Source organism: Paroedura picta, chromosome 3 (genome assembly GCF_049243985.1).
Source record: "Paroedura picta isolate Pp20150507F chromosome 3, Ppicta_v3.0, whole genome shotgun sequence".
NCBI lineage: Eukaryota > Metazoa > Chordata > Lepidosauria > Squamata > Gekkonidae > Paroedura > Paroedura picta.
The window spans coordinates 52440659-52584837 of NC_135371.1; the positions used below are offsets into that span (position 1 = coordinate 52440659).

Genomic DNA, 144179 nt, shown 5'->3' on the forward strand with positions numbered 1-144179 from the left:
TCTGTGATAATATTCTCTTTCCATGTCTATATGGCAATTGCCTCTTCATTATTTCACACCAAGCATTACTAGAGAATGCCTAGGCTTCTGCTGGGAATATTTGGACTGCAACATGAAATTTTTCTGCAGGCTATAATTAATTCTTGACATGGTTCCCCATAGGTCCTCTCTGGAGATAACTGATTTGGTAAATACTGTAAATTTCAGAAAGGCCTCCTCTTGCTGACTGAGAAGTGAAAGACTTGTTCCCTTTCTTGAAAATTCCTATTGTTAAGGAACAGGACATCCTACTCCACTCTCTGTAGACTGGGCCTTTAGTGGGTCAAGTTTTCTTCAGTACCAGTAGTTCTGACCTCCCTAATGTGTTCAGATGTTGTCTGATCATCTGCTTATAGCATATTTCATTCATTCCCATTCCAGATGAACCCTTTCCCTATTGAAAATGTATTGATTTCGGAATGTTGGGGTTTGTTTTTGTGTCCTTAATTCAGGGAGGAAGCCACAGAGGCAGTTATTTCAAGTCGTCTTCCCATTCATGATCAGAACAAAATTTCTGCTTTTGCTGCTTAGTCCTCATATCTGGTAAACCCAGGGGGAAACTTCTCTTCTTCTTATCTGTGAGATTACTCTAACCATTGGCTCATAACATTTGCTGTTTAAAATATTGTTTAACAACATTCTAGCTGCTAAGAAGTTTATAACTGTCAGCACACTAGACTAGGTCACATGGGGCTGCTTGGAAGGGAAGAAGCTACATACAGTATTTGAACAATTTTGTTAAATGGAGTTTTCAAATATTTAGGTGGAGAATTTTTCCTGTGGAAAATATAATATGGACAAGCAGGGGACCCACCAATAGTTTATTTATTACTTAATTAAAACATTTATCCGCCACCATTCCTTGTGGTTCAAGATGGTAGGAGTCATCTTATTTTCCCCTGTAGGAGCTTCCCCATTATTTCCTCTCTCCCTTCCCTAGCAGCCCCACAACCCCTTCCCTTTTCCCACTTCCTTTTCTCCTTATCCACCAGCCAACCTACTTTTATTTGCTTTCTGTTTTCCCTGGCTCATCTTTCATTTGAGCAGCACCAAAATGAAGAGCAAAGCAAGTAACATTGAAAGGTCTGTTTCTTTTCCATGAAGACAAACACAATATCCAAAGACAGAAAATACATAACAGCAGCAAATCTTTGAATCTTTTTTGTTACATTGTAAATTGATGCACACATTATCAGACTCATATTGTGTACCTATCCAATTCCATCATTTGACTTGGCCATGTGCCTTGTTTTCTACTGTGCTACACAATACAGACAGTTAAAAGAAATATATTCTCCTTCCAATGAAAGTAAAAAATGCTTACAATATTTTGCAGACAACAGCAGGAAAGGGAGAAAGATAAGTAGGAATAACTGCATTATACTGTAATATAATTTATCACATAGGAATGATGAAGGCCACTTTTAGAAATATCTGGGGGGCATTTGCAAGTATAGCACAATAACTGAAGTGCAGTAAGCTGAAAGGTACCTTTGCTAACACCAAAAATATTGCATATTAATTTTAATGGTGATGGGAGTTTGATAACACAAAGGACTAGTCAAAGATTTTCCAGAATGTGACTTTAAAAGATGCCAAATTAACAGCCAACTCCAGCAGATCACAAACTGCTTTTCAAAAGTACCTCAGTTTCAAAAGCAGTTCTCCATGTAGCATAGAGAGCTGCTGTTTGCAAACTACAGCCTCAAATCACCTGGAGGTTGATGGAACTAGATCATGAGTTTCTTTGATAGCCTAGCCACAGAAAAATGGAAGAACTAGAATACCAGGAAGGGATTACCTACATTTGCCAGAAAAGATAGAATTGCTAGGTTGTTTGCAAGGCAAGATGAAGCAGATAATAGTCAATTAGTATTAAATATATTAATTGTAGTTGAATATAAATAGCTTCTAGTTAGAATGCTCCTGAATACCATTTAAAATATGGAAAATATAAATGACGGCAAAATGTTGGGAATTTTTTAATTTTTCTCATAGCAAGTAGGATATGTTCAGTTTTAAATCAATACATGGAACCAGATGTATGATTACAGTTTTCTCTATTTTGTGAACCTGTATTGTCTGTAATATATATATATATATATATATATATATATATATATATATATATATATATATATATATATATATATACACAGTATTTCAGTGTAATATAATCTGAAGCAAGCTGTGGAGCTGCTTCTACAATTTCAAGCAATACACACTGGCCCATATATATATATATATATATATATATATATATATATATATATATATATATATATATATATATATATATATATATATATATATATATATATATATATATATATATATATATATATATATATATATATACACACAGTATTTCAGTGTAATATAATCTGAAGCAAGCTGTGGAGCTGCTTCTACAATTTCAAGCAATACACACTGGCCCAAAAAATATCAATGGAGTACACTTTCCAGTATTTTAGCATCATACATTAGCTACCATAAACAGAACATTTTCAGAGATGAATGGTTCAGCTCTCTTCTGATTATGTATTATGAACAGGAAAGGCACAAACCACAGAAATAGAGCCTGGATCATACATTGTTAGGACTTAGAAAGGATTCTATGCTTTTGAAAGATAAGAAAGGTTCCACATCTCTCTCTCTCAAGAAAACTGACATGTTATCTAAATATAGACTTCATTCAAGCAGTACATATAAACAGAACACAGGCCTGTAGCCAAACTGAGCATTGAACTGGATATGGAAGTATCCATTATAGCATCAGAAACAAAATTAAGTACCAGCATATTTAATTCTCTCCAGTTTTGTTCCAAATAATGGAATTTGACATTTAAACAAACAAACACTGTTAAATATTTACAAAAGAGTAACAATCCTGAGGCTGAAACCTTCATTTTTAAGAGTCCTGGTGAGGATCAATTCTTTATAGTTCACAGTTTACTTTTATCTTGGACAAAAATGTTTCCCACTTTTGTAACTACTTCTTTGTTCATCAATGATCTTTTGAAATCTTCTGCCTCATTTACGATGTATTATAATACTAAAAAGGCTATTTTTTTCTGGCTTTTTGTAACTGCAACCCTCCCCCCCCAATACAACTATCACCAAGAAAGATTAGTTTTTAATATGAAAAATCTTTTTGAAAGTTTTCTTGAAGTTTTCATTACAAAGAGGATATATAAATGGATTTAATGTAGAATTCACATAGCCAAGCCATATAGTAAACATATGAATGTGATAATTGTAGCATGTTTCACAATATGCCATGACCATAAATAATACAAAGTATGGGATCCAGCACAGCATAAAGGCTGCCATTATACAGCCGAGCTGTTTAGCTGCCTTTCTTTCTCTGTTCACACGCAGCCCTTGGTTATGGCTCAGGGAATGAGTACGCAGCCTCCTCCATGTCTTTTTCAAAGAACGGAGACTTGTGCTATACTTGTGGTTTTTATACTGAGGGAAGTGACTTGTCTTGATGTCAATATTTTGCTGCAGACCAGGATCTGAATCTCTTCTACGGGAAAGTCTCTTGGCAAAATTATGCTCATATGATGATTTGCTTATTTCATATTCTTGGGGACAAGACTTGTCTATACTCTGAATGTTTTTATTGATACAGGCATATGTCCGATCAATGTTGTCCACTCCAATGTCATTCTGTGTCAGATGAAAGCAGCTGTGTTTCCCTATTTCATGGGCCCGTCCTCTATGGAATACTTGCGATACTTCAATAAAGCTGCCTGATGGAGGTGGGACTTCCATTCTGTCTCTGTGACTGTCGTGTTCATGACTCTGAAACCCTGCATTTTTAATTTCACTTAGTGAACACATCTCTTGTGTTTCTTGCAGCTTACAATTGTGTGGAATTGTTTTTTCTGAGACTGATCTAAATGATCCATTAATGAGCTTTCTGTGCTGATAATGCCTTCGGACAGCTGTGTATATTTTTGCATAGAAAAACAGCATCATCAATGATGGGATGTAGAAATTAGCTATAGCCGTCAAGACTTTAAACCAGGTGACTCTGCAGAAATCTGTTTCACATACTGTACCCTTATCATCTGTGTTGTTATTGTGTGTAAAGTTACGCCAGCCAAAAATTGGGACTACCCACATAAAAGACAGCAGCCAAGCTCCAGAAATCATGATAGAAGCTCTAGTTTTTGTCCGGTACTTGAGATATTTTAGTGGCTGCTGGACAGAACGGTAACGGTCTATGCAAAGTATGAAAAGGCTGAATATAGAGGCTGTGCTAGCCACGTAATCCATTGATAGCCAAAACAGGCAAGCTTGTCTACCTAACAGCCACTCATTCTTCAAAAGATATAAAACGTTCAGTGGCATGACAGCTGCACCAACAACAAGGTCTGCACAGGACAGGCTGACAATGTAAAGATTTCCAACAGTGTGAAGTTTCTTTTCCAATTTCACTGCATATAGGACCAAAATATTCATGACAACTGTGGTTAATGATATACCTCCCAAGATCACTCCTAGAGGGGATGAATAACCCTCTGTTAAATTGTTTGTTGTTCTGTTAATCACACACATCTTTTGCCTAAAGATGTAAGAAAAAATAATGAAGTACTGTCATTTCAGGCTTGTGGACTGAGTGGTCAGGTGTGGTGCCCTATCTGGCCGCACCTAGTGGCACTGGGCAGGAGACTTAGGTGAGGTTGTTTCCAGTTTGCTTAGTGCATCTGAAAAAGAAAAGAAATATGTTTCAACTCTACATTCAGCTTCAAAAAATGTAATAGTTTCAAATTGTAAACAATATCAGTGGGCTGAGTAGGTAAAGTGAGCAGGGCTGAGATTACAAAGAACATCCACAGATGAAGTTTAGAACAGCATCCAGATACCTCATAGTCAATTATTCAGCAAGAGGGTTTTTTCATGGAATGTACAAAGGGGAATGCCCAAAGACGGCGGCCGGAGCAGTTGAATATTCTGACAACTCCTACTTAACATACAAAGAAACTGCCAAAATAACCCACCAAACCCAGCTAACCTGACCAAACTTTTCAAAAATCTAAAAACAAACCCAGACAGGAAAAGAAACCAAAAGGAATAAAAGAAAACGACCTTATGCAAGATGCACACAGCAGGAAAGTAACAAAGGAGCGAAAAGAAGGAGAGATGAAAAGGAAATTGAAAAGGAAGAGATTATAGAAAAAGAAAAGGAGAATAACACAGTAGCAAAGAGAAGGAAAGAAAACAAAAAAACTAAAGACCAACAAGAGAACAAACCAGGCAGTCCCAAGTGACTTCGCTCCACAGTCCCTCGTAGGATGCAGGCCTTCGCTACAGACATTCCTTCCTGACTTTCAGGGGAGCAGCTACAAGAGTGGACTCCTCAGGGGATGATGGTCATTACTACCCACCCGCCCACCTCCCCATCATGGGCAGGAGCACAAAAACGGACTCCTTGGGTGTAGCCAAAAATTGCCTCTCCCCAGCCCACCCAACCATCGAAGACACAGCCATGAGAGCAAGCTCCTCCGGTGCAGCCAGACATCTCCACCCACCTGACCCTCAAGGAAACACCTATGAGAATGAACTTCTTGAACATTGCCAGATAACCCCACCCACACACCAGCAACAGGAAGTACAGCCACAGGAGGAACACCAAGAGAAGAAGCTGCTGTGCTGACCATTACAAACTAGCTGTCCAGCCTAATTAATCAAGAGAGAACATGAGAGGGCAGAAAAGAAAAAAAAAGGTGGTGGGGGGAAAAGGAATACAGGAGCCCACAAGAAGGAAGAGGGACAAAAATAAACCACTACAATAATAAGAGAGAGAAAGGAAGGGAGAGGGATGAAATGGGGACCACTGACCACCACTAATCCAACCAGATGGTCAAGCTAGGACTCAGCGGGGGGGGGAGAAGGGAGGATCTAATCATGATCAATTAAATCATGGCTGTAATTAAGACAAGCTAAAGGGTAGAAAAGGGTGGGATAGGGAAACAGGTTAATCTGGAAAAAAAGAAAGTTAATGGAAAGTTAATCTGGAAAGAAAGGGAAAAAACAAAAACACCAACGATGAGGAACCAATGAGGGGAGAGGAAAAGGGGACCGGGGGGGGGGGAGAGAAAAAAAATGAATTGAACACTAACCCAAATTAAAGGCAGGCCAGCTCCCTGGCTTAAAAATCAGATGGAGCTTCCATAAAATGGTGGGAAAATATGGTGGGATCAACGGTAAAACACACACTAACTCATTAGTACATCAAAACTTCCCCAGACCATCAGAGCCCTACAGATTCACAAATCCAAAATGAAAAATTCTTGATCATGCCTAAGTAATTCAAACTGAGCCTATTAATAAATTCAAATTGATTACCTCTTTATTAGTACATACAAATAAGAAACTGATCAACCTAACTAACTTAAAATGATTTACTTAATTTCAAATTAACCCCTTAATTGACACTGATCATACTTTGATACGTCTTCCAAACTGACCACCCTAATAGAAATTAAAGTGATTACCAAAAGTAAAATCAAATTGACCCCTCAGATCATCCCAAAGCATCAAAGGAAAACCATATGGTCAATTAAATCAACCCCCACACATAACCCTAAGCCTTGCTAAGGAAACCTATCACGCCTTAATCAACCCAAGTGTCATCCCCACCTCACACACGATATGGACTTAACATACAACCAAGTACATCAGCAACCACTAGCAATTGGCTGGGAAATTCCTGATAAGCCAAACTGGTGATTGCCCCCCCCCCAGACATAAACATCTCACAACAGTTCGCACCCTACACCTAACAAATAACTAGACTTGGTAGCCCTGAGATGCCCTAACCAGCAATCGGGGCCATCCCTACTGAAATGAGGCGGACAAAGTATTTGAGCTTCATCTTCAGGATCTGCCCTTCTAAGGATCAGTCCAGGCTGATCTCCTCTAGGACTGACCGGTTTGTTCGCCTTGCAGTCCAAGGTACTCACAAGAGTCTGCTCCAGCACCAGAGTTCAAAAGCCTTAATTCTTTGATGCTTGGCCTTCCTTATGGTCCAACTTTCACAGCCATACATTGCAATGTATGGCAACAGTATACAGCCTTGCCGAACTCCTTTCTCAGTTTTGAACCAATCAGTGATTCCATGCCTGGTTCTCACTGTTGCTTCTTGACCTGCATATAGGTTTCTCAAGAGACAGATAAAATTCTCTGGTATTCCCATCTCTTTAAGCACTTGTCACAATTTGTTGTGCTCCACACAATCAAAGGCTTTAGCATAGTCAATGAAGCAGAAGTAAATTTTCTTCGATCCAGCATATGCCTGTACTTCTGGAAGTTCTCAGTCCACATATTGCTGGAGCCTAGCTTGTAGGATTTTGAGCATAACTTTGCTAGCATGAGAAATGAGTGCAATGGTGCGGTAGTTTGAACATTCTTTGGCATTGCCCTTCTTTGGGATTGGAATGTAAACCGACCTTTTCCAATCCTGTGGCCACTTTTAAGTTTTCCAACTTTGCTGGCATATTGAGTGTAGCACTTTTACTGCATCGTCTTTTAAGATTTTGAATAGTTCAGTTGTAATGCTGTCACCTCTACTAAGTTTATTGTTACTCAGACATTCTAAGGCCCATTCCAGGATGCTTGGCTCCAGGTCAGTGACTACCCCTCATGGTTATCAGGGATGATAAGCTCACTCTTGTATAGAATCATAGAATCATAGAGTTGGAAGGGGCCATACAGGCCATTTAGTCCAACCCCCTGCTCTACGCAGGATCAGCCCAAAGCCACCTAAAGCATCCAAGAAAAGTGTGTATCCAACCTTTACTTGAAGACTGCCAGTGAGGGGGAGTTCACTACCGCCTTAGGCAGCCTATTCCACTGCTGAACTACTCTGACTGTGAAAATATTTTTTCCCCTGATATCAAGCCTACATCGTTGTACTTGTAGTTTAAACCCATTACTGTGTGTCCTCTCCTCTGCAGCCAATGGAAACAGCATCCTGCCCTCCTCCAAGTGACAACCTTTCAAATACTTAAAGAGGGCTATCATGTCCCCTCCCAACCTCCTTTTCTCCAGGCTGAACATTCCCAAGTCCCTCAACCTATCTTCATAGGGCTTGGTCCCTTGGCCCCAGATCATCTTCGTCGCTCTCCTCTGTACCCTTTCAATTTTAGCTACGTCCTTCTTGAAGTGAGGCCTCCAGAACTGCACACAGTACTCCAGGTGTGGTCTGACCAGTGCCGTATACAATGGGACTATGACATCTTGTGATTTTGATGTGATGGCCCTGTTGATACAGCCCAAAATGGCATTCACCTTTTTTACTGCTGCATCACACTGCCTGCTCATGTTTAGCTTACAATCCACAAGTACGCCAAGATCTCGTTCACACACAGTGTTACCTAGAAGCGTATCCCCCATCTAGTAGGCATTTTTCTAACCCAGACTTTATACTTATCTTTATTAAATTGCATCTTGTTCTCATTTGCCCATTTTTCCATTGTGTTCAGATCTTGTTGAACTCTATTTGCCAATCCTCCCAATTTGGTGTCATCTGCAAACTTGATGAGTAGTCCCTCCACCCCCTCATCTAGATCATTAATAAATATGTTAAAAAGTACCGGACCGAGCACCGAGCTCTGAGGTACCCCACTACTCACCTCCCTCTTTGAGTGCGGTTCTCTAACCAATTCCCTATCCACCTAACTATCTGGAAATCCAGATTGCAGTCCTTCAATTTATCCATCAGAACATCATGGGGAACCTTATCAAAAGCTTTACTAAAAGCCAAGTAAACGACATCAACCGAATTTCCACAATCCAGCAAACCTGTAATTCGGTCAAAAAAGGAAACCAGGTTGGTCTGACAGGACCTGTTGGAGACAAATCCATGCTGACTTCCTTGGATCACCAAATTGTGCTCCAGATGTTTGCAGATCGCTCCCTTTAATATCTGCTCCATAATCTTCCCCACAACAGAGGTCAGACTCACTGGTCTGTAGTTTCCCGGGTCATCCTTCCTCCTTTTTTTGAAGATCAGAATAACGTTTGCTCTCTTCCAGTCCTCCGGGACATCTCCAGTCCTTAAAGAGGTCCCGAAGATGATGGACAAGAGCTGTGCAAGTTCTCTGGAAAGTTCATTGAGCACTCTCGGGTGCATTTCATCCGGCCCAGGGGATTTGAACTCATCCAGTGCAGCTAAATGCCTCTCGACAACCTCTCTATCCATGTTAACCTGCCACCCAGACACTATCCTTTGGCTACGGCCATCTCTAGATGTGCCTAAACCCTTTGACCTGTGGGAAAAAACAGATGTAAAATAGGCACTAAACCTTTCTGCTTTCTCTGCATCTTCCGTTAGAGTTTGTCCATCCACACCCAACAGTGGGCCTATAGCCTCCTTTACTTTACGTTTGCTCCTCACATAACTGAAAAATCTTTTCTTGTTACAATGGGCTTCCCTGGCCAATCTTAGCTCACTCTCAGCTTTGGCCTTTCTGATGATTGATCTACAGTGCCTAGTAACCTGTAGGTACTCTTCTTTAGAGCTCTGTCCTTCCTTCCATTTCCTGAACATTTTCCTTTTCTTTCTTAGTTCCTCTTGAAGTTCACTGTTCATCCAAATAGGCTTCTTAGAGCTCCTGCAGTGGTTTCGTCTTTCTGGGATAGTCATTGATTGAGCATGCAATAGCTCTTGTTTGAGTAGCGCCCACCCTTCACATGCTCCCTTCCAGCATTCTCATCCATGGTATGACACTCATCATGTCTCTGAGTTTATTAAAGTTTGCCCTACGAAAATCCAACATCCGTGTCTGGCTACAAGCTTCCTTGGCTCCCCATCTCAAAAGGAATTCTATGAGGACATGGTCACTTCCCCCTAGGGTCCCCACCTCCTTCACCTCATCCACCAACTCTTGCCTGTTGGTCAGTATTAAGTCCAGTATGGCTGAACCTCTTGTGGGTTCATCTACCATTTGATAAATGAAATTGTCAGCCAGGCAGGTCAGAAAGTTACATGACTGAGGACGCTTCGCAGAGTTTGTTTCCCAGCACACATCTGGGAAATTGAAGTCACCCATGATGACAACGTTCTACCACTTGGATATTTTCTCAAGCTGCTCACAAAGTGAGCATCCACATTCTCTCATTGGTCAGGCGGTCGGTAGCAGACACCAACCAGCACACTGTTTGTTTTCCCCTCGCTTATTTTCACCCAGATGCTTTCCACTGTAGATATACTCTCCTTCACTAGAATTTCCTGACAGGACATCAGCACGAGAAGTTCCAGCTCTTCCTTCTTATTGCCCATGCTTTGGGCGCTAGTATAAAGGCATCTGAATCCTTTTACTTTTGGTTCCCTATGAGCTGGCCTTGCCGGTTGGGCTGCCCCCGATCATTCTCCTTCCTTGCACTCCCTATGTTGATCATCTCTTTCCCCTTGTGGCTTCAGTGTAAAGCTCTCCTGATGAATCTCCCCAGGTTCCTGCCAAACACATTCTTCCCCAGCTTCGATAAGTGCAGTCCATCAGGTGCTAGTAGGCCTTCCTCAAGAAAGCCTATCCCATGGTCCCAGAAACCAAATCTCTCCTGCTGGCACCAACTACACAGCCACTGATTCACCTCCATTATCTTCCTCTCCCGACGCATTCCTCTTCCCTTGACAGGCAAGATTGAAGAGAATGCCACTTGTGCCCCCATTTGCTTGAGCTTCCTCCCCAGATCTTGATAGTCTTTTTTAATAGGAGCGATGGTATTCATATCATTTGTTCCCACATGGACCATCACAAATGGGTAGCGATCCGTAGATTTGAGAAGTTTGGGCAGCAATTCTGAAACATCTTTAATTTTCGCCCCTGGCAAGCAACACACCTCTCGGGTTAGGGGGTCGGGCCCAGCCACATGGCGATCCATTCCTTTTAGCAGGGAGTCTCCAATTACCAGTACTCTCCTTTTTTTTTCTCAACTCCATTTCCTTCTATCCCAGTGGCCTCTTCACTTTGTCTTAGACTTTGTTTTGGGACCTCTTCCCTCGTTGACCCTTGCACCTCCTCTGCAAGGGCCTGAAATCTATTCTGGAGCTCCAAAGGCCCCGAGAACCGTCTCGCTCTACACCGTTGAGTCTTTTTCCGAACTGTCTGCAGAGGTTCCATAATGAGGTCAATCCCCTTATCCTCTTCAGGACTGGTTGTATCCTCTTTATTCCTCTTTATTTATAGTTTTTCTGTATAATTTTGCCAGCTTTTTAAAATCTCTTCTGCTTCTGTTAGGTCTCTACCATTTTGGTCCCTTATCATACCCATCTTTGCATGAAACGTTCTCTTCATATCTCCAATTTTTTTTGAAGAGATCTCTGGTCCTCCCTATTCTATTGTTTTCTTCTATTTGTTTGCACTGTTCATTTAAGAAGGCATTCTTATCTCTTCTAGCTATTCTCTGGAATTCAGCATTCAGTTGGGTGTCTCTTTCTCTTTCTCCCTTGCCTTTCACATCCCTTCTCTCCTCAGCTATTTGTAAAGCTTCCTCAGACAGCCATTTTGCTTTCTTGCATTTCTTTTTCTTTGGGATGGTTTTAGTTGCTACCTCTTGTACAATGTTGCAAACCTTCATCCATAGTTCTTCAGGCACTCTGTCTATCAGATCTAATTCCTTAAATCTATTTGTCACCTCTACTGTATATTTGTCAGGGATATGATTTAGTTCATACCTGAGTGGCCTAGTGCTTTTCCCTACTTTCTTCAATTTGAGCCTAAATTTTGCAACAAGAAGCTGATGATTTGAACCACAATTAGCTCCTGGTCTTGTTTTTACTGACTGTATAGAACTTCTCCATCTCTGGCTGCAGAGCAAATAGCCAATTTGATTTCTGTGTTGAACGTGTGGTGTTGTCCATATGTAGAGTTTTCTCTTGGGTTGTTGGGAAAGAGTGTTTGCTATGACCATTGTATTCTCTTGACAAAATTCTACCAGCCTGTGCCCTGTTTCATTTTGTACTCCAAGGCCAAACTTGCCTGTTATCCCAGTTATCTTTTGTCTTCCTACTTTAGCATTCCAATCCCCCATGATCATTTTTGGCATTGTTTCTAGAAGGTGTTGTAGGGCTTCATAGAACTGGTCAACTTCATCCTCTTCAGCAGCAGTGGCTGAGGCATAGACCTGTATTACTGTGATGTTGAATGGTTTGCCTTGGATTCGAACTGAAATCATTCTGTCATTTTGGGGATCGTATCCTCATACTGCTTTTCCTACTATTTTATTGATTATGAAGGCTACTCCATTCTGTCTGAGAGATTGCCCACAGTAGTATACCTGATGGTCATCTGAATTAAATTCACCCAATCCTGTCCATTTTAGTTCACTAATTCCTAGAATGTCAATGTTCAGTCTTGTCATCTCTTGTTTGTCCACGTCCAGCTTGCCTTGATTCATGGATCTGATGTTCCAGGTTCCTATGGAATAAAAGTCTTTAAAGCATTGGACTGTCTTTTCACCATCAGTTCTGTCCACAGCTGAGTGTCCTTTCGACTTTGGCCCAGTCGCTTCATTCATTCTGGCGCTACTCGTACTAGCCGTCTGCTCATTCCCAGTAGCATATTGGACACCTTCCGACCTGAGGGGCTCATCTTCCAGCGTCATATCATTTTGCCTTTTGAACCTGTCCATAGAGTTTCCATGGCAAAGATACTAGAGTGGTTTGCCATTTCCTTCTCTGGTGGATCACCTTTTGTCAGAGCTCTCAGCTATGACCTGTTCGTCTTGGGTGGCCCTGCATGGCATAGCTCATAGCTTCACTGAGCTACGCAAGCCCCTTTGCCACGACAAGGCAGTCATCCTTGAAGGGGAGCAACATCTTAGAGGTCCCAAATTTGGCCTATCCTTCAACAGTCAAATTCCAGATCAGACTTAATCACCTTTAAGATCATATACGATCTGAGCTCAGTGTACCTGAGGGATCACTGTTCTGCCTACACTCCTCATAGAGCCTTATGTTCTATCACCTCCAACTGGCTGGTGATCCCTGCCCCCAAGGAAGCTTGTTTGACCTCAACCTGGGCCAGAGCCTTCTCCATCGTGCCATCCCCCCAGTGGAATGAGCTCCCAAAAGAGATGAGGACATTAAAGGAACTAAAGCAATTCCCACAGGGGCTGCAAAAGGGAGTTCTTTTGCCAAGCATTCCACGGGCCCCTGAGCCCCCTCCCATGAATCTCTATTCAGGAACCTACCAGCCATGGGTCCATCAGTATGCTTCAGTGTGAATTGCTATTTTCATTACTGTTCTGTTGTTCAACTGTACTATTTGTTCTATTGTTATTACTGTTATTATTATTACCATGGCTACCAATTTCTCTGCATTGTTCTATTCTATGTTTCATGCAAACCTCCCTGAGCCTCAAGGGAGGATGGTATATAAATGTAATAATTAATAAATACATAAATAAATAAATAATGGTCATTAATGCAACGATACATTGAAGTTTGTTTCCACCCACAAAGTGATATGAAACTGCACTTCAGAGCATCAAACCTTGCCACTCCAAGAATCCTCTTCCTGTGGCCACTCCTGTCAGATCACAGAAGAACTGCAACCCATCCCAAATCATGGTGGAGGTGGCACAAGTTCAATAAAGCAGGGTACCTCCTCCTGTGCCAGACCCATTGGCTGGCAGGCTGTCTTGGGTGTGGGTCCTACAGCATCCTCGTCCTACAGCACTGGTGTTGGTATTCAGTTTTCCATTCCTAGTTCCATTGCATTATTCCCTGTATACCTTATGCCCTATGTCCATATTGTTGCTCACACTGTCATTCAGTTCTGTACAGAAAGTGAAAAAATGTGTATGACCACATTTTTTCACTTTCTGTAATTCCATCTCAGTGAGGGAGGCAGGTTATAAATCGAAATAATATTTTAATGCTTAGCTCTTTTCATCCAGACATCAGTACAAATGAGAGTTTGATTCAAGGCTTCTATCTCAGGAAACCTTGAACTGTACTGGCCATGTGAGAGGAGGAAAAGAGTGTGGGAGAGAGTGGGAAAGAGTGAGCACGGCAAATAAGTCGGGTTCATGCCTGTCAACACAAGCAGAGGTTTGTTGTGATGTAATCTGAATGTAGCTCTTGCAAAGCGAAACTGGTGACAGCAGTCTAGTTTTGCTAACATCAATTACTCAAAGAAGCCTGGTGGTGACACAATATTGTATTGAACTCAGGTGTTTACAATTGATATATTTAATTAGGTAGATGATAATTTCTATTACTAGGGCTGCCAGGTCTCCAGGATTAGCAGGAGACCACCTGCCGGCAACATCCTTCCCCTGCTGCCAAGTAATAGGCGGGGTTGGGGGGTGAAATCATCATTGTCAGATATTACACACTGTAAAATGACACATTATCATCACAAATAAACATGTATCAGTTGCCTTTGATTGGATCTAGATACTTGCAGTTCCCTACTCTGATGAGCCATAAAGCAGCAGCTCTATATCTGTAGTATACACATCATTAGCTATCCAGGAAACAAAATTATTTACTTATGATCCTACCTAAGTTGATTTAATTAGCATTCTTATATTCTGCTCTCATCAGATGTTGCAGAACATAAAACTACAGGGTAGGATTCAAAACTATTTGGAGGAATCTGGGGGGGGGGAGATAGCAATTAACCCATTCCTTATTTACTAAAATGGAAGATTTTTAAGTGACCACTTCCAGAAAACCACTTATTTCTTAAAAACTCTCTAAGTCCAGATATACAGATGTGTGTAATTGCTGTGTTGTAGGGTTGCCAACCCCCTTCAAGGATCGCTGCCTTGTTGTGGCAAGGGGGCTTGCGTAGTTCAGTGAAGCTATGAGCTATACCGTGCAGGGCCACCCAAGACGGACAGGTCATAGCTGAGAGCTCTGACAAAAGGTGATCCACTGGAGAAGGAAATGGCAAACCACTCCAGTATCTTTGCCATGAAAACTCTATGGACAGTTCCAATAGGCATAACGATATGACGCCGGAAGATGAGCCCCTCAGGTCGGAAGGTGTCCAATATGCTACTGGGGATGAGCAGACGGCTAGTACAAGTAGCGCCAGAATGAATGAAGCGACTGGGCCAAAGCCGAAAGGACGCTCAGTTGTGGAAGTAACTGGTGGCGAAAAGACAGTCCGATGCTGTAAAGACTTTTATTCCATAGGAACCTGGAACATCAGATCCATGAATCAAGGCAAGCTGGACGTGGACAAACAAGAGATGACAAGACTGAACATTGACATTCTAGGAATAAGTGAACTAAAATGGACAGGATCCTTCAACAGTCAAATTCCAGATCAGACTTAATCACCTTTAAGATCATATACGATCTGAGCTCAGTGTACCTGAGGGATCACTGTTCTGCCTACACTCCTCATAGAGCCTTATGTTCTATCACCTCCAACTGGCTGGTGATCCCTGCCCCCAAGGAAGCTTGTTTGACCTCAACCTGGGCCAGAGCTTTCTCCATCGTGCCGTCCCCCCAGTGGAATGAGCTCCCAAAAGAGATGAGGACATTAAAGGAACTAAAGCAACTATGGACAGTTCCAATAGGCATAACGATATGACGCCGGAAGATGAGCCCCTCAGGTCGGAAGGTGTCCAATATGCTACTGGGGATGAGCAGACGGCTAGTACAAGTAGCGCCAGAATGAATGAAGCGACTGGGCCAAAGCCGAAAGGACGCTCAGTTGTGGAAGTAACTGGTGGTGAAAAGACAGTCCGATGCTATAAAGATTTTTATTCCATAGGAACCTGGAAAGTCAGATCCATGAATCAAGGTAAGCTGGACGTGGTCAAACAAGAAATGACAAGACTGAACATCGACATTTTAGGAATCAGTGAACTAAAATGGACAGGAATGGGTGAATTTAATTCAGATGACCATCAGGTATACTACTGTGGACAAGAATCTTGCAGAAGAAATGGAGTAGCCTTCATAATCAATAAGAGAGTAGGAAAAGCAGTCTTGGGATACAATCCCCAAAATGACAGAATGATCTCAGTTCGAATCCAAGGCAAACCATTCAACATCACAGTGATCCAGGTCTATGCCCCAACCACTGCTGCTGAAGAGGATGAAGTTGATCAGTTCTATGAAGCCCTACAACACCTTCTAGAAGCAACGCCAAAAAATGATGTGCTTATCATCATGGGGGATTGGAATGCTAAAGTAGGAAACCAAAAGATAACTGGGATAACAGGCAAGTTTGGCCTTGGAGTACAAAATGAAGCAGGGCACAGGCTGGTAGAATTTTGTCAAGAGAATACAATGGTCATAGCAAACACTCTTTTCCAACAACCCAAGAGACGACTCTACACATGGACATCACCAGACGGTCAATACAGAAATCAGATTGACTATGTGCTCTGCAGCCAAAGATGGAAAAGTTCTATCCAGTCAATAAAAACAAGACCAGGAGCTGATTGTGGTTCAGATCATGAGATTCTTGTTGCAAAATTTAGGCTTAAATTGAAGAAAGTAGGGAAAAGCACTAGGCCACTCAGGTATGAACTAAATCATATCCCCAACGAATACACAGTAGAGGTGACAAATAGATTTAAGGAATTAAATCTGATAGACAGAGTGCCTGAAGAACTATGGACGGAGGTTCGCAACATTGTACAAGAGGTAGCAACTAAAACCATCCCAAAGAAAAAGAAATGCAAGAAATCAAAATGGCTGTCTGAGGAAGCTTTACAAATAGCTAAGGAGAGAAGGGATGTGAAAGGCAAGGGAGAAAGAGAAAGATACACCCAACTGAATGCAGAATTCCAGAGAAAAGCTAGAAGAGATAAGAATGCCTTCTTAAATGAACAGTGCAAACAAATAGAAGAAAACAATAGAATGGGGAGGACCAGAGATCTTTTCAAGAAAATTGGAGATATGAAGAGAACATTTCATGCAAAGTTGGGTATGATAAGGGACCAAAATGGTAGGGACCTCACAGAAGCAGAAGATATTAAACAAAGGTGGCAAAATTATACAGAACAACTATACAAGAGCGAGCTTAACATCCCTGATGACCACAGTGGGGTAGTTACTGGCCTGGAGCCAGACATCCTGGAATGTGAAGTCAAATGGGCCTTAGGAAGTCTGAGCAACAATAAAGCTAGTGGTGGTGACAGCATTCCAGTTGAACTATTCAAAATCTTAAAGGACGATGCAGTAAAAGTGCTACACTCAATATGCCAGCAAATCTGGAAAACTCAACAATGGCCACAGGATTGGAAAAGGTCAGTTTACATTCCAATCCCAAAGAAGGACAATGCCAAAGAATGTTCAAACTACCGCACCATTGCACTAATTTCTCATGCTAGCAAAGTTATGCTCAAAATCCTACAAGCTAGGCTCCAGCAATATGTGGACCGAGAACTTCCAGAAGTACAGGCAGGATTTCGAAGAGGCAGAGGAACTAGAGATCAAATTGCCAACATACGCTGGATCATGGAGAAAGCTAGGGAGTACCAGAAGAACGTCTACTTCTGCTTCATTGACTATGCTAAAGCCTTTGATTGTGTGGAGCACAACAAATTGTGGCAAGTTCTTAAAGAGATGGGAATACCAGAGCATCTTATTTGTCTCTTGAGAAATTTATATGCAGGTCAAGAAGCAACAGTGAGAACTGAACATGGGATCACTGACTGGTTCAAAATTGAGAAAGGAGTTCGGCAAGGCTGTATACTGTCGCCTTGCCTATTTAACTTGTATGCAGAGCACATCATGAGAAATGCGGGATTAGAGGAGTCACAAATTGGGATCAAGATTGCAGGGAGAAATATCAACAACCTCAGATACGCAGATGATACCACTCTAATGGCAGAAAGTGAAGAGGAACTAAAGAGCCTGTTGATGCGGGTGAAGGAGGAGAGTGCAAAAGTTGGCTTGAAACTCAACATCAAGAAAACAAAGATCATGGCATCCGGCCCTCTCAATTCCTGGCAAATAGATGGGGAAGAAATGGAGATAGTGACAGATTTTATTTTCCTGGGCTCCGAGATCACTGCAGATGGGGACTGCAGCAAAGAAATTAAAAGACGCTTGCTCCTGGGGAGGAAAGCTATGGCAAATCTAGACAGCATCCTAAAAAGCAGAGACATCACCCTGCCAACAAAAGTGCGTTTAGTCAAGGCTATGGTATTCCCAGTTGCAATGTATGGCTGTGAAAGTTGGACCATAAGGAAGGCCGAGCGTCAAAGAATTGAGGCTTTTGAACTCTGGTGCTGGAGAAGACTCTTGCGAGTCCCTTGGACTGCAAGGCGAACAAACCGGTCAGTCCTAGAGGAGATCAACCCTGACTGCATTTTAGAAGGCCAGATCCTGAAGATGAAACTCAAATACTTTGGCCACCTCATGAGAAGGAAGGACTCCCTGGAGAAGAGCCTAATGCTGGGAGCGATCGAGGGCAAAAGAAGAAGGGGACGACAGAGAATGAGGTGGCTGGATGGAGTCACTGAAGCAGTAGGTGCAAACTTAAATGGACTCCGGGGAATGGTAGAGGACAGGAAGGCCTGGAGGATCATTGTCCATGGGGTCGCGATGGGTCGGACACGACTTCGCACGTAACAACAACAACAGGGTTGCCAATCTCCCACTATTACAATTAGGGCATGAACCGACTCACAAATGAAAATCTGCAATATATTTTGGCCAGTTCATGGTTCACAGAGTGCTGTTCTTGAACTCAAGAGCCACCACTAACATCAGGGGGCTTTACGCACCGGGATCTTTGTAGCAAATTGGTCACTGAATGAAAAATCGCCATTTAAAATAGTGGAATTCGTCGTTATGCATACCTGCCTTTGTAGTGGAATCCAGTTGCGTTTTGTAGCGTTTCCCACAGGCTTCCGGTCTCGGCAGAAATCGCTAGAAAGGTAGCGCTATTGCCGAGCTCGTCCCGCCCCTGGCCGTCAAGCAGCCAATGGGCAGCCATTAGCATGCTCCCAAACAGCCCCTTTCCCTTTAAGAAAGGTTTTTTTTTTTAAAAAAACAGACCCATTGCAATGAATCTGTGTTAATTCATTGCAACGGAGAGACCCATCCAGCTATCTGGTGTGTTTGAGCTGTCGTTTGATCGTTGCCACGCTCCCTCCGAGTGAAAAAAAAAATCCCCCCCCCTCTCACGGGCCCGATTTTCGGCTGAATGAATGTGTAAAAAATAAAGTGACTGCTTAGTAGTGTGCTTAGTGACTGAAGTGTGCTTAGTGACTGAAGGGGAGGGACTGAAGCCGGGGAAGCCTCTAAACTGAAAGAGGCTCGCTGGTGCGTTTATCCCCGCTCGCTCGGAGAAAAAAAAATGGCGATCGCTTCGCCGGAAGATCAGAGAAGAGAGCCAGGGGGAGGGACTTTGTAGAAACCACAACAATGTTAACGCACAGGTCTTTTTCGCTAGTGTTGCAGATTGGTTGCAGGAGTGTATCGCTTTCCGGAGGGTGAATCCACTTTTGGGGATTTCCCTGAAAGCGCTACAAGGAAGCGCTTTTTGCAGATTGGTTTCAGGTGTGTGGCAGATTGTCGACGACGTTGTGCAAAACAGCAAATCGACGTTGTGCAAAACAGCGTTTTCAATTGGCAACCATTGTGCTATTTTGAAGGCGTGCAAAAAGCCCCCTACAATTTCAGGCAGTTTGTGGCAGTTCGTAAAGAGCAGAAAGCAGGGGTCTATATGGCTCCAAGCTGTGCTTTTTGCTCCCTGCCACTTTTTATAGGGAAGCCCTGTGTTCTGATCCCTGCAAAAAGCAGGGGTCACGAACTGATACAAAATGGTTTGCTTCAAAAACAAACCTCTGAGTTTGTATCTGTTCATGGTTCGGTCACAAACTGATCACTTCTGCTCATCCCTAAATAACAATTGATTGCCAGATGATCAAGATCAGTACCCCTGGGGGAAATGGCTGCTTTGGAGGGTCGCATTTTCCTTGCTGAGTTCCCTTCCCAGCCAAGGCTCCATTCCCCAAATCTCCTGGTATTTCCCAACCCAGAATTGGCAATGCTAGGTTTGGGAGGGCAGGGCCCTCAGCGAGGCATAATGCCATAGACTCCATCCTCCAAAGCAGTCGTTTCCTCCAGGGGAACTGATCTTTGTTGATTGGAGATCAGCTGTGATTCTGTAAGATCTACAGTTCAGACAGTCCAGGCAGAAGTGGTTTGCTACTGCCTTCTTCCTTTTTCTGAACCAACTCTCCTCCTTCTCCTCGATTTCAATGTTTTGGAAGACTTAAAAAAAAAGAAAAGCCTAACCCCTATTTTATTAAAACCATCTGGCTTCGATTGTTTTGAAGCTCAGACCAGCCAATTACTTTTTAAAAAGTAAACCTATGCTCCCATTATATTTTAAAAAACCACCTGGTTCATTGTATTGGAAACCTAACAAAAGCCTAATTGTACTGTTTGGAGAACACTGAACCTTAAGATGAATCTTTTGTATCTGTTTTATAAAATAAACACCCTGAATTTTGACTTATGGGTCAGCTGTTGTAAAAATTGGTAATTTCCTTCAAACTGGTTAAATGTTCTAAAGACCAACAGATACACCGCCAAACTCCACCAAACCATTTCCCCTAAACACACAACACAGAAAGATCTTTAAACCTACTATAGAACAACTAAAACCAGAGCAATGTCAAGAGATAAACATTTTAAAACAGCAACAATCCTGTCCCAGCACAAAACCTTTAAAAATTAAAATGCAAAGTACTTCCTCAAATTACAGGAGCTAGTTGACAACCGGCAGAGCTGACTGTCGGTAGCTATTAAGGAGGTTGCTCGCCAGTACCCTCTCCGCTCCTGCCTCAAGTAAGCTCCCTGGTTTACTAAACTGTGGATGCAGACAGGGAACTGAGACAGCTATTGGGAGTGTGGAGGAAGTATTGTGATGAGGCATCAAGAACATCCTATTGCACTCTTATGAGGGCATATGAGATGGCAGGGAAGGTTGCTAGACTAGAGTTCTATGTAGCCTCCATTGTGCCTGCTAGCTCACACCCACAGCAATTATTTAGACTAGTTTGGACACTTACTGCCCTGGATGTAGGGCACCAAAACTTTGGACCCCTGTCCTTCTTGGCTTCTTAAGATGAGAGACAAGAGTGTAGGTAGCACGCTCCAGGAAACAGTAAAACTGTCATTGATGACAAGCGAATTCCCAGAAATGTTGAAGGAGGCACTGGTCTGCCCCCCTGCTGAAAAAAAAAAAACAGCTCTGGTCCCTCAGGACCCTGCCAATTACTGCCCAGTCATGCACTTAGAGTTTCTGGGAAAGGTGATTGAACGGGTCACTGTGGATCACTCTCAGCATACTTGGAGGAAACTTTGGCTCTTGACCCTTATCAGTTTGTCTTCTGCCCTGGCCACGGGGGTGGAGATAGTGCTGGTCACCCTGATGGATGACCTCCAGTGCCTGCTGGATCGAGGTGGGTTGGCACTGCTGGTATTGCTTGATCTGTCATTGTTCGACATTGTAGATCATGAGCTCCTTGCTCATCAGCCTGTCAATGCTGGAATCAAGGAGATCTTTTTCCTCCAGAACCAGGAATAGAGGTTGGTAGTGGGGGAGGAGTTCCTACTCCCCTGTGGCATCCTATGGGATGTGGTCCTCTTCTACACAATATTCAATAACTTCATGTGCCCTCTGGCCCAGCTGGCCTGGGATTTTGGGCTGGGTTGTCATCAATATGCTGATGACACCCCTCTCTACCTCTGATGGATGGCCAGCTCAACCCTCCCATGAAATAATTTGCCAGAAGTTTGGAAGCAGTGATTGTCTGGCTCAGGCAGAGCCACCTGAAACTCAGCCCTTCCAAGACAGAGGTCCTGTGGCTAAGTATGCATGGTGTGCAGTTTCAGGTTGCACATTCTGCCAGGAACCTGGGCATGACCTTCAACATCTTCATTTCCATGGAGGTGCAGGTCACTAGAGTAGCCAAGTTGGTGTATTTCCATCTACATCAAGCTAGGCTACTAGCACCCTATCTGGCCCCAGATCACCTGGCCACAGTGATCCATACAATGGTCATCTCCAGGCTAGACTTCTGTAACTCTCTCTACGCAGTCCTATCCTTGTCCCTAATCCAGAAACTGCAACTGGTGCAGAATGTGGCTGCTAGGGTTCTCACCAGAACACTGTGGAGAGCCCACATCCAGCTAATGTTGAGGCAGCTGCATTGGCTGCCAGTAAAACTCCATATCCAGTTCAAGGTATTGGTTTGACCTTTAAGGCCATATGCAGTCTGTGTCCAGTATATCTGAGAGACCACCTGTCTGCCTATGTTAGAGCATGCTTTGTTCCTCCAATACCAACAAGTTGGCCCTCACCCATCTACAAGACAGAGCTCTTCCACCAGGTCATGAACATCTTGGGGATCCTCTTGCAAAACTGCAGCAGCCCACAGCAAATCAGACTATCTGAACTATACCTGGCTTGCTGCCGATTATTAACAGGCTTTTATAATGTATTTTATAATGCTTTAACCAGTTTGAATTATATTTTACTGTATTTGTATGGACATTGGAAGCCACCATGAGGTGGTAACCCCAGGAGTGGCGTCATACACATTCAAAGAAATTTTTAAAAATTGCAATCCACCAGAAAATTAAAAAAAAACAGAGAAACTTGAAATAATAATTTAAACAATATTTTAAAACAACATGCAAATAAGTTCTGGAACAAAATAAGGATCTTCCGAGGCATGCTACAAAATTAACTGTCAGGATTGTAGAATCTCTGTCATAAATTAGCCTGCGTTCCTCCATGTCAGTTATATTGCTTGATTGGGCCTGGCGCCTGCTTGCCCTGGCCTTGTAGTTTGTAAGCTATAAAGTAGAGTAGTGATGTTATGTTAACCTTTATCTTGTTGTGGGCTCACAGGGTTGTTGTCACCTCTCTCAAGGCTGGGAGAATGGAATCCTGTTGTTTTAACACACATGTCTTTTCTCTCCTACCCCCCTCCTTGGGAACTGTCAAGTTTTGGGTGGGAGAAATGTATTGATAAGCTGGGGCAAATCTGGCCTCTGGTCAGATTTGACTTTCAGTCCAATGCGTATAGTGCTAATCAATAAAACTCTTTTCTTTTGAATAAGTTTTGTTGTGAGTTTCCTGTGCGTCTGACATCAAGGCAAATCTCACAACTCCTTTCACCTGCGAAAATGCAGGGCGAGGGACATACTTTTTCTGAGCAGGGAGAGGGCCTGGATTGGGACCTTTCCCAGGGCGACGGCGCCAGTGCAGGGCCGTACAGCTCGGGCATGCTGAGGGCAATCTCGGGGACAACCCCGGGGCCCGAGGAATTTTTGGAACGACACGTCACCCAGCGTAGGCGATTGTCGAGGTACGACCGCCCTACTGGGGACGAAGTGTGGCCGGAGCACCTGGCACTGCCTAGCTACGGACTGGAGCCTGTGGGTGAGACGCAGGACTTGCAGTACAAGCTGGACAGGGTGACCAACTGGCTGCAGGACCTTTCGGGTCGGTTGGATCCGGAGGAGAAACGCCGGACTCAACGCCTGTTGAAGGAAGTGCTCGGTGGTGGTGCACACGATACCAGCGGGCGCAGAGCGAGCGGTGGGCTTGCCCTGCGGGAGCACGGCATGGCGGACACACAAGCAGCAGCGGATGCTGAAGCGGTGGCCAGAGCCAGAGCGCAGCTGGAGATCGAGGCGGAGGCTGCGGCGCGGGCGAGAGCGCAGAGGGAAAGGGAAAACGAAGACGAGGAGCGAGAGGACGCGGGTGGCGCTGGCGGCGACGGAGCCGGAGGCGACGGAGCCGGAGGCGACGGCGCGGACGGAGACGCTGAGGCAGCGGCGGCGGCAGCAGCGGCGGCGGCGGCGGCGGACGTTGCGGGAGCCGAGGCGGCAGCAGCTGCAGCGGCGCGAGAAGCAGCGGCGGCGGCCGCGCGGGCAGCAGAAGCGGCGAGGGTGGCAGATCGAGCGAGAGTGGCGGCGGGACGAGGACGGGGCATCGGCCGGGGTGCAAGGCCCCTGGTCCCAGCTCCGGCGCCAGCGGAATGGGGCCCAGGGCGCCTACCCCCCCACCTCCGTGGAGTGGAGATGCGGAGCACCTATAAATTCAAGGCTAAGTTTTCGGGGAACCCCGCAGAATTTCCTACGTTCCTGGTGCATCTCCAGGCCTACATGATGGACATGGGTTTTACGTTCCATGACGACGCCGAGCGGGTGCGTTTTGTGGGGCAGGCCCTAGAAGGCAAGGCTGCCAAATGGTTCCTGGACTTGTACCGTTATCATCCCCAAGCCATCCGTAATTACAACCACTTCCTGCGAGCCATGCGCCAGATGTATGTGGAGCCGTTCGAACGGGAGACGGCAGAGAAGAAACTCAGGGCTCACCGGCAAGGAAAATTGTCAGTGGTTGAGTATGCCAGGGAATTTAAGGAGCTGGCGTCTTCGGTGCCTGACTGGACCGAACCCCAACGCGTACTGGCGTTTGTGGGGGGCCTCGATCCCACTCTGGCTGACAAATGCCTCCTTTTGGAAGACCCGCTTACCGTCGACGGGTGGGTCCAATTGGCTGGAGAGATGGAAAATCGATTGGAGCGGGCCTCGATGATTCAGGTCTTAGCGGGTAAAACTGTGGCGAAGACTTCCACCCCGGCGAAAGTCAAGCCCCGTGCGAAGCTGGAGCCGACGGAGCGCACCCGGCGCATGGCGAAAGGGCTGTGCTTGGGTTGCGGCCAAGCGGGGCATTTTCTCGCACAATGCCCGTCAAAAGCGGGATCGACACCGAGAGCCGTGAATAGCCCCCCAACGAAAGCTCAGCCCACCAAGAAAGCCGCTCCGAAGAAAAGTGCCAAGTCCCTGCTGGTGCCTGTGGCTGCCGTACCGGCAGTGGACGACTCGGAGGAAAGCAGCGAGCCGGAGGAGGAGGACCAAGCCGAGGCGCAGTCGGGAAACGAGGACGGTCTGCTGTAAAGGCGCCCCGCCAGCAGGCCGCCAACAGGGGCAAACGCGCGGTGAGTGATTCCCCCTTGCTGCTCTTACCTGCCAATCTCTCCAACCCCAAGTCGGGGAAAACAGTGGGTGTCCGATGTATCGTGGACTCGGGGTGCACTCAATCATTAGTGAGCCCGGCGCTGGCCGAGACTTTGGGGGTGGGAAAGGTGCCGCTGAAAGAACCCTTGCCAATCACCCAATTAGATGGGAAATGTGCCCCCGGAGGGGAAGCCACGGCAAAAACGCGCCCAATGGACTTGGACATAAAAAAACATTGGGAGCAAATCCAACCTTTGGTAGCCCCTCACTCTGCCTTCCCTTGCGTGTTGGGGTTGGATTGGCTGAAGGAACATGACCCCCTAGTGAAATGGAAAGAAGGGACTGTGGAGTTCACCTCGCCCGCTTGCGAGCAGCACGCGCGGGCGCGGAGTCCCCCGAGCTCGGGGGTTGTGGCCGCATTGGGATCCGGGGGGGCAGCGCTTCCTCCCGAGTATCGGGACTTTGCTGATGTGTTCGCGGAGGTGGAGTGCAACCAACTTCCTCCCCATCGTAAAACTGACTGTGCAATTGAATTGAAGAAGGGGGAACCCCTCCCCAAAGCCAAGCTTTACTCCATGAGCCCGTGGGAAATGGCGGAGCTCAGGGAATTTTTGGATAAAAACTTGGCGAGGGGCTTTATTAGACCAGCCACATCGTCCTTGGCGGCCCCGGTCCTCTTTGTGAAAAAGAAAGACGGTTCACTGCGCTTGTGCACCGACTACCGGGGTTTGAACGCAGTCTCCACATGCAACGCCTACCCGCTCCCCCTGATAAAGGACTTATTAGGCCACTTGGGGAAGGCGCGAATCTTCACGAAACTGGATTTAAGGGAGGCCTATTACCGGGTCCGAATAAAGAAGGGACACGAATATTTGACAGCCTTTAACACTCCCCTGGGGCAGTTTGAGTACACCGTAATGCCGTTCGGCCTCGCCGGCGCTCCGGGCGTGTTCATGAATATGATTAATGAAATTATGCATGATTTATTGTACCAAGGGGTGTTGGTTTATATTGATGATATTCTTGTGTATTCAGAAAATGTTGAGAGTCATGCTAACCTGGTCCGTGAGGTGCTTCGCCGCTTGCGGGAGCACCAGTTGTTTGCCAAACTGTCAAAATGCGAGTTCCACCAAGATGCGGTGGAGTTTCTGGGCTTCCGGGTCTCCCAGGCTGGAATTGAAATGGACCCGGGCAAAGTGCGGGACCTGTTGGCGTGGGAACCCCCCCGTACTAGGAGGCAATTACAAAGTTTCTTGGGGTTCGCTAATTTTTATAGAACCTTTATCCCCAATTTTGCCAAAGTGGCGTTGCCTCTTACTGATTTGTTGAAAACCAAACAAGGGGGAAAGACAGCTAACCGTCCGGGGGCGCCTCTCCATTGGACTCCTCCATGCCAGGACGCGTTTGACAGACTGAAATTGTTGTTTACGTCCGAACCGGTGCTGGCCCATGCTGACCCAACTAGGCAATTCACCGTGCAAGTAGATTCCTCGGACGTGGCAATGGGGGCCGTGATCCTCCAAGAGGGGGAGGATGGGAAATTGCACCCGCTGGCCTATCTTTCAAAGAAATTTTCTGGGGCGGAACGGAACTGGGCCATTTGGGAGAAGGAAGCGGCTGCAGTCAAATTGGCTCTTTCCACTTGGAGGCATTGGTTAGAGGGGTCCGCAGTGCCATTTGTGGTCTGGACGGATCATAAAAACCTCCAGGCGCTCAAGCAGCCCCGCTCGCTTTCGGCAAAACAGATGAGATGGGCGGAGTTTTTCGCTCGTTTTAACTTCTCCCTTAAACATCTACCCGGCAAAATGAACTTTCTGGCAGACGCCCTGTCGCGCCTGCCCCAGTACAACAGCAAACGAGACCCATTGGTGGATACAGTTTTTACCCCCGCCCAACTGGGGATGGCCGCGGTGACGCGCAGCCACACGAAGTCTGTAACGCCCATTCCAGGGGGTTGGGTCCAGAAGGAGTTGTCACAGGACTCGGAATTTTACTCCCTCCGCCCCGATCTGACTGAGAAGGGGGGGGCTCTTTTTCAAAGGCGAGAGGCTTTTTGTCCCGGCTGCGGCCAGGGGAGAGGTTTTAAAACTTTGTCACGATGCGAAAACAGCTGGACATTTTGGGTTTGTGAAAACTCTGCACCTGGTCAGGAGACAGTATTGGTGGCCCTCTCTGCGCAAGGATGTGGAAAAGTATGTGCAAGGGTGCCCTATTTGTGTCACCTCAAAACCTGCTGGGGGAAAGAAAAAAGGGCTGTTGCAGCCCCAGCCCACCCCCTCTCGGCCTTGGACGGATGTCACTATGGATTTTATTACGGACTTACCTCCCAGTCAAGGGAAAACCGTCATTTGGGTGGTAGTGGACGCTTTTTCAAAGCAGGCTCATTTTATCCCGTGCACGGCCTTGCCTACTGCAGCCAAATTGGCTTCAATGTTTATAAACCACGTGGTACGTCTGCACGGGATCCCGACACGTGTTCTGACGGATCGGGGCCCCCAGTTCGTTGCCAAGTTCTGGCGGGAGCTCCTGAAGTTGTTAGGCATAGAACAAGCCCTCACCTCAGGCTATCACCCCGAGTCTAATGGCCAGACCGAGAGAGTCAACCAGATCTTGGAGCAATATTTGCGCTGCTTTATCAATCATCAGCAAGATGACTGGGTTTCCTTACTGCCACTCGCTGAATTTGCCTATAACAATGGGGCCCACGCCTCAACGGGGGTATCCCCCTTCAAGGTGGTGTATGGGACTGATTTAGTGGCAGCACCCACTTGGGAACTTAGCTCCACCGAAGCCCCTGACATTAATAAGTGGGCTGCAACCATCAGTGCAGGATGGCCGGAGATAGTTGCCAGCCTCAAAGGGGCGAAACAGGCCTATAAAGCCCAGGCAGATAAAAAACGGGTACCTGCACCAGAATGGAAAGTGGGAGACCTGGCCTATTTGTCCACAAAGAATTTGCGGTGTCAACAAAAATCCAAGAAGCTTGGCCCAAAATATGTGGGCCCATTTAAAGTGGTTAAACTAATAAATGCTGTAACTGTGGAACTTGCTTTACCAAAGACTTATAGGAATGTGCATCCGGTTTTTCATTCCAGCCTGCTGCGGAGAGCTCCCGTCCCGGATGAATGGCACCCTCCTCCAGCTACGCCTGTGCCGATATACATCGACAAAGACACCCACTATGAAGTTAACCAAATTTTAGACTCTCGTATGCATAAGGGTCGCCTCCAGTATTTGGTCGATTGGAAAGATTTTCCCTCTGGGGACAAGGAGTGGGTTGAGGCTGGGAATGTGAAGGCGCCCCGCCTTCTCCGGGCTTTCCATCGAGCATTCCCTGATTGTCCTCGCCCGGTGGATGCCGGCTAGGTGGGGGAGTGAGTTAGTTTTAATGCGGAGGGATGTCAGGATTGTAGAATCTCTGTCATAAATTAGCCTGCGTTCCTCCATGTCAGTTATATTGCTTGATTGGGCCTGGCGCCTGCTTGCCCTGGCCTTGTAGTTTGTAAGCTATAAAGTAGAGTAGTGATGTTATGTTAACCTTTATCTTGTTGTGGGCTCACAGGGTTGTTGTCACCTCTCTCAAGGCTGGGAGAATGGAATCCTGTTGTTTTAACACACATGTCTTTTCTCTCCTACCCCCCTCCTTGGGAACTGTCAAGTTTTGGGCGGGAGAAATGTATTGATAAGCTGGGGCAAATCTGGCCTCTGGTCAGATTTGACTTTCAGTCCAATGCGTATAGTGCTAATCAATAAAACTCTTTTCTTTTGAATAAGTTTTGTTGTGAGTTTCCTGTGCGTCTGACATTAACAAGACTCGTCAGCCAGAGACAAAGAGAGGTGGAAAAAAGGTGGCATGGAACCAATAATGGTCCATTTTATTCAGTGAAGGCTATTCCAAATCAAAGAGTCAGAAGGAGCCTTGGTATAAAACCTCTTGAAGTGGATTTCTTCATCAGTGACTCTTAAAAGGACACTAAGGATCCCCTCATATTACAAGTTACTTTGCTGACCCGTTCTGGGCAATTTGATACTATTAGATATTCTTGAATTTCTTAGAATTGTTGGGTAGAAAAACTGAAGAATATTGAGATAATTCTTCAAGAGTCACTCATGAAGAAATCATCTTCAAAAGCAAATGGTACACCAGGGCTCATTTTGAAGAAGGATAAAACAGGACTGTGATTCTAAAAATGCCAACCCTGTATATTCTTGAAAATATTTGGAACTTGGATACTAATACTGCAGAGAATCTGTAATAGTAATTCAGACACCTGAAAAAAAAAGCCTATATATTTTTAAGGTATATATTAGGACTAGATACATCTGATCACACGTGTCTACTTCCTCCCAAGTTTGTAACACAATAGGCTTTTAATACAATATAATAATGAGAACAGGTTGCCATCCCATTAATTATGTTTTGTATGACTCAGTAGTTGAGGGTGCTCATTTTTGCTAATTATCAGCCATGATTCAGAATTCTGGATAAAGTAAAAGGTTGTGATTCTCTTCAGGGAATTTTTTTTTAATGTTGAAAAAGCTATTGTGGTTCCTCAGAGGCTTTTTCCATGTATATTTATAAGACTGGCTGGAATATTAGCACTTGAAATTAAATTTCTACAGACTGAAGCTACACAAAATGATGACAGAATCTTCTCTGTGCCTCTTAGTCCCAAAGTATTTGAGATGGTTATTTGGTTAATAGTTATTTTGTTTCCATAACTGTTATTTTGCTTATACAGCTCAATCAAACAAACTCTTGAATGGGTATCATACTAGCAGATGCATGCCTTGCAGCATTCAATAATTCCTTGTTGCTAGGATAATCACTTTCTTGACATCCATCAAGGATAGAGGTATTTGTCATTCATGCCTTGAATCCTTTTGGGGAAAGGACTTTAAAAAGGCAATCAAAGTGGTGATAATTCAAAAATGCCTGTTCTAAGTGACATGTGACTATAGCTATCTTGAAGGTTAATACTTGTACTTTCAGAAACATTGTAGATAAATATGAATAACTCCATATATAATAAAGAAGCTCACATAATAGTTTCTTGAAACATTTTATATTGACATTATGTCTATTCTTAGGGCTGGTATTTGAAATTAAATATTTGAGACTGATTGTATATGTCAACATTTGAATGTCAGTTTCAAAGACCCCGATAAAACAAAACACGAAGACTTAAAATAGACTTTCCAGAAAATGTATAAAGTGAACAACATTGTCTTTTCTGCATCTAATGAAGAATATTCCAAAACTAATCTTTCTTCTTCCTTGAATCTCCTCCCAAAGCAAGTTTGAAAGTATCTTCACAAGACTATTAAAAAATTTAAATAATACAAATGGAAACCTGCAAAGATCTGGGGGTGGAGCCATGAGAAGGAAGCAACCTTAATAGGATGAAATGCCTTGGAGTCCACAGTCCAAAGCAGCCATTTTCTCCAGCAGAACTGATCTCTGTCAAAGAGCCAGCATATTTGTACAAGTGCTTTCTAAAAAGCTGTCCGGAGCCCAGAACAGAAAATGCAAAGTGCAACTAAAGGCCCAGTTGCAGAAAAATGCAGGTAGCAGGTAGTACCCACAGAAATGGTGACTTGGGAGCACTTTTTAAAGATTACAGACACATCAGGGGAGTATTTATTACTCTGTTCTTACCTCTCCCCCAAGGAGGACTACCAACTCGCATATGAACTTGGGGGACCTGATCTGTCTAGCCAAGTTCTGATTCCAGCAAAAACAGTGGAGATGGTGGTTTCTGCCTTCAATGTCAACCTCCTCACTTAAAAAAAAAACCCTCTCTCTTTGTTATTTTATCTCGTGTCCCTCTATCAATCTTTTAAAAATTCATGCAATTTTTTTTTACATTTTACTGGACTACAACTTCAAGATAGAAGATAAGCAGATGGCCAGCACCACTTGATTGCAGCAGTAAGAGGAGACATCTTGAACATTTATGGCTTTGGGATATAACAGAGCATGTCAAGCAAAGGGAGAATTTATCTCTCTATTTATGGCTTTTGAATTACAGCTATTTAACAAAATATTTATGGGAACTATGCGGAGACTAATGACTGAACTGACTTTCAGTGGAAATATTAATTTAACCACATCAATTATACCAAGTATATCAAGGATTCTTTTCTTTTCCACTTTCTTTCCTGGATAAACTTTATAATTGTAAATTAACTTCTGCATGATGTAGCAAGGAGAAACCAACACATAAATTGACTGATTCGCCAAAGGATTGCTCATTGGGAAGACAAGATTTATTTTCTCCTCCTAATTGTTTACCTAAGCACATTTTCCCCTAGATCCTTCCCTAGAACAAAAAAAGCAACAAGACGATTCTGTATTAATTTTTATAAAAATATTTTGCACTTTCGTTTTCTAAAAACCTTAGACATATCAATGTACCGGGAAACAACAACAAAAAGATCATTCCGTTTTTCTTGCATTTGCTTCTCTTGGGTGAATTATAACAACTAATATAGTTTTATCAGAGCCAATATATTAAAGAAAAAAATTCTTTCTGTCTTTCATGTTTTTTCCCTCTTTTCTTTCCTTTATTCCCAATATATTTTTCTAATAATATTTAATATAAATTTTTAAAACCTACTTTAATACACACACACATATCTGAGTCTTTGGCTAGGTGCTTGGAAGCCATGGCAGAATGTCTCCAGCAAATCCGCCTGAAGCTTAATCCTGTGAAGATGGAGATCCTGTGGCTGGGTAGGAGAGATCCAGGTGAGGAAGCATAATTACCCAGCATAGACAGGGTGCAACTAAAAGACATCAGGAATCTGGGAGTGATCCTTGATGCCTTTCAAGGGAGATGCAGATCACTAGGGTAGCTCAGCAGGTGTTTCCCCACCTACACCAAGCAAAGCTCCTAATGTTCTACATGGCCCTGGAGCACCTGGCTACAGTGATCCATGCAACCAGTCACCTCTTGCCTGGATTGCTGTTACTTACTCTATGTAGGCCTACCCTTGACTTTGATCCAGAAATTACATCTGGTGCTGCCTGGGTCCTTACGAGGACCCTATAGAGCTGTGGTCCCCAACCTACGGTTTAGGGACTGGTACCGGTCCGTGAATCAGTTGGTACCGGGCCACGGTGCCTCCTCATCCTCCTCCCTGGGGGCTGCCTTGGGGGCTGCCCTGCCACTCTGCTGCTGGCTCACCTTTGGTGCTCTCCAGCAGCCGCCATGGCTGGGGCTCCCCCTCAGTGTTGCACTGCGCAGGTGCTGCTGGCAGCGCACCCCAGCGGGCAATGGGAAGTCAGGGGCGCTAGCGGGAAAGCAAGTGGAGCAGGGGCTCAGGCGGTGGCGACGACGTCCCTTGGCAAAAGACTATCTCCCCCGGGCCTCAGTAAAATTGTCAAATGTTGACCAGTCCCCAGTGATAAAAAGGTTGGGGACCACTGCTATAGAGGACCCATATGCGATGGGCCCTCCAAAGGCTTTGTTGGTTGTCAGTTGAGTTCTGGGTCAGGTTCAAGGTGTTGGTTTTAACCTTTAAGGTCTCATGCAGTTTGGGATATCTGCATATCTGAGGGATTGCCTCTCTATGTCCCAGAGCATTGCGCTCTGCTAGTTCCAACCTGTTGGTGGTCCCTGGCCACAAAGAATTGCATTTGGCCTCAACCAGAGCCAGGGCCTTCTTGGACCTGGCACCAGTCTGGTGGAATGAACTGCCAGTGGAGATCCAAATCCTATCAGAATTATCAATTTTTGAAGGGCCTACAAAGTGGTGCTTTTCCACCAGGCATATGGTTGAGGCCAAAATTTCCTTCCTTACCAGGGGAAATTAGGACAGGGAACAGCTGATTTTAACCCCTCTAATTTAATCACTGGAGCTTTCATTCGTATGATCGAAACCTCCAGGAAGTCTACCTTCTTCATGTGTTGCTACTGAAATTGCTGACAAAGCACCACACACATTTACCCTATCAGATAGATTTTTCTCTATTTGATACACTGTATTCTGATACACTACGGTCTTACATTATACACTTTATGTACACATCTGAGAAGACAAGTACACAGTGAGGCACTGTACAATAAATCAGCATCTAGCCCATAAAGCACTTATTTGAACTTCTAAAAGTGTGGATCAATAAAATCATTAACATGTAATAATACCTTCATGACCAGGCTTTAGGGAAGAAGTCCTCATTCCTGGCTCACACCCCAAATGACATTAAGTAAACAGTAGGCTAGTGTGTCAAAGATACATTATCATCTTAAGGGACAAATAAGACCATTCAGCTAAGAGCATAGAATTATCTAACTGGGTAAAAAGCCCTGTGCAGACTAGTTGCAAAGCACTGCTTGAAGCAATGGCAATATTTGCAAGTGTAACATTCTGTGTGCTCCATCCTGAGATGTTTGCCTTTTCTCATAACAAACCACAGAGGAACTTTTAAAGCGAGCAAAGCAATTGAAACAGTAGCTTTTTATTTAAACCAAAGCTGCAAAGCTGACAGCTCTGATCCTTGACTGTTTGGGTAAATCAAAGGAAGTACTTTTAGTTAAAGATGTTTAAAGAAAAATATTCCATTTTAATTCCAAAATCATTTCCAACCTTTCTATATTGTGTCATTTGTGGAAAGGGCAAGAAAACAAGACAAATGAGGAGTTCTCAGTCTCAAAAATCCCAATCACAGGAATAATAACCAAACCCACAGCATCCAAAGCATTTTAAATAGTCAAGCAGTGCTGTCTTTCTTGCTATACCTCAGAACCTATTATTTCCATTATTGAGTCCAAAGGAATTATTGTAATTACTGATTCTATGAATAGGGTTGCTAACTTCTGGGTGGTACCTAGGGATCTCCTGCTATTCCAGTTGATCTCCAGACAAACAAGATCAGTGCCCCTGAAAAAATGGCTGTCTTGGAATGTGGACTATGGCAGTATGTCCTACTGAGGTCCCTCCCCAGGCTCCACCCCCCAAATCTCTAGGTATTTTCCAACCCAGAGTTGGAAACCCTGCCTATGAAAAACAATGGTGCAGCACCCTTATTATTATGTAGCTTATTTGTTATTTAAACAGACCTAAGCCGTATGAACATAGAATCATAGAATCATAGAATAATAGAGTTGGAAGGCACCTCATGGGTCATCTAATCCAACCCCCTGCACTATGCAGGACACTGCCACCCCTTTGCCTTCACAGAATCAGATGGAGATCCTACCACCTCCCGAGGAAGCCTATTCCACCGAGAAACCGCTCTAACTTTCAGGAACTTCTTCAGGATGTTTAGATGGAATTTCTTTTGAATTAATTTCATCCCATTCGTTCTGGTCTGTCCCTCTGGGGCAAGAGAGAACAATTCTGCTCCATCCTCCATATGGCCCCTTTTAAATACTTGAAGTTGGTTATCAGATCCCCTCTCAGTCGTCTCCTCTCTAGGCTAAACAGACCAAGCTCCCCCAACCTTTTTTCATATGTCTTGATCTCCAAACCCCTCACCATCTTTGTTGCCCTCCTCTGGACACTTTCCAGTTTGTCAACATCCCTCTTCAACTGGGATGCCAGTTGAACTGAACACAGTACTCCAAGTGAGACCGAACCAGAGCAGAGTAAAGCGGTACCATCACCTCCCGTGATCTGGACACGATACTCCGTTTGATACAGCCCAAAATCCCATTTGCCTTTTTAGCCACTGAGTCACACTGCTGACTCATGTTCAATGGATGGTCTACTAAGACTCCTAGATCCTTTTCGCACATGCTACTGCCAAGACAAGTCTCCCCCATCTTATATTGGTGTATTTGGTTTTTTCTACCTAAATGCAGAACTTTTGTCCCTATTTGTCCCTATTGAACTTCATTTTATTCAGTTTAGCCCATTTCTCGATCCTATCAAAATCATCATGTATTCTGTTGCTGTCTTCAGTTGTGTTTGCTACCCCTCTCAGTTTAGTACCATCTGCAAATTTAATAAGTATTGCCTCTAATCCCTCATCCAAATCATTTATAAATATGTTGAACAACACAGGCCCCAGGACACATCCATGGGGATGTGGACACATCCACTTGTCACTCTTTTCCAAGAAGATGCTGCACTATTAACAAGTACCCTCTAGGTACAATTTGTCAACCAGTTATTGATCCACCTGACAGAATTAGGATCCATACCGCATTTTACCAACTTGTGAACAAGAATATCATGTGGAACCTTATCAAAAGCTTTACTGAAATCCAGATAAACTATGTTCACAGCATTCGCCTGATCCAGCAAGGTAGACACTTTCTCAAAATAAAGAGAGAAGGTTGGTCTGACATGACTTGTTCTTGCGAAAAGAAATGCTGAGTCTTAGAAATCACAGCTCTCAGTTCCAGCTGCTCAAGGACTGAGTGTTCGATTATTCCAAAATTTTGACAGCTACAGATGTCAAGCTGATGGGTCGATAATAACCCGGATCCTTCTTTTTCCCTTTCTTGAAGATGGGGACAATATTTGCCCGCCTCTAGTTGTCTGGCACCTTACCTGTTCTCTAAGAACTGTCAAAAATAATGGACAGAGGTTCAGAGATGACATCTGCAAGTTCTTTTAGTACCCTTGGATGCAGTTCATCTGGCCCAAAAGACTTTGTTTCATTTAAAGAAACCTGGTGTTGTGGACTGTTCCAACAGTGATCCTAGGCCACCATTCCCGTCCCCCGTGTTGTGTTACGTTTTTGTCACATTGATCACTATTTCCCTCACAAGAGAAGACTGAGGAGAAATAGGAGTTAAGCAGTTCAGCCCTCTCTTTATTATCTGTTATTTCACTTTCTTGTCCTCGCAGTGGTCCTATGGTGTCCCTATTCTTTTTCTTCCTTGTAATATAACAAAAGAAGCCTTTTTTGTTATGTTTAGCATTTCTTGCTAGCCTAAGCTCATATTGAGCATTAGCTTTTCTAACACTCCCCCTACAATTATTGATTATTTGTTTATACTCATCCTTGGTAATAAGGCCTTCCTTCCATTTCCTAAATGACTTTTTTTTATTCCTCAAATCTTTTGACAACTGCTTATGGAACCAACTTGGCTTCCTTAGGCTCCTTCCATCTTTTCTTCTCAAGGGAATTGTTTGTGATTGAGCCTTCAGTATTTCACTTTTAAGAAACTCCCAGCCCTCTTGGACTCCCATCTCTTTAAGTCTTTCTGACCACGGGACTTTACGCAGCATACCTTTAAGTCTGTGAAAATCAGCTTTCCTGAAGTCCATTCTATACGTACGACTATTTAAAGGTTTTCTCTTTCCCACGATTAAAAATTCCAAAAGCACATGGTCACTGCTACCAATTGTGCCCACTACTTCCACCTCATCTACCAGTTCTTTCCTATTGATGAGAATCAAGTCTAAAATAGCAGAGCCCCCGGTTCCCCTCTCTACTTTCTGGGAAATGAAGCTGTCGGCAAGACAACTTAAGAATTTAACAGGGTTTTCATTTTTAGCAGAGTTGGTCTTCCAACAGATATCTGGGTAATTGAAGTCACCCTTGACCACTGTTTCTCCCTTTTTTGAAAATTGTGTAATTTGGTCTAGCAGTACCTCATTCAAGTCCTCTGACTGGCTTGGTGGTCTAGCAGACACCCCACAATAATACCACTCTCATTTCCTACTCCTTTTATATTTACCCAAATACACTCAACTGAACTTTCATGCTCGGGTACCTGTATTTCTTCAAAAGTAAAAAGATTCCTAACATATATTGCTACACCTCCTCCCTTCTATTCTTGTCTGTCCCTTCTGAATAGATTGTACCCCTCAATTTTAGTATTCCAATTGTGAGTATTATCCCACCATGTTTCTGTGATTCCTATTAGGTCATAGCTCCCTTCCTCTATTACGACTACTAGTTCCTCCTGCTTGTTTCCCATACTCTGTGCATTAGTATAGAGACATCGTAGTCCATCCTTTGTATGCCTCATGGTTTTGGTTTTTGAACTTCCTTGTAAGCTAGTAGTTCCCTGCTTATGTAACATTCTCTGCTTATGTAACATGTTTTCATTCTTCTCATTTCTATAGCAAAAATACAGATAGGAACAGCTGTGTTACTGCTATGTGACTTCAGGTGCGTATTTGAAATGTGGATTGTCTTTATAATATCATTGGAATAATATAATTTTTTTGGACTCAAAAGACAGCCAAATCATGAGGTGCTGATAAATTATTTACTATAATAATGTGGCAAAACCAGAATATAGAAGAAGAAGAAGAGTTGGTTCTTATATGCCTCTTTTCCCTACCCGAAGGAGGCTCAAAGTGGCTTACAGTTGCCTTCCCTTTCCCCACAACAGACACCCTGTGAGGTGGGTGAGGCTGAGAGAACCCTGATACCACTGCTTGGTCAGAACAGCTTTATCAGTGCCATTGCGAGCCCAAGGTCACCCAGCTGGTGGGGGAGTGCAGAATCGAACCCGGCATGCCAGATTAGAAGTCCTCACTCCTAACCATTACACCAAACTGGCTCTCAAAAAGCCTATGTAGATATCAGTCATTGAATCTTTTCATACTGGTATATACTACATAAAAGTTTTATTTGAGTCTGTTCTCAGTGGGCTTAGAGTGAAGTATTCTATATTGTCTTGCACTACCATAGTGTTATAAATGCAAAAGTATCAAAGCAGCAAAACCACCTAAATAGAAAAATATTTCCTTTAGATTTCTACAGGCGTAGGTGCTTATACAGGGAAAACAAGGGGAATGCTATTAAATATGTTATATTACTTCTTTAAAAAATTCTTTGAATTATGTTTTTGTTACTCTATGTCTAGGCTGGAACTACTTCTATAGCCAAATGAACTTATCTGCCAATGAGAATTTTAACTGATAGTGTTCTCTAATGGGGAGCTTGTAGAAGGGTGAGTAGACTTTATTCTCATCCAACCAGAACTTAGGGAGTTGGTGTGGAGAAAGCAGCCCTCTCACTTGTGCTTCTCTCGTTAAGATATGTAAAGGCAAGTGAGTTCTGGTGCTCATGAGTACATAATAATTTAATATTGTAGATCTTTAAAAATTGCCCTCTGGTAAATGAGAAAAATGCAATATAACAAAATCAATTCAGCTATCTAATGCACTGGCTTTAAAACTCTGAAAAACTTTACTATTCCCATTAACAAAAAGAAAAGAATATATCTAGCAATGATTTTGACTGGTCACCAGTGAAGTAGTCACAGTGCAAAAGACACACTCTAGAGATTTTTTCACGATTTCGTAATTCCTATTATTGTTGTTATTTGATTTATTATCCACCATTTTTGGCACACTGGCTCGTGGCGGGTTACATAATGATACAGTACAATAAAATCCCCAATAAAAATCCAATTAAAACACATCTCCTTATAAAAGGGCCAGCAATACAGTACAATACATAAGGTGGTAAAAAATTAAACCCTCCCTAACACAGGGAGGCAAGAGCCTCTTGTGGCGCAGAGTGTTCAGGCAGCAGACATGCAGTCTGAAAGCTCTGCCCACGAGGCTGGGAGTTCAATCCCAGCAGCCGGCTCAAGGTTGACTCAGCCTTCCATCCTTCCGAGGTCGGTAAAATGAGTACCCAGCTTGCTGGGGGGTAAACGGTAATGACTGGGGAAGGCACTGGCAAACCACCCCGTATTGAGTCTGCCATGAAAACGCTAGAGGACGTCACCCCAAGGGTCAGACATGACTCGGTGCTTGCACAGGGGATACCTTTACCTTTTTAACACAGGAAGGCAGTCAGCTGGGGCAGCGAGTGATTATGACAATTGGTCATGCCAATAATAAATGTGGCATCACATCTTCCTCGGGGGGGGGGGGGCTTCAGATCTTCCTTGGCACTGGCCTCAACTGTTAACCTGGTGGAAGAGCTCTGTTTTGCAGGCCCTGTAGAAAGCCAAAAGCTCTCCCAGGACCTGCTGCTCCTTTAGGGGCTCATTCCACGAGTCAGGGGCCAGAAGTCAAAAGGCCCTGGCCCTCGTTGAGGCCAGGCATACTTCTCTGGGGCTGGGAACAACCAACAAGTTGATACCCCAAGAGCGCAAGGCACTGTAGGGGGCATAGGGTGACAGGCAGTCCTTCAGATACATGGGTCCCAGACCACGAAGGGCCTTAAAGGTCAAAACCAGAACCTTGAACCTGATCTGGGCCACAACTGACAACCAATGCAGCTGCCTCAGCACAAGCTGGATATGGGCCCTCCACAGCGTTTCAGTGAAGACCCTAGCAGCTGCATTGCCTGACCTGAGCCTTTGGGGCGGTATATAAATCTAAATAAATAAATAAACAAACAAACAAACAAACAAATAAATTTTGCACCAGCTGAAATTTCTGGGTCATAGACAAGGGCAGGCCTGGGTAGAGTGAGTTACAGAAATAAATTCTGGAGGTGACCGTCACATGGATCACCATTGCCAAGTGTTCGGAAAGTAGGTAGGGCACTAGTAGCCAAGCCTGGCAGAGATGGAAAAATGCCTGGCAGGCTACATTCATGACCTGAGCCTCCATGAACAGTGAGGCATCCAAGGTAACTCCCAAATCCCTGTCCTGGGGCACAGTGGTAAGTTGCGCCCTGGCCAGGAAGGGTAAGTACACTTCCTGATCTGCCCTCTTCCCACCCAGCCATAGAACCTCTGTCTAGGAGGGATTGAGCTTTAGGTGATTCTGCTCAAGCCATCCAGCCACTGCTTCCGAACATCTGGTGAATGGTTCCTGGAGGTAGTCTGGGAGGCCATCCATAAGGAGATAGATCTGGGTGTCATTGGCATATTGATGACAACCCAGCCCAGAACTCTTTAGTAGTTGGCCCAGAGGCCGCAAGAAATGTTAAAAAGAGTGGGGAAGAACAAAGCAGAACTCTACAAGAGACCTCACAGAAGCATAACAGCTCATTCCCTACTGCCACCCTCTGTGTCTAGTTTTGAAGAAAGGAGAGTGCCCCATATTCTCATCCCAGTGAGTCAGTGGGCCAATAACTCATGGTTGACAACATCAAAGGTGGCCAACAGATCTAATATTATGAGAATGGCTGATCTGCCCCAATCCCGCTGGCATTGGAGGTCATCTATCAGGCTGACCAACACTGTCTCCACCCCCTGGCCATGATGGAAACCTGGCCTGTATGGATCAAGTGCCAAAGTTTCCTCCAAGAATGCCAGGAGTTGGTCCACAGCAGCCCTTTCAATGACCTTACCCAGAAACACAAGATGCAAGACTGGGCTGGGTCCCACAGGTCCAGCAGTGGTTTTTTAAAGGAGTGGTTTTTTAAACTGCCCCCTACAGCAGCTCAGGGAACTCCCCAGAAGATAGGCAGAGATTAACAATATCTCCAAGCTGACCTCCTATTCTCTGGTTTCCCCCTTTGAGGAGGCAACATGGGCAGGGATTGAGGGAACAAATGGTAGCCCTCATAGAGCTTGTTCACTTTGGATAATGAGAGTCACCTGAAGCCATCAAACGTTACCACCAAAGGCGGTCAACAGGCCTCCATTTCCTTTTTTTTTAGCAACCATGATGGGAAGATCACATCGGAGCAACAAGTCTTTATCCACAAAATAGCTCACTAATGTCTCACTGCTTCCTCAAGGGTAGTAAGGGATCGAACTACTCTAAATAACTGAGCCAGGTGAGAACTGAGCCAGGTGAGAATTTCCGAAGCAAAAACATCCCATTTTGCCACTTTCAGTGCTATCTCATACGCCTTCATAAGTGTGCGATAAGATGTTCTTGCATCTTCACGAGTTTCCCACCTCACTTGCTCTAGTTGTCTCACCTCCCTCTTCCTCTCCTGAAGCTCCCTGGTATACCAAGGAGCCCGCTTGAGTCAAGGGCAGAGAGGACGTCTAGGGACAATCTTTTCTATGGCTGCAGTCAGGTAGGACTGCCAGTCCTCCTCCAGTGCCATCAAAAAGTCATCAGGAGGCATTGGGTCCTGAAGAGCATTCGGGAAGCCAATTGGATCCATGAGTCACTGCAGGTAGGCTAAAATGCACCCCTCATCCAATTAGGGAAGAGGTGTTATCCTGAGCTGGACCCACATGGCATAGTGGTCTCACCATGGTATGGCTAAACTAATTTCCATATCCACCTCTATTCCTGTGCCAAAGCTCATGTAAAGGGTGTGGCTGGCCTGATGGGTGGGCCCTGCAACAAATTGCGAAAACCCCAGTATCACCATGGACAACACCAGGTTCAAGCCAAGTCCTCAGGATGGCACATCCTCATGGACATTGAAGTCCCCCAGAACTAATAGTCTGGAGTATTGCAATGCCCAAGCAGCCACTGCTTCCACCAGGTTTAGCAGGGTATGTGGCAGGGCATTGGGTGGGTGGTACACCAGCCAGATGACCAAGCTCTTGACAAGTCCCAACCAACACCAACTCACTCTACTCCACTATTTGCCAGTACCAGGGAGAGCCCTGTAGGAGAAAGCCTCCTGGAGCCACAATTGGTGCAGGACTAAGAACCCAGGTGGGGCTAAGTCTTTCAGGGTCACTGTCTTGCCTTCCCATGTTCAGGTCTCAGTCATACAAGCAAGGTCTTTTACTGTTTCTACACTGGGAACTGCTGTCTTGGCTCCCATGTGGGGCAGATGAGGTACACCAGTACAAATTCTCTCCTGTGTAGGAACAGGAATAGGTGGGGCAACCTGCACCAGCTCAAACTCTAGCCTGCAGCCTGGCGTGGAGCTTCCAGTGTGGAAATGGTCTTTACAAACAATTCTGAGAGTAACCAAGAAAACTTTCACAGAACAAAATCAAGTGACATAAAATTACAGCTTATATCACTTTTTGCTGTTAGTGAGAATAGAATGACTCATTCCTAAGATATCAGGAGGAAAAACAGTTGGCATTAAATACAACTCCTGTGACTGACTGGCACTGAGAATATTGATTCACTATGACGTTTTCATTCAGAGCTTTTCATTTGGATGACGACAGATAAAGCATAGAAGGTGAAAGAGTGAGTATTATACTAGCTGTATTGTACAGATTAAGTGATGGCAATGATTGATTCACACTTCAAAGAAACCACAGCAATTGCAATGAAGGTCGATAGTGTGGCATGTTTACCAATCAATATGACAATGCTGGTAAAACATAGACTTAAAAATAAGAATGGCTCCTTCCATTGAAGATCATCCTTCTGCAGAAATATGCAACATAATCAATGCAGTCCTAAGCACAGTTACACACTTCAAAGTCCATTGAAGCCCATGGATTTAGAACGATGTAACTTTGCTTAGGATATCACAATACATGAGTTAGGCTAGCATATTTCTGGAAAAGGAAGTTGTCAGAGGCTTTTTGGAGTCAAAGTCAGGGAACAGTGTGTACACAGTTTGGATGTGTTTGGTCCCAAGCTGAATTACAAGATTTCTACTTTGCATTTAAAGACTAAAAATGGCCGACAAGGCTTTTGGGATATATTAGGGCTTACAACTCAAACAGCAACTCCCATGGTCTCAGTTGGTGCCCTGTTTGCTTACTTTTTCTGCTGAATATGGCATAGAATGATATGAGACCTGAAAGAAGGCTGATGAAGAGAAACCTAAATAGATTGCAGAATTTATATGGTCACTCAACCACATTCAGTAGAGTTACCAACATTCCGGTGGCGCCTGAAGCTCTCCTTCTATTACAGTCAATCTCCAAGATGATCAAAATCAACCCCTGTGAAGAAAATGTCTGCTTTGGAGGGTATGGTCTGGCATTATACCCTGCTGAGGTCCTTCCCATCCCCAACCCCCAACCTCCCCAGGTTCACCCCCCAAATCTCCAGGTATCTCCCAACCCAGAGGTGGCAAGCCTAAACTTCAGATAAAAAAACTGAGATGAAGAAATCAGGAGAAAAACTAGTTCATATTTTGTTGACAATATAGTTGGATGATCAGCACACTCTTTAACATTATTTGCACTCATTCAGTCATATGTTACCATACTTCATGTGATACAAGTACACAAAGTGGAGTCTATTTATCTTGCTGCAATGCACTAAAAGGCGGCGGGACTTACCCGAACCGCCTGTTGGCGGGGGAAGGGCGGGCGTGAAGAGAGTGACGTTGGCCGTTCACTCCCTGCTGCATGCTCGTGCCACATGCGGCAGCACGAGCAGCGTATGGGCAGGGCATGGGCGTCTATTTTAGACACCGTCTGCCTGCTTCCCACCTCTTTGCACCCCATCAGGCAAGTAGCCCACTCTCCCTTCCGTGGTTAGTTATAGTTATATTATATTGTTCGTCACAGCGGGTATGTGTACGGGAATGAGCCTGTTTAGGGGAGCCAGTGTGCGATCGGTCTCCTTGATGGGAATGGGGCCTCCTTAAAGGGGGCAGTTGGTAACTTAGAAAGAAAAGGGAAATGTTCAGGAAATGGAGGGAAGGACAGAACTCTAAAGAAGAGTACCTACAGGTTACTAGGCACTGTAGATCAATCATCAGAAAGGCCAAAGCTGAGAGTGAGCTAAGATTGGCCAGGGAAGCCCATTGTAACAAGAAAAGATTTTTCAGTTATGTGAGGAGCAACCGTAAAGTAACGGAGGAATTAGGCCCACTGTTGGGTGCAGATAGACAAACTCTAACGGAAGATGCAGAGAAAGCAGAAAGGTTTAGTGCCTATTTTACATCTGTTTTTTCCCACAGGTCAAAGGGTTTAGGCACATCTAGAGATGGCCGTAGCCAAAGGATAGTGTCTGGGTGGCAGGTTAACATGGATAGAGAGGTTGTCGAGAGGCATTTAGCTGCACTGGATGAGTTCAAATCCCCTGGGCCGGATGAAATGCACCCGAGAGTGCTCAATGAACTTTCCAGAGAACTTGCACAGCTCTTGTCCATCATCTTCGGGACCTCTTTAAGGACTGGAGATGTCCCGGAGGACTGGAAGAGAGCAAACGTTATTCCGATAGAGACAGAGTTCAATGAGATCTGAACAAAATGGAAAAATGGGCAAATGAGAACAAGGTGCAATTTAATAAAGATAAGTGTAACGTTCTGCATCTGGGTCAGAAAAATGCCTACTGGATGGGGGATATGCTTCTAGATAACACTGTGTGTGAACGAGACCTTGGGGTACTTGTGGATTGTAAACTAAACATGAGCAGGCAGTGTGATGCAGCGGTAAAAAAGGCAAATGCCATTTTGGGCTGTATCAACAGGGGCATCACATCAAAATCACACGATGTTATAGTCCCATTATATATGGCACTGGTCAGACCACACCTGGAGTACTGTGTGCAGTTCTGGAGGCCTCACTTCAAGAAGGACATAGATAAAATTGAAAGGGTACAGAGGAGAGTGATGAAGATGATTTGGGGCCAAGGGACCAAGCCCTATAAAGATAGGTTGAGGGACTTGGGAATGTTCAGCCTGGAGAAAAGGAGGTTGAGAGGGGACATGATAGTCATCTTTAAGTATTTGAAAGGTTGTCACTTGGAGGAGGGCAGGATGCTGCTTCCGTTGGCTGCAGAGGAAAGGACATACAGTAATTGGTTTAAACTACAAGTACAACGATATAGGCTAGATATTAGGAAAAACATTTTCACAGTCAGAGTAGTTCAGCAGTGGAATAGGCTGCCTAAGGAGCTCCCCCTCGCTGGCAGTCTTCAAGCAAAAGTTGGATACACACACTTTTCTTGGATGCTTTAGGTGGCTTTGTGGGCTGATCCTGCGTTGAGCAGGGGGGTTGGACTAAATGGCCTGTATGGTCCTTCCAACTCTATGATTCTATGATTCTGTAACGAGCTAGGGCCTACCCAGCAGGGTAGGTAACTGTAGCTCATTCATGACCAGATGGCTCTGGGGGTAGCCAAATAGGTTTGCGCCCTTTGGCCCCCTGCCTGGGTCATCTCCCACACAGGGAATCTAAAAAGAGTTACGTATTCCCAGTGCGGGATTTATGGTGTACTCTGATCGGGTGTGGATTATGGATTGCAGTCTGCAGACTGCATAGGCTAGGCTCATCCCTATGCTGCGCCAACCCTTTCAGCTTCCTACCTCTCTCTCTCTCTCTTTCTTCTCCTCTCTCTCCTTTCTGTCTCTCTCTCTCTGAACCGCCCCACACCCGCACTCCACCGCCGCTTCCCCCCAAACACCCAGCCAGCCACACATCGCTACTCCGAACTATTCCCCTGCCGCCCCCTCACAACTTGCCCCCCTCATCCACCCAGCGGCCCCTTCACCTCCACACTCCCACCCTTCTTCCTCCCTGCCCATCCTCTTTCCTTTTGCATTCCTTCCTTCCTTCCTTCCTTCCTTCCTTCCTTCCTTCCTTCCTTCCTTCCTTCCTTCCTTCCTTCCTTCCTTCCTTCCTTCCTTCCTTCCTCTCTCTCCCCCTTCTGTCTCTCTCTCTCTGCCTCACCCCGTGCCCACTATCCACCGCCACTTCCCCCCAAGCCCCTCCCAGCCACCCATCTCTACCCCGAGCTCTTCCCCTGCTGCCCCTTCACAACTTGCCCCCCTCACCCGCCCAGCAGACTCTTCACCTCCCCGCCCCCAACATCCTCTTTCCTTTCGCATTCCTTCCTACCTTCCTTCCTTTCTCTCTCTCTGCCTCGCACCCACGCTTCGCCACCACTCCCCCTCCACCTGCCTTCCCCCACCAGTCGCCGCCCCTTACCCAGCCAGTGGACCCTTCACCTCGCGCTTCACCTCACCATGCTACGGTCCGTTGTAATTCAACCTACAATGGGCTTAAGTTCCTCGTATCTTCATAATACTTTTGTTCCCAAGGGCATACAACAATTTCACAGAAGCATGACAACTGATTATTAATTTATCAGAACTTTCTGAACTTTTTTGTGCTTTCATATTATGCTTAAATGTTTTATCACGAAACATTGTAATGAAAGATTTTCCCAGTGAAGAAACACAAAAATCATTACTAAGTGCTTCCCTGATAGGTCAACATGGATATAGTCGTATAAAGATATTGTTTGTTTCCATCTGAGCCAGATGATAAAACAAAATTATTTTTCTATAATCACGTGTTAAATAAGGTATTCTGAAAAAAATAATGCTCCTAGGTAAAGGTAAAGGTATCTCCTGTGCAAGCACCGAGTCATGTCTGACCCTTGGGGTGACGCCCTCTAGCGTTTTCATGGCAGACTCAATACGGGGTGGTTTGCCAGTGCCTTCCCCAGTCATTACCATTTACCCCCCAGCAAGCTGGGTACTCATTTTACCGACCTCGGAAGGATGGAAGGCTGAGTCAACCTTGAGCCGGCTGCTGGGATTGAACTCCCAACCTCACGGGCAAAGCTTTCAGGCGGCTGCCTTACCACTCTGCGCCACAAGAGGCTCTATAATGCTCCTACATTCATGCTTAGTAATACACAGTAGAGTAAAGTGAATTGGTCTGATAAGGATAATATTTACACTGAAATCTTACACTAAAAATGCAAATTAAAAGATGTATGGCTGATTTTAAAATACACACAAGAATACTTCAAGAATAAGATAAGAGATACTTTTGTGGTACAAGTCTGCTTATATGGGCAAAAAAAGTGATAGCTGATTCACTGTTGATATTATATTTAGAGGACTCTGACCAAATACATCTCTGTGATTCACACTCAATGTTTTTTCCTAGATGAAAAAAGAGACACAATTTAGAAGTGTCTGAAATGGTTGAAGCTTGCAGATTGCTTTGAACTTTCACAGTCAAGACACTTAACAGGTCAATCCGTTTATCAGGAATGGTATACTCTAATGTACCAACCACCAAGGAAGGCTACTTGATCACCAAAAAGAAAAGAAAAAAAAAGGGGGGGGGGACAATGGAGATTCATGTTTCAGCTGGTAATCATGCACAAATCAGTGTCTGTATTTTTAAAAGGAAAAATCTGCTGAATTAAATGTAAAAATGAACTGTATTTGTTACATCTAGTAATTTAACTCTCAGGGGGGAAAGGTTTATTTTAAACTAGGGGCAAAGTCCGCTGTATCCAGGAATTCAACGGGTGCTAGAACATTGCAGTGGGAAGAGGAAGGGGAGGAGTTGTCCAGTCTGTAAGGGCATGGAGTTGAATGTGTGTGTTGTATGGGAGGTTGTGGTGGCATAGAGACAAATGAGGGCATGGGTGTGGAGATATGGGTGTCAAGAACCTGTGGTTTGGAATGGTCATTGAATATGAGAAAGACTGACCTTTGTGAACTGTGGCATAATGGTTACAGATGAGCTTTCCAGAGCCATGTCTTCAGATATGTGAAGGGAAAATCAGACTGGAAACTCTTCTTAGGGGGAGATTACTTGGCAACCAATTCCTCCCAGTTCTGCATTCAACATCATTTCCCTTCTTGATCCCCTGCCCTAATACACATGGGGTAGTCACAGTACACAGGTGTCCACCCTGTTTCTTCTGTCTCCATTTTTTTTACTGTTGATAAAATACTATGTGCCCAAATGCTTCTTTCATGGTTGCTCCTTAGAAGCAGAAGAGCTGAATTTTTGTACCCTGCTGTTTACCAAAGGAGTCTCAAAGTGGTTTACAAACACCTTTTCCCTTCGCCTCCCCACAACAGACAACCTGTGAGAGATGTGAGGCTGTGAGAGGTCTGAGAGAACTGGGAATGGGCCGCAGTCACCCAGCAGGCCTCAGGTGTCTCAAAGCAGTTTCTAGTCACCTTCCCTTCCTCTCTCCATAGCAGACTTTCCATGAGGGAGGTGGGCAGAGAGCCTTACTTGGAAGATGGCAACCCTAAGAGGAGGTCCCTCTGTGCACAGCAGTTTTGACCTTAGTCAGGTTTGTGCACACCTAGGAATTCCAGAAGATGAACCTACACCAATCTGGCAACCTTACCTCCTCTCTGCAATGTTTTCTTGACCTGAAATAGGTCAGGAGGTGCTAGGTAGCTGTGGAGGCTCCACTTTCAGACTTCAAGGAATATGTTCAGACCAGGGACAGCCAACCTCCAGGTGGGGCCTGGAATTGCTGCTCATCTCCAGACTATACAGACCAGCTCCACTGCAAAAATGGCTGCTTTGGAGGGGTGACTATGTAGCATTGTATCCCCCTGAGGTTTAGGGATGCCAGCCTCCAGGTGGAGTCCAAGAATCCCCTGGAAGTACAGCTCATCTCTAGGCTGTTATGCTGAAGGGAAAGCTCTCTCCCCTTATATGCATACCTTCAAAAGGAATGCACGTGGCCCCAGAATCCACTTGGTTGCTTGGCTGGTGATATCTGCCCTTCTGAAGCCTCAGACCTACTGCTGGCAACTGCAGTCACTGTTGTTTTCTGCAAGGCCAAGTCATTGCCTAATAAAAGTGGATCACCTAGTTTCCCCCAAAGTCTCACTGACTACTTTCGTGTAAAGCTAACTACACTTGAAATTCTGGGCCAATTATGCCTTTGAGTTCATAGGAGTTTTATTTACCAGACCAATCTTGAAAAAAGTCACTTCAGTTCCCATGTCTCTCCAGCCATTTACTTGTTCACTATTTACAGTTTCAGGCTGTAAGTATTCTTTATTTAGATCTTCCTGAACTTTCCAGGACAGATATTGGTCTGTCTGTCTGCACCCCAACATTCAAACAGTTGCTGGTAAGGGCTGGCCAAAGCCCATAGCCCAGGAGGGACACACCCACAAGCACTCCACCCCAACCACAGTATGTGAATCTCTACCTTCCTCTCTCAGAGAGCCAGTTTGGTGTAGTGGTTAGGAGTGCGGACTTCTAATCTGGCATGCCAGGTTCGATTCTGCGCTCCCCCACATGCAACCAGCTGGGTGACCTGGGGCTCACCACGGCACTGATAAAACTGTTCTGACCGGGCAGTGATATCAGCGCTCTCTCAGCCTCACCCACCCCACAGGGTGTCTGTTGTGGGGAGAGGAATGGGAAGGCGACTGTAAGCCGCTTTGAGCCTCCTTCGGGTAGGGAAAAGCGGCATATAAGAACCAACTCTTCTTCTTCTTCTTCTTCTTCTTCTTCTTCTTCTAGATTGCTGGTCTAGATTATAATGATCAGCTTTGCAGGCAAAAATGGCTACTTTGGAGGCCGGACACTGAGGCATTGTACGATTTTAAGGCCCACCTCCACATGTCCAAGAATATCTCCAACCCAGGTATAGCCAACCTCCAGGTGGGACCTAGAGAGCTCCTGGAATTACAGCTCATCTGCAAAGATCAGCTCCCCAGGTAGAAAGGGCTGCTATGGAGTTTGGACAGGGTTGAGGAGAAGAAACTTTTAAGGCCTTCCATGCCGGTTGTTGTGGAGTTGAAACACTTGAGGCCTAACACACAGGGTTGTTGTGCAGATGACACAGGAGGCAAAAGAACCTCTGCAACAGCTTTCAGTCTCACCTGCACAACAACCCTATGTGGTAGGTCTCAAATCTGCAGAGAGTTGCTTGGCTGTTTCTTCCCTCCAGCAGCATGGCCAGCCACAGCAGTATTTTAAGTGAGAAGAGGCTTTTCTGTGGCCTCCCTGTCAGCCAACTGTTTGGCAGAAAGGGAGAGTCCCCCCCACTCAAAAGGAAGGTCCTCATTCTCCCCTGCATTGTTCTCGGAAACGCCTCCCTTCCCTCAGTCAGGGGCTGTCAGAGGCTCCTTCCTAGCAGGCCTGAAGGCAGGGGGAGGGAGCACACTCACCAGCCTCCTGCCAGCTCTGTCAGTGTTCTGAGGCAAAGGGAGGGAAATTAAAATTGGACACGACAGTTAGGACAGCCTTGGGGTGAAAAGGGCTGGCCCAGCCTGTCCGAGCCTCGGTTCTCATCCCCCTTGGCAGCCCTACTGATCTCCTCTCCCTGCGGTGGTCAGGGGCAGACAGGCAGCCTTGTCTCTAGATTGCCCCTGGCTGGGCTGGGTGTGCGGGCCCTGTCAGAACTTTGGCCCAATGATTGGGTGGGCGTGACCTGTCTAATCCTGAGTAGTCGTGACCTGTCTAAGGCTTTGTGCACCCTGACTGTGTAGAGATCTGTCCTGGTGAGGGCCCAATCGGAAGGCACTTTGTGCCTTCCAATTGGGCCCTCACCTGACTGGCTAGAACTCTAGTCTGCCCGGGTAAGGGCCCAATCGGAAGATGCTTTGTGCCTTCCAATTGGGGCCTCACCCGGCCCGGCCCGACCACTCTCCGCCCACTTAGCCCTTAACCAATTATGTATACCACTCCCTGAGCAGTTTAAAGATGTGATTCAATCAGATTTGCATTTCGAATTTGATCTATGTGTTTTGTAACATTTTATTCAGCCACAAATGTTCCAAATCAAGGCTTTTCAATTCATAAGTATTCTGAATTATAGTAAGAATTATGAACAAAATCAATTGTAAAAAATACAAGCTCCCCCAAACCCATTGTGACCTATATAAGAAGTTCTCAAGAGGAAATTGGAAAACATTTCCTCAGTGGACATTCAGAAACCCTGCTTCTTCCTGGGATGTTCATTTGCTTGTGCTGGATATGAACAGACGAAAAATCCCACTGGATCAAACCAATCACAAATATCATCTTACCAACCATGCCATCCTAGAGGGGGAGTAGCCACCAGGTCCAGGGATTACAGATGCACCTTGCAAAGATCCTCACATGAACCAAATTGATCAATGGCAGCTGGCCCATTACGAGTCAGGCAAACATTGACAGGCAAGCCTTTTAACAGCCATCTGTCTACCCTGGGATGGAGAAGGGGAGAGACAGGGCAGCAATTGCCCAGAAGGCTCTATTGGTTCTTCCTGGGTTTGGCCTTTAAAAGTCTTGAAAGAATAGGTCAGTGAGGACAGATCAGCTGTGGCTCAGAGCTCAAAAAGTAATACAGCTAGAGAAGAGGTCGTGCTTAGTCTCTGCTCCTCTCTGTCTGAGGCCAATAGAAGGCAACAGTAGACACTTTGTCTGAATGACTGGTAGGGTTGCCATTCTCTAGGTGGGGCCCGAAGATATCCTGGAATTCCAACTAATCTCCAAACCACAGAAGTCAATTCCCCTGGAGGAAATAACAGCTTTTGAGGATGGACTGTATGGCATTCTACCCCACAGAGGTCCCTTCCTTCCCCCTACTCTGTCCTCCCCAGGTTCTGCTCACAAATCTCCAGAAATATCTCATGCCAGAGTTAGCAACCATAATGACTGGGGGAATCTACACTAGCAAATGCTTTTGTGAGCTTTTCTGTGGGATCTAATTTAATCGTTCAGAACAGACACCCTTTGGGGCGGGTGAGGCTGAGAGAGCGCTGATATCTCTGCCCAGTCAGAACAGTTTTATCAGTGCCGTGGCAAGCCCAAGGTCACCCAGCTGGTTGCATGTGGGGGAGCGCAGAATCAAACCTGGCATGCCAGATTAGAAGTCCGCACTCCTAACCACTATACAAACTGGCTCTTCTATGCATTAGTTGTTGATGTAGCTATGATCAAAGCCCACAAACAGGAGCAGGACTAGGGTTAATGTCAACACCTGATAATAGTGAAATTCAGAATAGGGAAATTTGAGACTGTACTTCCCAGTAACAAAAACTAAAGCTGTTTCCCAATTCCTCAACAGTGTTCTGGTCTGGTTTAGCTTAGTACCAACTATTCTTAATTCAGTACCATCTTCTGTTCCCATACAGATCTACAAGCCAGGGAGATATTGTTAGGGAGATATATGGTACAGGACAGCAGGATCCCAAGTGTAAGGACCCAAAGGAGATACAGCATGAATTATGATATCCTAGTAAGATTTATGAGAACAATATTTCCCATTTTTCCTTGTGTCTTGGAAATATGTGCACACCACCACCATAATGCAAAGTTCTATGGGAGGTATAGTTTCATGGAATATGATGACCCTGCTATAATTATATGATCCATTGGAAATACATTGACCAGGACACTGTGTGAAATGGATCTAGCATTGCCATTTGAAAGATCGGAATGACTAAGAGGAACACTAATAATAGTGCAAGTTATTAAAATACTTGTACATGCATCAGAAAGAACTTTAGTCATTGACAAGCCATCCAACCAAATTAAGAACTTCAGCCACGAGAAAACTACCTTGTGTTGGGGAAAAGTGCTGTAGTGACAAGAACAGATGAATGGGATTCAACTGATTAGTTTGGCAAAGTTTACTCCAACTCTACCACAAGATACAATTAAAACAGGTGATAGTTACGGTACTTTACTATAGCTCTTGTAAACATTTCAATCAGAGGCCATGACACAAAACTTCCAAGAACCATGTGATCTACTAGTCCAGTATGTCTGACTTTTTCGGTTTAATTAATTTCTGTCTCATTTAAATATTTAAAAATAATTAATGGAAATAGAAACCAATAGAGTAAAATTAGGTTTGAGATGTTGAGACCATGTCAGCCTTTATCTATTCCTGCAGCATCAAATTCCATTTACTCCTTGGTTCAGAATAATGATAAATACTGGTATCTAATTAAATTTGCCTATAATTTATTTCTAATTAGATATTCTAAATAATTAATTAATAATTATAACATTAAATGTATTTTGTGAGATGCTTATTTAACTCATTTGATCTAGTGTTAGGTAACAAGCAATATATATAAGAGAATAATTATCTTGCTAAATATAAAATGCTACATCAAAGCACGGTGATTTATTCCTTCTGTCTCAGCCACTAAAATCCAACCAGTAACAAGATTGTCTATCAGTCTTGGTCTGCTTGAATAGCAACAATCAAAATGAGTGCATTACCCCAAATTAATTTTTTATTCCAAATGCTGCCAATGGAAATTTCGGAAAGAACATGGAAGAAATGGCAATCTGTAATCAGTAAATTTATATGGAGTGGAAAAAGACCAAGAATTACTTTTAAGATATTGCAAGATGAGCAGAAGAGAGGGGGGCAAAGCGTACCCAATCTAAAATTATACCATCATGCAGCAGCGTTGACATATATAGCAGATTGGATACGAGAATCGTCATTGAGAGAACTGTTATTTGAAAAGGAAGCTGTAGGGGGCAGCTTTCATGAGAAACTGTGGCTATTAGAAAAACAAAGAAAAGTATCGAATTCATGGGTTGGACTGTTGAAGGTGTGGGTAAAGTATAAAGGAAGACTGTCTCCAACTCCATCCATATTAAAATCCCCAATTGAAGCATATTTCAGCAAAGCTCAACAAAAAAGGATAACCTGTCTTAGTTACAAAGAGCTGTTAGCTGAAAGTGGCAAGCTCAAAGAGAGACAAGTATTAGAAAAAGAAGGTGTGGAAATCTGCTGGTTAGAATATAATCAATTGTTATCTAGATTCAAAGCTGAATTCAACCAACCTCTAGCTCTAAGGGCTTCTATACCAGAATTTGAAAATGTATTGATTCAACAGAAGCCACACCTACAAGGACAAATATACAAAGTGTTATTAAAATATGAGACAGAGATGGAGCAGATTAAACCATGTATGATTAAATGGATGCAAAATATAGAGATGAATGTGACAATTGAACAATGGGAATATTTATGGTCTAGAATTCCCAAGTTAACTAATAGCCAAATTCTCAGAGAAAACTGGTATAAAATGTTTTATAGGTCGTATGTAACACCAAAAGTGATTGCTAAAATTTCAAAAGATGGTAGCAACAAAGATTGTAATAACAAATGTTGGAAATATTTAGATAAAGTGGGTTCTTTTATCATATGTGGTAAAATGTGATAAAGTATATAAATTTTGGGCCAAAGTTCACACTATCATGCAGAAAATGTGGGGTCTGTGTTTTCCAATGAAACCAGAGTATATGTTATTAAGTTTACCGCTATAGTGCCTCCAGACATGCACCAGAGGACTATTCTTTTAGGTGACGACAGCCACCAGATTAGTAATGGCAAGAAAATGGAAGGCACAAGAACTACCATCGATAGAAGATTGGCTGAACAAATTGGTAGGCTTGGCCAAAATGGCAAAACTGACATTGATGCTCAACAGGAAAACTGAAGAAACCTTTCAAGAACAATGGGGCCCCTATCTGAACTATTTAAACAGATAGTTAAAACCGAATACAAGGTTATCTTCTAATACATTGTTATTATAATGTGTATAAGTAGTATGACGATTAATTTTAACAATTCTATTTCTTTCTCTTACCTTCTGAAAAATAAAAATCTGTAATAAAAAAAAGATTGTATATCAGTCTGAAAAATAGAATAGGATTTAGATCTCATTATTGCATCCAGAATATTACTTACCCGTGCCATTTCTAGTTGTATATGCAAACAGCAAAATTGATTTATTTAGATCTAGGCGCATGATAAATTCATGTTGGCAGTGCATGGGATTTCCATATCATTTCCAATGTCTTTTCCAAGTTATTCGTAATGTCCTTGTTAACTTTTCAAATAGTTCTTTCCTGCAACAAGATAGATATTTGATCCATTTTCAAACCATTTAACCATCAAGTCCTTAGTAACAGAGATGCTTACCAGGGTAGTACTGAATAAGAACTGTTTCCCTCAGAATGAGTAATGCTTCCAAAGCATCAAAACCGTATTTATTTTTGTGATTCTGTTCTGCCCTTACTTGCACTCATGAACATTTCATAGGAGCAACATACCCTTATGTACTAAAAAGCTTTCTCTGTTTTACTGACAGCCAGTCTTTTTGGAAGGGCAACATGACCTTCCTTATTTTTTCCTGTCTTCATTACATGATTAAACTCTATAATGGAGATTACAATAGTTTATGAGTTTGCTGTCTTTCCTAGTCAGAGGTGTTTTCAATCAGTTCTGTATACTGTATATGTAGTGAGAGTTTGTTGAGTGTCTTATCTGGAAATTGTACAAGTAATGCATTTCAATGAGTGAAGGCCAATGCAACTAAGACCTCTCACAACTAAGGTTTAAATAATCTTTGGGCCTCAATAGCCAATGTAAAATAGGTTTTCCATTTTTATTATAGAGCCGTTTAAAGTGGAAATCTTCACATGGAAAATGTGTTTAGACTTATCTTGACTCATTGACATTCATCTCCAAGTAAAACACTGAACAAGTAACTATTTTCATAAACAAACAAGTGGAGAAATTGGGCAGGGAGGATAAGGTCTAAATTTGCTGGGAAGTATATTGATGTCATTCAGTCCCCCATATTTGCTCCTGCTGGAACATTGAGGCTGGCTGGGAACATTAATGCAGAGATGATTCAGTACCTTCCCTCATACACAAACAGAACTATTTTTTTTTTTTTGTAATGTTAACTAGAGACAGAAATGACTGGGACCAGGGATCACCAGCTGCTTGGGGGTGGCAGAGTATAGTGCTTTTTGGGGGATATAGGCAGAGAGACAGTCTCTCAGGTAAGCTGGGGCCAGACCACATATGGCCTTGAAGGTAAGAAACAAAACCTTAAGCTTGATCTGGAATTCAATTGGGAGCCAGCTGAGTTGTTGAAGTATAGGCTGGATGTGGGTTCTCCATGATGTATTGGTGAGGATCCTGGCCATGGCATTCTAAACTGTTGTTTCTGAAATGTTGTTTCTTTGGAGTGTGCTTAAAAAGGAATGGTAGCCTATGCCTTATCAGATTCAGGGTTTAGAATGCATTGTAGTATCAGTAGAAAATATTTAATTTCCCAGCAATTAGTGGTAGTCAAACTGCGGCCCTCCAGATGTCCATGGACTACAATTCCCAGGAGCCCCCTGCCAGCAAATGCTGGCAGGGGGCTCCTGGGAATTGTAGTCCATGGACATCTGGAGGGCCGCAGTTTGACTACCCCTGGTTTAAAGGTTTGAGTCCTATCTAGGAGGTAAGTATCAGAAGGTACTGCTGAAGAAAACCTATGATCACTGCATGTAAGGATTTGTGAGGCCCATAGCACGCGCCAGTTTAAGGATGTGCAGGACCTAGCAGATTAAGCAGAGTATAATTATGGCAGGAGTAGCCAGACCACCCACAGAAGGATCACTCACAGTAGAAAGGGGTGTTACTCCAAGTGTCTATAAAGAGGGAAAAGGGCGGAGGACCTTGATCTATGGTGGGGGAGGCACTGTTCAGGGCCCTTAGAATGTGTTACATGGATAAACTGGCCATAGTAGAAAGGCAGACCAGGAACTTGAGTTCTCTCCTCATTTGGGTGAGGCTGTACTCCCCTTGAAAAACCAGGTTTGCAGCTTGAGAGTGCTGCTTGACAACACAGTTTCCTTAGAAAATCAGATGATTGCAGGATTGCTTCTGCTCAGCTTTGGCTGCTGAATCAGCTGCAGCTTTTATTGATTCAGTTAGATTTAGCCATATTGATCAATGCCTTAGTTATACCTAGGTTGGATCATTGCCATCTGCTCAACTGGGGCTACTCTTGAAGAGCATATAAAAGCTGCAGCTAATACATAATGCTGTGGCTATTCTGCCAGATACTGGGTGGATGTGACCTCAATACTGCAGCAATTATACTGGCTACTGGTCCACTCCCAAGCCCTATTCAAGGTACTAGTTTTACCCTTTAAAGTTCTACATTGCTTGGGACTGAGGTATCTCAAAGCTTATCTTCTCCCATACATTACTACACAGGAATTAGGTTCACAGGAAGAGAACCTCCAGACTGTCCCACCAATCAAATCATGTATGGGGCACACAAGTGATGGTTTTTTTCAGTAACAGCTCCAAGAACAGTCTCTTTAGTGAGGTGAAGAAAGCAAGTTGATGATGGCAACCCCGTTCAGGATTTGTTGAATAGATGAACCAGAGCCAGAATGAGTCCAGAGTGATAACTCATTTTTAACAACAATTGTCTTCAGCAGTGACTCTGGATACATAAACAGAACAGCGAATTCACCAATTATTTTTGGTGTAAACTTCTAATAATATCAGCAGGCTCAATCTATTATGTTGAATGGGAATCAAGTGGTGAAATAACCTACAGAAACATCCCCAAACAAGCTGTCAATGGCAACCCCAATCAGGATTTACTGAATAGATGAACCAGAGCCAGAACGAGCCCTGGAGTGATACAACTCATTTTTAACAACAGTTGTCTTCATCAGTGACTCTGGGTACCATAAAAAGAACAGTGAATTCACCAATTATTTTCTAATCTAACTAATAATATCAGTAGACCCCCAAAGTTCCATCCACTATGTTGAATGGGGATCAAGTAGTGAAATCACCTACAGAAACATCTGGGGTTTGGCTGACGAGACCTTCTCAGTGAGATGAGCCTGCCCAGCGCTTCAATCTTCATGAGGCAATTGAAGACAGTTTTATTTAAGACTGCATTTGATTAATTTAATTTTCATTTACTAGCAGTCCTAACTGGAGATTTTAAATTATGGTATCTTATTTGTCTTTTATAACTAGAGGCAAAGCCCATTGTACCTAGGAATACAACAGGTGCTAGGATGCATACCTGCACTGCGACATTCCTGTGGGCTGGCTATAGGGCAAATGCTCCTGCCCACTCTTGGACTCTTCAGGTCCCCCCTCCAAACCCCAAGGAACATTCCTGACCCAGGGGTCACTAACCTCCAGTTGCAGCTTAGAAATCTCCTGGAATTGGACTATAGAGATCAGCTTCCCAGGGAAAAATGGCTGTTTTGTAGGGGGGACTCTACAGCGACAACTCCAGGCTCCTGGAGATGAAAGGGCTTGCTTGGGTGGGGGAACTCTGTGGGAGAGAGGTTGCAAGATGGGAGAGGTTGCAACCTGGGGACTTGCTGGAATTGCAGGTCATTTCCAGGCAACAGAGATCAGTCCCCCAGGAGAAAAGCCCTGGCTTTGGATCCCATGGAGGTGCAGGGATGCCAGGCTCCAGGTGGGAAACAAAGAGAAATGCTGAGTGGCAGTAATTGCTAATAACAATGATCAAATAATTCTCAGTTTTTTCCTTTAATTAAATATTTATTTGATAGCAAAATTTGCTTAAAGGACTAAACATCTTTCAATCAGTATTTTCTTCACTTCAATTCAATATCAGAGTAAATGAAAAACAAGTGTATGTTACAATGGAAGAAGTGACCCCTTTACTAAAGAGCTGTTGCCTATGTCAGGGGTAGTCAACCCGTGGTCCTCCAGATGTTCATGGACTACAATTCCCATGAACCCCTGCCAGCAAACACTGGCAAGGGCTCATGGTAATTATAGTCCATGAACATCTGGAGGACCACAGGTTGACTACCCCTGGCCTATGTGATATCCTGGACCTGTAATACTGGTGATATTATATGATGTTATATTAAGACTATAATTGCAACCACGAAGAAACACTAGAAAGCGGGATTGAATTCCTGGGACCCCGTTCTGGTTGCAAAATTATTCATGATTGCATTTAATAAATTTCAAGAAGTTTGCTTTGGGTGTATGTTACAATAAAACATGAAAAAAATGGTTGGCAAAGAACTTACAGAGGGTTTCTCAATTACTGCCTCTGTCAGCTTTTTTACCATTGATAAAGCCCTGAAATATTCTTCAGGCTTTGAGAAACTCTATAAGTGGGATCTCCAGATACTAACTAGAGGCTAGCATCCCTGCCACTAGTCAGGGGTGCCAGGCTCCAGGAGGGACCTGGAGAACCCCCAGAATGAAAGCTCCTCTCCAGACTGCAGAGATCAGTTCCCCTGGAGGAAAGGGCTGCTTAGGATGGGGACAAAGGGCTGTGTTGCAGTATCCTCAGCACAGGCATGCATGCATGCACACAGAGAACACAGAAGACGAAAGCATTCTTCCTTTCTCAAATTGCAATTAACCACATAATCACCTCTCCATGTAGGAAGAGTGTCTCCCTTCTTAGATTGCTCTGAGAAGCCAAAGCCAGAAGGTCCAAATTTAAAGGAACAGTATCCCATAACATTAAATGAGAAAGTCAAAAAAGACTTATACCATCTACCTGCAACAGCTTCTTTCTGCCTGTGCTCTAGCTACATCTCTTTTAGGCAATGGCAATTTGTACAGCTTGGTGTAGTTGTTAAGAGGAGCAGCTTCTAATGTGGTGAGGTGGATTTGATTCCCTGCTCCTCCAGATGCTGGGTAACCTTGGGCTAGTCACAGTCCTGTTAGAAAGTACACTCACAGAATAGTTTCTCTCAGAGCTTTCTCAGCCTCATCTACCTCGCAGGGTTTCTGTTGTGAGAGGAAGGGAAGACTATTATAAGACACTCAGACTCCTTTGGACAGTGAAAAGCAGGGTATAAATAACAATTCTACTTCTATTGGGAAGGTGCTATTGGAAGCACCATGTTCCCATGGTGCTTATGTGCCCTGTCTACACTTTCCCCATGTTCCATGCCATTGGTCTCAATTTTGCTTTGTGATGGTCTTGGGAAAGACTGCAGAAATACCAAGGTGGTATCCATATGGAAAGGGAAAGTCTATATCTTCCCTATCCCACCCACATCAACATTATTCTTCCTGCTGCAATTGCCTGAGATGATTACCATCAAAGCATTCCTTTCTTTTCAGATTGCAAATTGCAAACCTCACATGACTTACTCATCAGTAAACTTTCCCCAGGCAGAGCCTTTTCCTGGTTGTCCTGGGTCCCAGAGGGCCAGTAGGGGAGCATTTCTGGGCATCCCACAGCCCCCCCCCCTCCAGATGGTGCACAGAGGCTGCATCAGGAAGTGGCTCACTCCCCCACCCCATTTCCTCCAAGTTGAAAGTTGCCAGGGCATCTTACTGGCAGAAAGGCAGCTCTTCTTCCACCCAGCAACCTTAGGTGTTCCTGACTGAGGTCATAATTTACTCATGAGTAAACATTCCCAGGGTAGAGGCTATTCCTGGCTGTTTGCATGAAATCTGACCTAACTGGTCCTAACTGACAAAGTGTGATTTGAACTGATTTGCCTTTATTTGCAGCTTTCAATTTGAACTGATTGGCCCTCACTCATGAGTAAACATTCCCCAGGCAGAACTCTTAACCACTACACCAAGCTTTGGGCTTTGGCAGCCAAAGAGGCCAGTCTCTCCCGGTGCAGCCAGCCCCGCACTGCGGGGCGTGGAGGCATGGCGCACACACACGTAGGTGCTGAACTCCGGACATCCACACCTCCCACCCCCCATGGTGCACAATTTCACATATTTTTATGACAGCTGCATGTGAGCTTCTCACCCACACACTAAGAATTCACATCTGGATGTATCAATGAATTAGATACAAACATGCTGGAGAAGTCTATCAATAATATACCTATGGTAGTTTTGCTTTAAAAAACATTCCTGTTTTTAAAACTGCAAGTATTCCATGGTTTGATAGGAAATAATATGTGATAGCAATGTTCCACAACTGGCTGTTTAAGATTTGTTCCCTCCTCCTTTCTGTCCTTGTTTTCCTACCTTACAGGAGGCTTTATCCATGCTGACCAGCCATGGCTGTTTTCTCTGGTGATTCATTTGAAGATTAAGCTACTGATTCTGTATATGGAACGAATTAATGCTTTCCCCTCAAAGGTCTTAGAGGGAAGATTCCACCGTATCCCATACCACGCGAGACTCTGTCCGTGTGATTCTGGCTGCCCTGACTCTGTCTCACAGCTCAAGGTTGCTTCTTAATGCATGCCCCTCCTCACAGCTGTCTGGCCTTGTTCCTGGCTCTGCTGGAGCAATCTGCCTGGGTCCCAGCCACCTTCCTTTCCTGGCCTTCCTTGCATGTGTGAGTCTGAATGCAGCTTGAGCAGACAGGGTGGGGAATGGGTGCTGGCTCCCAATAGGTCTAAATTGCAACATCAATGTGGCTGAAGACGTTTTTAAATGTAATAAAACAGTCTGAAATTGTTCATTTTTATGGGGGAAGTTACTACTTAGAAGAGAAGATGTACTTAAATGAATCATTTCCCAGAAGATTTTGTTGAAAGATCTCTTCCATTTTCTCTTCCCATTTTCCTGAATGCTGTTTCACTTATCATTATATTTTACCAGCATCTGTACAAAGTAAATTTATTTATTAATTATCCACAGGTTCTGCCAGAGGTTGCAATGGGTTAACTTTTTATTTTATTTGTTGAATTTGTATGCTGCCGTTCTTGGCCAGCATCACAACATCTATCTTATGCAGACATCTAAAATCAAAAGTAGAAGCATGCAAGGCTTCCAACATATCATAAGATGCATAGGTTGCAGGTGCTAATTTTTGGATGTGCTAAGGGGAAAAGAAACATTTCCAGTTTTGATTTATTTCGTATTTCACAGCCTTTGAAATTGAACCAGTAAATATAAGCATGTATCTTTCAGTTGCTGCTGTGTTTTTGTTTTGTTTTGTTCTGGTGGTGGTAGTACTAGGAAATACTCATAATGAGTGGGACAATGTATGTTTTTATGGATTACTATGTCCATAATATTATTTATGTGTTTGTTTGTTTGTTTATTTACCACCCTTCCCTTGTGGTTCAGGACAGTTTAAATACATCATGATGGTGCCCAGTAATGTTTTTATGGTACCCCAAATCTAAGCCTGGACTTGCCTTCTGACTATGCCTTTCTCCATCATTGCCTGGTTCCCTGCCTTGTTCTTTTCTGTGCCAGAGCTCTGTCTGTTTGTGCTCACTTTCTCAACTAATACGAACTGAAACAGAAGAAAAGAAAGTGCAGGGGCCTAGTCTATAGTGACTTATGCGTCTATCAGATTTTTCCTGACTTTCAGATGCCTCCCTTCTTATGAACCAGGGACACCAATTTTTCAGTAGCCATATGCCTTCTTCTGAAGAGCTGGCTGTAAGAAATTTTCTTTTGTTCGCCTTATTGATGAAACTCTATGTTATTAAAAAACTTACAATTAAAATAAAATTGAGAGCAGCGTTGAAGGGAGAGGGTGAGTGGCATGCAATATCTCTGAGGTTTTTGTTGCCTGAAAATATCAGAACCAGTTTCTCAGACCACATATTAAGATATGGAAAACACAGATGCTTCTTTAAAGGGAAAACTTGTTACACTCTAATCTGGCTTCCATTATCCATCACTATCTGTAATGTAGATTCTACATAATTCGAGTCGAGCGGCTGCTAAAGTGGTGGCCTTTTTTGATACATCAAGGATAGATAGATGTAGATATATACTTCTAAAAATATAACACAGCATTGCCTAAGAAGTCACCGTCAATTTGGCCATCTGCTTTCACAAATGTTCCCAAATCAGTTCAGACAAGAGTAAAAGGTGTCTGTCCATGTGGTTGTCCTGATATCATGCTTCTGTTCCATGCAAGCAACAAATGTTTACTTGCGAGATACACTGTTTGCATATGTAATTAATGCATCGGGATAAAACATGTAGATGGAAATTTTTGCATGGAATTGGACCGGCACAGCTGGAGCAGCCCTTGCAGTGACAAAGGATCCTTAACGAATCTCCAAGTTCTAACATGCTTACTTCTTAATCAACAAGCACCTAATTTGATGAGTTTGGAAACCCCAGATTTTGCACAGTTGCAATATTGTAAGATTTAACTGCTAATGGGAAAAATAGTTACTTATAAGGAGGAAAATATCTGCTGCTGCTATCAGGCAACCATTCTTAGGCAGACTTGGTAGATAAGGATAAAGTTATTTACTTTTACCATCTGAATATCCTTGGTCAGCACTAATCTTTTTATGCTTCCCATCTTTGCTTTTCACCCTTTTTGTCTGATGTGTTTGTGCGTGCCTTCTTCCTCTAAACATTCACTTCAAAGCTGATTTGAATTGGTGTTGTAGTTTTCTTTTCTGTAAAGTTTTGAAAGACAGAGAGCTTTTACAGAAAAAGTATTATATAGTTACTACAGAGCTGTCAGTTGGATTGTCCAGAGTACGTAAGTTTCAGTTTGTTATGGTTCTTCTGGTGTATAATTATTCATTGTCTAAGAAATAAACTCTCTGTAGATGAAACCACCCACATAAATTCATTACTGAGGCTAGTCACAGGAGGACTAAATGGCTACCAAGGGAATAACTGACCAGAGTTGAAAGGAAAAGTACAACAAATAGAAAGTCCAACTGTATTTGTTTTGGAGAGTGATTTGGATCCAACTTGAATAAAGCCCTAGAATTATTTAGCACATCTGCTTCATTTTTAACTATCTTCCAAGCTGAATTTGGAACAAATATATACTATTTGGATGTGGATGAAATGCTTGAAGAAAGCTCAGGAGTGAGTGTTGCACAATGCACAGAGTGTTCTAGATCTGAGCTGAAATCCCATATCCGTTGCAATTTTGCACCTCTAAACTAAGAGCACCATGTCTTATGAATATTAACTATCTATGCATCTAGTCAGTCTCTAGTATTTGATTGCACCCTGTGTCGACCAAGAAATAGAATATAAGATTAAGCTATATAGATAAAGGTTTAGATGGGAATAAGCACATTATTAATTCTCAATAGCTGCATTATTTATTGGGCCAATTTAATATCCACTCCAAAGATGTCTTTGAGTGCTTCCATATAAGTGAATGGTTGTAACGAAGAAAGTAAATGGCTACACTTGACACTTACAGTCAGGCTAAATCTGCCCTCTATCTCTGATAGTGTATGATCACACTGGCCTCTCCTTCTCTCTGATAGAAAAGATGGGCATTTTGTTAATTATTGTCTCACTGTGAACTTCCACTGTGAAAGGATCCGTGAGCCAAGACATAGTGGAAGCAAAGCACATAGATGCTATTATAATATCTAAATATTGCTAATTAAGGTGTCATTCAGAGTATTTTGGAAAATTTTGCCTGTTATAAAATAGACATTGTCACTGCCAGTATAATACCAGCAGTTAAACTTTCTTTAACTATCCTGATAAAAAATGGTTACAGTAGTGGAAACTTCCTATTATATGCTGGGACTTAAAGTGTAGAATTAAGAAGTCAATAATTAAACTTGCATAAAGAAGAGGACTTTTTAAAGAGTGTACATGCTGCAGCTATCATATATCTGGGAAATTCCCATCTACCAATTTCTCTAGGCAAAGCTGTGGAAAGATGTGTATGTGATGGAATTCATAGGAGGAAAAATAATGGTCCAAAAACAGTAATCTGCTTCATTTCTCCCTCCTGCTTTTATTTGTCAGCTTCCATCCATGGCCATAGCTGCTGTCTTCCAGAAAAGAGTCCAGAACCCATGTTTCTGACATTTCCTTGGGGAAAACAGCCAATGATACAATTATGTTGCTGATTATTTTCAGAACAAACAAAATTAGCTTTTGCGTGACTTAGAAATTCACAGCATAATTATGTTTATTCACAAGTAATTATCATAATTTCCTCTGTTGAATTATCATTGCAAAGTTAAAATTTTGCATAGAATAAGCACATCAAACAATTCAAAATCATTTTCTCCTCTTCCTGTTATTTTTGAGCAAGTCTAATCTAAGAATCCACAGTATATGTCCAGTGATAAATGAGTATGGAGAGAGCATCTAAATTTTCTACAGCTGATACATTTCACGATACAATCATTTAACATGCTTGCGTTCAAAAACGAGGAAGAAAATATTTCTGTCCATCCTATTTCTCACAAGACTGAGGCATATCTTCAGTTATACATTAACCTTGATTCTACTGTGGGTGCCTGTGATGAACAACGTATTTGAACACACGATGGGCACAGATTGCAATCCATCATTACATCCCAAACAAAAGTGATTTGAGCAACAGTTTACTAAAACGGGCTGGACAATACCATACCAAATAGCAGTTCATAGTGCCCATTACAGAAGTATTGGCATAGGTACTAGTACTAGGATATGTGAATAACTTTAGAGAACATAAACTGGCTGCCATAAAACGAAGGCTTGTATCAGTCAGGATAATCTATCCAAGGGAATAAAGATAGGTTTTATAAATTTCTCGGCAGTTCTGTAAGCAAATGGATAATTTTGTGACAAAGTATGGGAATAAAGTTCTTGAGCATCACTTCATTTGCCTGCAGCAGACAAAACCAAAAACAACGGTGGGCACAGGTATTCTATGCACATGATCTGAAAGCTCAATGTTTAGTCAACTCACCAGCCTGCACCGTCCCAGAACATGGCCAGAGAGCTCCTGATGCGGCTTGAAAGAGTCAGCACGGCATAGCAGTTGGACCTGAGAGCAGCAGGTTTGAATTCCTACCCTGCCATGGAGGCCTGCTGGGCGACAACCACCCTCTCCCAACCTAATCAATCCCACAGGGTTGTAGTGAAGAAGATATAATACCCACAAAACCTTCCCGCAGCTAAGCAAGGTTGGATCTGGTCCATCCCTGGACGCGAGGATAAGGCTGCAACATGCCATAGATTCGCATACCTGGCTGGGGACCTCCGGGCTGGCCAAAGCCATCTCCCCGCCCTTGCTGGGCGAAAGAGCACATTCGAGCTCGAGTTCGCTCAAGAGCCGTTTAGCGCTTGCCCCAAGTCCTCCGCAGGGGACAGGCGTGCTGAACAAAGCCGTCGGGGGTCCCAGTACCGCCCGGGGCCCGATGGCGTCCCCAGCTGAGCGAAGGCAGCCCACCCCCCGGCCGCCCTCCTGACACTCGGCAGGCATCCCGCCTCGCTGCGCCGAGGCTGCCGTCAGCAGGGCTGGCCGCTCCGTCCCCCGTCCCTGCGGCCTGGCCCCTGCAGCGACCCCGCTGTCCCCCGGCCTCCGCTCGCCCGGGCCAGGCGCCTCCTGCCTCCCCGACCTCCACGCCACCCGCGCCGTCAGTGGAGCCGCGCTGCATTCCCGCCCCGCTCTCCTCGACGGCTCCTCCAAGCGCGCAGTAGACCTCGGACAGCGCCCCCCCCCCGCCGCCGCTGCCGCCGCTTCCAGCGCCACTCACCCGCCGAGGATGGAGGCGCCTCCGGGCGAGGAGAAAGTTTGGGAGGAAACGCCCGGCCTGGGGAACTTCCCGCGCTTGGGCGGCCCGCAAGCGCCCCCGGAGCGGAGCGGAGCACAACGCGAGCCCAGCGCCAGCAGACGGAAGCAACCACTTGTTGGCGGCGCCGCGCTCTGGCGGCCGGGCAGGCAGGCAGGCAGGCAGCCGCCCGGGACTTGTCGCGCTGGGAGCCGCGCCTTCGGGTTCCTACGGGCCGCCTCGGGAGAGGCAAGAAAAGGCGCTCGCTCCCTTGGCCTGACTCTTCCCGGGGAACTCCCACGCTCGGGACTGGGGCTGCCAGCGCGCCGTTCTCCCTGCCCGCCCCCTCCCCTCCCTCCCCTCCCCGCACAGCCACGGCCAGCCCAGCCGGCCTTTCTCTCGCTTCTCCCCCCCCCCCCCTTGCGCTTGGCTCGAGGGATGAGCGCATCTTGACCGGCACGCGGAAGGGTCGCCCTGACCTGGCTTTCTCTGGCCCATCCCCCTCCGCCCTCCGCGCGCATTTCCAGATCTGCTTCCAGCCACTTAGGGGAGCGGGTAATCCGGACAATTTTATTTGTTGTGTTTTTGCCACGAGCCGGACTGATTTATTAAAGAAAAGAAATTGTGGCCTCTCTGCATTGGGATGGGGAGAGTTCTTTTCACCTGTTCAGAGGACGGTGAAATGAAGGGCTAAACAAGGGTGGATCCATATGCTGTCCTTCAGTCTGGGCTAACCAGTTATTTAAAACAATTTTGATCCACCATTTCACCCGGTTTGGCTTACCCCAAAAACACAGGAAAAGAATAAAAATGCATATAAAAAGGTTGAGAACAAAAAACCAATAAACACCTGGGTTGGAGGAAGGGTCAGTGAGAATTAGCAACATAATAACAGACAAAAAAGGAGTCTTCACCTGCTGGTGGAAGGCAGTCATAGAAGAGGACAAATTTCAATGTGTGGGGCAGGAGGGATTTCATAATTTTGAGGCAACAAAATTTCTTGGGGTTGCTACGTATATAGCAGTACCCCCAAGCAGTGAACTTGCTTCTTTATGGGGGAGTGCAATTCCTTCCAAAATAGGTGATACCTCAGTTCCTGGGTCAATCCTTTCTCCTACCAATAGCACCTCTGTTGTTGCAGAGTTTAAAACTATTGTTTATTTTGTTCACTTTTTTAAACCTGAAGAATCCATGCAACACTGCCATCTGTTTGTTGCACTCCAGCATTTTCGGCAATGTTTCTCCATTTTTATAGACCCAATCTTATTATTTTTACTTGAACATGCTTTCATTGCTATTTATTGGTGTACAATCTCTCAAGCACTATGCCCCTTTAAGTCCTCTGTCAAAAACCTACTGATTCTCTCTGCCTGTACTCAAGAAGAAGAAGAAGAAGAAGAGTTGGTTCTTATATGCTACTTTTCTCTACCAAAGGAGACTCAAAGCGGTTTACAGTCGCCTTCCCTTTCCTCTCCCCACAACAGACACCCTGTGAGGTGGGTGAGGCTGAGAGAGCGCTGATATTACTGCTCAGTCAGAACAGTTTTATCAGTGCCGTGGAGAGCCCAAGGTCACCCAGCTGGTTGCATGTGGGGGAATGCAGAATTGAACCCAGCATGCCAGATTAGAAGTCTACACTCCTAACCACTACACCAAACTGGCTCTCCAAATCGATCCTGGACATAATCAATAGAAAAGAGAGGCAATTTAATTCTTTCTTTTCACTAACAGTAATTGTTTATCAATTGCACAATAATTATCAAGAAAAATGTACAGTTACGAGCATGAACATTTAAAAAAGATCCGTTCTTTGCAGCTCAAATGCTTTCTCTCCTCCTCCCTATTTTGCCCCTAACTGGTAATATGTTCCCACAAGCCATGGGTGAATGGAATGTTACTATATAAGCCACACAGATAATTGAAAGCTGAGGCCCCACAACTTGTTGCTTTAGTGAGGGTATGGAAATGGTCCAAGAGGGACTGCAATTGGTTTCGTGTCTGACAATACAAAAACATAAGCCTCTAGAAAGCTAGCCTCCAGGGAACACATTTCCTCCACTACTCTGTTCTAGTTTTCTATCTAGAATCACTTAGAGTAGAAAGACATATTGGATATTTACAGGGCTAATCTTAAGAGCTGCAAGATCTCATCTCATACATAAAGAAGAAGAAAGCACTAGTACCACCAGAGTGTCCTCTGGGACATGAAGGGCTCTCATGGCTAACTACATGTGCTAGTTTTGCCATATCATCCCTTTATACTAGTTCTAATCCCTTTATAAAAACACACTCCTGAACAGCTCTGTTTTGTACTCATTTACAGAATGCTAGAAGTATGGGAGCCTTCCTTACCTACTCATACGGGCCATTTCACTATGTGGGAGACGTCACAAAGAATACATCTTACCCATTTATTGGATGGCCAAGAAGGATGCAAAAGCTGGACCCTGAAGAAAGAAGACAGGAGGAAAATAGATGCTTTCAAATTATGGTGTTGGAGATGAATGCTGCGAATACCATGGACAGCCAACATTCAGTTTTAGAGAGGAGCAAACCAATTATGTCATTAGAAGGCAAGATACTACAGCTAAAGCTCACTTACTTTGGACACATCATGCAATCAGATTCATTAGAAAAATCATTAATGCTCAGCATGGCTCGACACGATCAAAGCTGATACAGGGATGACCATGAACCTGGTAGCTGATTAGTCAGCATTGGAGTGACTGCAGAATGTTGGAATGAGTGACTCAGCAAGCCTAGACATTGGGAAGTGCTACACCACTCTAAGTATGCTGCCCTAGCTGGCCACACCCAGTAGCAGCTGTCTCGGAGAAGCCTGTTCAGCAAGCCCAGCCAGAGGAGAGTCAGAGTCCAGGCCAAGTCACCAGGAGTTAAACTAGTACAGTGCAGAGGAAGGCAAAGAATAGTCGAGCAGTCACAAGGTCAAAGTCCAGAGAATCAAACAAAGCCAGTTCATTTTACCAATGCCAGAGTCAAGAACGAAGCCAGGGGTCAGTTGCCAGCGATCAATCAGACGTTCACAGTAACAGAGCCAGTGGGGGGGGGGTAGTACCATAGATTGCTTCCACGCCTGAAAAGTCGTGTTTGTTTTCCTAAATGCAGCCCAGCTAATTAGCTGCGGGATGACTCACCCATCCTCCTCCCCCCTACCGGAGCTAACCCAGCTGGACCCCATTTATTCTGGCAGCGTGCCTGCAGCCTCTGGCTTCTTCGGCGTTCTGTCAACCCCACCCTACAGCTTTGTCTGGGACGCTCAGGCGATTCATCTGAATCTGATTCAGACTCCTGCTGTGGCAATGTCCATGATCTCTCATATGCCAGGCCTGGCTGACTGGAGCAGCCCTCCCCAGCGTCCCTGTCAGAATCCCCTGTTTCTTCAGCCTCTTCAGCCAGAGTTGAATCAGCTGCCGGGTCCAGTTGCTTTGGCAACTCCTGGGAGATGAGAGGTGGCAGCGGGGGCATGGCACTAAGTGTCTAGACATGTTGTCTTCTTGAATACAATGCCTCTCTTCATCTTAACCTGAGACCTGTCCTCTGACCCCCCCTCCCTCCCTCCCTTTCTGTCCTTTCACTTGCTTCCCATGGTCTTCTGAAGATACAGTGGTCTCATATCCACACACACATGATATTGGACAAGACTTCTCTATTTTCTTGTGATAGCAACATGATGATGAATTGGATCTATTTGAGTAAACATAGGTTGACCTTTTTTAAAATATGCTTATTGAGAGATCATGCTTCTATGACTGGGAAAAATTCTATTTTAACCAAATATCCCCAAAGGGTTATGTGTCCAAGTGAATTTTGAAGTTTAAAAGGAATTTTTCTTATTTATTTTTCTCTTGCTTGAGCAATTACAAGGCTTCACTGTCTGCTGGCGTTAATAAATGATGTTGAGAACGTTCTTAACAGGTAGTCTCAAGCTCTGAGCAAAGAAAGAAACTTTCTCTGTCTCTGCCTTCCTTTTGCATTGCTAACCTAACACAACAATATGCAATCCTTGAGCCATTTAGCAGAGATAATTTCAATGCATGTGGCTTGGGGTCTGAAAATGAGAGGATAAGATGGGAGAATGCAGATAGTAAAGCACCAAATCTGATTAGTACATTGGCTAATTCCCAATTGGACAAGTAACTGTACGGGATGATTGAAGCCTTATGGAGAGCAAGACCAAGCTAGCAAGATTTCTCTAGAGAATCTTTCTCAGTTAGGAGAAAGAAAATTGGAGAAGCCCATATAGAAATGCTATTAAATCTAATTGATAAACTTGCAATTGATGGAAAATTGCTAGATGGCTTTATAAATTGGGCTGTTTCTAAATACCATACCTGAATCTTAGTCTGCCTTCATTTCAGCATTTAATGGGAAAGATACCAACTTGGAAGATGTTCAGGGGCTAATAAGTGTTGAGTACCATAAAGGGCTATCATGAGCAGCATGAAAGCAAAAACGTCTCAAGTTTGAGAGGCCAGATCAAGGGGGGCAGGAATTAAGCCCTACCCCAAAGACAAAACAAATGTCCCTCAATGCTTCATTTACAGGAAGCCAGGTCATTCCCAGAGGAAGCAGTTGCTCAATAGAAATGCAAATGCCAGCACCAGCAGTCAACCTCACCTTCAAACACAGAGACAGAAGGATTTCTCTCAAAGAAATCATTTTTAAATTTTATTTTTAAATGATATTTCTTAGATTTATATATTGCCCTTCCCAACAAGCGGTCTCTGGACACTTTACAAAAATTATCAATTAAACTATCCATGATATAGTTTACACTTAAAACATCCGCAGTTGATCAACCATTTTTACCGAAAGGATCAGTCCATAGCACTAGCAGCTGAATTTAAAAGGAAGGGAAGAAAAAGAGTGGGGTGGGGGGAGGGGGAGTTGGTAACAGGATTATGGTGCCCATTGTCAACCAAAGGCCTAACTGAATAACTCTGCTTTACTAGCCCAATGCAGGGCCCAGATCTCAAACAGAAACACATTCCACCAGGCTGGAGCTTGTTCAGAAAAAACCCTAGTCTTGTTTGGCAATAGGTTCATCTGCCTTGGTCCAGGGAGGACTATCAGGTTATCATTTTGGAAATGCAGCTACCCCCTGGGAGTATAATGAGAGAGGCAGTATGTCCCAGACCATTAAGGGCTTCAAAGGTCAAAACCAAACCTTGAACTGGATTCTGTGCTCTACTGGCAGCCAATGCAGCTGCAGAAGAGCTCTGTCTTGTAGGCCCTTTGAAACCGAGCCAGTTCTTGAAGGGTCCACAGCTCTTCCAGGAACTCGTTCCATCAGGTGGAGCCCAGGAACGAAAAGGCTGGTTGAAGCCAAACATATATCTCTGGGGCCAGGGATCACTAGCCTGTGTGTATTGGCCAAGTGCAATGCCCTTCAGGGGGATAGTCCATTGCATGGATCACTGTGGTGAAAGGTTTCAGATTTTATTTCCCAGGTTTACAGAAATACTTCTATTCCTCTGTGACCCATTTTGTGATATTTAAAAGTCCATATCCTGAAACCAAATTTGGAACAAGTTACATTATCAATCTACTATATGGGTTTATGTGATGAGGGTGAGGGATGCTCCTTAGGTTGTAATGTCACAGGTTGTCATTGTCTGTTGTCTGAGAGCTCCATATGAACATTAAGGTGATACTTAAGAGAGTCACCAGGGGATATTTTGTGCATCCAAGGAACTCTATCCATTTATTTATTACATTTTTGCTCTGCCCTATCTCTGAGGTCTCAGGACAGATTACATCACAGGTAAGATTACATTTCCAAAACAACATCCCAATTCAGATCTCCCCCACCTCTGTTACTTGGGTGAAGATCCAACTATTTGGATGCTGTTCCACCTTTTTACCTAGCTCTATGAGCCTTTTCCACCTCAGCAACACATGAATGTTCCATGAAAACCCAGATCTGCATGCAGACTGACTCCAGATCTGCACGAGATGGCAGAACTGATTGCACCAAATCCAGACACTGAGAGAGGAGAGTTACATTTCTGAAACCTTACCTGTGTTTAAAAAATTCCATGCAGACAGAAAAGCAGCACAACAGAGAGAGGGCCTGGCCCTAGAACATAACTTTGCTCCCTGAAGTGTGAGTTTTCTATTTGGAAGTGGAATGATTTGTATGGCCCACTATTTTAATAGTATGTATACAATCTAACCAAGCAGCCAATCAAAACTTTGGACTTTTGGGGCAGGAAGTGCTTTGCAGAGTAGAGAACTGCCCATACTGATCACGGCAGTGTATGAATAGAGGGATTTGAACCTACCTGGTGATGCTGTCCTGTGCTTGTTACCTGGAAATGTCCCACTTTATTTATTCAGTAGTGGGAAAGATTTTTCTGGACAATCTGCAGGGAATCTGAATACTTTCAGGTCGATGACTGAGTCTCAACCTTTCCTACCTTCTGTCCCGCCAATTGCTCTGATCAAAGAATGATGTTTACAGGCATTCTGTTATTATATTGATCACTTATGGTAAGTTTTAAGGACATGAAAATTGCAGTAATATTGTTTTATTGCTATACTTTTAGAATACAAACAAACAAAAATAATGATTCCATTAGCAGTTGAAAAGCTGTTAATTGTTCTGGAAATCCCAAATCCTACCTAGACTACTTCTGCATCTTTTTGCTGGAGCTGCACATCCTGCTGTTTGACAATTGCCGCTGTACATAAAACTCCCTGCATTCGGGAAAAGAGCCTGTCATGGAGGAAACTAGAATGAACCATCCCCTCTTGACCTGCTAAAATTTGTTCTGTAGGTTCATTTGGTTTGTTTCTTGACATAGAGATCAACGGCGGACCAGGCCACACCCAGCTTTTGAGAAGCCAAGCAGTAATATTAAAAAAACTAACTTCAAAGCCCGTTCCTAAGAACAGGCCTTGAAAGTGTTCCCTGCCCTGGCCCTTTGCCAGGCAGCTCAAGGTGACTTTGGGATCAAGTGGGGTGGGTGGGGTCTGGCCAGCTCGTTAGCAGGCCCGGGACAGAGCTCCTTAGCAGGCAGTCAGCAGGCTGGGAGGCCCTTGTAAGCGGCCCAGCTAGCAGGCCAGGAGGACCTTGTTAGCAGGCCCTCAACCATGACCCTTTGCCCATGGCTCTCTCCCCTTACCTGCTTCTGGCTCCAGGCACTGAAGCGTGTCTGAGAGCAAAGAGGCTAGAGTCCAGGGATGGAGGGCAGGAGCTGCAGGGGCAGGGCCAATCAGGGTGGACCCTGATTGGCCCTATTCCAACTTGGACAGCCGGACACATTCCATCCCCCAGGCTGTTTCATAAATATATAGAGGAACCATGGATAAGGATGGTGATATGCCATTATAATGATCCTCCAGGGGTGCTTGACCTGGATAGACCAGGCTAGCCTGATCTCATCAAATATATGGATATAAATAGGGTTGACCTGATGACTTCTTAGATGGGATACCACCCAGGAATACCAGTGTCACAACAGAGAAGCAGGCCTTAGTAAACCACTTCTGTTTGTCTCTTGCCTTGAAAACCCTATAGGGTCACAATAAGTGAGTAGGAATGAGAGAGGGAAGCATGGAAAGGGGGTATATGGGGGCTGCCGGAAGGAAGGAAAGAAGACCTGATGTTGGGAAGGGAATACAATAGATACTTAAATCCACAGATTGGGATCATGGAGACAGAAAACAGATATCTGAACAAATATTCGGAGACCTAGATTTGCAGAAAAATCTGAAAATGAAAATGTGGGAGGGGACACAAAACTTAAAAAGAGCTCCTCTGGTATAATGTCAGCAGATTTCAACCTCCATTGCAAAGGTTGCCTAGCAACCCTGCCAACCAATGCTGTGCAGTGGCAGCATTTCAAGTGCGGGTTGTAGTGGGACATGATACAGAGTGCGAGAGACAGAGATTGTATTGACAAGAGAGGAAGTGTGAGAGAGAAAGTGACTGACTGTGCCCAAAAGATAGAAGGTATGAGGGGGAGAGAAAGAGACTAGCTGTATATGTATGTGTGAGAGAAACCGTGTATGTCAGCAAGAGATGGAAGGAAGGAAGGAAGGAAGGAAGGAAGGAAGGAAGGAAGGAAGGAAGGAAGGAAGGAAGGAAGGAAGGAAGGAAGGAAGGAAGGAAGGGAATGACTGTGCTGGTGTGCTGGCAAGAGAGAAGGGAAAGATAGGAGGGGAGGGGAGGAAGTGAAGATGAGGGGTTGATTTTCCTCATATGTCTTGTGTGTCCCTTGTAATTTTGTGTTCATGTTTTTAGATTTTTGTTTTTGAGTTGAAAAAAATTAGCACCAGTGTTGGGCTAGGTTTAAGGTAGGAATAATCTATGTCAGGGCTCTGTTGTGTTGATATAAAATATACCATGAGTAATCCTAGCAGGTCTGCTTAGAAGAAAGTTCAATTTTATTCTGTGGGGCTTACTTCCAGGAAAGTATTATCAGGATTGCAACTTTCAAGTGCCCAAGCAAACACCATTGCTTGCCATGAGGTAAGATATTCCTGAGCCCAAATATTAAGGAAATTACTGATACTTTCTCATCGATACAGGAAAACCAAGTGACAAGTCCTGGAGCAAACTACCCATTATGTCCACTAAGATTTTCAAGGTGGCCCAATAGTATTTTCTCTTCATCTGAGCCTAGCCAGCCCAGGGAAAGAAGAACAATGCACAGTCTCCTTGAGCCTTGTGTGACAAGAGAAAGGGCATACATATGCTGGGCTGGCACATGTTGAGGCCACATGCTGTCCCTTCTCTCATTTTACAAGTATACATGCTAGTGGGAACATTCTCCATGCATCTGCCATTTATAATAGATTCTAGGAGCCATCACTACATGCACTAGCAGTGAATGCTATAATTACCCAGCACTTCCTTTTGTCTGCCCTAAATCTCTTGCCTGCAGCTTAATTATTCTCCAAGCAAAGACTCTAGATGTCATGTTGTCTGTTAGAAACATACATCATGGTTTCATCAATATGTTCCAAGTGGGCTATACCAGTGTATAGTCTGTTCACTAACCAACCTGATATCTTCTGAAGCTCAGCCTATAGACCTTTGACCACTTTGTTCTAATAATTTTAACATTAGAACAAGGGGTGTGCAGTTTTGGCTCGGAAATGCCCGATTCGGCCAAATTGCGGCCAATTCGGACGTTTCCGAGCCTAAAATGGTCCGAAACAGACCATCTGCCATTTTTAAATGGCCCAATCTCATTGATTCGGCTGAATTTAGCAGCTGTTAGCATCCTTGTGGCTGCTGCAGCCTCGTGGCTGCTTTTGGGGGTTTTTTTGTTTATTTTTGGCACCTAAAATGGCACCCAAGGGGGGGAAGTGAGTGGCCAATCAGAATGCCTGTAGCTTTTCAGCTACAGGCATTTGGCCACTCACAGCAGCTTTTAAAGTTTTAAATCCCTGGCTTTGTGTACCCTCTGCCCATGAGGCTACTTAAGCCAGGGTCTCTGCCTGCTGGAGCTCACTCTGGTGAGCTCTGGCTGGCTGCTGTGGTAGAGAGCTGAAGTGACCCATAGGTCTGCTGCCTGCCTGCTGCCCTGCTGCACTTCTGCCTGAGGATCATCACTGGAGAAGACATCAAGAGTTTGATTTAGGGTTTTTTTTCCTGTCCTCTTTCCTATTTTTCTCTTTTTTGCCCCCCGCTTCTCCCTCTTCTAACTGTGTCCTTCCTCTTTTAAAAAAAGTTGGGTTCCTTAGGGTTTCTGTGGATGGGAAGGGATTTGTTTGGGGGGGTTGGGGAAATATTTTATTGTAGTTGTTTTGTTTTAAAAGTTGCTGTTTTAAAAGTTGCTGTTCTGTTGTTCTGTTTTGGGGTGTTTGCTGCTGTTTTTTTGGGGGGGAGGGGGTTAGTTCATTGTTTTTATTTTCTTTTGGCGTGTTTTGGCCAGGTGCCACCTTTGGGGTAGTGCCCTGGGTGGTGGTTCTTTGTTTCCTGTTGCTAGTATTTACTGCCAGGGCTGTTCTCCCAAAGCAGCTCTGTCAGGGCTCTCTCAGGATGTGGCCTGAGTAGAGCAGTTCAATTTGTGGTGGTTGAAGGTGGTGGCCTGAGTGGAGGAAGGGAAAGGTGACTGGAAGCTGCTTTGAGACACCTTTGGTTGTGAAAAGCAAGTCTTCCTCTTGTTCTGTATTTGTTAGGGTGGGGAGGCTGGATGGGAGAGCCAGTGATGAGTCTACAGCATGGATGGAGCACCCAGATTATCCTGTGCTCCTCCATTTGCTTTCTGAGGCTCTCCCAGGGTTAGTGCATTGGTGCCATGAAGTTTTCCAACTTCACAGGGTTTTTGGGGGGCGATCTCCAGGTCTCCCCTGGAAGTTGGCATCCCTGCACCACTAGTGTTCCTAGTTGTGCAGGGATATTCCCGCACAGACCAGTGCAGGGCCCCCCTCTCCTCTCCAGGGGAACCCAGGTGAGCTCTGAGTGGACCTCCATGGTTCTCCAGTTCTCACCTGGAGGCTGACACCAAGTACTGCTTAGGCTGCCAGCCACAGGTTTCCCCTGCAACTCTGGCATGCAGTGTTCCTTTCCCCCAGGGGAGGTGATGGGAATGGGGGAACTGCTCTCGCAGTATTTCCCATCTATTCCCATCATCTCCTGCCTGGAGGGTGGCATCTGCATGCCAGACCTGGGAGAGAGAATTCCTTCCTGGCCTGCTCTGTTGCAAGTCAATGGCACCATTGACTTGTATTGGAAATCCTTCCCCCACCTTTCCAGGGGAATCCTTCCCCCACCTTTCCAGCTGAAGTGGAGAGGGTGTAAGTTGCACCCCTGAAACCTCTTGGGGAGCTCAGGGAGGGTCTTCCCAAAGAGGCTGACACCATTCCCTATCTACTTTAAAGGTGGGAAACTTAATTTCAGCAGGAATTTAACCAGGAAATTGGTAATTAACCTGCTGAAATTAATTTTCCCACCATTAAAGTCTATGGGGAATGGTGTCAGCCTCTTTAGAAGCCGCTAGGATGGGACCCCTTGGTGCAATCTTCTTGATACTTGCAGGGGAGCTCAGGGAGGGCCCTCCCGGAGTCCCCTGCAAGTTTCAGGTAGATTGCATCAGGGGGTCCAATTCTAGGGGCTCCCGAAGACCATTTCCCATAGAAGTCTGTAGGAATCAAGTTAAAACCATAGATTTCCGTATCTACATTCTATCCAATGGAGCGGATAGGGGTACCTTCTTTGGGAGCCCTTAGGATTCGACCCCTTGGTCCAATCTTCCTGAAACTTGCAGGGGAGTCAGGGAAGACCCTCCCTGAGCTCCCCAAGAAGTTTGAAGGGTGCAACGTACACCCCTCCCCCCAGCCCCCAGGAAAGGCAGGGGAAGGATTTCCAATGCAAGTCGATGGCTCCATTGACTTGCATTGGCTCCAAATCGATTTGGATCGATTCGGATTGAAACGGTCCAAATTGGCCCAATTCAGATCCAAAATGGTCCGAATCAGGGGCCCCTTGCACAAGCCTAATTAGAACCTTGCCAGTAAAATATAAGCTTGAGAAAAATACATTTTCTGGTTGATGATGATAATGTTATCTGTTCAGTCGTGTCCGACCCTCAGTGATTCTATAGGAAAGTTTTCTCCATTCATCTATGTCAGTGACTGCTTCTTTCAGTTGGTTCATGGTCACCCCTGTATCGGCTTTGATCGTGTCGAGCCACACCAGAAAATTTATGATTTTTCTATTATTGTTATTCGCCATCTGATTTGACGGCTGCGTCCACCACTTTGAGTGATCACAGAACCAAAAAGAGCAAAAGTTAGAAAAACAAAAGAAACATCAAGGGATGTAGGTGTGCAAACTAAAATAATTAGATAAAAATCACCAGAATTGCCAGTATGCTGAAGGATATTCAGAGGATCTGTATACACAAAGCAATTTTCCAGAAAAGAAAAGGGAAAAAAACTTTACTACTATATATGCATTTTTTAAGGAATACTACAAGAGTGATTCATAAAGTCACATTTGAGCCTGTATGTGCTCGCATTCAACAAGCCATTATCAAGACAGAGAGAAGTACATTTGATTAAGGGCACACACAACTATACATGGTTCTGCTTTTGTAGATCTATACATGTGGTTTTGATGTTATTGATGTGCTCTTCTTCTAATTGAAGGCTACCTACACAGCTGCTTCCAATCTGGAGCTGCTTTTAAAGATAATGTTTCCTGTTTTTTTGGTTACTTGCATCATTTGTTAACTTATCACTGAAATACTGCATTCCCCCCCCCCCCAATTGCTGAAAATATGCCCTTGATGTATCTTTGAAACCACATTTGAAAATCTTCAGTATCTTGAGAAAGGTAATTGTAACATACTCACAATAAGATAAAGCAGGATGTTAGCAACCACAGAAAAATTATTTTCCAGAGCAGAAGAACGGAAACAATTGCATAGTTTTAATGGCACAAATAAGTTCTGCTTCATGCGTTTAGGTTTTTATAGTTATAGTTATAGTTATAGTTATAGTTATAGTTATAGTTATAGTTATAGTTATAGTTAGTTATAGTTATAGTTATCTTCATCATCATCATCACTTAAACAGTAACATTGTATTCCTGGGCAAATGTAGCCTAGCCATGGAGCATGCTGGTCCCAAGTCCGGGTAAATGTAAGGTGACCAGATTTTAATATTGGTAAAGCGGGACACCATTGACTAGAGGGGTGAGGTGGGGAGAGCTACCTGTTTGTCCAATGCTGCGTCTTTGGCGCTACTGGCAGAAGTGCCCTTGGGCGCCCACGCCCTCTCCTAGGTGCAGCTTTCAAGCATGTAGACGCAGGCAGGCTGGGTGCTCTGCTTGCTCTCGAAGTAGAAGAGCATGTTCTGGTAGAGTGCGAACCACTTGTCATGCCAGCGGCTTTTGTCCACCATCTTCTTGCTCAGGTAACCAAGTTTGGTGCCTTCCTTGCAGCCCTGCATGGCCAGGTACAGGGCATGTACTTTGTTGTAGCATACGCTCTTCTGTATGATACCTCCAAGTTGGCGGCACCCTGCACGATCACCTTCCGTCAGTGGGCGCCTGCCTTCGAGCCACCGCAACAGCGCCTCATGAGCAGCAAGGGCGAGGCAGTCACTCTCGGTTATGGTGTGCTGCTGGGGAGACCACTCAGCTTGCCTCTGGCCGTGCCCCTCTAGCTGCTACTGCCGCCGGGGGCCATCGCTGGTGTCTGCCACTGGGACCCTGGGGAATGCTGGATGCCTCAGCCCTACCTCAGGTGCCAGGATCATGCCTGCCTGCAGCCTACGGATGCGCACCAAAAACGTTCTTGGATGCGTGTTTCCCCCCAGGCTGCCACTGAGCATAACCCTCCCCACTCCTCTTCTCCCCCCTCTGGGTACCCACAGCAGCAGGCACCAGAAGGGGAGATGTCATGTGGGAGATCAGCTGTAATCGGTTTGAGACAATTTAAAGAGCAAAGTTGCCGCTGCTCGGGCATACTCGCCCTCCCTTGGAATGCACACATGCCCGTTTGCCTGTGCGGGGAGAGCTGGAGCTCCATCCGCCTCCTTCCCTTCTTTTCTCTTCCCTTCCCTTCACTTGCAGCTTTCAGGGGTTTCTCTCCAGCCCAGCGATCTGGCTGAAGGGAGGTGAGAAGAAGACAGGCAGGCACAGACTCCCGCGGCCTCCAGTGTCCTCACAATGCCTCTCGTGCATTCTTTCCAAAAATCGGGACTTTTTAAGCTGCAGGACATGGGACAATTTGTTAAAACTCAGGACTGTTCCACCAAAAGCAGGACATCTGGTCACCTTAGGTAAATGGGGAGGGTTAAGGAAAAACCTGTCAACCTACCTTCTAACATTTTTTTGCCAAGAAAATCCTATGGTACAGCTCTCAAACAATTTTGATATGGTGCCTAATGGTGAGCTCCTTGGGCCAGAAGGTACCCAATAAGTGCCTGGGGAGGAGCAAAGACCTATAGCAAGTAGCCCTGGATTTTATGACATGCCTGATGCAAATCCAGCAGGAATCCCAGATGCTGATGCTGGCCAATGGTGAAAGCAACGGTCTACACCAAATGCACCAAATAACAAGATGCACCAAATAACCAAATTGTTAGAGAATTGACTCAAGGAAAAACGGAAATTGTCAAAAGAGAAATGGTCAGGTTGAACATTGACCTCTTTGGCATCAGTGAATGACATTGAGGCTGATTCTGACAGGCTGATTCTGTGAAGGTTCAAGGAGGTTGCAGGGTACAGAAAGGAAGCAGCAGCAGTTCCCTAAAGCTCCTCTGTTTTAATTGTTTTAATTTTCCTTTTTTATCTGATGTTTTTGGTGAAAACAACCTGGCTTTGAAGTATGCTACTCGCTTCACTTACTTGGCTTCTGCTTTTTGTTGTCCTTTATTATCGCTTTATTTTGTTACTGATAAGACGACGTTGCTTCTGGAAGTGTTACCATCCCTAATTTCTACTCCTGTTGAAACAGACTGCAATACGTTATTTAACAAGCAAGCTGAAGTGTACTTGGAATGCTACAGATTGGTAATCTATTGCAACTAAGATCATTATATCGGCTAGAGTAATTCAGAACTGTTGAGAGGTGTGACTTTATTCAATGTTACTCTCTTTTCCTGATATCTAGCCTATATCGTTGTACTTGTAGTTTAAACCCATTACTGCGTGTCCTTTCCTCTGCAGCCAATGGAAACAGCATCCTGCCCTCCTCCAAGTGACAACCTTTCAAATACTTAAAGAGGGCTATCATGTCTCCTCTCAACCTCCTTTTCTCCAAGCTGAACATTCCCAAGTCCCTCAACCTATCTTCATAGGGCTTGGTCCCTTGGCCCCAGATCATCCTCGTCGCTCTCCTCTGTACTCTTTCAATTTTATCTATGTCCTTCTTGAAGTGAGGCCTCCAGAACTGCACACAGTACTCCAGGTGTGGTCTGACCAGTGCCGTATACAATGGGACTATGACATCTTGTGATTTTAATGTGATGCCCCTGTTGATACAGCCCAAAATGGCATTTGCCTTTTTTACCGCTGCATCACACTACCTGCTCATGTTTAGCTTACAATCCACAAGTACGCCAAGGTCTTGTTCACACACAATGTTACCTAGAAGCGTATCCCCCATCCAGTAGGCATGCTTTTCATTTTTCTGACCCAGATGCAGAACTTTACACTTATCTTTATTAAATTGCATCTTGTTCTCATTTGCCCATTTTTCCATTGTGTTCAGATCTCATTGAACTCTGTCTCTATCTTCTGGAGTATTTGCCAGTCCCCCCAATTTGATGTCATCTGCAAACTTGATGAGTAGTCCCTCCACCCCCTCATCTAGATCATTAATAAATATGTTAAAAAGTACCGGACCGAGCACCGAGCCCTGAGGTACCCCACTACTCGCCTCCCTCCAGTCTGATGAAACACCATTGACAACAACTCTTTGAGTGCAGTTCTCTAACCAATTCCCTATCCACCTAACTATCTGAAAATCCAGATTGCAGTCCTTCAATTTATCCATCAGAATATCATGGGGAACCTTATCAAAAGCTTTACTAAAATCCAAGTAAACGACCTGCTGGAGACAAATCCATGCTGACTTCCTTGGATCACCAAATTGTCCTCCAGATGTTTGCAGATCACTCCCTTTAATATCTGCTCCATTATCTTCCCACAACAGAGGTCAGACTCACCGGTCTGTAGTTTCCCGGGTCATCCTTCCTCCCTTTTTTGAATAACGTTTGCTCCGGGACATCTCCAGTCCTTAAAGAGCTCCTGAAGATGATGGACAAGGGTTGTGCAAGTTCTCCGGAAAGTTCTTTGAGCACTCTCGGGTGCATTTCATCCGGCCCAGGGGATTTGAACTCATCCAGTTCAGCTAAATGCCTCTCAACAACCTCTCTGTCCATGTCAACCTGCAACCTAGACACTATTCCTTGGCTACTGACATCTCTAGATGTGCCTAAGCCCTTTGACCTGTGGGGAAAAACAGATGTAAAATAGGCACTGAGCTTTTCTGCTTTCTCTGAATCCTCCATTAGAGTTTGTCCATCTGCACCCAACAGTGGGCCTATTGCCTCCTTTACTTTACATTTGCTCCTCACATAACTGAAAATCTTTCCTTGTTACAGTGGGCTTCCCTGGCCAATATTAGCTCACTCTCATCTTTGGCCTTTCTGATGATTGATCTACAGTGCCTAGTAACCTGTAGGGACTCTTCTTTAGAGCTCTGTCCTTCCCTCCATTTCCTGAACATCTCCCTTTTCTTTCTTAGTTCCTCTTGAAGTTCTCTGTTCATCCAAACAGGCTTTCTAGAGCTCTTGTTCCCCCACCAGCTCTAAAACAATCAAAGATTGAGGACTATTTTTCCTCCCAAATTTTTACAAGCAACTGATGTGCAATCCTGGCTGACCATTCTGATATTACTCCTTAGAGACACATCTACTGACAATATATCATTGGGCTTATTCTCCTTAACAGCAAAAACAGTGGAGCTCATCTAGAGTGAATTAAGAACTTTACATCTTAAGCTGGACACAATTCCATAAGAAGGAACGGCACAGCTTTCATTTCAAGCAAAAAATTTTCTTGACCAGTGGAAAGTTTTTTGATGATCAATGATTGAATCATGACAATTCAAATTTGTGCCAAGCCAATAAATTTCACAGCTGTCCAAGTATACATTCCAACAATTGATGCCACATAGGCTTTTATATGGTCATTCAAGACACTTTAAAATAAGTACCCAAGAAAGATGTCATTTACCCCTCATTTCTCATGCTAGTAAGATCTTGCTCAAAATCAACAACATATAGCCACAACTATTGGAAGAGAATTACCAGATGTTCAAGCTGCACTGGATTTTGGAAAAGTCATGGGAATATCAGACTGATATCTACATTTGCTTTATCGACTACAAGAAAGCTTTTGATTGTGTGGATCACAACAAATTGTGGGAAGTCCTGCATAATTTGGGGGTGCCAGTGCATTTGATCAAACTGATGCAGTTGCTCTACGCAAACCAAGAAGCCATTGTATGTCCACCATTTGGTTACAATGACTGGTTCAAAACAGAGAAGGGAGTGCTCCAAGGTTATATTCTTTCTCCCTTCCAGTTTAACTTGTATGCTGAGATCATTATGAGAGAGACAGAACTCAAATAATCAAATATTGGAATTAAGATTGGAGGAAGGAATATAAATAATCTTTGGTATGCTGATGACACTATCCTTCTGTCAAAAACTAAGGCCTAGATCAGCTGATTACAAAGGTTAATGAAGTAAACAAGAAATTTGGCCTTTTCTTAAACACTAAAGAAACATACTGACTGACTGGCTGATAACAACAACAACAAAGCCATGTGGTTGTGAAAGTATCACTTGCTTAATAGGACCTGCAATATCATTATAGATGAATAAGCATGGGCCTCTAAGACTTGCAGAGGAATCACATCTCCCCTATATCCCATTATTTCCTCTTTACTTCCCTGACAACACTTCCCTGACACTCCCTGACAACCGAATAATCTCTCCCCTTTTCCTCCTTTCTTCATATCCACCAGCCAACCTACCTTTATTCTGTCCCCTCTTTTCAGCTTTTCCTTTATTCCACCACTGGCAGCCTATACCTGGTAAAACCATGGCCCAGATATCCTCATTTCTAGACCAAGGCATAGTAGTGTAATGGGGAACCCAGTAAGACTTTCAGGGACACCTGATTTTTTTCTGTATCTCCTTCTCCAGACTCTTTCCTTCCTGCCGGTAACCCACATATCCACACCTTTCCCGGTTTCCTTGTCTTGTACCCACTTGTCAATTAAGCTATTTTTATCTGTACATTTTCACATTTATTTATTAATTATTTACTTCCACTATACTTTTCCTCTACATTCCATTAGACACATGAGAATACACTCAGGCTCAGAGAGGGCTTCTACAAGGTGGCATTTTTAAGAATAAATATTCTAATTGGGGGCTCCAAGAGATATATTTGAATACTTTTCAGTGTAGAAGCCTCTTCATTTTTATTTTTTACCTTCTTATAGTCCCCATTATTATATCACAAGAATGCATTTAAATATTAGACCACTGAAGAAGACTCCAAGGGAGGTTGAAATGCATTTGGTTATCCGGTCATTTATCTATGTGTCAAAAGGGTTTGGATTTGTGCAATAGTATGTGATAAATGTTGATGTTTTTTACATATGCACATGTATAGAAATAAATATTTGTATTTTAATATTTAATACTCATTCTGCTGCTACTCAACCTTTTGAGTTCCTAGCTCAACAGAACAGGAGCCCATATTATTTGAGAGGAATAACCTCTAGTTTTTTGTTTGTCCCACATAAAACTCAGTGTCCAAAAAGAACAGTTTCTCTTTGTTAATTTCACCTGAAAATTGGATGGACTCATGTACAGTGTTGAGCCGCCAGGCATTTGGCCGAGACCAGACGTAATCAACAGCGACCAAGGGCCCCTGCTCCCCCCCACCCCCCTCAGAATTCCATCAATAAGTCCTGGACCTGTTTGTACTACTATATTGTTATACTGTTATATTGTGCTGTTATTTGGTTACAATTATTAGTTATCAGTTATACATGTTTTACAGACTGTTTTATGTATTGTTCTCTGTTATGATGTAAACTGCCCTGAGCCTCCGGGGAAGGCGGTATATAAGTATGATAAATAAATAAATAAATAAATAAATAAATAAAAATAAATAAATATTGACAATAATAGGTACACAGGAAGATCCCATCATTATCCCTCAAATCTGCAAATAAAAACAATCCAAAAACCTGAAATACTTCTTTTCCAATATAATGTCCACAGAACATTATATTTGTAACAAAAAAGTAGTAGGCGGAAAGGGATCATTACAGGAGTCCAAAGAATCCACAAGAATTTGTCTCATCTCAGCAAGAGGAATAGATGTATAGAGTGAAGACACATCATAGGACATCAGAACAGCTCCTTGCATTTTCCAGATTGTATTATGAAATCCTTGGTGTCATGAATATAAGAAACAGTATTCTTAGAAAAAGGTCTCAATCCAAAAATTGAGGCTACCTGGAGGAAGAAAAGTGGTTTGTGAATTTTTGGTAGCACATATAAAACTGGAACCCTGGGGAAAAGATTGATCAACAAGGAAGTTTGTGTGCAATCCAAAAACTAAGGGATACACCTTCTTGTACCACCACTTTAATTAAATTGGATATATTTTGTGTAGGATCACTGTTAGGAGGTTCTCTCATTAAACTGCTTATTAAACCTGTACAGATTCATTTGTTTATCATTTTACAGTAAAGGATACATGCATGCTTAGAGTTAACATTTCAAAAAGTTCATGTAAAAGATATTCTGACATGGAGCTATATTTTGGTCTGGTACAGAAATATCGAGGAATTTTACAAGAGCCCCCTTTCAACAGTATCTTATATAGCTTTCAACAAGTTTAGGTTTCTTTTGTGGATATTGCCAATTTTTCTGTGGTATCTATGCTCTATTTAATATCTATATTTAATATGTGATACTTTATTTAAATGTATATACTTTGTTCAGAATTGCTCTGTAATGCAGTGTAATGCATCATATATAAAATAAGGCAAGATGAGATCAGCCATGTTAAAGACAGTAGCAATGATCTAAAATGATCTGTTTAAAAGAGTATTTTTCTCTTCTGTTTGTGGTTTCCGATAGCACTAAATGTTTATGTATACAATATTCACTGTAAGCTGCATATGCATTCTTCATTCACTCATAGTCTTGATTAACTGCTTACAGTATTTGCTGGCGTATAAGACTACTTTCCCCCCTGAAAAACATGCCTCCAAGTGGGGGGGGGGTCGTCCTATACGCCGGTTGCACTTTAGTTGGGATAGACATAGCTGCCCATAGTGGCCCATAGTACTGTAATGTAATGTAACAAACTCTATATTTTGAGTGGAAATGTTGAGGGGTCATCTTATACGCCCAGTTGTCTTATACGCCGGCAAATACAGTAGTTAAAAAGAGCTAAAATTAACTGAGCTGAAATAGTGGTAAATATCTGAACAATTCAGTTGGCTATCATATTGTCAATTAATGTATTTTTGTGCTCACAGCCATACCAATGTCCCTGCTGAATATCAAAAATTTTGAAAAACTTTGTGCCCCCCCAAACCACAGTTCAAAGAAACACTCTATATCAATTTCTACCAAGAGCACTGAACATTAAATGAGTACCCTCATGTTGTTTGTTGCACTCCGACGAATGCATTGCAGGGAGACAAAACTGCTCTAGCAAGGTCTAGTAATACCGTGCAAGAAACCTACCAATGGTCCTGCTAACTTCTACATCTTTCAGCTTGTTTTCTCTGCTCCCTTCCCTCACATTTCTCTTTCCTGAAAATATGTACAAGCTTTTAACACTACATACACTTTTGCCAGTCAATACACCAATCCTTCCTGATGTAAGTGGACTAAGATAATGCATGGAAATTAACTTAGATCTTTCTCCCAATTTAATCTTGTTGTAGAAAAACCTAAAGCCATGATAGACTTTGTACATACTTTGTAGGGTTTTGTTGATGTTGTTGCAAAGAACCTGAAGTACAGATTAGAAGAAAACGAAGTTGATGGTAACAAGATACACGCCAATGAAATACATGGGTTAATGGCATCATGACATGCTACCTGATGTCCCAGAGCTAGTTTCCTGGACATTCCACTTTTTTGTCACTTGAAATAACAGCCTACCACACAGATTCAGCTGTGAGTTCTCCTTCCCCTTGGGGATAAAAAAATTGAAGTGTTTTTGTGACACTGAATTTTAAAGTTATGCTTGGAAAAGATAGGAAATCTGTCTGGTCATACTGTAAATTAACACAAGAGCAATGGCTGCTAACTGTCATTGAGAACTCTGATTAACAAAGCCATCCTGATTCTCTCTGTGATCACAGACAATGCATTGCTCTTTAAATGAAAGCTTGAGAGAACTGATTAGTGAATTCATGAACTGATTAGTGAATTAGTGAAAAAAATTCAAACTAAACATTTTATTTTCTTTAACCCCCCCCCCCCCCAACAATTTGGGCTAATTTGACTATTTTGTCAAAAAGTGGCTCATGTGAGAAGAAGAAGAAGAAGAAGAAGAAGAAGAAGAAGAAGAAGAAGAAGAAGAAGAAGAAGAAGAAGAAGAAGAAGAAGAAGAAGAAGAAGAAATGGGAAGCACAAGCTGGTCACACTTTCTTATCTGCATCTGCACGGACTATAATCCAAATATGTTATCTTCTCCTCAATCAGAAAAGCAAGCTGTCCCTGCTCTAAGAGGTTGTATACATAGAACTTTGTAAAAATGTTAGAACAGGAAGCTTGAGTCAGTTGTGATTCCTTTCCCTCCCCCACATAGCAACATCAAAGTCTACAGCTCTTCTCAGTCCTTTTCTGAGCACTACTATCCCATGAACCAAGAGAAGGAGCAATGTGTGAGTTTCCTCATATACAAAGTTGATTTTTTGTGTGAACACACATATTATCAAGCTTCAGTATGCACAAATATGTACCTACAACAATTTCTGATTATGTGTGTTGTTGTTATGTGCGAAGTCGTGTCCGACCCATCGCGACCCCATGGACAATGATCCTCCAGGCCTTCCTGTCCTCTACCATTCCCCGGAGTCCATTTAAGTTTGCACCTACTGCTTCAGTGACTCCATCCATCCACCTCATTCTCTGTCGTCCCCTTCTTCTTTTGCCCTCGATCTCTCCCAGCATTAGGATCTTCTCCAGGGAGTCCTTCCTTCTCATGAGGTGGTTATGTGTACTGAAGCTTATTAGACCTAGTGCATAGACCTAGAATGCTGTTAACTTAATAATTGTTTAGTTGTACCCCATGTTGTTGCATAAGATCTGGGTGAACTCTTGGTTGTTCTATATACATTCCTCCCCATGGAAAAATGTAATCATACATATCCCTTGATGATATGAATACTGTAATGGTTACTGCTGTGTGGACTGTGATTGCTTTAATATCATGCCCTTCAACTGTGAATCACAGTTATCAGTTGATCATTTCAATGGTTAGCTGTGATGACTTGCAGTAGCTTAACTGGAATCCAGAAGCACCTTAGAGACCAAGATTTTTGAGGTGTAAGCTTTCCAGATATCTTTTTCTTTTAAGGCAGAGGTGACAGACCTGTTGTGTAGTTGTCTTTACCCTCTGTAGACACTCTATGACTTCTGTTTTCATCTTTCAGAGCTGCCATTTCTTCTAGACGAGCTGATTTCTGTTATTTCTGAAATTTGTTATAATTTCAGGAAAACTCTGTGTTTCACCTTGACCGTTTATGCACTGGAGGTTTCATGCCAGGCTGCAGCTTGGAGTTTTAGTTGTGGCAGGTTGCCTCACCTCTTCCTTCACCCACGTGGGGGAGCAATTGGCCTGGTGCACCTCATCTGCCCCTGATTTGTGCTCCTGCACAGGAGCTGGGGCAGTGAAGTTTGCAGTGCGTAAACGGTCCTTGAGTGGTAATCCTGGATTAACCTACCACAAAGGGCTGATGTGATAACAAAATGGAGAGGTGGAGAAAAATGTATGATACCCTGAGAGAAGGGTAAAGAGCTTCAGGTCAGAGGCTTATCCAAATGGTACTAGACAATCTTTATCTCTTCTTTAGGAAATTGCCTCTGTTTAAACTCACCAAATAGAAATATCACTTATCACAACATAAAGAGCAGCCTCCTGGTTCTGAGCTCTAAAGAATTTTAGTGTACAGGATAAAAATAAAGATTTATTACTCCAAATTAAGTGCAGGCAAGCCTGATCCCTTCAGATCTCAGAAGCTAAACAGGGTGACCCTGGCTAGTATTTGAATGGGAGACATCCAAGGATTTGAATGGAGTTCCTCCAAGGAACACGAGGGGTCATGATATGGAGGCAAGCTATGGCAAACCACTTCCAAATGTCCCTTGCCTGGCTGCTGCCAGACAATCATTGAATCTCCTGGCTATATTGCACACCCCATATGATAAAGCATTAAATAACTTCAAATCAAGATTCGAAATGGACAATTCATCAGCACAACTAGAATTTCTGCCATGACGCTATAGGATAAAAGAGTTAAAATTTTGTCCAAAATGAATATTTTACCATATGGCAGATTAAAGGTTCACACCTCCCTTATTTGGAAAAAAATCTGTAGAGAGAATCAGGAATAAAAAGATGTGTCTTGGGGGATTAACTGAGTAAAATGGAAAATCTGTTTCTTTCCAAACTGAAGCTGCTTTCATGATGAACACCCCCCCCCCCCTCATTCATTTTGCAGCCTGGAATCTATTTCTGGAGCCAGAAGGACATTTGGGACAAATAGCATGAAAATAGGAGATTTAGAACAACCAATTAAAGCAGAAAGATGTCTCCAAATTGCCTAAAATATGGGGAGTTAGTGACAAAACTATTGTGCATGAGAGAGTTTACACAAGGATGGAAGGAATAATTCAAAGCCAAGCTGTGGTAATATAGTCTGGAAGAAGAACCAATAAAAGAAGCAAAGATTCAACATAGAACAATAAAGCCCTGCTAGGTAAAACTGTCATCTCTGTAGCTTTATGACTAATAATTCTCTCTCTCTCTCTCTCTCTCTCTCTCTCTCTCTCTCTCTCTCTCTCTCTCTCTCTCTCTCTCTCTCTCTCTCTCTCTCTATCTATCTATCTATCTATCTATCTATCATCTATCTATCTATCTTTATATACTGCCCTCCCTGAAGGCTCAGGGCGATTTACAGGGAACAGGAAAAAGATACAGGTAACATATGGTAACAACAGGTGATAACAGCAATAATATTATAATATCAATAACTTTAACATGATAACAAAAATAACATTAGAGCAGGGGTAGTCAGACTGCGGCCCTCCAGATGTCCATGGACTACAATTCCCATAAGCCCCTGCCTGAATGCTGGCAGGGGCTTATTAGAGAATGACGGAACTGCAAAAGAGCCTCAGCTCAACTCTTACTGGGACCCAATGGGTTAGGCAGATTAGTAGCAGTTGTAGTAGGAGGGTGGAGGCTTGGGGGCCAATTGGTCGACCTCAACCAAATGCCTGGTTGAGGATCTCCCTTTTCAAGACCCTGCGGAACTGTTTAGGGCAATTAATATTAAGAAAAAAACAAAAAAACAAATCAATGTCAATGAACTATAATTAAGAAGTACAGATCTAAGGAAAATGAACATAAACTATGCATCTTGCACAATACAAGGCAGTTACCTTTGATGGAGGAAACACATCCTCACCTTCCTACTACCATCTGATGGAGGAGGCTGAGTTCCACAAATCACAGCCAAGTGTTTAAATATAGAACAAAGGAAGATCCCAGCTTTTAAAATGGCTGCTCTCTTCTTCCATCCAGAGTTAGAAATCCTGCCCCTCACAGGAGATACTCTAAACTCTGCCAGTCAGGTCCTTTGGCATGCAGCCTGGGTCTCCTGCCCCCTCCCTCCAAATCAGGTTTTTATGATGCCATTAATGTCATCCTTTGGCAGGTAGGCCAAATGGGCTTTTCTTGTTGAAAATCAGTTCTTGTTTTCCCTGACTCTTCTTCCCTTGTGGAAATAAGCAGTTGCCATCATTTCAGGGTTCCTAATTATAACAGTGCATACTAAAGCTTAGAAAATAGTGTCATAGTCCAGGATTTAGACTTGAAAACATCATTTGAGAGTGGGAGGTATCAAAGACACCATCATTTGTAAAGGACATCACTAGAGATCCTCTCTTGCAGAGAACTCTAAAACACCATGGAAGAGAAGTCCTAGAGATACTAGGGTTACCCCTGAAAATATCTCCCTGCTGGATTTGTTGAGATAATGATTATTCTTCAAAAACCTTCTAAACTGATCTATCCTTCACTGCAAGACCAATACCATGACACTTGTTTTCTCTTTAACCAGGAGAGGGGTCATCTGTAGACTGTAGACTGTAAATTGTAGACCCATGGGCACACACTAATTCAGTCGTACGGGTCTTTTTTGATGCTGAAGCAAAAAGGAGTTGCTCTACAGATACAGGATTCTGATATATAATCTAGGAGACACCAACTTTGTAGCATAGCTATGAGAGCTGATCCTCAAAAGAACCCCCCAGTTTTAGAAATGTTGAACTAGGGGGTACAATTCTATGAGCTCACAAAGAGGGCCTTCCATAGGAAACCTCCTCCATAGGAAACAATGGTGATTGGATTGGGCACCCTCTTTGTCTGGCTATACAATTGAACCCCCTGCTCCAACATTTTTGAAATTTGGGGATTTTTTTAAAACAGAGGCTCCTACAACTATGCTGCAAATGTGGTGCCTCTACCTCTTGCCCTCACCCCCTGAGGCCACAAAATAGATGAATTTCCCATTGACTTTAATGGCAGTATAGTCTATAATGGAGTAGCTGAACTGTTGTTGTTGTTAGGTGCAAAGTCGTGTCCGACCCATTGCAACCCCATGGACAATGATCCTCCAGGCCTTCCTGTCCTCTAGCATTCCCCGGAGTCCATTTAAGTTTGCACCTACAGCTTCAGTGACTCCATCCTCATTTTCTGTTGTCCCCTTCTTCTTTTGCCCTCAATCGCTCCCAGCTTTAGGCTCTTCGCCAGGGTGTACTTCCTTCTCATGAGGTGGCCAAAGTATTTGAGTTTCATCTTCAGGATCTGGCGTTCTAAGGAGCAGTCAGGGCTGATCTCCTCTAGGACTGACTGGTTTGTTCGCCTTGCAGTCCAAGGGACTCGCAAGAGTCTTCTCCAGCACCAGAGTTCAAAAGCCTCAATTCTTTGACACTCGGCCTTCCTTATGGTCCAGCTTTCACAGCCATACATTGCAACTGGGAATACCATAGCCTTGACTAAATGCACTTTTGTTGGCAGGGTGATATCTCTGCTTTTTAGGATGCTGTCTAAATTTGCTATAGCTTTCCTCCCCAGGAGCAAGCGTCTTTTAATTTCTTTGCTGCAGTCCCCATCTGCAGTGATCTTGGAGCCCAGGAAAATAAAATCTGTCACTACCTCCATTTCTTTCCCATCTATTTGCCAGGAATTGAGAGGGCCGAATGCCATGATGTTTGTTTTCTTGACGTTGAGTTTCAAGCCAACTTTTGCCCTCTCCTCCTTCACCCGCATCAACAGGCTCTTTAGTTCCTCTTCACTTTCTGCCATTAGAGTGGTATCATCTGCATATCTGAGGTTGTTGATATTTCTCCCTGCAATCTTGATCCCAATTTGTGTCTCATCTAACCCCACCTTTCTCATGTTGTGCTCCGCATACAAGTTAAATAGGCAAGGCAACAGTATACAGCCTTGCCAAACTCCTTTCTCAATTTTGAACCAATCAGTGTTTCCATGCCCGGTTCTCACTGTTGCTTCTTGACTTGCGTATAGGTTTCTCAAGAGACAAATAAGATGCTCTGGTATTCCCATCTCTTTAAGACTATGCTTTAGCATAGTCAATGAAGCAGAAGTAGATGTTCTTCTAGAACTCCCTAGCTTTCTCCATGATCCAGCGTATGTGGGCAATTTGATCTTTCGTCCCTCTGCCTCTTCGAAATCCTGCCTGTACTTCTGGAAGTTCTCAGTCCACATATTGCTGGAGCCTAGCTTGTAGGATTTTGAACATAACTTTGCTAGCATGAGAAATGAGTGCAATGGTGCAGTAGTTTGAACATTCTTTGGCACTGCCGTTCTTTGGGATTGGAATGTAAACTGACCTTTTCCAGTTCTGTGGTCATTGTTTAGTTTTCCAACTTTGCTGGCATATTGAGTGTAGCACTTTTACTGCATCATCTTTTAAGATTTTGAAGAGTTCAATTGGAATGCTGTCACCACCACTAGCTTTATTGTTGCTCAGACTTCCTAAGGCCCATTTGACTTCACATTCCAGGATGTCTGGCTCCAGGTCAGTAACTACCCCATCGTGGTTATTAGGGATGTTAAGCTCGCTCTTGTATAGTTCTGTATAATTTTGCCACCTTTTAAAAATCTCTTCTGCTTCTGTGAGGTCCCTACCATTTTAGTCCTTTATCATACCCATCATTGCATGAAACGTTCTCTTCATATCTCCAATTTTCTTGAAAAGATCTCTGGTCCTCCCCATTCTATTGTTTTCTTCTATTTGTTTGCACTGTTCATTTAAGAAGGCATTCTTATCTTTTCTAGCTTTTCTCTGGGTTTCTGCATTCAGTTGGGTGTATCTTTCTCTTTCTCCCTTGCCTTTCACTTCCCTTCTCTCCTTAGCTATTTGTAAAGCTTCCTCAGACAGCCATTTTGATTTCTTGCATTTCTTTTTCTTTGGGATGGTTTTAGTTGCTACCTCTTGTACAATGTTGTGAACCTCCATCCATAATTCTTCAGGCACTCTATCTGTCAGATCTAATTCCTTAAATCTATTTGTCAACTCTACTGTATATTTGTTGAGGATATGATTTAGTTCATACCTGAATGGCCTAGTACTTTTCCCTACTTTCTTCAATTTAAGCCTAAATTTTGCAACAAGAAGCTGATGATCTGAACCACAATCAGCTCCTGGTCTTGTTTTTACTGACTGTATAGAACTTCTTCATCTTTGGCTGCAGAGCACATAGTCAATCTGATTTCTGTGTTGACCGTCTTGTGATGTCCATGTGTAAAGTCGTCTCTTGGGTTGTTGAAGAAGAGTGTTTGCTATGACCATTGTATTCTCTTGACAAAATTCTACCAGCCTGTGCCCTGCTTCATTTTGTACTCCAAGGCCAAACTTGCCTGTTATCCCGGTTATCTTCTGGCTTCCTACTTTAGCATTCCAATCCCCATGATGATAAGCACATCATTTTTTGGCGTTGCTTCTAGAAGTTGTTGTAGGGATTCATAGGTCAACTTCATCCTCTTCAGCAGCAGTGGCTGGGGTATAGACCTGGATTACTGTGATGTTGAATGGTTTGCCTTGGATTCGAACTGAGATCATTCTGTCATTTTGTGGATTGTATCCCAAGACTGCTTTTCCTACTCTCTTATTGATTATGAAGGCTACTCCATTTCTTCTGCGAGATTCTTGTCCACGGTAGTATACCTGATGGTCATCTGAATGAAATTCACCCATTCCTGTCCATTTTAGGTTGCTGATTTCAAAAATGTCGATGTTCAGTCTTGTTATCTCTTGTTTGACCATGTCCAGGGTGTAAACTGCACGGAGCTTTTATTCCAACCCCAGATCGATTCAGTCCCTGCCCTCTACACAGAATGCGATTTCTGTTTGGATTTTGGGCGATTTAAATTTTTCTTCTGCAGCAAGAAGGATTGATCCACAGTGACCCTACCTTTATTGTGCCATATCTCAGAGCGCTGAAAATCCTCAATATCCAGTTGGGAAAGAAAGCTCCATGGTAGAGAACCTCTGATAGGCTACACCTGGTCATTTGACACGCTAGCCTTAAAGGAGAAGCTCCTAACTTCTCTCAACTTCTGTCGGTCCTGGATTTTTCCTCCCTCCTCTGCCTTTTTCGATCCTCTCCCCCTCCCCTCCAAGAAAAGAAAAAGGCTCCCTGCTTGGCTTCTCCCCCCCCCTTCAAGAAAAGAAAGAGGCTTCAAGAAAAGAAAGAAAGAGCCCCCCCCCACCTTCTGAGCCTTCCTAACCATGTGCAGAAGACTTTCCTGTTTCAATGGGGGGGGGGGAGAGGAAGATCTGAGTTCAAAGCTATCTGAATTCAACAGGATTGACAATGGAATAAAGAAAGTAAGTGCAGACTCTGCCCAGCTTGCCTTGATTCATGGATCTGACGTTCCAGGTTCCTATGGAATAAAAATCTTTACAGCATCAGACTGTCTTTTCACCTCCAGTTACTTCCACAACTGAGCATCCTTTCTGCTTTGGCCCAGTCATCTCATTCATTCTGGAGCTACTCGTACTAGCCGTCTGGTCATCCCCAGTAGCATATTGGACACCTTCCAACCTGCGGGGCACATCTTCCAGTGTCATATCATTTTGCCTTTTGGAACTGTCCATAGAGTTTTCATGGCAAAGATACTGGAGTGGTTTGCCATTTCCTTCTACAATGGTTCACCTTTTGTCAGAGCTCTCTGCTATGCTCTGTCTGTCTTGGGTGGCCCTGCACAGCATAGCTCATAGCTTCACTGAGCTACGCAAGCCCCCTTGCCACGACAAGGCAGTGATCCTTGAAGGGGGGTAGCTGAACTGGCAAACTGCAATTTGGGTAGGGCTGATTCAGGTCATTTAAAGTGCAGGAATGGGTGATTCAGCTTGGATACAGTCAAAAAGTACCCAGATTAGCATTGATTCAGGTACTTTAATTCTTATCCTAACCTAATTGCACATCCCTAATCCAGAGCAGAAGAGTTACACAAGAATGTCTGGAGTTTGTCTGCCACTCCTCTCTCAAACACCTTCCGTAGAAAAAGCAGAAAAGATCCTGGATGATTACTGGCTACATCATTTTTCTTTTAAGGATGTTTTTTTAAAGTAATGGATGGATAACTGCTTCTTTCATCAGGTGTACAACATAGCATTTGTAAGCAGCCAATCACATCTCAAATGAACTACAAATTTGTATGTCAGGAAGTACTGAATAATTGCCTGAATTATACTTTAAAATGAAATTTTCAGTTTTAGCATTTTGTATAATGAAGAGTTTTATATAATTGCTGATCCATCTATCCATCCATCACTATATTGATAACAATATAAATTCAGTTGATCTGCTAGCAGTCATGGTAAGTCTCTCAGCCTCACCTACCTCACAGAGTGTCTGTTGTGGGGAAAGGAAGGGAAGGTGATTGTATGCCACTTTGAGATTTCTTTGGAATCGGGATCTTCTGTGTATATGTTTTAGGTTCTATTAATCTGCAACTGCCTTCATGTTGAATACATAGCAAAACAACAAACTCTTGCATTCTCTAGTCATATGCAGTAATTTTGACAGGAGAGGCCATTTGGAGAGTTATACAGTTTAGTAACCGTCTGACAGAATTAACTAGCATATGGCTTGTTTTTAGAGGGTTGAATTTCCCAGTAAGCTGGACTTCTGGTTGTGCTGAATACAATATAATCACAGAAAAATGTATCCTAAGAGTTAAATAGCAAAAGGTTTAACAGTTAAAATGGATCCTTAAAGCTAACATTAAAAACTTTGCACTGGAAAATGTTAGCGTTTGAAATACAATCAGCCAAACATAGGCATATTAACTTTCCTTTTTGTTGTTATAAAGCTAGGTTTATGTTACAAATTGGTTCTCATTCCCTTGTGTATCTCATTCCCCTGTGCAGTGTGTTCCCTGCCCCTTCCATTGCCCACCACTTCTCAGAAACAGAAGTAGGAGATTAAAAAAAAAAGTTGCATAAAGCACCACATCAATTTCAGTATAAAAACAAGCAAACAAGAAAGCAAGAAAGAAAGAATAAGAAAAAAAAGGAAATGACAATGTAGTTCTGGTAATTCTGTTGATCTGGTAACAGGGTAGTTTCAGGAAACCCTGGAAACTCTATGGATTTACAATAGAGTTTCTGGTGATTCCTACAACTACTCATGTCACTTTCAGTTCTTTACTGTAAGTGACATGGCACTGCCTGGCTAGTGCTGAACAGATCTTGAAGTTTATATAGATATTATATCATTAAATATAATTTAAACAAACAATTTAAGAAGTATAATTCAACTCCAGAATCCTGGATCCACCAGTCTAGTCAGTACCCCAAAGCTGTAAGCCATGCAGCTAAGGGTCAAGAGCCTTTTCCCTTGGGTAGATCAAAAGAAATAAAAATTATAATGCAACTTCAAAATCCTGCATCCACTATCCCAGCTCAGTTAGGGCCATACAGTTGTGAGTCATGAGATTAAGAGTTAAGAGCTCTTGCCCTTGGGATCCTGTCAAAGATCTTGCAAGTCCAACCACCACCAAATATCTGTAACAGGGCAGGAAACAGAAGCTCATTCTGGTTCTTACACATCTGACAGAGATTCTACAAGTTCTTCAGTATGTAACTGAACAGCAAAATCAACAGAGAGCTTATATGTATGATGGTCATCATTCTGGGGAAGGAGGCAGCCATTTTAGTTCTTTCTGGGACGTAAAGCAGTGGGGGAATTCTCCAGTTTCCAATATGAGAAACAGCAGACAGTTCAATCCTTTTTACTCTATTATGATACTGCCAATCCATACTGCTCATCCAGATGCTTTTTGTATCTGAATTACATGAAGCCAGGGATTCAGTGGCTTTCCAGCAGAGTCCATCATTTGGCCTTCAATCTGTACTCTGAGAGCCTATAAGGCTCTGTCATGAACACTGAAAGCACAGTCATAGCAATGCTTATTCCATTTTGATGGTAAGCCTACATTGTTTAAAATACTTTTTGTTTTGCATCCTGCCACAGTGTATCATTAATTTATTTGCTTTTTATAGTTCTAAGCAACAGCATGTTTAGAAAGCATGTTTAGGAGACACTCTAGATCCATCTGCTACATATTTTTAAATCAAAATACTTTGTGTTCTGTTGGTAATGTTTTCTCATCAGCAGTGTTCACCAAAATGCCTGCTTGGTCTTTCAGTGACAAAAGTTACCTAGTTTGGAACAGAGTACTAGGCATATACATTTTGGAGAAGTTGCAAAGCTTCTGGTGGTCATGGACCTGCTAGCTCCAGCAGAGCAAACTGATGCAGAGGATGAGACAGTCAGCAGACCTGACCCAGAGCACAGACAAAGACACTGCAAGAGGGGGCGGTCTCTGAGGAGCCAGACATAGTTACTGTGCAGTGGTCCCTCAGCCCGCATTGACCACAGAGAGTCATCTGTTGGCCAGATCCAGTCACCAGAGCCTTGGGAACAGAACAGAAAGAAGACAAGGAGGAAACTGCAAGTCAGGAGGTTCAGTGCTAGGTTGGCAGCATAGCAGTGGCTCCGCATTAATAAAGGAGTCTTTGCAGGAGCAGGACTGAGGAGGCTGGCAGGTGCTGAGTGTGATGTTTAAAAGCAGCCAACAAGGGAGTGGCTGTGTGTAGCAATGTGTTTGCTAGTTATTGACCTTATGGTCTGTATTCTTAACTGATTCCCTCATCTTGACACTATCCTATGTTCCAGTGCTCTTGGATTTCCCTTTGGACATGAAGCTTTAGATTTGCATCAACCAGTATTTGGATTTTGGACTGGCATTCAAACAAATTCTGATAGCTCGTTACTACCATTGTCTGCTGCTGTGTCTGTAAACAGGATACTGGTATTAGAATTATTCTACCACCTTGCTAACTGGATTCAGTTTCCTGTTTAGTGAGATATGGGAGGGCAGTAAGGGGATAGTTAGCTGATATATATCTGACAGGCTATAAAAATAGAACAAGTAGGTAATCTTCCTGTCTATTGGTATTTCTATGTACAGAATATCCACTTTACACCATTCCTTGAACTCTCATTGGCTTGGGGCAGGGTTTCTGCTTCTATATAAACACGAGTCCTGTGTTTGCACCAAGTATTGCTTGTTGGGGCTATTAGGCAGGCTTTGTTTTCAGTCATTGACATCCGGCAAATTGGGAGCAGGGGAGGCACATGCTATTCCACAGAGACATTGTGTTCAGCTTGTCTGCAGATTGGATAAAACAACAAATTAAGGTTTTCTGCTCTGATGAGTAAACATCCTGCTTGTCCTGCAGGGAACAGAACCAAAGGCTTTGCTTGCACATGCTGGCAGACAAGCAGGAAGGCAGGGCTGGGAAAAAAAAGGTCTCTGGGTGTGTGGAAGGAGGGAACAGAAACATGACTCTAGTGCTAGGTAGTTCATCTGAATTGCAGACTGGGAAGAAATATAACCTATTCCCTTATTTTAGACTATTGGGCACCACAATGTCTAATTGCAATTATTATAAGTATTATAAAGATGTATAGACTGCCCTTCTCTGCAAGTGGGATTGGGGCAGTTTACAACATAATCAATAGAGATTATAGCTGGCAAAATTTTGGAACAAATAATCAAACACTCGGTCCTTGAGTAGCTGGTACTGAGAGCCGTGATTTCTAAGGGCCATTCCGCACAGCTGGTAGAAATCCATAATCAACACTGAATATTCCATTGCTGTGTATTGTAGCGTTCAATTGTCATTTCACACCTGACCAAAAACTCAGAGTATGGAGCAGAATTGTTCTCTCTTGCCCAAGAGGAAAAGACCAGAACAAATGGGATGAAATTAATTCAAAAGAAATTCTGTCTAAACATCCAGAAGAAGTTCCTGACAGTTAGAGTGGTTTCTCAGTGGAACAGGCTTTCTCGGGAGGTGGTGGGTTCTCCATCTTTGGAAATTTTTAAACAGAGGCTAGATAGCCATCTGACTGAGAGGCTTATTGATTTTGTGAAGGCAAAGGGGTGGTAGGTTACAGTAGATGAACGATTGGGATGTGAGTGTCCTGTATAGCAGTGGTCCGCAACCTTTCGCTTGCTGCGGATCGCTGCGGCGTAGTGGAAGAAGAGGGCAGCCCGGGGGCCCGCACATGCGCGGCAGCACCAGCGCAAATGCGCATACGCGGCAGTCCGCGCACGCGCGTTTGCGCCGCTGCCATGGCGGCGGCCGCGGCTCTCCCTCCCGGCCCCTCCGGGTCGCGAGCAAATCGGCCGCTAAAGCTAAAGCGGCCGATTAGCTTGCAGCTCAGGAAGCTTCTCTTCCCTCCCCTCCTGAAGCGAGAAGCTTGCCGGGCCGCGAGCTAATCGGTTGCTTTGGCAGCCGATTTGCTCACGGCCTGGCGAGCTACTCGCTTCGGGGGGGGGGAGGGAAGAAAAAGCCACAGCCCAGCGCCGAGGCCTTTGTGGCCCAGCACTGGGCTGCGGCCCGCAGGTTGGGGACCACTGCTGTATAGTACAGGGGATTGGACTAGATGACCCTTGATGTCTCTTCCAACTCTATTATTCTATGATTCTATGATTCTATGAGAACACATTTCCCCTGTAATACCTTTTTCATCTTTCAAATTAATCTGCAACATTTCCTATAGTTTCTCTTCTTTAAGATACTGGAGCTGGATACAATCAACGTTTGGTCCTAGTAATGTGAAACAGAATTTTAATGTGACTTAATGGAAGGTCATTAAAGGTCTTTTATGAAACAGATAAATGCATAATGCTTTGGGAATAGGAAAGGTGTTATTTTTTGATAGAAAAGTGGTCTTTGAAAAAATTAGAAATAAAACTGTACTTCATGAGCAATATTTTTAACTTAGCAAGACCAAAGGGTTCTGATGAGGAAAAAAAAATACACTGAAATAAGGATCTTAATGGAGATGTAGGTAGCTGCTAATGAGTATACAAAGGTGCTTTGCAAGTGACCTGTTAGTCAGTTGCTATTGTTTGTGTGTTAGCTATAGTGAAGAAAGAGGAAAATAGCAGATTTCCATTTCCCTTGGCTGCAGCTAAGAAACAGCATTTCCCCCCCCCTTGAAATCAGACTGAAGCTTTGTGCACTGATTCTGTTCTACCTTCTGATTGGTTCTGATCAAGCAGTAAATATGGTGTTTATTTTTGGGAAGCTGCAAATCTTCTCACAAAGAAGTGGCATTATTAGGGATGGGCATGAACATAAACATTCAGGTTTGGTTTGGGGTTCTGAACCAAACAAAAATGTCCTAAACCAAACTGGGAAGTTAGGATCCCCTTTTGTCCTGGCCATGGATTACCACAGCCAGGAGAAAATGGGTGAGTGGATTTGCCTGGGAAGGGTTAGATGACAGGCGGCATTTAACCCAGCTGTTTTGCTTCCCTCTGCTTCGAGGTGAGGGGGAGAGAGATGGACAGAGAAATGGCTTGCAGTCATTTAAACCTAGCAGCTGATGGGCAGACCTACCAGGCTGTCAGGTTTAAATGGCTGCTAGCTATTTAACCAGTCAATTATCTTTTCTCCACTTCCAAGTGGGGTGAAGTGAAACTGACCAGTAAAATAGCCAGTTCATTTCACTTTCCCCTGCTTTGAAGTGGGGGAAGCAAAATGGATGGGTTAAATGGGTCACAGCCTGCCCATCTCAGCTGTTAGAATTAAATGCTCGAACTTGAACCAGACAAACGTACAATTGTTGTTGTTGTTAGGTGTGAAGTCATGTCTGACCCATCGCGACCCCATGGACAATTATCCTCCAGCCCTTCCTGTCCTCTACCACTCCCCGGAGTCCATTTAAGTTTTCACCTACTGCTTCAGTGACTCCATCCAGCCACCTTATTCTCTGTCGTCCCCTTCTTCTTTTGCCCTCAATCGCTCCCAGCATTAGGCTATTCTCCAGGGAGTCTTTCCTTCTCATGAGGTGGCCAAAGTATTTGAGTTTCATCTTCAGGATCTAGCCTTCTAAGGAGCAGTCAGGGCTGACTGCTTTGTTCTCCTTGCAGTCCAAGGGACTCGCAAGAGTCTTCTCCAGCACCAGAGTTCAAAAGCCTCAATTCTTTGACGCTCTGCCTTCCTTATGGTACAACTTTCACAGCCATACATTGCAACTGGGAATACCATGGCTTTGACTAAACACACTTTTGTTAGCAGAGTGATGTCTCTGCTTTTTAGGATGCTGTCTAGATTTGCCATAGCTTTCTTCCCCAGGAGCAAGCGTCTTTTAATTTCTTTGCTGCAGTCCCCATCTGCAGTGATCTTGGATCCCAAGAAAATAAAATCTGTCATTATCTCCATTTCTTTCCCATCTATTTGCCAGGAATTGAGAGGGCCGGATGCTATGATCTTCGTTTCCTTGATGTTGAGTTTCAAGCCAACCTTTGCACTCTCCTCCTTCACCCGCATCAACAGGCTCTTTAGTTCCTCTTCACTTTCTGCCATTAGAGTGGTATCATCTGCATATCTGAGGTTGTTGATATTTCTCCCTGCAATCTTGATCCCAATTTGTGACTCATCTAATCCCACCTTTCTCATGTTGTGCTCCGCATACAAGTTAAATAGGCAAGGCTACAGTATACAGTATACAGTATACAGCCTTGCCGAACTCCTTTCTCAATTTTGAACCAATCAGTGATTCCATGTTCAGTTCTCACTGTTGCTTCTTGACCTGCTTATAAGATTCCCAAGAGACAAATAAGATGCTATGGTATTTCCATCTCTTTAAGAACTTGCCACAATTTGTTGTGCTCCACACAATCAAAGGCTTTAGCATAGTCAATGAAGCAGAAGTAGATGTTCTTCTGGAACTCCCTAGCTTTCTCCATGATCCAGCGTATGTTGGCAATTTGATCTCTAGTTCCTCTCCCTCTTCGAAATCCTGCCTGTACTTCTGGAAGTTCTCGGTCCATATATTGCTGGAGCCTAGCTTGTAGGATTTTGAACATAATTTTGCTAGCATGAAAAATGAGTGCAATGGTGCGGTAGTCAGCTCCTGGTCTTGTTTTTACTGACTGTATAGAACTTCTCCATCTTTGGCTGCAGAGCACATAGTCAATCTGATTTCTGTGTTGACCGTCTGGTGATGTCCATGTGTAAAGTCGTCTCTTGGGTTGTTGAAAAAGAGTGTTTGCTATGACCATTGTATTCTCTTGACAAAATTCTACCAGTCTGCTTCATTTTGTACTCCAAGGCCAAACTTACCTGTTATCCCGGTTATCTTCTGGCTTCCTACTTTAGCATTCCAATCCCCACGATGATAAGCACATCATTTTTTGGCGTTGCTTCTAGGGATTCATAGAACTGGTCAACTTCATCCTCTTCAGCAGCAGTGATTGGTGTATAGACCTGGATTACTGTGATGTTGAATGGTTTGCCTTGGATTCGAACTGAGATCATTCTGTCATTTTGTGGATTGTATCCCAAGACTGCTTTTTCTACTCTCTGACTGATTATGAAGACCACTCCATTTCTTCTGCGAGATTTTTGTCCACGGTAGTATACCTGATGATCATCTGAATGAAATTCACCCATTCCTGTCCATTTTAGTTTACTGATTTCGAAAATGTCGATAATACAAGTATAGTACAAGTTCAGAAAAGTAGAAATGCTTAGTACAAGTTCAGAAAAGGTGCCTTATCCAAATATATCTTCGGGGGCTAAGGATCAGGCCAAATACATGCCAAATTTTGGCTCATGAACTGGTTTGTGCTCATCCCTAGCTATTAGTAATTTTTAGAAACAAACAGTTAACTACCATAGAATCGCTGTGGAAATGTAGTACTTGACAAGTTCATAGGGCAACTGTGTCTATTCATTTAACTATGGTTAAGTGCTGCAAAAATGTAATTTGTGGTTAAGCTTCTCACAATAACTCCTTTGGAATATATTCATCTGGAATAATTTTAAGATTTAGTCTTCTTCTGTAATAATAAAAAGGTTAGTCCATCTGTGGCACACAGAATTCATCAGAAAAGGAACCTAGGGATTTCCAAATTGGCTACCCACTTCAGGATGGGCATGGGAACCGCAGTGCCAAAGAAGAAGGACATTGAAACATCCTGGCCCATGTAATTTCCAGAAGCCCCTACCCCCTACTTTTTGCATCAGAAGATATATTTCTAGCAGGCAAGAGTCATCAGAAAATAAAGCGAGGCATGTGAAAGTTCAGGATGATGCTTAGAGCTGCACTGCCAAAAATGGAGGGACTCAAGACACCCTGAACTGGGTTATCTGCAGATGCCCAGTGATGTCTTCAGAGTTAAGGCTGTCTATAAGAGGCATAACTCATCAGAAAATGAGGTTTGAAGCCTCTAAACTGGCCACCAGCTTCAGGTAATCAAGGGTCTTGCGGTGCCAAAAATGAAGGAAATTGACATCCAATGCCACGTAATCACAAGGCACTCCTCCCACTTTTTAAATTGGCAAACATAATTGTCTGCGGGAGGCACAATTTGTCAGAAAATAAAACTAGATATGTGAAAACTGGGCACCCAGTTCATGATGAAGATAGGAGTTGCAGTGTCCAAGATAAGGGAGGCAGGGGATCCCGGCTAAGGTTGTCTGTGGCTGGCAAAACTCATCCAGAAATAAAGCTAGTAGCAACCTCAAAATTAGCCACCAGCTTTAAGATGATCATGGGAGTTGCAGTGGCAAAAATGGACATTGGCACATCCTTGCCTAGATGGAGACAAAATGTCACCCTCCCTTTCTATTTCTAATAGAGGCTAGGGTATTGATAGTTGCATAAGAAAATAAAGTGAGGGGTCTCAAAAATCAGGATAGTGTTAAGAGTTTCAGGCAGAACCAAGAGAATTGAACTATTCTGGTATAGATTATCACCAAAAAATAACCCTGGTATTTGCAACTGATTGCCACAGAAACTTCTGGATTCTTAGATTCTGTGATAGAATCATAGAATCATAGAATCATAGAGTTGGAAGGGCCCATACAGGCCATCTAGTCCAACCCCCTGCTCAATGCAGGATCAGCCCTAAGCATCCTAAAGCATCCAAGAAAAGTGTGCATCCAACCTTTGCTTGAAGACTGCCAGTGAGGGGGAGTTCACCACCTCCTTAGGCAGCCTATTCCACTGCTGAACTACTCTGACTGTGAATTTTTTTTCCTGATATCAAGCCTATATCGTTGTACTTGTAGTTTAAACCCATTACTGCGTGTCTTCTCCTCTGCAGCCAATGGAAACAGCATCCTACCCTCCTCCAAGTGACAACCTTTCAAATACTTAAAGAGGGCTATCATGTCCCCTCTCAACCTCCTTTTCTCCAGGCTGAACATTCCCAAGTCTCTCAACCTATCCTCATAGGGCTTGGTCCCTTGGCCCCAGATCACCTTCATCACTCTCCTCTGTACCCTTTCAATTTAATCTACATCCTTCTTGAAATGAGGCCTCCAGAACTGCACACAGTACTCCAGGTGTGGTCTTACCAGTGTCGTATACAATGGGATTATGACATCTTGTGATTTTGATGTGATGCCCCTGTTGATACAGCCCAAAATGGCATTCGCCCTTTTTTCCGCTGCATCACACTGCCTCCTCATGTTTAGTTTACAATCCACAAGTACCCCAAGGTCTCGTTCACACACAGTGTTACCTAGAAGCGTATCCCCCATCCAGTAGGCATGCTTTTCATTTTTCTGACCCGGATGCAGAAAAATGACCCATCAGTCTCTCCTATAATTTTTTTTAGCAAAAAATAATTACAGGAAAGTGTGATGGGTCATTGCAGGATCTGAACTCCAGTACCCTGCATGAGTAGATCAGATGACTCTGCTTGTAGGGAGGAGCCTAACTTGGGACACAGAAGCACCTGTAGGGAAACTTCACATATAAGACAGTAGCTAGTGTGAGATAAACCTTTTTTGCAGCACTGCTGATGGTTTTACCAATTACCTGGCTTTCTTGTTGCTAAACTCTTGGGTCCTTGTTACCTGAACCTTGGACTATCCTTGCTCTATGATTCTGTAATGTGTTCCCCAATCCTGGACTATAACCTTGGCCTGTATCTCCCAGAGCCCTTGCTGTGAGACCTGGGTCCATTCCGCACAACGCTAATATTGCCGAAGTGTTACTATTGTGTAACGCTATTTATTTTTCATTATTCACAATGTCGTACACAATCTGCAATACTCCTGCAACACTCCCACTGTAGCTATTTTGTAGCTATTTTCGGGGAATCCACAAAAGTGGATTCCCACTAAAAAAAATGGTAGACTCTTGAGAACAACTTGCAACACATCCGGAAAAGACATGTGCGTTCTCAATACAGCGGTAGCAAGCATGTCCCTCCCTAATCTCTCACACCCGAGCTTCCAGCGTCCCCCCCTTAAACCGGCCACAGCAACGAATAAGCGATGCTTCATTGGCTGAAATCCCTCCACTAGCAATTGTCTGTAAAGTTTCCAAGCACAATACAGCCCCCCATTCAACACTGCCCATGATTTCAGCCAGAAATAGCACTGGGGGGGGGATTTTTTTTTTACTTTCAGAGTGTGTAAACGGGTCAGTGCCAGCTCCTAAGCCAGCAAAAAAGGTCTTTCTGATATATTGAATGAACAAATAAGCGTTGCTACTGGTTTTTTTCGTGTTTTTAAAAAACAGTTTTTAAAGGGAAACATGAACACAACAGTTAATTGGCTGCTCTCTTTGATTGATGGCCAGGGGAGGGACGAAGCGTGGCAAAATATTGCCTCCGTTGTTTCAATTTCGGTGAGACCGGAAACTTGTGCGTTACAAGAGCAGCTCTAGTGGGAGAGCCTTTTTTTCGATTGAACCAGCTGTGTGCGTCACCAAGACCTGCCACTTTTGCTTCCAGCGCTCGTCAATAGAGCTGAGACTTAGCGAAATTGCCCGTTGTGCGGAATTGCCCCTTGTGTGGCCTGGGATGTCCCTCCAAACTGGTGAACAGGACATGGATATAAAGGTTTACTCATGAGAAGTCATCAAGGCAAGTAGTACAGACAGAGCTATATTGCTATAAGAAGACATAGAAGCAATCTTTGCTCTTCTTGGCTACATGCAGAAATTGGTGTTTTTTTCCCCCTTTCCCTGTCCTGAAAGAAAAATTCTGTTTTGCTTTCTTGCCCTTTCAGAATATACAGGAGTGCTCATTGTTCTCTCTATCCACTCTGCCATTACCCATTGCTTCTGTGCTGGGCTCACTTGACATGCTCTGATACCTCCTTCCTCCCACAGAAAAAAAGGATATTTTTACATATATAGGCAAGTCTTTGATTTAAAAAAAATTCTTATAGATAATCTCTATAAGATGTCCCTTTGCCTTGATATTCAACCCCTCCTTTCTTATGTTTATTTTTATAGGAATATAATATTTTGTGCTATTTTATTTTGTTATTAGTCTCAGTTCTGGTGGGGACTATTACAGAGTGGCCCCACTGTCCCTCTTCATTGTTCTCCACCTGCTCTTACATGACTGTTAAGTACTTGCCACTTCAAAGCAATTGATAGGTCAACAACTGACTCCTTTCTCTTTGCTGGCTGTTTGTTGACCAGAAAAACTAAAGAAACCCATTTGCAGCCCCAAATGTCCAACCATGGCAGTGAAGGCATTTCTCCACAGGGGCAATATTGTGATTTTTATGATGCCTGGCTATGAGTAGCCCCTCTTCCAGTGGTACATTGATACAGCAGTACAGCCCATTTACATTAAAAAACGGGTGGTACTGTGCAACCGCTGCTCATGACAGCTGGTGGCAACCGTACTATAAATAAGAACATACGATTGACATGAGGCACGTCTGTTGGAAGACAAGTCAGCATGGCAGCTGGAAAAGTGTAGTGATTTTGCTGCTATCAGATTAAGTGCTAAGAAAACACAGAATAAGAGGCTTCCTGTGGAAAAGTCATGGGCTGTTTTTAAAAGACCCCTTCTTCAAAGACCTCCTGGGCATGCAGATTTAAGATTTAAGCCATGGTGTTCTATAAGAAAGATCCTGCAAGAAAGATCCAACAACAGGAGCAGGATTAGCCTTTTATTTATGACAATACAACCTCATACACAATGTGTGGTGCATGCGTATGTGCCTGTTGAAGACAAATAGCTTCCTCTGAAGAAATCTGATTATATACTATGGGGTTATGCTCTGCCAGATTTCTGTGTTCTATCTGATTCCTACGAAAGCTTTGATGAAGCTTTTATTTTATAAAGGGAGAAACCGAACCACATGATATCACACAGGTCACTCACCAACTCTCTTGTCCTTCAGCTCCCATGACATTCCTGTCCTGGTACAAACAGATGGTATTACCAATTGAAATGAAATAAAATCTAATTAGCCACCACTGTTTTTCTTTTCTATTCCCAAGGTTTTGCTGCTTTCTCTCCGTAGCTAAAGAAAGTAAAGAGGGTGTTGTACATGTAAGGAAGGAAGAAAGGTAATTTGAAGGTTGTGGGAATCTAACTTGAATAGTTTTCTTCAATTAAAAACTAGATGACATTGTAGAAAGGCATGTAATAAGTAGCTTATAACTTAAATTAAGGACTTCTTCCGTCCCAGAGCCATATTTAAAGAAGAAGAATCAGTTTTTATATGCCAAAGGAGTCTCATAGCAGCATACAATCACTGTGAGGTAGGTGGGGCTGAGGGAACTCTGAGAACTGTAACTCAAACCAAGGCTACCCAACTGGCATCATGTGGCGGAGGAGTGGGGAATCAAACTGGTTCTCCAGAGGTTGTCATTCTTCACTACTCCATCACATTGGTTTAACTAGAAAGTAAAATTATTGCTTTGTTGTCTAAATTGGCATACGTTTTAGTGACCTGAGCTGGCATTACTATTAATGAAATAATCTATGTTGTATGATGTTTTATGAATGCTGTGTTCCCTCCCTCCCCCAGCGTTTTTGGAAGGGTGAATTAAAAAAAATAATTAAAATGGGCATAAATATAGATGGCATTCAGTGTGTTTCTTTACACTGTTTGTAAATAGGATGACTGAATTTCAGGTAAATCTTTAAAAGCTAACAAGGCTAAATGACTTGGCTCAGGATCTACATTTGACTTTCATTTCAAGCCTTTTTTTGTGGGTGGCTACCTTGGCTCGCATGATTCAAGGGCATATTCCACATGTAGCCTCAGCTCTTTGAAATCCTTTTGTATTCAATTTACCATGAAGATCAGTAGGATGTGGATTGCATCTTAAGTATGCAGTATATTTGCTTACCAAGATGCACACATGGGCCGTGTACTGGGTTGCAACCTGGGATGGATGGGTGTTCCAGTGGCACAGTGATCAGATTTGGTGCTGTGTACCACTGGTTCCTGACCAAAAACCTGTCACAAACACTGGGAATGAGGAGGAAAGTTTCCCCAGAGGTCAGGGGTGATGGTGAGCTGGAGTAGACAGACAGGGAAACTTCAATTGTCCTGGAGGCCCTGGGGGAGATGGCGCAGCCAGTAGAACATGACATATTGCGGGGAGGCAAAGTACTACCGTGGGCTAATTCTCCACCCCTTCTCTTGGACCCCTGACACTCGGCCAGGGAATACATATGACTCCAGTATACTGAGAGCCAGTATGGTGTAGTGTTAGGAGTGTGGACTTCTAATCTGGCATGCCGGGTTCGATTCTGCGCTCCCCCACATGCAACCAGCTGGGTGACCTTGGGCTCGCCATGGCACTGATAAAACTGTTCTGACCGAGCAGTGATATCAGCGCTCTCTCAGCCTCACCTACCCCACAGGGTGTCTGTTGTGGGGAGTGGAATGTGAAGGCGACTGTAAGCCGCTTTGAGCCTCCTTCGGGTAGGGAAAAGTGGCATATAAGAATCAACTCTTCTTCTTCTTCTTCTTCTTCTTCTTCTAAATGATTATGTTGAATAAGGGAGAAGGGGTATAATGTGTTTGATTATTATGGGGTCAATTGTGTAAGCTCTGTGTTCCCGCATGAGGGAAGTTTGGGCAGGAAAGTGGAGTATATAAGTAGCTGGTTTCTGTTCTGTGGTTGTTGGTTGATGGAGAGTTGTTGTTAGTGAAGAAGTCCTATTGCTACTTGGCGCATCTCATTCTCAGTACATTTTACCCTAGTTCATTACTCAGGTTGCAACCAAACATTCCTGGTTGAGGCTTACTACAGACTGAAAATGAAGCATGCCCTTATGGACTAATTTGCATTGAATGGAAAACATGAAAAGGCTCATTGCCACACAGACAGTTTTATGCAGCTTCATTGCAATGAACTTGTTGAGTTATCTTTAATCTAATGTGTCTTTAGGATCACAGGATTGCACATATTATAGCTTGAAAATGACCAATATCTGAAAATGACAGATATTTAAGGGACTGGTGTATTCCCAGCACTTTACAGAATAAATTGTCGTTCCTGTCACGATCATCATAAACAGTTCTCTCAGCCCCTCAAATATGGTTTATGGTATTTTCAGAACAACAAAATTAGCCCTTTCTTATTCTTGCCATACATCTACCCTGGTTTATGGGCTAAACTCTTTGGTTGTCTGACACCAAACAGCATGTTCCCCTCATTTCCTCCTGATAGTGCTGGGGTCCACTACTAGAAGCTTGTGTATGTGTGTTTGAATGTGAGATTGAAGACTTCTGTATAGGCAGAATTTGCCCATTTCTCCTTTCACCCCTTATTGAAGCTCCAAGATGGGAAATAAAACCTGGGCTGAATCTGCACTTAATTTGTTTATTCTGTTGTGGATACTGCTGAATTCAGATCAATTTGAACTCGGATCTTCCTCTATCCCCCCCTCCCCCATTGAAACAGAAATGTGTTCTGCGCATGATTAGGGAAGCTCAGAAGGGGAGGGGAGGAGAGCCAAGTGCAGCAGGAGCCTCTTTCTTTCTTTTCTTGGAGGGGGGGAGAGGATTGGAGACAGCAGAGGAGGGGAAATAAATCCAAGAGAAAAATCTATGCTGAGAGAAGTTAGGGCTTCTGCTGAGAGAAGTAGGGCTTCCCCTTTAAGGGAAGCCTTGCAACCTGGGAACGGGGAAGCCTTTGAACTGATAAGCTGGCCAATCAGGGCTTTTCTGCAGCATTGGAAGCCAGAGGCAGCAAGCAAGTTCAGGGAAAAGCAGAGAACAGCATACTTACACATGCCGATTTTTCAAATATTGATGGATATATCCACTCCAGGATATTATGGGGGAAAGGTAGGGTCATTCCAGATCGATCATGCTTGCAGATGAAAAATTTAAATTGACCCAAATCAAAATGGAAATCACATTTAGTGTAGATGACAGGGATTTAATCAACCTGGGATTGGAATAAAAGCTCCATGCAGATTCAGCCCCGGTCCCTGGATTACTTGACAAAATTGTGAAATTTGTACCCTAGACTCTCAATTTCCAGAGCAGTCATCTGTTCAGCAGCTATTTTTGTTGATGTATGGCTATCCATCAACACCCCTAGATTCTTTGGCTAAATATCTGAAGGCAGTGGTGGACTTGCTCAGGAGGAGCTGGCTGACATTAACTCCAGTGAAGATGGAGGTCCTCTGGCTGGGATGGCATGCTGAAGGAGATACTATGCAACTTCTGGCTTTTGTTGTGATTCTGCATGCTTTCCTGTTTATGGAGACCTAGTTCACAAAGGTCACCCACCATTCTGCCATCTTCACCAGGTGTGACAACTTGCACCGTATCATTTGACATCTGACCTAGCCACCATGCTCCATGCAATGGTCACCTTCAGACTAGACTTCTGTAACTCTTTCTATGTAGGGCTGCCCTTGAGGCTGATCTGGAAACTCCAGCTGGTCCAGAATGCAGTAGCACCAGTACTGACTGGAACACAGTGGAGAACTCATATTACGCCAATGTTCTTTTAGCTGCACTGGCCCCAGTTTGGACACCAAATCAAATTCAAGGTTCTGATTCTTATATTCAAAGCCCTAAATGGTCTGGACCCTTGTATATATGGGACTGTTTTTTCTGCTATATCCCCCAAAGAGTATTAAGATCAAGTGATTAGCACTTGCTCAGGGTCTCTGGACTGAAAGAGGTAAAACTGGTCTCAGGGTCCAGAGCTTTTCATCCATAGCCCTGGCCTGGTGGAATGCTACCCCTGATGAAATCATGGCCTTCAAACCTTCTGGTGGGCCTGTAAAACAGAGCTGTTCTGCCAGGTTAAGGCCAGGAAATCAATGAACATCAAGGATATGCTGACCTCCAGGCTTAAGTATTCCACACACAGGATATCAACCCATCCAATATAAATTAGCCCCCAAATGTTTTTAGGAGGTGGCTTTTAAGAAAGTAATTTTAACCTATATTTATAGACTAACCATTTTAATTATTTAAAGTTTGTGATTTTGTAGATTTTTGTTTTTTTGTTGTTATCTACCCTGAGCCATATGGGAAGGGCAGGCTATAGAAATAAAGTTGTTGTTGTTATTATTTTTTCCTTGACTACAGATTTAGACATACTGCTCAACTCACAGATGTGTGTGTTCCTAGAGGTACAAGTCCTCCTCTCATTTATAGCTAGTACGTGTCATGCCACGCTATCATTATATGAAAGTTTACCATTGTGAAGAAAGATTTTGGAAAGGCTGCAGAGTAAGGGACAAAAATCAACGTATATTTCTACAGGGATCTCAACCATAATTTCTCTTTAGCTTTCTGTAGAGCAGTGGTCCGCAACCTTCCGCTTGCCATGGATCGCTGAGGCGTAGTGGGGGAAGAGGGCGGCCCAGGGGCCCGCGCACGTGCGGCAGCCCCAGTGCAAATGCGCATGCGCGGACTGCCGCGCATGCGTGTTTGTGCCCAGCAGGGGCGCAAACGCGCGTACACAGCAGTCCGCGCATGCGCGTTTGCACTGCCGCCATGCCGGCAGCCACAGCTTCCCCTCCCGGCCCCTCCGGGCCGCGAGCAAAGCGGCCGCTAAAGCGGCCGATTAGCTTGCGCCTTGGCAAGCTTCTCTTCCCTCCCCTCCCGAAGCGAAAAGCTTGCTGGGCTGCAAGCTAATCGGCCGCTTTGGCGCTTTGGCGGCCGATTTGCTCGCGGCCTGGCGAGCTTCTCGCTTCGGGGGGGGAGGGAAGAAGGAGCCGTGGTCCGCTGCCGAGGCCTTTGCGGCCCGATATCGGGCCGCGGCCCGTGGGTTGGGGACCACTGCTGTAGAGCTCACAAAGGCAAGGGAATAAATAGGGGTGCAAAGATGAGTATAGAGATGAAGCTTGTGGCATAGAAAACTCTCTATTTTTATACAGTTCTGATAATCAGGTCACATAGTTTGGTTTAAATGCTGGAGGATGTTAACCAGAAGATGATTTAAATTGCTAACAATTTTTGTTTTCTGTCTGGCATGCTGTGTTTAATGGAAGAGCAGCAGGCATATTCCATTTGATTATTCAGTGAGCGATAGGTAAAGATTATGTTTTCCATTTGCTATAATTATTACTGATGTGAAAAAAGCATTTGATGTGACACACTCTCTTCTTATCCTTCATTCTTGGTCATTTGCTCTCTGATAATTTGCATGCCAAAGAATGAAGTCTGCCCAACAATTCAGAGCCCCAAAGTAACTCACTAACTGTTTTAAATCTAATCACAAATAGATGGCTGTTTCTTAGGCACAGGAAAGTGGAGAGAGTGATAGATATGTCTAAACAGTAATATACTTTCAAGCAATCTGGGAATAGGGATGTTGGCATATTTATACTTCATCTGCAGATACCAATAGGGGGGATGTAAACCAACACACATTTTTAATTTTGGAGAGTGTGGCATAGTCAAACTTTAACACATGGTTCTACCACAAAGAATATTACTTGCCATGCAAAGTTTTTCACCTTTTATGTATAGAAAAAAATTTGGATTTCCCAAACGTTGTATTTTAATGAATATCCCTCACATCTCACATTAAGGTCAACAATGGTGGATAGGATTCAGGACTGCCTCAGAAGTGTACCTTTCCAGACTGGAAAATCCCCCTTTCTCTATTGGGGGAAGTGTAGTGATCGAAAATACAATTTCTATTTTTAGTTTTGGTAAGAACATATCACTTCACTAAACATAATAAAGCACTAGTTATACCCTAGCTGATTGGCACTCCCTGAGGGTATGCCACTAATAGAGAGAGATCATGAGTGAGCACACTGCCAATGAGGGCTAATCAATTAAAATTGCATGCAGACAACCCCCCACCCAATATTCCCCCAATAGGAGATGGCCCTCAGCCAGGAATGACCTGCCCAGGTAGCTTAGCCTCAATCAGGAGGGAGCCCTCAGCTAAAAGGAGCCAGCTCTCCAACTCTAACTTCCTGCTGGTTTCAGAAGTTTGCTGGGTGGAAGAGGAGCCAACCTCAGAGCATGACCTGCTGCCAGTACATTGCCCTGGCCGCCTGGCTTCTTTCAACTTGGAGGATGTGGGGGGAGTAAACTGCCTCCTGACACAGCCACTGAATACCTTCTGGAGGGGGGAGGAAGACTGTGGGAGGCCCAGAAACAACTCCCTGCTGGCCCTTTGGGACCCAGGGCAGCCACGAAAAGCCTCTGCCCCAGGAATGTTTACTCATGAGTAAGTCATGTGAGGTTTCCAATTTGCAATCTGAGAAGGAATGCTTTGGGGGTAACCATCATAGACAACTGCAGCAGGGAAAATAAGAGTTGTGGTTATAATACCCTGCCTGACTATCTGTCTGGTCTGGTCACATGGTCAGTAATGGTTGGGAATTATCTGCAGCTGTGTGAGCTCCCCAATTTTCCTTTCTCCCAGCCTAGTCAGTCAGGTATGACTTTGCATGACCAGGGGCAGGGCCATGGTTGCCAAATTGCACAGAGGGGGTTTTCCTCTGATCTGCCTGGCAGGGTTACCTGGCTCAGTCTGCCTGATCATTTTTCCCACCCATCCCACCCTTGGTGTCCTGTGTTTCAAGTGTCTGTCAAGATTTCCCTGTCACAACTACATTGGATATCAGCATGGAGCCAAATCCATTTTTGGGGGGAAGTCAGCCTGTTGGCCCGTTTTCTTCATACCTAGAGATCTCCTTAGTGGATTCTGTGATTATGGCTTACAGGGGATGTGCCCAGCTCAGTGGCTGTCAAGTGCCCTCACTCAACTGATGTGAAGAACCTGCAGTGGCCTCCACCCATGTGGAATTCTGTATCCTACCACTCCATGTTACCACTCCAGCAGGCAGGATGGGGTGGGTTCAGGTACATCAACCAGCAAGTTGTGGCCCTTTTCACCTCAGAAGGTTTTCATTATCCTTGCAATAACTGAGGTTTGGGTGGTTGCCTTACCATTTCCTCGCTCCTTTGGTGCTAGATCTGCAATTCATTTTGTATTTGGCTTCACTTCCCTCATCTTGTGGTTGTTCATATGTGCAGCATGTTTCATTGCATGACTGGATAAATAGCAGAAGGAAATAACTTCATAGCTGCGGTGTAATCTCTTGGTGTACCATTTATACGACCCTGGCATTGGCAGCTGGTGATAAAACCTGAACTGTCCTAGATGTTAGCTTCTGGGTTGCAGTTACTTCTGACCACTATTTCCATTTCCTTAAAGACATACTGGTTGATATAGTATTTAATTTCTGAAATGTTGCTTATTTTCATCTGTCTTTTCCTAGAAAGAACTTGCTATAAAATGAACTTATTGTGATGTCAAAAAGAGATTGCTTGATAATCATGGCACAAGCTTTAAATCTGGAAAGGCCCATAAAAGGATATCATCCAGACATTTCCCATATCTCCCAACCATTTGTAAACTACTCTGGTTTCCAGGAGGGCTGCTTTATAAAGAGTGTTGCAGTTAGTAACAGTGGCAACACATTTTAAGCTTTAGACGGCACTCCAACATGGAACATTAAAAATGCCCAAAGCAGAGAGACTTCTTAAGGATGGGGAGGGAATCTCTTCTGGTTGACTTTTGAAATGATAATTAACATGTATGTGTTCTTTTTATACATAAAAGCTGTTGAAAGCATTAGGAATCCCAGCACATATATTTGAAAAAACATTGGTATGGATTATCTTTCTTGGCATATTCAGAAATAAAAATGAAATTACATTTCTGTTGACTCCAGTAACAAACCTGACTAATTATGTACCTCCGGTCTTTTATTTTTTTTTTTAATAAGCTCTCTATTAAAATTCTGTCATCAGAATTATTAACACAAGCTCTTATGACTTTCTATGTATGTGCTTTGAATGATGAAAATGTCCTTCTGTGTGAGCAGGAACAACTGCAATCAGTAAAAAAAATGGACATCACTTATTACATTAATCAGGAGTACGAGTCTGAGATCAGCAAAGTTTGAAATGTCAAGACTGACTTGAATCCTGCTGGAATGGAGCTCCTCTTGTTGGTTCTGCAATAATCAAGGAGGAAGGAACTCAGAAGTTGAGCTGTTCAATAAAATAATATTAAAATGTTAATTATTTATTATAGTGCACATTTAAAACAGAATAAAAACTACATAAAAACTATACAGAACTAACAGCACATAAGACCAAACGCGTTTCGACCCTACTGGGTCTTCCTCAGTGGTCAGAATTGTGACAATACACTCTATATAAAATATTTATACTAAACTCATTATTAAGTGTAGCTGAGTGGTTGAATGGGATCCTGGAAAATAATGAAAAATATCAGAATGAACATGATTAAAAAGGAGAGGCTAGTATGTAAATCATTTAAACATGAGTGGCGACTTACTGTAAATTATGGCTCCAACCAATATATGTAAATTTTAGACTTTTTGGAGACCACCTCCTATGGCATATGCCTAGGCTCACCACTCTGTAAAAATAATAAAAATAAGAGACTACTTTTGAAGAATTAAAGAGTAAAATTGCCCATATTACCAACAGGATATCCCCATACATACCTTCACTATTATATAATTCTGTGCTAAGAGTGTATCTCATGTGCATCAGAAAAAAAGCTATATCATTGTATTGGGGAGGAAACTATTTATGCCCTGTAAGGCCGATGCAATTCTGCTGCTGTTGCATCAGCAATTGTCTGTGGACTGGCCTTGAAGTCCAGCAAAAAGATCTGTGTGGGGGGGGGGAGGGAAAGAGTGGGGGGAGGAGAAAGAGGGGGAAGACACCATCTCAAGTCTACCAGCTGCAAAGTAAAATACAATTATACAATGTTGATACATATTAAAATGCTGACATCCAGTCCATTTCCTCATTCAGGCCATGTGTAAAACAGTTCAGCTGCTATATCCAAAACAGTTCTCTTGTTCTCAAAAGTTTGGATGATATATTTGCTGATGTAGACACCTGTTCGATGGCCCAGAATCGCAGTGTGTCCAGCTTCCACAAAGTGTTTTGCAAAGGGAGCTGTTAGGTTCTTACATCTAATATTGCTCCTATGTTCACACAATCTTGTCTTTAGGTTCCTAGATGTACAACCCACATATTGTTTACCTCAAGGACATTCAATCACATATACGACATAACTGCTTGAACAATTTATAAATTGTCTTACGTGGTACGTTCTGTCACCAGCTTGATTCTGGAATGTGTTTTTCTTGCATGCCAGAGCACCTACCGAACAGTGGCTGCAGGGGAAAAAACCTTGAGGAATACCCTTTCCATCTATTGTAGTAATTGCTGTTTTGTTATTGTTCTTAATTTTACATTTAACTAACATGTCCCGAATATTTTTTGATCTCCTGTATGAAAATAAAGATGGAGCTCTACATCTAGGGATGGTTGATAAGAGATGCCAATGTTTCTGGATAGTGGCTCTGACAAAATTATAAGACCTGTTGTATGTAAAAACAGCAACCATCCTATCTGTATCTTGATTTCTTATCTTGGGTATCAGAAGGGAGTCTCTCGTGTATTTTTGGCTTTGTAGAGGGCATGTTTTAAAATTTTTGCTGAATAACCCCTGTCTGCCAGTTGTTTTATTACTATATTGGCCTCCTTCATAAAATCAAAACACTGCAGTTCCTGCTGATCCTAAGTAGTAAAGAAAATGTTAAGTTCTTTTTTAGTTGGAAAGGATGAAAGCTATCTGCAGCTAGGTAGGAATTAACATATGTGGGTTTTCTGTATACTCCTGTTTGAATCCCTATATCATCCCTCCTAACCACAACGTCTAAGAAATTAATTCTAGATGCATTAAATTGCATTTCAAATTTGATGGTATTATGGATGGAATTTGCATACAGCTTTGTTTCAGAGCCAGTCCAGAGAATGAAAATATCATCCAGAAATCTCTTGTACATTGCTATATGTTTTTATAAGGATTTACCTCCTGAAAAAATATTTGTTCTCACGGCTTACAAATTTATCCATAAATAGGTTCGCCAGTTCAGGGGCAAACCACAGCCCATTGCTGTGGTTGAGATTTGCTAAAAATACTCATTTTCAATTTGGAATTTTTTTTTCTTGAGACATAACTCTGCGATGTGGCATTAAAAAGTTGTAGGAGGGTTTAAATTTTCTCAATAATTTTCTCCCCCCCCCGCTTCAAGAAAAGAAAGAAAGAGGCTTCAAGAAAAGAAAGAGCCCCCCCCCACCTTCTGAGCCTCCCTAACCACGTGCAGAAGACTTTCCTGTTTCAATGGGGAGGAGGGGGGAGAGGAAGACCCGAGTTCAAAGCGATCTGAATTCAACAGGATTGACAATGGAATAAAGAAAGTAAGTGCAGACTCTGTCCTACTATCCAAGGTACCCTGACCTTGGCAAAGACACTTACCTGGTCAGGTGGAGGTGATCAGTCTCCCGGGGATTTCCAATGAGCTGGATTTTCAGGTTGAGTTGAAAGCATCAACCTACAAGAAGTTGTTGTACATCCTTCTGTCTCCCTTCGGGTGTCTCAATACAATGCCAATGACCCAAAATGCTACCTTGGAGCCCTGCTGTCAAAAGAATCGATGGGTCATGTTACAAGGTTCCTCAGTAACAGGGGTCATGACAGAGAGTGAGCTTATCCCGGATGAGCCCGCATTAGTTATGCAAGACCACAAGGGAGTCCATGCCCCAAGGCCCTCATCCCACTTACCAAAGATGAAAACGAAGAGTCGCATACCAAGTTTCTTTTTATCATATCAAAGACATTTAATATGGGAGCATGGCAATAAAGCCAGCTTGATAAGCACAGAATCACGCATTTAATTTATACCCTTTACCATCCACAAAAAGTCCCTTCCCTTTCCACTTTTACTTAGGGTACTCTGAGTTAGAATCTTTCCGACTCGCCTATTGTTACTTAACCCTATTTATTAAATTATTAAAATTTCGGGGGGGGGGGATACGTTTGTTAGAAAAATAATAATGTGGAGGAGGAGGTTTTGACAGGCATGTCCAAATGGATGTCTGTCTGTTGACCCTTATTCCGTGGTTTAGAACTTCCTCAAAAACTCATGTTAGTTCCCGGATGAAACTTACCTTGGTCAGCCATTTCTTGTAAAAGCATGCTATGGTTGGATGTCAACACACCCTGTTTTAGAAGTCAGGGGGTTGTGCTGTGCAAAGACTGTCCACACCTGTTTGAGGTGAGCATTTTATTGTTGTTATCTGTTCAGTCATGTCCGACCCTCGGTGATTCTATAGAAAAGTCTCCACCATGTGCCCCTGTCTCTGACTGCTTCTTTTAGCTGGTTCATGGTCATCCCTGTATCGGCTTTCATTGTGTCAAGCCACCTGATCCTTTGGCGACCACATTTCCTTTTGCCACTGACCATGCTGAGCATCAATGATTTTTCTACCGAGTTTGATTGCATGATGTGTCCATAATATCTTAGCCATAATATCTTGCCTTCTAATGACATAGTTGGTTTGCTCCTCTCTAAAACTGTCTTGTTGGTAACTTTGGCTGTCCATAGTATTCGCAGCATTCGTTTCCAACACCATAATTTGAAAGCATCTATTCTCCTCCTGTCTTCCTTCTTCAGGGTCCAGCTTTTGCATCCATAGGTTGTTATGGGGAAGACAACGGCATTGACTAGCCATTGTCTAGCCAGCACTTTGTATTAAAGCTGATTTCCTTACTCTTCCATATTCGGTTCATGCCTAACATTGCATTCCGGCCCAGTGTTATTTGCTGTTTGATTTCACGGCTGCATCCACCACTTTGAGTGACCATAGAAGAAGCCAAGAAAGATGAAATCATCAATACATTCAATGTTCTCATGTCAATCGTGCTATTGCCTGTAGTTGTCATGATATTGGTCTTTTTGATATTTAGGTATAGTCCCATCTTTTCACTTTCTTTCTTTAGTCTCTTTATCAGGGTCTTCAGATTACACTCTGATTCAGCAAGGAGTGCTTTATCATGTCCATAGTGGAGATTATTGATGTTACGACCTCCAATTTTAACTCTGATAATAGATTCTTCCAGATAAAGCTTCCGCATAATTACCTCTGCATAAAGATTAAAAAGAAAGGGTGATAAGATACACCCTTGTCTCACTGCTTTGCTGACCTTGAACCAATCAGTGTCTCCATATATTGCTCATACTGTGGCCTCCTGGTTGGTGTACAATGAACTGACGAGGTGGGTTAAGTGGGACAACACTCCCCATTCATGTAAGGCATCCCATAGCTTCTTGTGATTAACACAGTGAAACACTTTAGAATAATCAATAAAGCATAGATAGATGGCCTTTTGATATCCATGTGTTTTTTTCAAGAATCCAACACAAATTTGCGATGTGGTCATGGGTGCCGCGAACATGTCAAAAGCCAGCCTGGACATCTGGTAGCTGAGCTTCAATGGTTGATTTGAGACGGTTCTGGATGATCTTCAATAAGATTTTACTTGCGTGGGAGATCAGGGCTGTAGTTCGATAGTTTGAGCAGATGGGTGAGCATTTAGGTAGACCTTTCAGGAGAAATTATTGCCAAATTATGTCAAAGGGTTGCCACACTATTTCAGAGAAACAGTAAAAAAACAACAACAATGACACATGTAGCCTTTTAGTTAGACCTTTTAGGAGCAATGATTGCCAAACTATGTCAGAAAAAGGGTTGCCATACTATTTCAGAAGAATAGTAAAAAAAAAAAAAACATGTAACCTTTTGAACTCTTTCTCCTAAGAAATATTTTTGTGTACCCCTACTTGCAATTTTTAGCTGTTTCTAGCATAGCAAATTGGAGATAAAAGAGGAGGGGGTAGCAAAGGGATGAAGAATCATCTCTTATCATTACCACAAACAAAATGAATTTCTATTAATGCACATCAAGTTCACAAGTTGTGTCTATGAACAATTAACAAGGATACTGCAATGGCGTTGAGGAGACTCAAGAACCAGCGGCAGGTGGACAACCAAATAAACACTTGCAGCTAGAATCACTTTGCATTCCAGGCAATGGCTCAGATGTGGAGCATGGAGGAGGGAATGGGCTATGCTTTCCTTCACAGTCACCAAGATGTGTGTGTGTGGGCAACAGTTCGTCAGCCATTTGGTATTAAAGTGCTTGCTGCACTGTTCTGCCTTCAGGCGACACACAAACAAACAAGCTATCTGCATATACCCAGTGCCATTTCATTTCTACATGAATCGGTGATTTTGAAGGCTGCCTGTCGCTTTCCCTGCCAATGGTTTCTAAACCTACACATTGTATAACTTACTTGCAACGTACCTTTGCAGCTGGACTTTTTTTTGTGCAAAACAGGAACATCTGTTTCTAAAGTGCATTGAAAATGTATTATCCAACATGCACAGAATGGGTGACAGAAAGCATTTTTGAAAGATGTGCTTGTGTTTTTTAAAAAGGAAGAATTTAATGTGTGGGTTTTAATGGGTTATCTTAGGGGAGTTTATTGTATTTTATTGATTCTGAAACTGCCATGAGACATTTGAGAGTGTCGGTATATAAATATAAATAAGTAAATAAATAAATAAGTAAATAAATAAATAAATAAATAAATAAATAAATAAATAAATACTAAAAATATGTGCAGCACCTTTGATTAACTGAAACTTGCACAGTGGTCCAGGGGGAGTGGAGATGACACATAGCTCCTGCAAAGTTCAGAAAACCATGTAAATTTTGTTGCAGTTGAATGCAACATCTTCAAAAGCCAAAAATGTGAACTGGATTGGAATAGGGAACTAGGCTGAGGGAAGGGGGGGGATGATATTACCCCCACTGAGGGTTAGACAAGAGACCACCTCTAAAGCCTGATGCACGTCACAATAAGCTATTCACCATGCTGAAGCTCAAAGCAGAAAATGACCACCATTGTTTCCTTGTGAAACACTCACACATTTAAAAAGCTTAGTGTCTCACAACCAGAGAGGGGCAATACCAAAATTTGTGTAAGATAGCGGTCCCCAACCTTTCTCAGGTCAGGGACCGCCTCCGGGGTGAGGGGAGAGCCGACGGCCCGGGTGCTGCGCAAATGCGCACGCACAGTTGCCGTGTATGCGTGTTTTCGCCACCAGGTGGCACTAACACACATGCACACAGTTGCCGCGCATGTGTGTTTTTGTCACCAGGGGGCACTAACGTGCATGCGCGGCAACTGCCCACATGCGCGTTTGCGTTGCCGGCGTGCTGGTGGCTGCGCCTGCCTCTTCCCTTCCTTCTTGCTGTGGGCGGGGGGAGGCAGGCGCAGCTGCCGGCAGCCCGGTACCGTGGCCTTTGCGGCTTGGCACCGGGCCGCGGACTAGAGGTTGATGACCCCCGGTGTAAGAGATTACCAAGATAGTCCAGCCTTTGGTGCAAACCCTTTCTTTGTCTCTTGCCTTGACAACCCAATGAGGTCACCATGAATCAGCTGGAACTGAATGGTTGCCAACCTCCAGGGGTAAAGCACCTGGAGATCTCTGGCTATTAATATTGATCTAAACTTCAGTGACACATTTTGATGCACAGTGCTGTGATGTACTTTGTGTGGGCACAGCCATACTCACAAACACACACACACACAGATACACATACACACAGATTCAAGCTGAGTAGTGTGGGCGACTTGCAGAGCTCCTGGCTGTATATGATAATTTGTAAAGGACCCAAGCTGGACTGAGGCACTGTTCATCTCTCCCTTTCCACTATTTTGCTGCATCAAGCAAAACTTTCAAAAAGGAGCATTTAACACAATAAATGGATTGTAAGTCTTATAATGTATTTCAATGTAGATAATAATATTTTGTAGCATAAAACAAGGCATTTCCACACATTGTTAAAAATAGCATTATGCTACCTGAGTGGCATAACGCTACATATAATTGCGCCTTCCAGCACCTCCTCACCTTTTTTTCTGACTCGCTCTTCTCTGCCACCATTTCACATTTCTCCCCCTCCACAAGTGCTGCTGGAAATGGTGGAAGAGAGCAATGTGATTCATATGCACTCTCTTCTGCCTGTCAACCAACTCAGGCAGCCAATCTCCTTTCTCCATGCATTAAAGAGCGCGCAATGCCTGCTATTTTTTTAAAACCAATAGTTCCTAATTGAAACATCTATCCATCTTCTCTATTGCCACTACTTATGGAATCATGAATCTTGCTTCTTTTAAAAATAAATCTCATTCCTGATTTTTTTTTGGGGGGGGGGTTAGAGAGGCATGCTTTGTGCTACATTTTTTTGATTGAATGCCTATTCGTTGCTCCAGGCAGTTTACTTAAAAAAATACAACTCCCATCCCGGGGAGAAGTGAGAGGGAGGCGGGTGTGAGGGCAGGACATTGGAGGGGGAGATAGCTCTCCTTTGCCTCCATACATTTATTTGCTGGTGGTCTCCTGGTTGCTTTCAGGTAGGTAGAGCTACATATTTTTAACTGAGTCAGCATTCAGAACTAGTATGGGGGAAGTGATAAAGTTATTGCTCACACTGGGGATTGAACCATGGACATTTGAATTAGCTGTCTGATGCCTGCCATAGTGAGATACTGACTGTGCTGAATTCCGAAGTGGAAAAATGACCATCAGGTTGCCCTCATGCCAATTCATTTACTTTTCTTTTACTTTTTAAATGCTCCTGTTTTAAATGGATGATCCATGAAAAGCTTATCGGTTCTTGCAGCCCACCAGGAAGGTGTATGCAGTTGAGGTGTATGTGTGCAAAACAAATAGAAAAATTTCTTTGGAAGTTTATGTGCCCCTGTTACAGTAAGCATTCTTTACAGAGGACACATATCTCTTTAAATTTTAGCACTACCAGCTTATTGTTCAATATGTTTTTTTCAGTAGACCTATAGCTCAGTGGTTTTTTTAAAGTGAAAACATGCCAGTGGAAACGGAACACCAATGAAAGGAGGAGGAAGAGAGATGGAAAATACACAGTAGGAGGATTAGTTGCAATGTGGGTGATAGAGGAGTCAGGGACTGGTCTCCCAGGGGTGGGAAGAGGATGGGCATAAGAAATCCAATAGAAGATTTATGCTTTTGAATTAATTTCACCTTGGAGGCAAAGAAAGGTAGAAAATCACAGTAAAATCACTCTTAAAACTTCTGGTGAAACTACAAATGGAATGCAAACTGAACACCGAAGGGTGGGAAAGCAATGTGTGCATATATGTGTGTGTGTGTGTGGGGGGGACACACTGCATATCCACTTTGAAAATTAGGTCAAATGTGAAAGGGGGGAGGGAGTGGCAGGAATGAAAGTGAATGAAAACACCAGCACAGAAAGGCCACTGTCACAGGGTAGAAACCCTGGAAAGGACCTTACAATCAAATCTGTGGTACCTGTGCAGTCTAGCACTTGGAGAAGAGATTAAGAGAAATACCTCAGAGAAATAAATCATATTAAGGAAAGCAAAAATAGTCTTTGTAAAAATAGGTTTATTATGGAAGAGAAGTGGAAAAATGGAAAAGTGTGGTTAGATTCAAAAAGCAGAAGGACAAAAACAGAATTTTTGGAAGTGCACACAGCAGCAGTATCACAGAGGTGTTCAAATGAAAAGCAATTAACTAAGAAGAACAGCTAGTTTTTTGTATTCCACTTTTTACTACCTGAAAAGATCATAGAATCATAGAGTTGGAAGGGAACTCCTGGGTCATCTAGTCCAACCCCCTGCACTATGCAGAACACTCACAACCTTATTGTTTATTCACTGTAACCTCTCACCTCCTTGAACCTTCACAGAATCAGCCTCTTCGTCAGATGGCTATCCAGCCTCTGTTTAAAAATTTCCAAAGATGGAGAACCCACCACCTCCTAAGGAAGCCTGTTCCACTGAGAAACTGCTCTAACTGTCCTAAAAGAGTTCTAAAGTCACTTACAAACACCTATCCCTTCTTCTCCATCAACAGACACCCTGCGAGGAAGTTCTAAAAGAACTGCTCCATAAGATCATCCCTAAGAGAACTGTGACTAACTCAAGGTCACTCAGCTGGCTGCCTGTGGAGAAGTGGGGAATCAAACTCGGTTCTGTTGCTCTTAATCACTACACGATGCTGGATCTCAAGCTAGACTAAGTTAGACACACATTACCAAGGCTTCCTCAGAGTATGTGCAGAGTTACTTGCAGTTGCAAGAAACTGAAGGGGTCATTAACCCTAATCTTAACAGCTACTCAACCTCTTGTGGACTCGGTTTCTACTGAAAACTGAAGGAAAAATCCCAAATGTCCAGATATTTATGGCAAATGAAATTGGTCCTAAACCAGTTTCCTTTCCAATAGTGACTGTCTTAGCAAATCTCATGCAAAGCTATATCTCTGATGTCAGAGGCTACTGTTACCAATCAAAGTAAAAAATAATAAAATATAAAAAATATAAAATATAAAATAATAAATATAATAATAAAATATAATCCCGCCTCATCAAGAATCTGATAATCGTCCATGACATGAAGGTAGTCTGGTTCAAATTGGATTGCCCTTTGTCCAAAAGGGAGTCAGTCTGCCAGGATGGTTTAATGCTGAATGGAAGTGAATGAGACTTTCTAAAGGAACCTTCCAGGGGTTCAAGATCCCAGGCACTCTTAGTGTCATTCTTGAGCTTCAATAATTTTTAAGATTTTTGTCACATTATAATTGGCTTAGAGCCTCGCAGTTAATTTTTTTTTTTTAATGCACAAGTATAAAGCTGTAAAAGGGAGGTGGGGGCGGGGAAGCTACAATAATTCCTGGCCTGATTTGCCTGTACTTACAAATACTAATTCACTAATTTTCATTGTAGCTCTTGTCTTTAGTCTTTGCTCCAGGAAGTAAATAGAGGCTACAGTCCTAACTTATTAAGCATAAGAACCATTCAACATAAGGGCTTTCTTCTTAACAAACATCATTGAGATCACATCTTTATTGCCAAAAAAGGGAAGAATGGAGACTTCCAACAGATGTAATCTTGCAGCTTTGGTTTATTTGGTTTCTAGGGCTATTCAGAAGTATTTTGAGGTTTAAAAGTGTACACGTTTCCTTATTTCTTGACAATGGGAGCAATTAGGATGCCAACATGTCTAAGAAGCTATCTTCCACAGAAAAAGCTCACTCCATGACTTCCTTATATCTATGGTTGTTTCATTGTCTCAGATCTAGTAGATAATTTGTCATAATTTATGTACTTCTTCATTTACAGTCCACATTTCTTGATGAAACTCAAGATAGGTCACACATTTAAAACAATACAATAAGAACAACATAAAACAACAATGAATAAAATGTGATTACAAAATTAGCGAACAGCGCACCAAAACCAGTATAATGATACAGTATAACAGCATAATACTACAGCAAACAATGCAACTGAGTTGGAGTGCCAAAATAATGGAACAAAGCCACAAAAGCAAATAGTGTACTATATACATGGAAGAAAGCAGTCACAATAATCTGAAAATATTACAGCCTTATTCCATTTATGAAAATGTTGGACAATTCTGTTTTACATATTCCATGGAATGACAAAAGTGTGAGAGCCTTTCTGACCTCAACAGGTTGAAGCAGTTTTTTTTAATGTACCAATTATTGTTCAGCTATGTAAATTGAATGAAAATGTAATATCTTTTCCCTAAAGAAAATACACAGCAGAGTTTGGTTGGGACATTAGTTTTGGATTTTATCTATCAGTAGTAGAACATGTCCCTTCATTCCTTCTCTTCCCACGTTTACAGTACACCAGTACAAAGATTCCTACAAGAGCAATGAGGAGTAAGAGGCACAGCAAGGAACTAGTGTGCCGCTCCAAGCTGGAGTGTCTCTTTGTAAATAGATTTATTTAGACATAAGCATCTCTTTTTGACATTTGGCAAGTGGCAGGGGGAAATGTACCATGTATTTCACTTCAGAATTTGACAACAGAGCCGTACTTAGGGACTCTAAAAGTACTGATCGTATCGACTGATCTTGCTCCTTGAGGAAAAGATTCTGTTCAGAGAAGCCCAGATATTCCTTCTGCCTAGAAGCTGCTAGAAGTCTAATCTACTGCGGAATTCTGTGCAAGTCTTATTGAAATGGAAGGGAGAAGCAGATGTTCACTAAGGTTTCTACATTCAGAGAGTGAGGAGTTAATGAGAACTGGCTGTATAGTCCTTCGTAAATCAGAAAATGTGCTCTAGCCAGAAGACAAAGAATTCCAATTTGTGTATCAATTCAGAATCCAAAATGTTTGAGAAAAAGGTTTTGGAAATAGAGCTGAGAAGTTATTACCTTATTCAGTACCCCTCATCCCTGGCCACATGCCTTTTAAAAAGGTGATTAAGGGCATTTTGTAAGTGCCTTAAAATAAAGAGCCAAGCACTAATTATTTTCAGATATGTAGCTTAAAGTGGCTAGAGGCCAATTTCTTTTCTAATGATTAGGTGAGCTCAAGAGAATGCACAATTGCTTCCATGAGTGGCTCTCCCATCATACTGGAAGCTATTATCTGAAGTGAAGGGTGCCTGGACACAGCTGGGGGGGATTTTAGGTGTTCCTTTGAATGAACAAAGAGTTGTACTTTTCTGCTTTTCCTATTTTCGCAGGAAATATGATGGTGCCTCCAGAATATATGTGAAGCTCTATTGCTAAACTTTGCATCTTAAAGACCCAGCCACAGAGGAGGTTGTGTTTTATATGTGGGCCCTTTGACTCCTGTCATACTATCTAGGGCAGGGGTAGTCAAACTGTGGCCCTCCAGAAATCCATGGACTACAATTCCTATGAGCCCCTGCCAGTGTTCACTGGCAAGGGCTCATGGGAATTGTAGTCCATGGACATCTGGAGGGCCGCAGTTTGACTACCCTGATCTAGGGCATGGGTATAGAGCAGGAGTAACTTAGCTCATTTTATACTTGTAGAAAGGGGTGAATATTTAGACCACTGGAAAAAGTCCAGGGTGTAAGCTACACGGAGCTTTTATTCCAACCCTAGGTTTATTCAGTCCCTGCCATCTCCACTGAATGCGATTTCCATTTTGATTTTGTCTGATTTAAATTTTCCCTCTGCAGCAAGCATGATTGATCCGGAATGACCCTACCTTTTCCTCACGATAACCAAGAGTGATTTTAATACTCAATATTTGAAGATTCGGAATGAGAAAGCATGAGGAATCATGCAGATCGCTGGAGCTCTGTGGTAGAGAAGCCCTGATTGGCCAAAGCTGCCCAAGTGACAAGCTTGCTTTAAAGGGGAAGCCCCTAATTTCTCAGCAGAACTACTGTCAGTAGAGATTTGCTTCTTGGACGTTTTTTTTATCCCTCCTCTGCTGTTTCCAATGCTCTACCCCCCTTCAAGAAAAGAAAGAAAGAGGCTCTGGCTGTGCTTGGCTCCCCCCCTCCCCTTCTGAGCCTCCCTAAGCACTGCAGAACACTTTTTTGTTTCAATGGGGAGCGGGGGGGGGGGAAGAGGAAGACACGAGTTCAAATCGATCTGGATTCAACAGGATCCACAATGGAATAAACAAAGTACAGATTCAGCCCTGGTGGGCCTGATAGGGTCCTGAGTAAGGTGAGGCAAACTTTATAGATTGTAGCCCAGTATGAGGAAGATGCTATTGTTGTGACATTCAATGTTCACTTTGTCTAAGTAGACTGAAGCTGGCAAATTGGAGGAGTAGCAAACATCTCAGTGTCAAGGGCTGACAGACTAACAACGATACTTCTGGATTAATAGAAGGCTTTATTGCTAGCAGTTTAAGACACCACAACGATCATAGTCGAATCTGATCAATACACACACAACAAACACTTTTACTGGTTCTCTTTCCCGCCCAAAGCTGTGCATTTTCCAGAGAGCAAAAGCGCCCCTCCCACAGGTGCCAGCCTGGGCTTACATCCAGGGACGATAACCGGGTTGTCTTGGCCTTGGGTGTTAGACAGTTCCCCTCCTAGAGATAACACAGTCTAGCAAAAATATTTGCAAACCTAAATCACAGTGCACAGCAGACAGTTCAGGATTATACAGAGACTCTTACAATAACACACATTGATCCAAGATGGAGTCACTCAGGTCAAACACAAATCATGGCAGAGATCTCCTAATCCTGACACCCAGAAGATATAAAGTTTAATGAGATCTGAACATGCTAGAAAAGTGGGCAAATGAAAACAAGATGCAATTCAATAAGAAGTGCAGAATTCTGTATCTGGGTCACAAAAATGAGAAGCATGCATATTGGATAGGAGATACACTTCTGGGTAGCAGTGTGTGCAGAAAAGATCATGGGGTACTTGTGGACTGTAAGCTAAAAATGAGCAGACAGTGTGATGTGGTGGTAACAAAGGCAAATGCAGTTTTGGGATGTATCAATAATGGCATCACATTGAAATTACACAATGTCATAGTTCCACTGTATACCGAATTGGTCAGACCATACCTAAAAGATGTAGATAAATTGGAGAGGACGAAGACGAGAGAGACGAGGATGATCCAGGGCCTGGGGACTAAGCCCTATGAGACAGGTTCAAAATTGTGGTTTTTATCTTTAAGTCCTTTCACGACTCAGGTACCATTTATCTGAGGGACTGGTTGACTCCTTATGTCCCCCACAGGGCCCTTCACTCTGTGGGCAGGAATCTGCTGGTTGTCTCTAGCCTCTGGGAGGCATGCCTGGTTTCAACCAGGGCTAGGGCCTTCTCAATCCTGTCTCCAACCTGATGAAATGAGCTCCCAGAAGAGCTAAGGGCCTTGATGGAATTGTCAATGTTATGCAGGGCCTGTAAAATGGAGCTCTTCCGCCAGGTGTATGATTGAGGCTGAGTTAGGAAGATTGGCTCCTTCCCCTGTGGCGAATTGCCCTTGGTGCCCTCATTTCCCACCCACCCCCTTCTGCTGTTTTGGTTGCATCTATGAAGGACTCAGACTCATGTGAATTGTGTCAGAAATGTTGTTTATTGAGGTTTCCAGCGTATAACAACCTTTCTCCCACTGTCTCTCCTCTTATCTGTCTTCCATTTCTCCTCTCTCTCACCACCCTGCTTGGTGTCACCTCCTCCCTTATATCTTCCCCTGTTAGCCCCACCCTCCTTATTTATACCAGCATCCCTCTCCCTATTTCCTGCTTGTCCCAGCCTTGGGTGTCACCTGCTTCCTCCGGAGTACCCTCTCCTGGGATCTCCACTCCAACCTCTTCCTGGTTCCTACCTTGCTCTAAGATACACTGCAGAATTGAGGTTCCCCTACCCCACCTTGGCTGGCTAGTGGAGGGGGAGTGAACTCCTTCTTCCATTTCCTGCCTGCTTTCCCTGGGCTTGGGAAGATTCCACTATCTCCAGATGTCTTGTGCCTTCGGCAGCCACCAGGTAAGGGTTTCTCTCTCATTTTCCTTTTCCTTCACCTCCCCCATTGTTCCTTGACTCCCCCCTCCCTTTTCCCATGCTTGTTGGGGTTTCAGGGCAGGGTCCCTTCCTTGTATGTTGGTGTCTCTTCTCACCTGTTTACTTCCATCATGTCCTCCTTTTCTTCTGTCATCTCCTTTGTCTTCAGAGCTGTAGCCTCCCTCTCTCTTTCTGCCATTTGTCTGGCCCCTGTTGACTCTTCCATCTGTTGTGGGTGGGCCAGGATTTGTGGGCCTGGGGAGTGCATTAATGGGTTGCTTGCCAGTCCCCCTGCCTGAGCCTCCTGGCACAGAATTTACCTGTGGCCGTGCTCTTTCCCCCCCTGTCCAGGGTCTGGTGTCTTTCATCATTGCTGCCACTGAGCATCCCGCTCATCCCGGACACAACCACATGGGCCCAGGGAAAAGCTGTTGGCCTGGATACTCTAGGAAGCTGCTATCTGGAGGACCGACAGGGAAGGGGGTGGGTGGGAAAAGGAGTATCTTGTCAATAGTGTTTTTCCACCATCTGGGGCTTTAAAAAACTTGGTTAGATATTGTTCTGTGTGGGCTTTTAAATGGATGTAAAAGGTCAGGAGCCAGCAGTGATGGGAGTGGCGGTTAATGAATATAATAAATAAAATAAATAAACAAACAAGGCTGAGGGACTTGGGAATGTTCAGTCTGGAGAAGAGGAGTTTCTGAGGGGATATGATTACTCTCTTTAAGTATTTGCAAGATTGTCCCTTGGAGGAGGGCAGGAAGTGGTTCCCGTTGGCAGCAGTTAATAGAATCTACAGTAATGGTTTTAAACTATGTGTGGAATGGTACTGACTAGATATCAGGAAAAAAATCACAGAAGAGTTCAGCAGTGGAATAGACTGACTAAGGAGGTGGTAACCTCCCCCTCACTGGCCGTCCTTAGGCAGTGGCTGGACAGCTACTTATCATGGATGCTTTAGGCTAATCTTGCACTGAGCAGTGGTTTGGACTAGATGGCCTGTATGGCCTCTTTGAACTCTGTGACTCTATGAACAGTGGGGAGGGGAAAATAAGATGCATCCTACAAGCCATTGAGGGTCTCTTGCTGGCTATTCATAATTTATAAAATGTATGCATTCAAAAGCATAGCTCTTTATCTTGAATCTAATTCTGAACCTGGTTTCTAACATGTGGATCAAAAAATAAAGACAAATATAGATGAATCCAAAACCTCTAGGCACATAGGAAAGTCTTCAGTGTAACCCAAAATGTGTGTGTGTGTATCTGGTATAGAATGCAAGTTAAAATATTTTAAGGGCCAAGATCCTGCACAACTATAAGATCTTGGCAACCTTTTTAGATTGTCAAGGCAACCACAGACAATTTTGCCGATGCTCTCTGTGGTTGCCCTCTCAATCCAAAATCACTGCTGTGATAGGTCTCAGGAGATTTTGGCAGCCATATATTCCACTATGAAATAGAAGGAAAATCAGCAGGGAATGGTAGGATCGGTCTGGCATGAAGATCAAGGAGAAATGTGTGTGGGGACAGCTGAATCAAGGAGGACAGAAAATAAAGGAAAATGATGGGAAATGGATCAAGAGGAAGGAAATTCATGTGCACTGTGAGATGATGTGTGAGTCATTGTTCTGCTTTGTTTCATCTTGCTTCAGGTTCTAGTTTAGATAACATGCAAAAGACAAAGTCTGGATGCAAGCAAAGATGGGGATATATCCAATATAACGAGGATTTAAGCAGACTGCAGCTGCTTCTCAGCACCTTGCATCTTGCTCTTGAGATCATAGGACTACATCCTGCCCTTGCACAGAGCTGAGGAAGGCAAGCTTGTTTACTTGCCCAGGAGGTATTTTGCATGGAGTCAAATAAAACAGTTTAAAAAAAACTCAGTTTAGACCGCTTTATTATATTACAATCGTTGTTCTGCATTGAATATTGTCTGTTAAAAAACTACGTTGCAATGTTCTCTGCATGAAACACTTCATAGCCCTTCCCCCTGTAGTTTTGCCAACTTCACTTTGTTCTCTAATGCAGTCACTAATCTACATAACTAAAGAACTTCTCTGCATGGCTAATAGTTCGTCTCAGGCAGGCAGGAGAGAAATAAATGGGTGAAAAGCATCTTTCAGAAACAATGCTTAAAAGACGCTTAAAGCACCGAAGAGGCAGTTCACCATGCAGAGCAAAATTTACGTTTGCGGAGTAAATTAACTCTTCTATGCAGAGATCAGAAAAACAACGATGTATTTAGTGAGTATCCATCATGCAGAAGAGGTCAGTTTGTAAATTGCAAAGGGATGGTGTTTCTGCCTGCTCATGTAGGAAATGAGGTCTCAGCAAGAGGGCTAACTCTGAGTAGGATGAGGTCTCTTTCCTGCTTCTCTGCCTGCAGCCACCAGACTGCATCCACAAAATGACATTTCAAGTGCAAACCTCTGTGCGTCATTTGCATATAAAGGAAATGGAGCTCTGTGTAACAGTTGGATGACTCAGATACTGGGAGATCTAGAGAGCAATCTTTGGCAAAATGAAAAACCTCATAAAAAGATTCTTTGGACACCGAAAAGAACAAGAGATTGGTTTTCAGATGTCAGGGACAGACTTTTTTTGGTAACACAAGATTCCTTTTTGGTTTTGCTTCAGCAGGCTAATATAGTGACGCCGCAGGAATAAAACACATCAGAAAGCCCAGTTCAATGAAGGACTTCGTATGAGAAGATATACATTTTCTACTCTATCACATACATAACAATCAGCGTGATGTGTATCTTTCACATGTGATCTACCTTCTTTATTTCCAGAGAGAGGAAAACACAAATTGGCCATCTGCATGAGGTCTGTTTCTTTTATGGTCTAAATCAATCTCCATCTAAGTTTCACTTTGATTCTGGGGGTAGCTGTGTTGGTCTGAAGCACAGAACAAAGTTGGAGTCGAGTGGCACCTTTATGAGCAACAAAGTTTTAATCAAGGTATAAGCTTGCACTTAAATGGACTCCGGGGAATAGTAGAAGACAGGAAGGCCTGGAGGATCATTGTCCATGGGGTCGCGATGGGTCAGACATGACTTCGCACCTAACAAAAACAAATAAGCTTGCACAGTATCTGAAGAAGTATGCATGTACATGGAAGGTTATATCTTGAATGAAACATTGTTGGTGTTAAAGGTGCCCCTAGGCACAGACTTTGTTATCTTTCACTTATACTGAATCTGCTCTTCAGTTGCATCTATTCGTTTTCCTGTGTGTTTATGAGCCATCTGAAGCAGATCTTCTCAGAATACTATTCTCAAGTATCTATAATAGGGTTTACTCCCAAGAAAGTTTTCTGAGGATGATAAAGCTTGTTCCTCAGTAGAATTTACTTAGGGCCATTTCGCACAACTTAAATGTAGCCGAAGTCTTACCTTTTGTGAACACTATTAATTTAATGTTCCGCATGACGTTGCAAACAAACCGCAAAACTCCTGCCAAACTCCAGCAACAATCGGAATTTTATAGTGCTTAGGGAGAAATCCAGAAAAGTGGATTCCCCCTGAAAAAAATGCTACACTTCTGAGAACAAGCTGCAACACATCAGCGAAAGACATGTGCATTCTCAAAATAGCGGTAGAAAGAATGTCTCTCCCTAGCTGTTGCCCCCGAGCTTCCGGAGATGCAATCGCCATTCCCCCCCCCCTTAAACTGGCAAAAGCAACGAACAAGCGAGGCTTCTCTGGTTGAAGTCCCTCCACAGAAGTGCTTAATAGTAAAACAAAGCTACCTTCTGTAATTGTCTTTAAAGTTTCCGAGCACAATACAGCCCCCTGTTCGACACTGCCCATAATTTCGGCCACAAATTGTGCCCAACTGGGGGGGGGGGGTTTACTTGGAGCATATAAACGATTAAGCACCAGCTCCTACGCCAGTGAAAAAGGTCTTTCTGAGACAATGAATGAACAAGTATTTGTTGCTGCTGGTGTTTTGGGGTTTTTAAAAAACAGTTTTTAAAGGGAAAGGGGTTTTCTGGGAGCACAAACACAACAGTTCATTGGCTGTTATGTTTGACTGACAGCCAGGGGCGGGAAGAAGTGTGGAAAAATATTGGTTCCTTTGTTGCAATTCCAGCGGGACTGGAAACCTGTGGAGAATTAATAGACCGTTACTGGGACTTCAATATTTACCATTAGAGAGCCATCGGCTCTCCCCTCACTCCTGGATGCGGTCCCTGACCTCAGAAAGGTTGGGGACCACTGTGTAAGGAGATATCTAGCTAAGCCCTGTGAAGGAGACACCCAACAAAGCTGCACATAGTGCAGAGCTGGAGATGCACACTCTCCCTCCCTCTCCCTGATGGACTGGGGCATGCTGTGTGCCAGAGCTCATTTCCTAAACTGTTTTTCCCCTCCCACTTTGCCCCTGTTCTTCGCTTAATATCAAGGCACCGAAACCAAGCTGTAATACTTTCAGCACATCTTCCCTTATTGAACTATGCACAGCCTCCTTCCAGATGGACACCTGCCTCTTATTTTATGAGTTACTGCCATGTTATGTTTTGTGGTGACTATGTTTCCCTGCATAAGAAAAATCCTGCTGTGAAAAGCCAAAAATATCCGCTTAGTTTTGACATGCCTCTGTTGTTAGCAATTGATGTGTATGGTTGTATGGCATTCTGTTCCAATGGGCTTGAAGAGGCAGAAAATCATATTATATAAGCATAACAGGTTTCCTATGCTATTTTCTTCAGTACTTTGTTGATATGGTTCATTCTGTCTTCTAAGGCAGTGGTCCCCTAACTTTTTATCACCGGGGACCGGTCAACGCTTGACAATTTTACTGAGGCCCGGGGGGGGAGGGTAGTCTTTTGCTGAGGGATCTCGCTGCTGCTGCTTGAGCCCGTGCTCCGCTTGCGTTCCTGCCAATGTCCTTGACGTCCCGCTGCCCACTGGGGGGGGGGGTGCTGCTAGCAGTAGCTGTGCAATGCCACACTGAGTGGGAGCCCCAGCCAACGTGGCCGACGGAGAGCACAAAAGGTGAGCCGATGGCAGAGCGGCAGGGCAGCCCCTGAGGCAGCAGCCAAGGAGGAAGATGAGGAGGAGCCACAGCCCAGTACTGACTGATCTACAGACCAGTCCCGGTACTGGGACCGGGGGTTGGGGACAGCTGCTCTAAGGGACAACTTGGGCTTCTGTCATTTAGGGCACTCTGCTGAGGACGAGTTGAAGCTTGCTAGGTGTAGTGGTTAGTACTGTGGACTTCTAATCTGGCAAGCTGGGTTTGATTCCCCAATCCACCGCTACATGCAGCCAGCTGGATGACCATGGGCTCACCACAGCACTGATAAAGCTGTTCTGACCGAGCAGTAATATCAGGGCTCTCTCAGCCCCACCCACCTCACAGGGTGTCTGTTGTGGGGAGAGGAAAGGGAAGGTGACTGTAAGCCGCTTTGAGACTCCTTCGGGTAGATAAAAGCTGCATTTAAGAACCAATTCCTCCTCCTTCATTTTTTTAAAGTACTCCCTTTATGAGTTTTCATTTGGTGGCATGGCCAGTTGGTGTGCCAACTGTATATATGTGATCTATTGATCTAAACTTGGAGATGCAAATATCTGCTGTCCAAGATCTTTATACTAACCATACTATATCTCAGTTCACAGGGTTTCATAGTGATACCCCACCCTCCACATATTGATGAGAAATGGTAGGAGAAAAGGAAATGTGATTGATTCTTTATTATTTTAATATTATTATTCTTTTAATATTATTATTATTATTATTAGCCCACCTTTCTCTGTTTGTGGGCTTGGGTTTACAAAACAGTTAAAACATTTATAATCACAATTTAAAACATCCTACAATTAAAACTCTGAACCCAAGCCCCACCCCACCCCACATACCATCTTAAACTTCCTATTTTAAAAGTCTGTCTGAAAATCCTTTTGGAACTCCTTGAGCAAAAACCATTCCCTATCTATCCACTTAATGGTTCTAAGGATCAGTTTACATCTATGTTTCTAATGGTAAACATGACTCCTGAGTGTGAATTCAAAGTGTATCCAATGGGACTTCAATAGATGAAGGCAGGGAATTCTCTACAAATTGAGTGGAACCTTCAGATCTGCAGAAAAATCTGAAAATAAAATCAAAATTGTGAATTTGTATGTTTCAGAACAATCATCATTTTCTTCCTAACACCAGTGTTTCCTGAGATTGTAATGATTTGACTATGGAATAAATATTTACATGAGCTGATGTATATATTTCACAGCTCACCACAGCTGTCTTATTGCCTCAAAATCATTTATCTAGTAGTTATATTACTAATTCACAATGAATATGACCTGTGTGAGTGGCTTTTGGAAAAGGCTGTATTATATAATAGGCTTAAAACAGTGGTTAGGCAGTTTTAAACCCCTTTAATTTCAGTAAAAAAGTTGGAGGCTGTTTTCCTCCTGTTCCACCCAGTTGCCAACTTGCAGGTGAAGCTTAGGGCCATTTCGCACGAGGGAATTTCAGTGAAATCCTTTCCAGATGCAGACGCTTTAAAATCATGGTTTCAGACAATGCCGTCAGCCTCCTGTCCCCCCTCCCAGTATCAGTTTCACTTCATCTGCCGATTTGTAGTGGAAGCAGGGAAATAGGGAAAACTGCATTCCCCTGGTCAAAATCCCGACAGATGTCGCAATCACCTGCCAAGTTACAGTGAGGAGGGGTTAACAGTACTCATATTGCCACAGAGATGTCCCTCCCCTGCTCCCGCCTCCATGGCTTCTGGGGATGGGAGGTGGGTGTTTTTTAAAAATGGAAAACGTTAAGTAGCAATGCATCTCTTCAGAACTCTTTCAATTATCTGGCTACCCCCTTGCTCTAGCACATGTGTCACATTTTTTTTTGTTCTTTTTCATTGGGGGGGGGCGCATGTAGAACTCCAACAAAATACCCCCCTTGTTTTTTGTTTGTGAATGGCTGGAAACTACAGATAACCCCCCCCCCCAGGGTTGACAGGTCCCCTCTGGCTGCTGAAAGGGAATGGGGGGGGGTGAGGTTGCCAGATCCAGGCAAGTTAATTGCCAGGGATGGGCAAAGACCTCGGTTTGAATCAATTCTCCAAGGCATAAATTTTCCCTATCACTGTCAAATCTTTTGGCCCCAAAGCATCACCTCTTTGCTTCTGAGAAAGGGCTGCCATTTGGGAAGATTTGCACAGCAGTCTTTAAATATAAGTTTGCGCTATGAAACTATCAAAACTTGAAGCTGGAGCTGTGACAGATAACCAATGCCTCTGTAAACAAATGAAATTGCATTGCAACGATTACTTCGGTGGGGTTTTTTTGAAAAAGGAGGGGGAAGGCGGGCTTTGCATGGCTAGCCGAGGCTGATTGGTTGTCTGGTTGATTGGCAGGCTCGAGGTGAGAGAGGGCGAGGGAAGTTTGTGGCGTTTTCATTGTTCCTCGGCAAGAACTGGAAGTAGGTGGGGAATGCTGGAGGAGAAACAGTCCCGCTAGGAAAACGGAGTTTTTGGCCAGGTGTGAAGGGACAATGGAACGCTACTAATCTGACCATCAAAAGAGAAAGTGCCTTTGACTTGCAGGCGGGCTTTAAGGTGGGACACAGACACATGGATGCTTTCAACATAGTCACAGCTTTATTTTTAACACGACATTGTAGGCCCAAACTTGGCCTGGATTTGGAGAGCCTGCATCAGTGGTGTTAACCTTATTACTTGGCCACAGCAGCACCAGGGAGCCACCTGCCTCCACCCCTGGGAGCATAGGTCCCCCTTGCTACAAGGCCACCCTATCAGGTGTTTCAACCTCCTCTCAGGAGGTGTTTCAACCTCTGCTCATACCTCCTCTGACACAAAGGACACCTGGCTCAGCGAGCTTCCAGCCTGCCCATCTGGGTTGGCCTAGCTCACTCCAAGCCACCCCATAAATAGGGACCTAATCCTGTTGAGTTCGATACCCCCAACTGAACTTCCTAAAACAGTCTCTCTGTCCATGCCAAAGCTGCCCTCTAAAAAAGCTTTAAAAAACATTTTAAAAACACATAACCATAACAATTCCAACAGGTAAATTTAGCAAGTCACCAACCACATTCATAACAGGCAGGGCGGGTGGAAGACCAGAGATTCTATTTGCCAGCTGGGGTCTTATTTGGGTAACAATGATTTTGCTATGTAGTCAGGGGCAGATGGGGGGAGGGGGGAAATCCTTTCAGGCTAGCTTGCCCTTCAAAAGAGGGTGGAAGCACAGACTTGGCCAGCCTGGAATAAGACCTTCCTGGGCAGAGGCTCCATTCTGGCCTTCCCCACAGAGAAGCTAGTTGGAGCAGTTGAGAGACTCAGGTGGTATGTCCCCATCCCTTTCTGGGTGGTGGGGGGATTCCATTCCGTCCTTCACCATGCTGACAGTGGGTAGAATGACCCTGTCCCTCTGTGAGGCTAGAGAAAAATTCCACTGGCCCCATAAGAGGACCACATTTATCTTTAAGGATGGAAGGCATTTTAAAGATTACATTTAAAATAGTAGCCACTTTCAGTTGAAACTTGTTGGCTGTTTGGGGGATGGGGGGTTATGAAAAGAGGTATCATAAATGTCTAGAATTGGGACTGCATCAATGTGAAAGTGCAATCCTAAGAAGAAATGCAGCCTCCTGAGTCTACTGATTTTAGTAGAACTAGAAGGTTATAACTCTGCTTAAAATTGTACTGTGATTTTCCTATAGTTAGTTGAATCAGTATGAAAACAACATCAACATTGATTACAATGCCTCATTTAATCAGGATCTATGGAGGAAGAAGAAGTGGTTACTTTTGATATTTATTTAGCCCTCTAAACTTAAAAAATGGAAAATAATAACATCATGCATATAGCAATGTCAGATGTTTAATTCAAGTTGCAGCTATTAAGAAAGCCGAAAATGTTGTTATATGTGAATTGTCCACTCCACAACTCTGCATGTCAATAAATAAATAAATCCTGGGAATGTTGTATACTTCTAACAGCTTTTTCGTGGCTCATACTCCTTTCTATGTCAAGCCCTTCTGTTCACTTAATGCTTCAGGCTGTTCTTAATTATCAGCCAACCAGATTGGACTCCGGACCCTCCTTTTCTCAGTTAGCTTTTGGGAGGAAGATCTGAAAACAAGAATGCATGAAAATGGCAAAACTAAATGGGAAACAGTATGCCTTTCCTTAATAATAATATACGTACACATCCATTTTCCAACTGATATGTATACATCCATTTTCCAACTGGAAGAAAAAAACATTATGATGAGACAGGGATTATGCTTATTCTTCCAAAGTAAGAATAATAAACATCTCCACACTTATTTTGTAAATGCATAAGAGCTTTCCCTCTGCTTAATATGTCATTTATGAATCATTCTTCTAAACTATTAAGAATGTAACAAGTAACATCCCCCCCCACACACACACACCGTAATTGAATTTGTTGTTCTGTCTTGCTAAGCTCAGCTGCCGGTTTCACTGCAAATTCTCTCTGAACAGTCTCAGAGCTCTCATCTCACTGGGGGCCATATGTGTGATTGAGCTTCAAAGTGATGGTCAAAGAACGCCACAAGAAAGCAGGAAGTGCATAGAACAAGTGGAAGGTACTTCTAACAGAGCCAGTGGAGTTTCGCAATCAACTGAACGTCAATGACCAACCTACTAAAAAGGAATAGAAGCACTTGTCAGCCAAGCACGGATAAAAGCAAAGGGCAGATTACCCTTTCCTCTTCATTTTTTTTTTTTTTTGCCCCTGGGACAAGCTAATCCATATACCCACTTCTAGTCAGAAGTATTTTTATTTTGTGTAAAGAATGATATTATCAGGTCCTAACTCCTGCAACATTTCTGTATTCATTTAATTTACATTCTATTAAATCCATTAAATACACAAACACTCAGCCCCAACAGCCTATAACTTTACTAGAACCAGAAATACTAAACACAGGCAATCATAACTGAGGAACTTGTGTACATGCTTGAAATTCCCACCAAGACATGTGATTGGCCCTTAATGAAGGCTCATAATAGGTCCATATCTACTTGCTGATTGGCTGTAAACTGGGACCCTAACAAGAGTTCAGGATTCCAGTCCTTGCTCTGAGCTCAAGGTTTCTGATTGTCCACAGACCAATACATTCCTTATTATTTTGAAAGCAGATTCAGTTTTTTTAAAAAATCTCTTTAATCCTTCTCCAAAGAGTGGCTTCTGTACAGGCACTGCACAGACCACCCCCTATTTTTAACAACTGATCTTTACCATGTGATTCTGCTGCTCAACCATTTTGGAACAATTATTTGTTAGAAACCCCTCTTCCCCAGAAGAGGCATTCACGATGAAGTGAATGCTTAGGAGGGCGTATGAGATGGCAGTGAAGATGGCTAAACAGGAATTTTATGCCACCCTCATTGTGTCTGCAAGCTCATGCCCCTCACAATTGTTTAGGACAGTTTGGTCTCTTACCGGCCTCGAAGGGGGGCACCAAATTGTCAGTCAATTTGAATTAAGCTGTGAGGCTTTGGAGAGCTATTTTGCAGATAAAATCTCATTGCCCTGCTGCAATCTTCTTCCTGTATTGGATACAGAAAGGAAACGGGAGATCCATTAGCCACCTTGAGAGGACTCATTTAATGGCTTCCGCCAGCTTTCAAGAACTGAAGTGGACAACTTGCTGAGTTCAATAAGGGAAATTAGTTGTCCTCCGGATCTTTATCCTTCCTGGTTGCTCAAGTTGGGTGACAGAGGCTTAAGGAGGTGGTGTTTCATACCTTGTTGAAGAAGCCATCAGTAGATCCCCATGACTCAGCCAATTATTGCCCAATTTCACATTTAGCGTTTCTGGGCAAGGTGATTGAAAAGGCTATATCAGATCAGCTTCTAGCATACTTGGAAGATACTTCAGCACTTGACCCATTCCAGTATGACTTCCATCCTAGCCGTCTGGTGGAGATGGTCTTGGTCGCCCTGACTGACAGTCTCTGGCACCAGCTGGATAAGACAGTTGGCACTTCTCATTCTGCTTGATCTGTTGGCTGTGTTTGACATGGTTGACCATAAGTTATTGACCCACAGCCTCACCAGAACTTGGATTCGTGGGACAGCCCGCAAATGGCTCTTCTTCTTCCTCCAGCACCAGACACAAAGGGTAGCAGTGAGGGAGAATCAAATAAATTCTCCAACAGAGGGGGAAAGAAGGAAGGACAGGAGGAAAAATGAATGAACTAAGGGGAACTCAGAAATGTAGATAGGAGGGAAGAAAACAAGCAGGTTAAGAGGGCAATCTGCAGGGGCTGATGAGGGAAGAAAGGAGGCAAAGCCAGGACAGTATGGAGAGAAGGACCTGTAGGGAGAATGAGATTCTCCCCCAGGAGTCATCACAAGCTTCCCACTTCTTTCTTTAATATTGTGAATTAAGGTGGCATAAACAGTGGAGGAATTGAAGAGAAATGACTGCACTACAGTAACAGGTCCTTTCTACACTACACTACAGTAACAGGTCCAATTTATGTGCAATGTTCAGCCCCTTATGTTGGTTTCAATAATGGAATTGCATCATGGATCCAACCCCATATTCAGTACTGATTTCTTGGGAAAGGTAAACACAGTTGAATTATTATGCTAGTTGTACAGGAGCTGTTCAAAGAAAAGTAGTCATTATATGGACAGGGGAACATTTTACAGATCCAAGAGTGAATCTTTCTTGTAATCAAAGTCTGGAAAAATTTATAATCTTTCTAAAAAAACACACGTGATATGATCATTTGATGCCAAAGATTGCATTCCATATACAGTTGTGCAATTGATGGGGAAGACAACATGCATATTTTAAAAGCTACAAGAATCTACTAGAATGCAATGAAAGCAAACACAATGGGGAGTTCTCATCCATCCAGAACCAGGGGGGAAATAATCTTATGCTTGTCATAGACTCAAATGGGTGCTTATTTTCTCTACACATAATTTAATAATTATTACTGAGGCATCGCTGGGGAAAACAACTTTTCAAAAAGCCTTTCCATTTTGATGCTACTGAATGCTTTCAAAATGCTAATGGTAAGAAATGGGCTCGTAGACTAAGCCATAACTCAAAACAACATTTCCTTCTTGAAAGCCTTTATTTTCTTTTTCCTTCTGGGTGCTTAAAAAGGTGAATAAAAATGGTCATCCTCAGATAGACAGACATATTAAAGATTTTCCAGTGTTTAGAAAACAGCATAATGGCCATTAGATACATTGATTTGTGTAGATGTAACAGGATCCAATTTGTTGGCTTAGCAAAATTTTGTCTGCTTTTGTGCAAGAATAATGGGACATACAGCATATGTTGAGTGATCCAGGAGTAGGCAAATTGTATATTCTCTATGCTGTGGATGCAGGGAAGTACAGCAGGAAAGAACAGGGATCCACTGTTTGCGGACAGGCTATATTTGTTATGCACTGACTATTGTAACTTCAGTTATGACTTTTAATCATGGCATAACCCAAAGCTGAATAACTGTAAGGTTTGTTTTAAATCAGGTTCGAAACCATAGATCATGGTGATGTTCATGTTTCCTCCTACTACTACTATGGGGACAGCACAGCTGTGCCATTTCTGTATTCACTATTTGTTTCATGAAAGAACGTGCAACTGTGCAATATCTGGCATAAGCCCTTTGCACCCTGCAAAATTGATGTATTTGGTATGATTTCCTAGATTTTAAAAAGTCTTTTCTTGAGAGAGTAATTTCTTTTTCAAATTAATGTTTCTTAACAGCACAATGCTCTTTGTGGCTTTGTCTACCCTTTTCCATTGTTCCATATACTGCAAAAGCTCTTCTACATGCTGAGTCATCATAGAAACATATATTGTGGACCTTTCCCACAGACCATAAATTTAGCGTCATACTCACCCCACACAGGTACTATATTCCGGGCACTCTGCATGATGTTGCCAAACTCCCATGTCCGGCCAGCAAACTACTCACGATATCTGCCATTTAAAAGCACAAGTTGGTGAATCCCCAAAAGTGGATTCACCAACTTAAAAAATGCTTTCCCCCAGTGGACAACCAGCAGAGTACACACCAAAGAAATGTACAGAGGCGAAGAAGCATGATCTCTGCCTCCAATGTCCCACCCTCACACCTGCCTCCCTCTCCCTTCTTCCGAGGACAGGACTTTTTTTTTTAAAAAGTGAACTGCCTAGAGCAACAGATAGGTGTACAAGCATGCAGGCAAAGCCAAAAATATTTTTTTCCCAAAAGTTAAAACACAAAGCATACCTCTCTAAAGCCCTACTCCCCAAATCAGGAACAAGATTATTTTTAAAAGACCTATTCATTAAAAAAAATAATTAGTTGGCATTGCAGGACCTTTAAAAAAATAAGGAGAAAGGGGATTGGCAGTCTGGCTTGATTGAAAGACGGAAGAGTGTCGCGTATAAACCGCGTTGCTCTCTTCTGCCATTTTCAGCAGCAGTTGTGAAAAGCACTAAAAGATGGCAGGCTATAGTGAGACAACAAGAAGATGAGGAATGGCCAGGAGGCGTGATAATATTTAGCACTACACCATTAAGCTGGAGTAATGCTATTTTAGTGATGCGAGGAAATGCCATGATCCCACTATTGAAAGTCACTTATATTTTTCTCCTAATGCAGAGATTCTACCATGCCACTTGCTATGAATATGGCACATAAACGTAGCAGAGTAAATGGACAGGCTCCAGGATAAGCACCTTTCACCCACTGCAGAGAAATGTTGCTGGCAAGCCACATTTCTGTCCATGTAGGAATTTAGAAAGATCCCTTCCCCATAAAATGTCCTCCTTCTCTGAGCAGAAAGACAAAGTGACATTCCCCACTAATAACTGGGCAAATAAGCTCTAGCCTTGGTTTGCTAGTAGGGTTCCTCTCTCTGCCATAAGAAGAGTAGGGAGGATATTAACAAACCCCAGAAACTAAATTAGAATGCATTTTAGTTACTATTGCCCAAAGCCTAATGAAACTCAAGATTGAGAGGACCCAATGAGGTTGAATTTGGGTGCAATCAGAAGTAATGGATGGATGAAGTAATAGATAACATAGATGAAGATGTAATGGATGAAGTAACATAACATAGAAGGAATCATAACATAATGGATGAAGTAATAGATCACATAGAAGGAATCAGTTGTACTCAAAATAATGTCCACATAATTGGATAAATTATCTGCATCTGTGCCTTGCTCATATGACAAGCAAGACTTGTGCACATGGTGAACTCCTGATATGCCAGGTTTGTAAATGCATTTTGTTCTTAGACCCCAAGTTTAAACACGGTTAGATTCGAATGTTCTTTTTGCAGAAAGGTATGTTCATGAAGATCCTTATCAGATAGTGGTTTGTCTTCTCTTGACTTCAGATCAGACTTACAGGGGAATTGCCTAATTCACACAGGCTGAAATCAACTTCACTGGTTGGCCCCAATATGCAATATTTTGCATTTTTTTTCAAAGACATGGATAACAAGAACAAGAACTCACTTGTGGAACTCCAGTCACAGCTCTTTGAGTCCACATCTATGTTTTTGTTCATAAGAATGGGCCCTGCTTTCCCTGAATGACCACTTGTATAAACAAATATAATGTGTGAAATGGACAATTGGTTATGGTCCAGGTGTATCTGTTATGGTCTCAGGGCT

The 144179-nt window shown here is 43.4% G+C and overlaps 2 protein-coding genes across 4 annotated transcripts; both read right to left on the reverse strand.

The window, feature by feature from the left end:
* Nucleotides 1-2117: 2117 nt before the first annotated feature.
* On the reverse strand, nucleotides 2118-65942 carry HRH1 (histamine receptor H1). 3 transcript variants are annotated; one of them, XM_077325689.1, is made up of 4 exons: nucleotides 65608-65942; nucleotides 62397-62547; nucleotides 54122-54282; nucleotides 2118-4757 (listed from the first exon to the last, which is right to left on the reverse strand). In XM_077325689.1, the coding sequence occupies exon 4, from the start codon at nucleotides 4606-4608 to the stop codon at nucleotides 3169-3171; it is 1440 nt and encodes a 479-aa protein (XP_077181804.1). In that variant the 5' UTR covers nucleotides 4609-4757; nucleotides 54122-54282; nucleotides 62397-62547; nucleotides 65608-65942; the 3' UTR covers nucleotides 2118-3168. The 3 variants fall into 3 exon arrangements, with proteins under 3 accessions (XP_077181804.1, XP_077181805.1, XP_077181806.1); XM_077325690.1 differs by lacking the exon at nucleotides 62397-62547; XM_077325691.1 differs by lacking the exons at nucleotides 54122-54282; nucleotides 62397-62547.
* On the reverse strand, nucleotides 63845-65549 carry LOC143831999 (uncharacterized). The gene is made up of 3 exons (XM_077325692.1): nucleotides 65097-65549; nucleotides 64818-64895; nucleotides 63845-63946 (listed from the first exon to the last, which is right to left on the reverse strand). Exons 1-3 carry the CDS (start codon nucleotides 65331-65333, stop codon nucleotides 63851-63853), a joined length of 411 nt encoding a protein of 136 aa, XP_077181807.1. The 5' UTR covers nucleotides 65334-65549; the 3' UTR covers nucleotides 63845-63850.
* Nucleotides 65943-144179: the final 78237 nt, after the last annotated feature.

Bases quoted from the DNA above. Each gene is read 5' to 3' on its own strand.
- HRH1 (XM_077325691.1), bottom strand. From the start codon at position 4,608: ATGTGTGTGATTAACAGAACAACAAACAATTTAACAGAGGGTTATTCA.
- LOC143831999 (XM_077325692.1), bottom strand. From the start codon at position 65,333: ATGCCTGCCGAGTGTCAGGAGGGCGGCCGGGGGGTGGGCTGCCTTCGC. The intron at 64,896-65,096 runs GTATGCGAATCT...TGCTGCTCTCAG, and splicing joins GCCCGGAGGTCCCCAGCCAG to GTCCAACTGCTATGCCGTGC. The intron at 63,947-64,817 runs GTGAGTTGACTA...GTTTTCCCCAAG, and splicing joins TTCTGGGACGGTGCAGGCTG to GAAATGTCAGAAACATGGGT.